The sequence below is a fragment of the Hydractinia symbiolongicarpus genome, chromosome 10 (genome assembly GCF_029227915.1).
Source record: "Hydractinia symbiolongicarpus strain clone_291-10 chromosome 10, HSymV2.1, whole genome shotgun sequence".
Taxonomy (NCBI): Eukaryota; Metazoa; Cnidaria; class Hydrozoa; order Anthoathecata; family Hydractiniidae; genus Hydractinia; species Hydractinia symbiolongicarpus.
Window position 1 is genome coordinate 15,583,091 of NC_079884.1, and position 106,363 is coordinate 15,689,453.

At 33.3% G+C, this 106,363-nt stretch overlaps 8 protein-coding genes across 10 annotated transcripts; 4 read left to right on the top strand and 4 right to left on the bottom strand.

The window, feature by feature from the left end:
• Positions 1-1,371: 1,371 nt before the first annotated feature.
• Positions 1,372-7,457, bottom strand: LOC130612480 (leucine-rich repeat-containing protein 56-like). 2 transcript variants are annotated; one of them, XM_057433801.1, is made up of 13 exons: positions 7,385-7,457; positions 6,691-6,850; positions 6,376-6,463; positions 6,210-6,270; positions 5,937-6,033; positions 5,742-5,824; positions 5,466-5,583; positions 4,256-4,475; positions 4,027-4,182; positions 3,586-3,784; positions 2,465-2,521; positions 2,082-2,339; positions 1,372-1,859 (listed from the first exon to the last, which is right to left on the bottom strand). In XM_057433801.1, the coding sequence occupies exons 1-13, from the start codon at positions 7,393-7,395 to the stop codon at positions 1,760-1,762; spliced, it is 1,608 nt and encodes a 535-aa protein (XP_057289784.1). In that variant the 5' UTR covers positions 7,396-7,457; the 3' UTR covers positions 1,372-1,759. The 2 variants fall into 2 exon arrangements, with proteins under 2 accessions (XP_057289784.1, XP_057289783.1); XM_057433800.1 differs by having other exon boundaries at positions 6,364-6,463.
• Positions 7,458-13,254: 5,797 nt separating this feature from the next.
• On the top strand, positions 13,255-29,554 carry LOC130613200 (uncharacterized). Its single transcript, XM_057434528.1, has 6 exons — positions 13,255-13,428; positions 18,907-19,185; positions 24,905-25,199; positions 27,248-27,380; positions 27,486-27,621; positions 28,774-29,554. The coding sequence occupies exons 1-6, from the start codon at positions 13,305-13,307 to the stop codon at positions 28,857-28,859; spliced, it is 1,053 nt and encodes a 350-aa protein (XP_057290511.1). The 5' UTR covers positions 13,255-13,304; the 3' UTR covers positions 28,860-29,554.
• On the top strand, positions 14,003-17,189 carry LOC130613199 (uncharacterized). The gene is made up of 3 exons (XM_057434527.1): positions 14,003-14,637; positions 14,725-16,487; positions 16,569-17,189. Exons 1-3 carry the CDS (start codon positions 14,559-14,561, stop codon positions 17,187-17,189), a joined length of 2,463 nt encoding a protein of 820 aa, XP_057290510.1. The 5' UTR covers positions 14,003-14,558.
• A 343-nt stretch (positions 29,555-29,897) lies between the features above and the next one.
• LOC130613197 (talin-2-like) lies at positions 29,898-51,980 on the top strand. Of its 2 annotated transcripts, none has more exons than XM_057434526.1 (42): positions 29,898-30,461; positions 31,073-31,160; positions 32,031-32,106; positions 34,240-34,340; positions 34,476-34,550; positions 34,928-34,982; positions 35,062-35,168; positions 35,526-35,610; positions 35,711-35,780; positions 35,873-35,999; positions 37,086-37,156; positions 37,249-37,312; positions 37,440-37,544; positions 37,619-37,708; positions 37,811-37,876; positions 38,151-38,252; positions 38,910-39,194; positions 39,828-39,961; positions 40,406-40,556; positions 40,638-41,000; positions 41,347-41,571; positions 41,720-41,851; positions 42,258-42,500; positions 42,752-42,868; positions 43,284-43,418; positions 43,673-43,801; positions 44,404-44,505; positions 44,731-44,904; positions 45,264-45,410; positions 45,658-45,768; positions 46,001-46,117; positions 46,840-46,986; positions 47,239-47,589; positions 47,669-47,794; positions 48,177-48,293; positions 48,773-48,955; positions 49,393-49,603; positions 49,743-49,867; positions 50,140-50,265; positions 50,940-51,002; positions 51,091-51,273; positions 51,387-51,980. In XM_057434526.1, the coding sequence occupies exons 2-42, from the start codon at positions 31,101-31,103 to the stop codon at positions 51,633-51,635; spliced, it is 5,700 nt and encodes a 1,899-aa protein (XP_057290509.1). In that variant the 5' UTR covers positions 29,898-30,461; positions 31,073-31,100; the 3' UTR covers positions 51,636-51,980. The 2 variants fall into 2 exon arrangements, with proteins under 2 accessions (XP_057290509.1, XP_057290508.1); XM_057434525.1 differs by having other exon boundaries at positions 29,900-30,461; positions 34,189-34,340.
• LOC130612901 (lamin-B2-like) lies at positions 51,669-61,591 on the bottom strand. The gene is made up of 14 exons (XM_057434234.1): positions 61,433-61,591; positions 60,689-61,004; positions 59,880-60,162; positions 59,601-59,786; positions 59,368-59,493; positions 58,755-59,260; positions 58,271-58,342; positions 58,108-58,112; positions 58,006-58,057; positions 53,924-54,002; positions 53,746-53,853; positions 53,554-53,673; positions 52,464-52,649; positions 51,669-52,181 (listed from the first exon to the last, which is right to left on the bottom strand). Exons 2-14 carry the CDS (start codon positions 60,994-60,996, stop codon positions 52,071-52,073), a joined length of 2,142 nt encoding a protein of 713 aa, XP_057290217.1. The 5' UTR covers positions 60,997-61,004; positions 61,433-61,591; the 3' UTR covers positions 51,669-52,070.
• A 9,487-nt stretch (positions 61,592-71,078) lies between these two features.
• On the bottom strand, positions 71,079-75,218 carry LOC130612735 (sialate O-acetylesterase-like). The gene is made up of 7 exons (XM_057434086.1): positions 74,951-75,218; positions 74,472-74,653; positions 74,241-74,385; positions 73,900-74,074; positions 73,098-73,320; positions 72,026-72,394; positions 71,079-71,393 (listed from the first exon to the last, which is right to left on the bottom strand). The coding sequence occupies exons 1-7, from the start codon at positions 75,201-75,203 to the stop codon at positions 71,175-71,177; spliced, it is 1,566 nt and encodes a 521-aa protein (XP_057290069.1). The 5' UTR covers positions 75,204-75,218; the 3' UTR covers positions 71,079-71,174.
• Positions 75,219-86,372: 11,154 nt separating this feature from the next.
• LOC130612713 (keratin-associated protein 10-6-like) lies at positions 86,373-89,008 on the top strand. Its single transcript, XM_057434063.1, has one exon. The coding sequence runs from the start codon at positions 86,411-86,413 to the stop codon at positions 87,380-87,382; it is 972 nt and encodes a 323-aa protein (XP_057290046.1). The 5' UTR covers positions 86,373-86,410; the 3' UTR covers positions 87,383-89,008.
• Positions 89,009-95,020: 6,012 nt separating this feature from the next.
• Positions 95,021-97,892, bottom strand: LOC130662828 (uncharacterized). Its single transcript, XM_057461770.1, has 2 exons — positions 96,734-97,892; positions 95,021-95,554 (listed from the first exon to the last, which is right to left on the bottom strand). The coding sequence occupies exons 1-2, from the start codon at positions 96,843-96,845 to the stop codon at positions 95,127-95,129; spliced, it is 540 nt and encodes a 179-aa protein (XP_057317753.1). The 5' UTR covers positions 96,846-97,892; the 3' UTR covers positions 95,021-95,126.
• Positions 97,893-106,363: the final 8,471 nt, after the last annotated feature.

Here is a 106,363-nt window from a genome sequence, read left to right on the forward strand (position 1 = left end):
TAAACGTTTAAAGGTTTTATGCTAATAAACCTTTATTACAACTTTACAATTTTTTATAAAAATCTTTTAACGTTGTTTGCTTTTTCGTTTGCGCAAAATGTTGGTCAATTATGCGACCAATGCGATTAGCATACGATTGAACCGTTTCCCCGTCGTCATGTGTGAATAATGCAAATTGCTTCATTATTTCTACCAGATCGAGAAGTTCGTATCGGCTGGGGCACTCCACAGGTTCATCTTCAAATTCTAATGCACCATTATCGCCATCATCATCACCGCCATGTTCCATATGTAATAAATTGGCTATAATTTCGGCGTCAGAGAGAGGTGGCTGTATAGCTACAACTTCTGCATCAACGTCGGTGAAGGAAGACGCATCTATGGAATCTACAACAAAATCGGGTTGGGTTGTACGAAGATTCTCAATTTCTTCTTCCAATTCCTTGAAAGGGTTACCATCTTCAGTAATGGCTGCATTCTGGCTTTCACTTGATATTTTAGACTTCCGGAAGCAGTTAACAACTGTCTTTGCTGTCACTGCATCCCAGGCTGTAACAAGCATTTGTATTCCTTGTAGCAAAGAAATTTTTGAAGGCAATTTATTTCTCTCGACACATCTGATAATGTTACAAACCACGTTCTTACGATAGAGCTTTAAGAGACTTTTCCTTTTCCAACTTTTTGATACACAAAAGTTCGAATTAAAGAGCATAATGTAGCTTTGGGACTAAAAAAATTGTTCGAATTAGCGAAATGTTCGAATTATCAGAATCGAATTAAGCACCTCAAAATATAAGACTTTATTAAACCAAACTAAGGGACTTGGCAATTTGTTCGAAATAACGGAAAGTTCGAATTAAGCGGCATTCGAATTAACGGACGTCTACTGTAGTATATTCCTTGTTTTATCACCAGCCGACCAACAACCAGCAGACACTGGTCCTAATTCGGCAACAACATGCAAAATACCCACGTATGTGATGTGTGCAAAAAATAATTATATGTGCCACTACATTTTCCTCTTTGCTTCAAACACATAAAAAGTCATCAATCAGCAAATTCCTTCACAGAGCCTCGTTTTTGCTTTTCCCAGCTGGCTTTGCATGTTGTAGAAAGCTGTTTTCAGTTTTTAATATCGCGCCGTCGCTCCCATATCAAAATGCCGGCATGGTATACACAGAGACCTACAGAAGGCTTCAACGCAATAATCCTCGATTTTCTGAAACAACTCACATTAGGATCACTAAAAGTTAATTTGTTACGACATGAAAAAACAACATATGAAGTCTGCATAAAATTAAGTCTCGCAAATATCTCTCACAAAACTTTTCCAGTTTAAAAACCTTTTGTCAAGCAAAAAAAGCGAACGACTTCAACTGTAAATATATTATCACTATACTAGTTTTTTCTCTCTCTCTAATTACATTTTTTAGCAGCGAAAATATATCTTTAAAACAAAATAAATACCTTTTTTGAAAGTATATATACATTAAATGTACTTATTTACACAATTATTTTTGAAAAGGATGAATAAAAGAGGTGACTCAATGCAATCAAAGCACCTTTATTCTTAGTCTGAAAAATGATCCATAATGCACAAAAAAAATCTTATGAACGGTCAAAACAGTCTGCAAGCTATAATCAATTTATTACTAAAGCGATTTCGCTTATACACCAGACAAGCTATTGATATACACCAGACAAGCTACTGATATACACCAGACAAGCTACTGATATACACCAGACAAGCTACTGATTTCTATTTTGAAGAAGATGTGTTTTTAGAACGCGAAAGTTGAAGCGCAGCACGGGTTTCAGGTCGTTTAGTCATGACGTCATCTTCTATAACTTGGCAACTTCTAAAAAATAACAACAATAACAAAATTACGCAAAACAATCTCTTTTTAAAAAATACCAAAAAGAAATCAGCATATATTTTTTGTATATTTCTATGATAATTATCCACCGGTGCGGAGCATTAAATACACGAATGTTACTCAAGTGCATGAAACACGCGCGGTAAATTTTCACTTGCTGAGAAATATTATAAGCAGGTAAGGTGAACGATAAATGTACTGTACCTATCTACGGTCTCATCAATGCAGCTGAATGGATTAACTGATGATGCCAAATTTTGTGCAAGGTCTGGACTTGCTCCACGATATCTTCTTGACCGGAAATCAGCGGCAGTATGGGGTCTATTGTCTTCGCCATGTTTTGGCAGTAGCGTTGGTAACGATTGTCGGTTGACTGGAGATAACCGCTTTGTCCTCGCTTTTGATGGAGGAGTTGGAGAAAGAGTGGGCGAGGGAGTCGAATTTAATAGTTTAGGCTGTGAGCTAAAGAAACAAAAAGAAAGCTAAACATATTAATATTACTTTATAGCGACAATCTGAATTTGCTCTGCACGAACAAGTCTACAGAACAGCAACAAAAATATCCCAGACAGATAATCATGTTATACCTGTTTCGCTCATACATTGCACCAACTGATGAGGATTGACTGTTCTGTTCAAACAAACTATATTTAAAAAAAAGAGAAAACGAGTAATTAATTATTATTTGTTATGACGGAAGGACAAATTGTCGCATTTAAACTTGTTAACGCTACGAAAAAGCGAATTTCTGATTACTTTATATGTTTTCGACCTACATAGCAATAACACGGGATAGATATTCAAAATCAGTAGTTACTAGAAATAAAAAAAATGAAATTAAAGTACAGGAGGGCAAACCACAGTTGTAAAGTGGAACGTCTTTTTTTCCGTGCCCTGATACTTCAATCGAAGATCAAAGACATTTGCCAGATTATTTCAGTAACGCGTTTATTTCAAAATCACTTGTTTACATCGAAAATATTTTGGATTGAAAGACTGCAAAACTGTTATTAGGACTAAAGCAAGTAATGCGCATGCTATAGTTATTTCAACTTTCCTTGATAAACGTGAATAAAACGGAAGTTTATTTTCGATTGGCGCACCAACTGAGCAAGAAAATAAGTGAATTTGGTCTTCCCAAGTACATAGTCAACAGCCAACGATAACAGTTGAGACCGTTGAACATTGAACTTTAAGATTTGTGCCTGCGGGATGGTTAAAAAACAGTAAAAAGATTTTTGCGGGAAGAAATTTATTGTAAAAATTATTCTGCGATTTCCCCCCTAGTTGAAAAATTAAGTTAAATTAAATTTTATTTTGGCATTATGTTGTGGAGAGACAGCTTTTCGTTATCACTTATTCTTAAAAATTAAAACCAAAATTAAATACTCGTCTCGCATAAAAATTCCAGTGGGAAACACTAGCTTCTTAGCGAGAGACAGGGTTAACACTCTTTTTGTAGAGTTAAATTTGAGGAGATTTGAAGACTTTTGATGAAGATAACTTTAATTTTAAAAGAAACAATTGAGGAAATTTGAGGACATTTTAAAGGTAAAGCCGCGAGTAAAAAACAAAGTTTGAGGAATGTCGAGGAGACGTGACAATCCTGTAAGAGCTACCAATCTCAAAAATACGTTTCGCATTTTCGGATATCCCAATCCCAACAATGCTTAAAAGAAGCAAGCTATGATTAACATGTTTATAATACCTTCTGTTTTTCATCCTCCATTCTTTTAATTCCTGCAAAATGTCATCTTTTTCACCAGCATTTTCATCTTCTTCCAAGTATGTGTGTTCAGGTTGAAATATCCGCTGTGGTTTATCATGTCGAACAGACACATGGCCACGCGTGTTGTCTTTGTTGCGTCTACGTAACGCGCGAACTGGATTCCCGCACATGATTTGACCTAAAAGTTCAAAAACCACTTTTCTATGAGACATTAAAATTAAACCCAAACTTCTGCTATCTGCTTTAACTCGATTAATGTTTGCAAATTCTCGTACAGGTTAATTAAATTCGTGAAAAAAATCTTCAGCGCATAACAGAAAGAACTTATTCGCTAAAATTATTTTTCACAAAATTTCTTAAAGAACAAAATAAATTTTTGTATTTTTTTTTTTGAAAAATGAACTTGGTATACACACACACCGTGTGTTAATTTGCTGCAGTGATCTTCTTTTAAAAATTGTGGCGTAATCTCTCTTCTGTTGTGGCTGGCGAAAGATGTGTCCTCGACATTTCTCAAAGCAACTTTTGCAGACTGGCATCGCATTCGTGCTGACAATGGTCGTGAAGTACTTGACTCTAAGAAAAGAAATATACCGATACACTTATGAAATTGATATACCATATTAATGTACAACTAATAAAGTTCTACCACTGTCACTTTGATCACTCGACTCGTCATTTTCAACGGCTTTTAAGCTATCTTGGACAATCTTCAAGTCAGCATCGTAGATATTATTTGTTGATCGAGGGTGGACTCGCTTCACTGCCTTTCCGTCGATTATTTCGACTAAGAAAGACTCGTCGTCGAGTTGCTGAAGTTGTGGAAGAGATTCAAGTACAGCGTCTTTGTAGGAGTAAAATTTCAAATCCTAAATTGAAGTATAGGGAATATAAATAAACGTTTACAAAGTTCTATTTTGATAGAGTAGTAGCGTTTGAATCTTCTAGGGTTTGTTTACAAGAATTGATAATCGGTATCAGTAAGGAAGATTTTTTTACTACATACAATACACATTGTTTAAAAAAGCATCACCAAACTTTGTTCAGTTTCGCGGTTTCTAAATTATCCAGGAAGTTAGGGTCGATTTGTCGACATGTTTTGCTTATTGCCCAATAGTTCAGATAATACTTCTTAAGCCAGAGAAGATATCACTTATATCAGTAGGAAAATTCAATTTCTTAAGGTTAGGATCTATCGAACTTATGTCAGTAAGAAAAATCATCTTACGCAATTTCTACTTAGAGAAAAAAAGGTTTTGAAACTAAGACACAAGTTTAAGACATTTGACACATCTAAATAAGACATCTTTTACCGGACACGGAAATGCAACGCGTAGCTGAATTCAGTCTAACTTATATCCCTTAAAATCCATTTTACCGAAAAAACATTTTAAAGCATGAAAGGTTTGGCTGACGACATACGCTACATATCTTAAACAGAATCAGAAAATTAGAAATTTTGGCGTAGATTTAATTTCGCGATTCACAGCCGTAGCAGGGGGGCGGGGATTATTCGTCTTGTGCGTCGGCTCAACCATGACAGGATCAAATAAAGGGATAAACATGGGTAAATTAATAATTCTCATGGTTTACTTGTGGAATATACTGCAAAAAAATTGATTAGTTATAAAACTTTTATTGCTGCCTACATGTAGCTTGGTTTATATTATTATTTATATTATCACTTGGATCTTTTACTAAAAAAAGAAAAACTAACTAACACATAACGTTTACAGCCGTCACTTGTCACTGTTTTATTAACAACAAATTATAAAAGCCACGTTAAATAGGACGTGTTTTCCTTAATTTCAATTATTATTAAATTTGGAAAAACCATTTTTTGAAAAAGCTTTACTTACCCGCATTTTACTAGTTGGTGTTGGAGCTTTCTCGAGCGGGTTTCCTTTCAAGGTTAGAGTACTTAACTTTGAACATAGAGATAAAAATTCAACCTGGGTTATATCATCCACATTATTCCTAAGATATAAAAGTTCTTAGGGTAGATTTAAACACTTTTCCTTGCAGCCTTATTGTTATTGCTTTTAGCTCAATTAAATGTAACATGCAATCAGTGCCAGTGTTAAAATATTTGACCATCAAAAAACAATCTAGAAAATTTATGATTTATCACTCACCCTTCTAAATCCAGTACTTCTAAGTTTTCTAGCATGCTTAAGGGACTCAAATCAAAAATCTCATTGTATGCTACGTAAAGCTCCTAAAACATAAGCCAGTCATTTATTTGGAAAAAAACGACTAACTTCAACTCACCATCTAATATAGTTATGCTCAATAAAAACAACATCAACACCAACAAAAAAAACAATCACCTGAAGAGCTGCAATGCAACTAACACCATCAAGTTCTGCAATACAGCATCTTGATAGCCATAACGTAGTTAGTTTATTCAAACTTGTACCCAGATCTCTGAAATAACAGGAAATTTTAGAAATTCAAATAATAACTGGCTCTGCACATAGTTAAATGCAAGTTTATTATTTATAAATCATAATATAGCAAGTTGCGTTGTGCACATGAAATTAACATTATTTATTACATGGAAGAACAGCTCACAAATGTTAATAGGGAAATGACACACTTACCTTACAGACGTAATATAACTGTTGTTCAAATTTAATTTCTCTAGGTTAGGAGCTATTGAACCTAATAAAAACAATAAGAACTATAATTTACTGCAAAAACAATTGTTTCTGTCCCTTTCGATTGCTACGATATAGATAACAAAGTAATATATACCTATGCTCATACCTAGGTTTCCAATACTTGTTTCTGTTGTGACTATTTTAAGTTTTAATTCCCTTAAGTTGTTGAGGTCAGTGACACCACTGATATCTCGCTAGAAACAAACAAACAGCAACAAAACCGTTAACACATTGTGTTAAAATACCTACATTATTTAAAACAACTATATTGCAATTATACAATTGTTTGTGTTTGAAGCTTGAACAGCTTGAAAGACATACATTTGACTTTTATTGAAGCTTACAGATTTATCTATAAGAGGACCCATTCAAAATGGAAGGAAAACTATTTCTCAGAATCAAAACTAGAGCAAATATTTACCAATCTCTCTACACTTATAAATTCTCCATAAGATTTTTCTGATCCAGTACTTGGTTGCGGATTGGATACACTTGCATCAGCAATTTCAACAATTTTGATAATAGATGGTGGTTGAATAAATGGCTCATTGCGCATATTTATGTAACTGTTAGCTGAAGAACTAAAACATAATTTTGGGCTTAAATAAGATTCATTCGGCGCTGGACTAAATGTTAGAACTACTATCATGTTAAAGGTCAGTGTAATATAGCACATAAGAAGATGTATAAATTAGTTTTAAACTAAACACAGTAAATATAAAAAGTATGTTGGGCATGATAAAAATATATTGAAGTTTTAATAATTTGTTGCCTTACAATTTGGATCATAATTAATATAAAGATTAAAACTGTATATATTGATCAAGCAGAAAACTATTTTTTCATCACAATAATGATGTAAGAATGAGGTTTTTACTCCATTAGTCAGTAGTTAAAAAATATATTTCTTTATAAATTTTATCTGAGCAGACACCTCTAATCTTAGTCCAAAGCTAAAATATATAATGTTTAACCCATTATATTTACAAAAAATATGCCATGTCAGTAGTTAATTTTGTTAAATTAGTAGTTAGTTAATAGTAGTTAATTTCTTAGAACAATTGTCAATATTTAAAATTACACAATATATGTGAGAAAACGATATATAATGTTACCTTTTCAACATTTTTTATTATTAAATAATTGTCCGGAAAAGCCATTCACATAAAGGTTATTATTGATCTAAAAATAAAAAGCAAGACAATTATTACAAACTTTATCAAGTTTTATGTATATACAGCATAACATTACTTCTTCCTTAGACTTCTTCCTTGGTCCAGTTTGATGTAGCACCAACAAGGTTTTAGGTAGAAGCAATTGATTAGTATACTAATCCTCATGCCTAATTGGTACTATCATTAGTGGAGATAGGATTGAAAAGGGCAGACACGGTGCAGATATTTGTGTGAATATAGGAGAGAGTATAGTGAGTAAAGTGCTTTTGGTGTAATATTGACAGGTGTAAAAAACAATTGGAAATGGAATGCTATGAAATTAAACTTATTTAATTAAAGGAGTAGTATTATACCTGGGGGTGGCACAAAGTGCTTGTGGCCTGTTTGATTAAGCATAACTTTTGTTGGATTAAGTGACTTTTCCTAAAAGTTAGGAAAAGTCACAAAGAATAATTTTATTTTTGGGACTAAGGGGAATTTTTTTGAAGTGCTGACATTAAATGCAAGAATGTTTTAGAATGTTGTTTTTGTTATATATAAAATATTTAGTACATGTATGTTGGTCACCAGGTTGATACTAAAGGTTTGTTAAGGATATATATGGTTACTAGGGATAAAATACAGCCAAGATTTGAAGGAAATATCAATCCAGCAGAATGACGTCATTTCTGATCCCAATGACAGCATTATATTGCTTTCCTTACCATGAAAATCTCTATATACAATATTCTACATATTGTATTTATATACCAAATTCAATAACATAAGTGTCAATATTCCTAAAAAAGAGAGCTTTTTACCAAAAAATTGATTTAGACGAGCGATATATCGCACGTGCAAATCATTACTTAGTATGATTTTTCACCTTGTATTGGGGCTAGACCTGTCATAAATTCGATGTATTGATCTCCTAAAACGATGACAAATGGAAATGGAGTACAAGTCCCATTGACCTACCTTCCCGATGGTGTACTTCGTCAAGTTAATAGTTCACTACTAACTGGCTTTCTATGTTTCAAGATGAAGTCATTAGGAAGTACGTTGTGCACGTTCTATTAAATCATTAAAAGTTCATCATTAAAAGTTGTATATCGCAGAAGTCGCCGGTGACATGAAAATGCTTGTCACAGGCACAGTTCAACATGAAGCAGAACTGTTCAGGAGACACAATTGATAGAGTCTTCGCAGAACATCTCTCCTCACAAAACCAAGGACAGGGCTGACTTATTGCCTGCTGTGTTTTGCGGGAGAGAAAACTTCCAGACGTCTTTTTAATACGATATACAATTTCTCACAATGCATTCTCTCTTATTTTATTTTCGTGAGTTGAATTCAGGAAATTAATCGATCCACAGTTTCGAATGAAATAAACCACTCCTAAAAAAATTGCATGTGCAAAACAATTAGCATGTGCGATGAATCGCTCATCAGAGCACGTCTATATTCAACTACAAGTGTGAATGGAAGCACATGCACTAAAATATTCCCGATATAGACTGGCTAGTTATTTTGTTAATTCAAAACAAGAGAACAAATTTATATATCCATATAAATTTATATATCCATTTATATATCCATTTAATCATTTTTTTTAAAGGAGGGGAATTATTAATTTTTGTTTCGCAACAAAAAATTATTAACCAGAGTAAGATGTGGCCAGGCTTGGTAAGGCTACCATCAAAAATATGTTATGTTCGCGTCCTGAAGACTCTGCAATAATGAGTTGGTCAGTTGGTTGGGCGTATTTTTCCCTGGGATTTTTAGATCGGAGCGATTAAATTCCTTCCCAGTGTTAAAAAAAGTATAGCGTCACTTGACATCGTTTGCAGACCCTTTTTCACCGCCCAACTGTCAGTAGCACGAGCAGTACCCTAAAGGAAATAATTTCTACGGGAATTGCTAGGGAAGAGGTCAGACCCGTATCACACTATTGATGTCGGTCATGTAAAATTATCTTAATTACTAAAACATGACAGCATGAAATTGCCGCACCAGTGAATTCTTGTAAGAGGAATTTTCTCTTCTTTCTGTAAACAATAAGTAAATCCTAAAATATATTTGTGAAAAATATAAAATCAAGTACTTACTAAACTGAAGAACCACCTACAACGATCTACAACGACCTAGAACAACCTAAAAACCATCTACAACAACCTACAACGATCCACAACGACCTAAGACCAACATATTATATACATTTGTTGGGGACTTGTTTTATTAGGCCTTAAAGAAGAAAGCTTAGTTAACTATAGCTATATAGGCTAACTATATAACTCCCCAAAAGCTCTGCATATAACTTACTTTGAGAGAAAACATAATGGCAGATATACTGTAATAGTATTGTAAGCAAACCTTGTTGAAAAAGTTTGTTGGAGTAGAGTTTTTAAAAAGGCTTAATTTGATACAATTTGATCAATGAATATCTCTATAATAATACGCTAAGTGTGTCCGTGTGTCTGTGACAAGCAAAGTGGATGTCTTCATTTTCCTTCAATGTTGCCGAAAAATGTCAAATTGAAAAAAATGTCTAATATGTCAAATTTTCTGACGTTACGGCGCGACAAAAATAACACTACTTTAACGTCAATATCCCATATTAAATTAATGAAGCCATTACAGTGCACCTAAAACTTTGAGGCAAAATAACTTGAAAACAAGGTGGTGACGTCAATGATTTTTCACCGCCTGGGTAACTAGGGACCACCTAGGACCAATTTGGGTTATTTTCCCAAACCTGGGTCCCCGAATTCGTTTCGGAATGGACGGGTTGATGACGTCATCAAAAAACCTTTAAACCCTAATATCTCTGCAACCGTTTGTCAAAAGTATATGATCCTATACATTTTCTTGCTCAGTGTTTAAAGATCTATACGATAAAGGCAACAGGTATACAAATTTCTAAAAAAAATTACAAGGTCTTGACGGGCCATTGCTGACGTCAGCAAAATTTCTAAAACTTTATATCTTCTTAACCGTTTGTCAATAGCACATGATCATATACATTTTCTTGATCAGCAGTTTAAGCTCTACACAATAGAGGCCACGTGAAAACAAGGTTCTTTTATTTTGTGAATGGGTTGCTGACGTCATCAAAATTCGAATGACGCTTATTTTTCATATTTATCCTGCCTCAGTGGATTTTTCCACCACGGGCTTTATCGACTAGTTAATATTATTATCATTATTATTATTATTATTATTATTTATTATTATTTACTACTTATTATTTTATTTATTTTTATTTATTACTATAGTGGATTTTTCCACGGGCTTTAGCGACTAGTCTATATAATAATACGCCAGTTTCGTGTGTCTGTAACAGGCAAAGTGGATATGTTCATTTTCCTTTTGATCTTACCGAAATTTTCTTTGAAATAATCGAAAAATGCATGTCTAATATGTTAAATTTTCTGACGTTATGGCGCAACGTCAATAACACTACTTTACCGTCAATATGCTATATTAAATTAATGAGGCCATTACAGTGCACTTAAAACTTTGAGGCCAAATAACTTGAAAACAAGGTGGTGACATCAATGATTTTTCACCGCCTGGGTAACTAGGGACCACTTGGGACTAATTTGGGTAAGTTTCCCAAACCTGTGTCCCTGAATCTGTTTTGGAATGAACGGGTTGATGACGTCATCAAAAAACCTTCAAATCCTCCAATATCTCTGCAACCGTTTGTCAAAGATACATGATCCTATACATTTTCTTGATCAGCGTTTCAAAATCTATACGATGAATGCCAACGGGTATACAAATTTATGAAATTTTTTTTCGGCTTTAAACCCTTCCTTATAACTCATTAACCGCTCATATATCAAAAGCACATGATCATATACACATTTTTTTGATCAGCGCTTTAATCTCTAGCTACATAATAGATGGAACGTGAAAACAAAATTCTAAATTTTTAATGGATAGGTTGCTGACGTCATCAAAATTTTTATCCTGCCTCAGTGGATTTTTCCACGGGCCTTATCGACTAGTTTAGTTAATAATGTCACAATTCTGGACATTCAGAGGTTATCTTTTTTGTGGCCCAGTCAACAATATTGAACAGAAAAGAACCCTTTTTAATGTTACCGATATAATAGAGCTAGCGAGTAGATAGCTATTGATTTGATAGAGACTTTGTGCTAGTTTTCGTTATTTTTAAGCAAAAAAATGAAAATGTTAAAAAAAAGAGAAATCGCAACACCACTTCTTGCCTACCATCTTTGTTTTTATAACCGGGGGAACCTGTGCAAATGTACGACCTCGTCCCCTGGGATTGTTTTGCCTTTTGAGATGAGAGAAGATGACAAGAGAAATATATATTAATTTTCGTCTTCTCTCTCGTAGCAAACATGCAGAGATCCCCGAGAACGAGGGTGGTGTTGTAACGTATTGTAATTAAGGACCTTTCTTAAATAGCGTCTTCCCCAAACTGTTAAAATTGACTGCGCACCCTGGGCAATTTTTTTAACACTCACGGCGCCTGTAGTTGATTTCTGCCGGCGAAGGCGGAATCTTTAAAATCGCCTGGGGAGATAGAGAGACAGCCCAGAGCCTGGACGCTGCTAAGTTTGTGTCCAGGCTAAAATTTTGAGAAAATTTCTATTTTTGCAAAAGCCAATGAAGATGCTTCATTTTAATCTTTGCCAACTTAATGATCAGTCTGAACAGATTTAGTGTCTCAACAGAGTTAGTGTACTCTTCGTTGGCCAGAACATTCTGTGTACAGCCTTGACTAAAATTTTGTTGTTCGTCCCTTGTTGGTACAGGCCTTCAGAGATCGGGGACAAGACCGGGGACGAAGGGGGGCGGGGAGGCTTGCGCGATGTCTCTGGTGATATCACCCCGAGAAAACGAAAGCAATAGCAATCAAAGCATAAAGGGGGATTCTCACGAAGCGAATTAAGGGGCGAATTCGACGGCGAATTGTATCTGAGCATGCGCAGTTCGATGCAAAATCAAAACAAACAAAACTGCGCATGCTCAGATACAATTCGCCGTCGATTTCGCCGCTCAATTCGCTTCGTGAAAATCCCCCTTAACACACGAAAAACGGAAGCTTTTTACAGTTATTTCATGCAGCTAGCCAGCTATATTAGCTAGCTAGCTATTATTCTATTTTATTTTGCACAATTTACGCTTGCAACACATGTGTTTAAGTGATATTTTGCATTTCTTTAAAGTGCTTTTATGTCCATCGCTGCTTTGTGCTTCCTTTTTGCTTTCATTTCATTTTTTTGCTTCAGCAAAATGTATAGCTGACTGCTGCTGTGCTGCCCGTGCTACCTGCAAATGAAGTACACACTTTTTATAAGATTACCAAAATACTAACCAGGCTGGTTAACTAGAATTTTGTATGTTCTGGTGTTTTAAACAATAGACATTTGTTTTTTGACCTGAAATGCCAGCCTGATATTCTTATAAACCATGTTCCAAGACACACAGCATGCACAATAGAAAATCAATTGCTTAATTGTAGGGTGCTTTTCTAAAAAGTCAGTTCCCCAAGTCAGCCATATAAACTGCTTACTAAGCGTGTAATTGCTGATTACGTGATACTTCCGGATTAGGAGTAAGATGGAAGAGTAATCAGGATTTGGGAATTAGGATACTATCTTTAATTTTCTATCATCTTAGGGCAAGTTGAGCTTTGAACTCTCTGTTGTCAATAGAGAAGCATACAAAAAGTGCTTAGAAGAATTGTCTTTTTTGAGAGATTTATCTCCTAGCTATATCTTTTGTTAATCTATGGCATGGTCTGCTTAATTTTTCCTTCTACATTAATGTTATTATATACATTATTTTATTTATTATTGATGTCCATTTGTTTAACCAGTAATTGCTATATATACAACAAAACATGGTCAACAACAAAAAGACAATAAAAGACCTGCAGCAAGGTTTGCAAAAATTTAAAGAAGATGCAGTAAAAAAAGGATGGGAAGAAGATGAGGTGCAGGAAAAAATCAGTGAAGTTTTTGAGAGTAAGTCAAACTTTTTAATTTCCAGATTTTATCTTCTGCTACTACCTGTTACATTTTGCATGCACATGCAGACATGCATTGGAACTTAATCTAACATTATATTTAAACCACTCAAATTAAGGTTCTTATATCTCATCAAATTCATTTTATAAAAATTAACCTCAAACCTCCAGGGGGACACACAGTCCCCACAGACCCCCGTTTTTCTAGTTTGCATTGTCACTATGATTGTTTTTAAGATGGGACTATCTTAGGAAGTAATCTGTCAATGCAGGTCTGGAATTCTTCCCTTACCTCACGTCATTCAGGAACACGATTGCGTACCTCAAAATAAGAGGCCTGGAATGGTCACTGACCAAAAATTATGCCAGAACATAACACCCCTGCTCTAGAAGTGATTTTTATGGTACCCGTTATATTCCTAAAACTTTATTATGCTTTACAGTAAATATTGTTTACTTGGTTTAATTATCTAAAGTTGATGTTCCGTTGATTGCGTTCAGCTATCAGAACAAGTGTGTGCATAAGTAAATTAAAACTGAAGTCAGTTTTTTTGTAAGGGATCGTCTCAAAATGTTCGTACGTTTTTTTCGTATAATTATACGAACGCTACGAAGTACTTCGTTTCGTGAAACGAATGTCATACGAAGTGCTTCGTTTAAAATAAAAAATATAAACGAAGTTTATACGAACTTTTTTAATACATGATACGAACTTAAACGAAGTTTTTTTATCATACAAAATAAAATGATACGAACTTTGAACGAAGTAAATTGCTATACGATCTTGAAACGAACTTCAAAAGTACCGGCGTAATAGCGCGTAATTATTTCAATACAAAATCAGAAACAAAAGAATTAAACGAAGTTTTTTTGACATAGGAAAAGAAATGATACGAACTTTAAACGAAGTAAATTGCTATACGAACTTAAAACGAACTTCAAAAGTACCGGCGTAATTGCGCATAATTATTTCAATACGAAACCAGAAATAAAAGAAGTAAAATATACGATTTATTTTAATAGTTTCAACCAAACTTAAATTTAATATCAAGCATTTGTATTTCCTTTTTAAAATATCGAATTTAATTAAATTAAACAGTTTTTTTTAAAACTAGCTACTTTCATAGCATGTCTAAAAATTACGACAGTGATATCGATTGGATATATGACACAGCCAGTTCCGACGACGAGACTGATTTGTTGCAAAGTATATATTTTTTTATTTTTTTCTCCCCTTTTTTTAAACTCTTAAATTTATTAATGTAGTTAAAATTCAATTTACTTATTTTTTTAGATAAAAATAAAAGACGAGGAAGACCAAGCATACACGAGAAATATCCGGAAATAATTACTTGTGTCAAGACGTTGATAGAACAGGGTTCTGCTGAAGCTCACTTACGTCGGAGAGACAGTGTTATGTACACAAATGGGCTTTCTTTGAATGATATCGTTATGCACGTCAAAAAAACCTTGGGTATAACTGTTAGTCGCCACACCATTCACAGATTAATGCTTCCACCCCGAAAAAAAAACACAGCGAGTAAAAACTACAAATGTCTGATAGACGCACGTGTTCCTCCAAAAAGAAATACAAAAGAAAAAAAAACACACGACGACTTTCATTTCACTTGCGGTCAAGTTCGCATAGTTAACGAAATGGGATATCTTTGCAAAGAAAACACACTTATGCTGTCCGTAGACAATAAAAATAAAGTTGATGTGGGTATTCCAGCGAACAGCAGACGAACGAAAATACGCACTTTTCATTTGGTTAACGAAGCACCAAATTATAATGATCACGATTTTCCAAATCCAAACTCAAAGCTTGTGCCTGCTGGCTACCAAATACTAAAGGACCGAATACAGCGGAGTCGTTCTCTTTCTCCTGCAAAGAAAATTACTTTTCGACGCAAGCGATCTTTATCCGAAGGATCAAACATTGACAACCAACTCAAACGATTTGTAAGAATATCGAAAGACAAGTTGAATCGTTCAATAATAAACTGGCCGCGTTCTGGAAAACTTCTGGTGCAGTTGTATCCATCGCGTCTTATTGAAAGCACCAACGTGATGCACGTCAATCATATGATAAATTTGATTGAAAAAGAAAGAAAAATAAAAGAAATCGTTAATGTTGTTGCGATTGCTGACGGAGGCCCTGACTGGTCAGTTAAGGGCATTATTAATTTCATGTCTATGGGTTTGCTGTGGAGAAATCTTGAGCTCGACACATTTGTTGTACAATCATACGCACCTGGTCACTCAAGATTTAATCCCATTGAGAGATGCTGGTCTTACCTGACTAACAGGATCTCAACAGTAACTTTGCCAGACGATATTGAAGGAGTAACACCACATCAAAATGACGTTGAGGGGTGGATGAAAGTTCTGGACAGAGCTGTCGATTTGTGTGCTCGATTTTGGCATAATAAGACCTATTGTGGATTCCCCATAGCTGTGGAAACATTTAAAAGTGACAATCCACTGGTACCACATTTAAAAAATGCTCATACCATGCTGAGAGATTTTTCGAATGCGTCTAAGAAAAAACTGAATGAAACCCCTGGTTATTCAGAACTGGCGGAAATTTATTCCTTTTTGGTCAGACACGCTAATCGTAAAGCATACCAGTTAGAGTTCGTGAGATGCGCCGACAAATCGTGCGGTCATTGCTCCAATTTGCCAAAGCGCGATAACCAATTTTTGGACCTAATACAAGAGTTTGGGGGTAGCTGTCCGATTCCCGAAAATAGCGAATTCCATAAAGGACATTACAAAACTTTTATGGAATTAATGCAGAGTCGTTTTTGTGACAAAAGTTACAAAAAGAAATTATCAAACCCGACAAGCTTTGGTTCGTGCGAACACGGATGGCTAAATAAAAAAGACATTCGTATGCCGGTTAAAATAAGACCAATGATTTCCAGAAATTTAATAACGAAGAAAAACTTTCCAAATCGAAAACATCCAAAAGATCTCCAATATGAAGATGTCATTTACGACATGAAAAGAAATCAGAAATTTATTGTTGACACAAACGATCAATACGAGGCTAAAGTATGTCGACAAATACTTATGCTGATAATTACTACTATTTTTTTAATGCTAAATTCTAACATTTTTTTATATTATTATTAGATTACTACAACCACTGGAGAAGCAGTTCTTTACGAAAACCTCAAAGAATACGATGGTGAAATCGTTGCAGTAGCGGAAGAACCTGATGCAAACATGCTACAACTAGATTTTTCAGATGACACAACCGTTGAAGTATCAACAGAAGAAAAGTCGTGTTTACCGGCTTTAAAGTCTTTAGACATTTTGTTTGAACCTGCCTTAAAAAGGTCATCTTCACTTTCACCAAAGGACCTTCCAACCCTTCAAGAAGAAACATTTCAGCCTGAAATCCATGAAACAACAGAATGTTTAGAAGAAGGAGAGAGTATATCTTCACTGCTGAAGAAATTATTTCGAGAAATAAAAGAAATTAAGGTCGACATACGGGAAATTCGAGAAAGAATTGACATAAACGAGGCTACCACTAATCAAATAAATGATAAAGTAGAACTTGTGGAAACAACTACAAAACACATTGAGACGCATTTAAAAAGAAGAAAGGAGAAAAGTAAACTTTCATCTGAAACATTTTTTGTTCGTCCAGACAGTACCAGAGCATTTCAAGTCACCCCCACTGTTAACGCCACTAACATTACTTCCGAAGAATTTAACATGACATGCATTTACTGGAAAATCCCATGACTACTGACCCAACCACATTTCAGCTTTTTACTGAAATGAATGATCCAGTTAACTCGACGCCACTTCCAAAAAAAAGAAAAATAAATTCTTGTGCTTGTTATATAAAACAGCAACTGCAAGCGTTGTATACCGAGGAAGAGCTAGCGGTAGGAAGAATACAAGGTGGTGTTCGAAATTACCAAACAGGAGCGTTAAACACTTCTTCCCTCTCTCCGAATCGTATGAGTGTTATAGTGCGTCAAGCAAAAAAACGGTACAGCGATGAATTTATGGAAATGAAAAATTTAAATGAAATTGTGAACTCAAAATGCAGACAAGTAAAACGAAAATTAATCGCCAAACAAAAAGCCAGAGACAATGTTTAATGTTTTTAAAAGTATTTTATCGTTGCGTTTTTAGAAAAATTTGTATATATTTTAACCACTGTTTGTATATATTTTAGCATATTTTAGCACAGTTTGTATATATATTTTTATTGCAAAAAAAGCAAAAAAACAATAAAAAAAATAGCAACTGAAATTATTTTTACCTATTCACCAATAAAATTGTGCCGTGACAAGATAAACAAACATAAAAAAACATGCATGCAACCTGAAAGCATATAATCAGCCTTATTATTTGCAACGCGTAACGAAGCCAAAGTTGTTATTATTAAAAGGATAAAAAGTTTACACTTCATACAAAATTTAAAATCTATATTTAAAGTTGGAGCCTGGTTTATTCTTATGATATTCTTAACTTTTGACCCGTTTTGCATCCTCGATATTCCTACAGAAAATTCTTGTAGAAAAACGTGAAATAATACGCAATGATAGGGCGAGCAATATTATTTAAACTTATTTTATCTAATTCAAGTGGAAGCAATATTTTAAAACATATTATTTAATTCTAACTAAATAAAGTTTTTTTTTTTTTCGAAATAAGATGCAGTAAAGATAGCGCAATAAACTTAGTAAACAAAACAAAGTTTTTTTTGAAAGTTTTTTTTATGATATAAGACGCGTAATAACGTGAATAATATTTGTTAAACGAATTTCGTTAATGAAACGAATTTTGTCATTGTTAAAAAATATTTAAATAATAAAGACCTTAGATAATAAGTCCAATTAAAATAAACGAAGTTCGTATAACGAAACGAACTTTATAATTGTTGAAAAAAATTAAATATAAAGACTATAGATAATAGTCCAATTACAATAAACGAACTTCCTATAAGCAAATTTTTATACGAACTTCTTTAAAAATGATACGAACTACATACGAACTTTATTTTAAATGATACGAACTTTATACGAACTTTTAATTTTGATGATACGAAAAAGTTCGTATTAAAAATAAAATGATACGAAAGATTTAATAAATCGATACGAAGTTTTTTATACGAATTATACGAACTACGTACGAACATTTTGAGACGGTCCCTAACACAGATGAAAAGAACGTATACAAATTTAAGATAGAAGCATCCATTAAAAAAATATAAACAGGCAAAATTAAGGTAAAAATTGAATTAAAAAATATTTCATTCCATTGCCTTTTGTTTTAATTAATGCACTCTGCGAGCTTGTTTCTTGTCATATTATATGATAAGAATATTTAATAGTGCCAGTTCACACAATAGAAGAGATCTGATATCAAATATCCAAAATTATTTCTTTGCTATAATGTTTCATTTCAAAGATTAGCAGTTATCATCCTCAAACTTATCCTTTTTTAGATTTTCCTTGGTACAAATTCAATCCACCTAAAAGATCCTTAATGTCAAAATTGGGAACAATTTTCTTATATTCATTTATAATCTACCTGGCGTATAGTGCTGTACTGGAAAGAAATCGCAGGTTAAAGAAACGAGTTGATGATTTTTTTTTTGATAACCAATACTCTTACCAACAGCAGAGATTTCTACGATTTCTTACATTGCCACTCTTTAAACTGTATGATGTGTCTTTGTTTCATAATGAAGAATGTTTGGTCAAAAATCCCTTTGCAGCAAAAGGTATGTTACTCCTGGTTGTACATTTTGAAGAAGATTCTTTATAATTCAGATAGTTTATAGTGTCCACGTGATAAGAGGAGAATCTTTTTGAGAACAAGTAAAATGGTTTTGGGAAATAAGTCATACTGGTTTCAGTTTGCTATAATAGTACCTCTCCATGCTTCTGCATTTTAATTTACTAATTAACTTATTAATTGTTTTTGTTTATTGCACAATAAATGTTTTGGTAATTACTACACAAACTAATGCTGTAAAGTCACTAGAAAAACACAGTATTAGGGAGCCATATTGTATGTTATTAAAAGACAGTGTAATAGTGGTGAAGGAAAATTTAATTGAATAGGTAAGGACACTTGGCCGACCAAAAATTCACCAAATTAAACAAGCACAGTGCAGTTTAATTAGAATTATTTTCCCCTATAGGTTCCCCACCCTCGCAAGAGTTCATGTCAGATCGGTTGTAACAGGCTTATTGTAAAACTTTGCAAAAGTGCTACCATTGGACCAACCAGCCGCTTTTCCAATATCTAAAAGAGACAAACCAGTTTGTTTTGATTTTGATGTACAGTACCCCTTGAATGTAACTTTACATGTACACAAGTTTTACGACCTCATGTAACGATCTCATGTCTACATAAAGAACCTTCACATATCTTTTGTTTACACACAGACTTAATTGCTTTCTATTGTTATCATTGTGCGCGAGTCATAACAATAAGATTTGATGAATCCTTTTGTTGTCACATGTAACATGCATGTTATTGTTTAAAAGTGTTAAAGATCACAAAGAGTATTGAAATATATTATGTAAGAAAAACGAATATACATAACACGTTAAAAGCATTTCTATCGGCGCTTTTCGTTCTTAAACTTTTAAAACATGATCTAACGAAGCATTTCTATTGCCGCTCTTCGCTCTCAAATTTTTAAAACATGATTTAGCGAATCATTTCTATCGCAGTTTGTCGTTCTTAAACTTTTAGAACAGGATAACGTAGCTTTTCTGTTGCCGTTTTTCGTTCTTAAACTTTTAAAATGTGATCTAAAAGCATTTTTTTCGCCCGTTTTTAGTTCTTAAATTTTTAAAACATAATATAAAAAAGCATTTCTATCACTGTTTTTAGTTCTTAAATTTTTAAGTAAAGTGAGTAGAAACAATAGATACTTGAACCTTTGTTAAATTTTATTTTCTTCCGTTGATCTCTTGACGACTATAGCAATTAAATACAACAATGGGACACACACAGTTCATATGAGCTAATTAAATTTTGCGAACAAGACATGAACTGTATTGTTTTAACATGCAAAAATAGCTCATGTATTTAACAATAGGTTAACAATAACAACTTAAGTTCTGACGCTACTGAAAGCTCATGCGAAGGTGATAACTACGCGTACATGTAAAGTTACATTCAAGCGGTACTGTAAGAGCAGCACGAGTAGAGTGTGCCTTAAAAGCATTTGTGTCCAGCCCCGCAGCTTCCATATTTTACAGGTCCACCTTGCAATAGTTGCAGATGTTATAGCTTTGTGGGGTGAAACATAACTTATGAAAAGCCTTTTCTCATCATTGTATAGACCATTAGTTCTAGCGAGGTATTCTGTAAGGTTTTGCACAACACAGACTTTCTTGTTAGTGGGATATGCAAGAAATTCCAATGGTTTCTGGTGATTTGTAGGTCTACTTTGTTTAAGTAAACTGTGAATAAAGAAAACACATTTTTCATTTTCCTGATGGAAACTATCTAAAGATAAAACAGTGTCTGTGATCGTTGACCACTAAGAACACACATCAAGACAGCTAAATGTTGCGTTAATAATTGTAAAGATAACTCTTCTGGTGGTGGCAAAGACTCAAGGTACCTCAACACGACATCCACATCAAAAGTAATTGTATATCGAGGAGGAGTTGGTCGTTCCTTGAAAATGCCACGCAATAAACGTTTGATTATAGGTTGATTGCCAAACGTTATCCCATGGTCAGGTTTGAGTATAGATGATAGGACAGATCTGGCTGTATTCAAAGCAGAGTATTCTAACTTGGTGGAGTAAAATAACTCAGCTAAAAATTCTGCACCTGCAACCGTAGGAGCTGAGGTTGGATCAAGGTTTTTGGTGCTGCAATATTCAAGCCATTTCTTGATATAAGGTGCTTATGGCTTCCTTGTTCCAGAAGTCCATGATTTAATAAGCAAACAATCGAAGAAGTAATGGATACCATAATTGGTTTGGCCAATTTGGTACAACAACCAAGCCTTCAATTTTGTCCTGAATTGCTTTTTGAACAACTGCACCTACACAGGCAAAAGGGGGAAAGCAATAACTTTTTGACCATGCCAATTAATAGTGAAAGCATTTATATGTGTAGCACAAATATGCTTCTGAGAATAAGCCACCACTTTGTGATTTAGAAAATACTGCACCCCACCCAAGCGTAGAAGCATCAGTGGAAATAGTCATGGTGGGGTTACCAAATGAGATAGGACTGTATGATGAGGTAATATTGTCACACCACCACTGTATATCTGCTATTGCCTTAGCAGACAAAGTAGTGTATGAATCAAAATTGCCATAGTTTTTTCTTAATGAGTCTATCTTCAGACAATCAAAATCTCTATAATGAAGTTTTCCAAATAACACAGCATGAAAACTAGAGCTGAAGATACCAAGAAGCTTGGCAATTTCCCTTAGACTAACTTTGTGAGTAGCAGACAGAAGTTTTTGACAATGTTCAGTTAATGGAACTCGAAGTATATTTAAGTTTTAAAAACTGAATGGACAAAGAGAAATGTTACTAATATTGGCTGCAATTTTTAATGTTACACAAATCTTTTTTATAAAAATTTCACTCTTATTTTGAGGATTTTAAAATAAAAAAACATGTTTTGTCTTTTTCCATGGTCTTGGTAACTCAGTAAAAACACACTTAATAATAGAGAATAGTGTATTATGACACAATTTTTTGCATACAACATCATTCGCATGGAATGCAATTTGTAAATTTGGGGAATGGATTGGGATGCCTGGTAATAAAATAATCGAAGTAGGCAGGACAGATAACGTATGCTGCCCATAATCTTAACAAGGTAATCACACCAAAATGCTTGCCCAGGGCAAAGAGGGTAATTACCCCAGGGTATGCACATTATGGTTGCCCTTCACAATATTATGTCCTCATGGATCATATAATATGAATGGTTTTCAAGGCACGACCCAAATATCTTCATGCATGAATTACATTCTCATTTCCTCAATTCACGAGGTACATTTCACTACTAGTACATTCATTTATCTATTACTAATTATTTGATTTTATTAATTATTTAATTTATTAATTATTTACTTATTAATAATTTATGCTAAAGGATATTACACTTTCACTACACTATAAACAGATAATTGCACATGTTGCCTTTCTGCACCCAATAAACTTGTGCTATCAAATAATCATGAGCTAAAGATAGCATGCACAAGCTGGTCCAGTTTTGGCCCAGCGTGTGTTACCACATAAATATCAGGATTCCTAACATGGTGTGCCTCACCGTAATGATAATAAGTGATAATAATATTAAACAAGAAGCCCTGCGGCTAAAAGATTTTCGCCATTAGCAATAATCTGAAAAAGTATGGAACTTTGAAGAGGACTGAGTAATATGGGGGAACAAATTCATTGAATATTCTAAAATTTTAAAATTCAATTTTTGATTCTTATTGTAACTGTAAGTCATAGCTAACTTAACTTACATAAACTTCATTTCTCTATACACACATTTTTAATAGAAAAATAATAAACCTGAAAATTGATGAACAATAAAAACAAAATAAGAACAATGGCAAGGCTGAAAATTTATCTAATTTCCTTTTTTTTCCAAAAAACAACTTGGAAAGTATCTTTAAAGGTGGCAGCAATTTTTTTTTTACATAATCAGTTACGAAAGGTTATTTTTAGTCTATATTCTTATTTTTTCTTTTATAACACACTTGTCACAATTTTATAGCTATAATACATTATCTTTTACCAAAAATATTTAGCCTCAACAATTCAATGACCAACGGTGTGCTGCATGGTTTTTTGAACAATGGGGACACTTGTGTGGAAAGGGGCATCTATTGGAGCAGGACATGCCTTTATTGAACCACCAGCAAACTCTGGGAGTGGATGGAAATCTGACTTGCTGGAAGCTGCTGTCTAAAGGATACTGAAAAAAGCATTCCGAGACTCTGGGCAAAAACCACCTGTGCTGGGAAGCCTTGTGCAATTGGTGGCAAAATGTCCTCGCTGACCACAATTGAGACATGCATAAAAAGTATGTGTTTATGCAGGGGTGGAAGAGACATACAACTTAGGTAACAAGGGAGCCCCTGAGTGTTGGGTAACGAGCAAATCGTCAAGTTGGTCCCATTGGCGCAAAGAATCATTAGCTAACTGCAGCCTATGTAGTTTGTCAAAGGCACACACAGCAGGGAAGACGTATTGGTTAGCGAATTGGGTAGCTAAAATTTAATACCAGCTGTATGGCAAGATGCAGATAAAAATAAAGGAGGCAACGTAAGTTGCTCAATGCCAGGAACCAAGAGGCATTAATCTTACCCGAGACGTTCCTACTTAGCGAGAGCTGTGGGAAGCGGTCTGTAGTTGTACATTGAGATCAAACTCACCTCATCGTCTGGGACAAACGACGAATTCAAGGATGGTGAAAGGAGTTGTTCTAAATTAACATACTCCAAACGCTTGATTTTATCCAAAACAGCCTTAGGTCTGCAGGGAGCGAAGTTACAGAACATTGAGCCTGTGGGATGTGGGGCCTCAATGCGCACAGCTATATCTGTGGGCTGAACGCCCACAGCAGTATCCACGCCATCTTGATTAAGGACTGGGTCCAAAGAGCTGGCGGGACGAACACAAGAGTAGAGTAATGATTCCCCAATGACGTGGTTGTCAAATTTAAATTATTTACTTGGTTAGCCTCTACTTGGCTACTAATTTCTGTGCAGACAAAATCAAATAATTCCTTTTTTAAATTATCAAAAATTTTAATTGTTGCGTTTGAATACGACTCGTTTATTCGGGGCTTTGTGAACTTTAAAAGGTTTGGTTTTGTGCAGCAAAGGACTTTCCTCACCAGAAGCATTGCTGATGTTGGCATCGTCCAAGGATGATTTTTATTCTTTTTTTAACATGCAGTAAATAATTAGTTGATGAGTCAGTAAGGAAAAACTTTAAATTGAGAGACATGGTGTGTAGAAGGTAAATCAGACACATTGTAGTGTGTTTATTGTTCATCTAGCGATTATTACATGTACAATGTGCAGTATGTGATATATGTCAGCAGATCAGCAGAACTAGTTTGTTATTGATAGACTAGTTGTAGGACCCGTAAAAAAATTCACTAAAAGATTTAGTTGAGGAAGCGTATGTTTTTTACTAGCAGTTGTCAAGTACTTTGGCCTAAAAGTTATATATGCAATAATTATAAACTTATAACATTAGAAAGGTTACACATAAGATATATAATTTATCCTGTGCCTGATATATCCAACAAATAACAAGATTTTATTAAAGCAAAAAAAAATTGTATTTGAAACATCTTACAACAACCTTGCTCATCATATTATTTTCTTGTTGATTTAGCATGAACAAGTATCATGGAAGTATCCACCAGTAATTCTATTTTTTCTTCTTTTGAGTACATTATTTGCTTACCTGTTTTTTATGTAGTGGAGATGAGCTGTGATTTTTGTGAAGGCCTCGATTCCATTCCCACATTACATGTTGACAGTGTCGATGTTAAAAGTATGATTCAGGGTGGTGAGCCATTCATAGTCCGAGATGTTCCTGGTTATTACGATACATCAATAGGATTTGCAGACTTTCAAAATATGTTTAAGAAAAATGCGCAAGAGTTGGACGATGCAATTTGTAAAGTTCGGTTAACAAAGGCATTTTACAAAGTTAGTGATTACTTTCAAATGACAAAAGAAGAAGTTTTGCAGAAAAAAATATCGATTGGATGGTATGATATCTTTATTATTTCAATTAATTTCTGCACAAATTTCATTGTGTTTAATGTAATCTTAGGTTTAGGTGAAAGCTTTACGCTAATAATTAATGATAAAATTTATTTTTACATGGGCATCATTCTATAATTTTTTTTCCTGTGCAGCTTTTTTGAAATACAGTGCATATGGAGAAATCACATTAAAAAATGTACATTTTTCTTTGATATAATCACTATGACCAGGCTTCCTCTAATATCCTAAGGCCTCTTTTTTGAAAAACCTTCTATAAAGTCCTCTATTATCCTCAAAAAAAGGTAAAAATGTGACCAAATTTCCTCTTTAACTCCTCTTTTTTTCAGGTACACTGATAATAGTTTAATAGTTTTACTTTTATGTTCAGAGATTTTACATTTGTTATAGTGACTTTCAGTTCTATCCTTCATGTTAGCAATGCGTCCATCATCAAAAACTTTATATTAATTGTTTTTTAATCGTTCATCCTGAAAGCAGTCTTGGTCATAAATATTTGCACCCGCATGCGGTGGTATGTACGCCTACACTAATACAGGCGTGCGATCAGTATCGCATGCCTAGCTTATGATTTTGGCGTGTAATTATTACATTCAGGACAGCGGCAGCGCTAAGTTTTTGAAGCATAGTAGTTGCCTAAAAAATTCCCGACGTAATTTTGTTGTGAAATTTAAATGAATGGTGTTATTATGAAGAACGTAAGGTATAGAGAACATTAAAGTCGGCCCCTTTCCTTCATGCTGACACTCTTATGCTTGGCTGGTGCATTACACTGAGACTCGAACGAAAGACGGAAGACCATTTGGAACCATGCCACAAGTCAGTCCGACCTTCATCGTCACAGAGAATACTGTGAGAAGAGTGCGCACCCATGCAAGTTAAATATAACCAGAACATGGGAGAGGTTAGGTGTCCTGTATCTTAATACAGCTTTCGGACGAATGTTCTCGTAATGTAATAATACCAAAGAAAAAACATGTTGAATAAATTTTAAAACATCTTTTTAAAAGGGGAAAGAGAAATCAAATATGTTTAGTAATAATAATCGAAAAAATTGTATATAGCTTTAAACAAAAGTCCAGTAGTTCTGCCTCCCACACCACACAGCAGGCAATAAGTCAGCCCTGCCCTTGGTTTTGTGAGAAGAGATGTTCTGCAAAGGCTGTAACAATTGAGTCTCCTGAACAGTTTTGCTTTGCATTGAACTGTGCCTGTGACAAGCATTTCCGAAGCATGTCACCAGCGATATTCAACTTAATGATGCCCTGAACTTTAGTAATGTAGGTCAATTGGACTTGTACTTCATTTCCATTTGTCATTGTCTTAAGGAGAGCAATACAAGGTTAATGACGAAATTTTTTGCCAGCTGAAAAACAAAAAAAAATATTGTCGATGCAATGCAGACGCAAAACATTTGAAATGTATTTCACGTAAGCAATTTTAATGAAGGTGGGTATTTAATAGAAATACATTTTAGAGATACATTTTTACACGAAAGAACAATTATGTATTGGATAAAGTTGGGATTACTCTAAAATAGCTCAGCTTTGCTTGGCGTGTGTACCAAGTAAAACAAGGCATGTCATAAAGAGCACGCTCGAATTTCACATGGCATGTGCGGAGGAGTGCGCGTGCGATCGCACGCCATTTATGACCAAGACTGTGAAAGTAATACTTTCCTAAACATATTTCTTTCTCAACATCAGAAATTGATAGATGTAAAAAAACCATAGAAATAAAAAAAGGTTGATCCTATTTTTCTTTAAATTTTTTCATTTTTGCAAATATAATCCCCTAAATTCAGTGCAAAATCTCCTTTAAAATCCTTTAAAATCCTCCTTTCCTTGGAAAACGTTTTTGTCGCCACCCTGATAATAGTGTATCATTACAACTGATGATAGAAAATTACCAACCACTAGTGTTACATCAAAGGTTAACATAGTCATGTGGTAGCATTCTTGATTAATGGCACTGCTAAGAGCTCAGCATTCCTAATTGATTTTATATCTTATACTGTAATATATATTTTCAGGCGAAACTGTGGCACATATGGTACTCGTTTTTACAGAAAACTTGTTTCACGGCCCCCTTTCATCTCCAAAGACTCTGAAGTATTCTTAGAAAAAGAAGTCTATATCGTGCAAAAAAATCAGAATGTTTCTGTGGTAAGTGATTATTTTTTCTCTGCCATTTTTACAACATTCAATAATTGTGAATTTTAATTAAGATGTGTATTAAACAAAATTTGTGTAATTTGGATTTAATTTTAGCCAATGATGGAAGGTGAGGTATATTACATCGCTCAACTACAAGGTGAAAGCAAATTTGTGATGAGTATACCTTCCGATTGTCATTATAACTGCACAAGTAAGCCATTAGAAGCCACAATAAAAAAAGGTGAACTAGGTAAGACACATTTTTTGTCATTGTTTGTCAGATCTCTTAGCATGTAAAAATGCAGCAATCTTTTAAATCTGGATAAAAGCGTAAAACTTTATCGTTTTGTGACAGACTTGCATAACATGTCATGTTGGTGCTAATTTTAGAATTTATTCTTAATATTCTTAACTAAATTCTTAAGTTTTCTTAAGTTTTCCTATTCTTTATATATTCTTAACTAAATTGTGTAAACTAAAGGGAAATAAGAAACAAATATTTGAGTCATGTAGTCTTAGACTTATCAGCATTAATATATCACTAGTTTTAGGGTCTGTGGAAAGATCCACTTAGGCAGTAGAACAATAAATAAAATGATTTTAAAATTTTGGATGACATCATCAATGTTTACCTTTATAAATAAAAAGGTTTTCAGAAATTTGTTAACCTGGCTACTTCTATTGTGTAGAGTTTAACACTGATCAAAATAATGTAAAAGAGATTAGGATTGGAAATATAAAGCATGCTGCAATGACTCCCAAGTTTATATGCTGTATTGACAGGAGGTCAATAATGCATTAATGTCTTGACAAAATTGACGTTGTCAAAAAATTAACAAACTGCACTTACTATATCAACTGTATCTGAAAAGAAAATAAACATGTCCACCTTGGGTATTACAGACATACACTGTAATTTATTATTATATAAGAGGGTGAACAAACTTAAATTTTTTAACGTTTTTTACCTATTCTTTGGAATGGAGGTCAACATGTCTATAATGTTATTTAGTTCCTAGGGGCTGAAAAAAAATTGATATCTATTTATCGAAACTACTTAAATGTTTTACTTTTGCCATATTAACCGTGTGGGTTTGATTTAGTTAAATTTATTGTTCCGTCCCATTTGGAGATAAGCAGCAAGATAAAATAAAGTTTTTGTGGAATAAAAGTTTTTTTGTCATGATTTTTTCTTATTTAATTTCTTATCTCAGTTTCCAAGTGTGTGAAAGTGTGGAAAATTGTACATTTAATAAACATTTTCCTTAACCCTAGAAAATGCAATATTTTTGGTGTGTATCATTGTTTATGACGCATCATTATTATCAACTACTTAAAAATATTTGAAGGATATTTAAAACGCAATGGTTTTGAACTAATTTTTTCTTTTTTTCTTTTTTAGCTGTGTTTACAAACGGAGCATGGGTAACGTCATTTAAAAGTACGTCTGAAGGGTTGTCGATTGTTTACATTTCTTCATTCACATAAAGATATATGGTGTTCAAATTTATGATGCTTAGTCTGAATTTTACTTTGTTTCATTATAATAGGGTGTGTATTTGATGGGGTGGTATGTGTTTTATTAGATTATTTTGAGCATAATACCCTATAGCTTTATATAGTAGCATTAAAACTGGATTTTTCAATGGTAATATGGATACGTTTAGAAGGTTTAACCTTTTGTATCAAAATTTAAATCTAACCGGATTTTACAGTTATTCAAAATTTAATTTTGGAACCTAAAGAAGCAGTTTATATTCTGGGGTGTTTATTCAAGTGAAAAATGATAATTGTTAAAAAATATTATTTTGTCTGAATTTATAAACCAGGTTTGATTTTCTTTGTCAGCAGGAACATTTTTGTATAAAATCGTCAATAATCTACCTAGTTAAGTCGAGTGGCATATACAGTATATAATACTACTATAGTCCTAATTCAGCATATTCAGTCAAAGTTTTGCTTCTTTTTATATGTAAATCTATTTTATTGTCAAATATAATTTTATAAAAAAATGAATTACCAAATCTTGACACTTTGTTGGTATTTTTAGTTTACTTTATTATTATATGTGTAGTCCCATTAGAAATTTTGTTGTTGTTTTTTTATTTATTTTATGTAATTTTCGATTAATATTTTGATAGCGTTTTTTAAATCTGAAAAAATAAAGTTGATTTGTGAAACAAGGTTGTTGTTTTTTCAACATTTTACTTCTATATCCTTGATGAAAGTAACACACACAGTGTAATTGTAAGAAAAGATTAAAAGATGTTGTGATACATTGATAACGTTGCTGAGAACGTAAATATGAAAGCAAGAGCGCTGCGAGACTATATTTGTTGCAGTAAATACTTCAACATGTTGACCACACACAATAGTTGGTTGCAAGTCATAAGTTTTTGCATTTTCACATAATTCTTCAGAAGGTAATAATGATGAATGCGAAGTATTGGTGTAATGGTTAAAGTTTCATTCTCTTCTGCACATTTGTGCTTCCAAGAAGCTATTCGAATAAGGTGTTTAAAACACCGTAGTGTCATTTAAATTGATCACAATGAAGGTACAGAGAAATGCAAACTGCATGAAAGGTGTTTGTGGATTTAAGTGGTGGAGAAAAGATTTTAAATATGCTGCAAAATATAGCAGAGCAATTGTATGGACAAAGTTAAGCAGGTACGGAGAATTACTTTAGAAATAAGTGAATCAAGTTGATTGTGATGGGTATTTTCACTTCAGCATGTTTCTGTAATATTCATTGAAGCTTTTATGTAGGTTTCAGGCAATATCCTTTAGAATATCTTTTACATAACAAAGATTTAGCTGGATAAAAAGGTAACATATTTTCTTTATTATTTTAGTTATAATTTTAATTAAGCTTTATAACAGTTCGAAAAAGAAGATATTTTTCACATTAATATGCAATGGCATTTGTGTTAATTATGCAATGGTATTTGTGTTAATTATGCAATGGTATTTATGTTAATTGAACTTCTATGATTTTTTAATGTTTTGCTTATTAGGAAAGTCATCAGTATTGGAAGCTCATTAAGATTATAATTAAACTTATGAAACAATACAAACTCATCAGTGCAGGTAATTAAGTTTTGTAAATTTTTTTTCTCATTTTTTTTTATTCTAAGTGATGCAGTGTTGCAATGTTGTTGTTGTTTAATGGAATGTTCATTTGGATGTTTTTCAGAGTTTTTTGTTTGTTTGTTTTTGTAATGAAAATTTTCGTTGTATAATATTTGTAAATAAAGTAACATTATTCCATTGTTGTTTTACCACAGCCGGATTAATGTAAAATAGAAAGAAAATTATCTTGAAGTATATATTGAAATTTTTAGTTTTAGAAAGTGATGTTTTTGTTTTTCACTGGTTGTTATTATTTTTTTCATAATTTATTAGTTATTATTATTATCGAAAAAAACTTTTGGTCTCATTTTTTTTGCCTTTTTTTAAATAATTTTTTACCTTTTTGTTGTTATTGAAAGAGAAAAACATCTTCCTATTCAAACTTAAAACAGCCTTACCCTATTAACACAGACATTTTACTCCCAATATATGAAAAAGAAAACAACCAAAAAAATAAGTGATTTAATTTTTTTCTGTCGACTGAATTCCACCTTTCTAGTAACATCATTGACAGGAAGTTATAATTCTATTATTAATCTCTTTAAATTACATTGTCCTCTTATATTTAGATTAAACAAATGGTAATTTGTTACAGAAATGGCTACACTTATACTTAAAGTAAATGTTCTTCATCTTGGAGTTACCAAAACATTCCAGGTATGTAGCTTATATATTTGAACCACTGGTCATAAAACATTTATTTCTAGTTTGCTAAAATGCTGATTTATGCTGACACTGGGTGGCCTAGATACTTAAAAAATAATAATATTATTTATTAAACATGGAGAAGGACAAGGGGTATTAAAGCTCTCATGAAGTAATAAGATTTTCTGGTTGTGCAGCTTTTTAAAGATTAAGAACACCTAAAAAATTTTCTTATTAAAATAAAAATCTTTCATATGGTTATCTTCGGTACAAGACAAATTAAAGAACAAAAAAGCGTCCTATTTACATATAAATTATTTCTTTTTTGAATTTAATTTTTAGTTAGGAAAGACAATTCCTCGTATTGGATTTGCTAACATGCTAACCAGTCTCCATATTGGATTTGCTAACACTCCAACATATAAAAACATGTATAATGATGAATTAAAAAACTCTAAGGATATATATATCGGAAATTGTTCTAAAAGTACTTATCTATGAATGCTTCAGAATACAGGATTTCAGAAGTAAAAATATACTTACATAACAATATGATTTTTTCTTGAAATTACTATAAGTTGTTACTATAAGTGTCCTCTGTATTTAATATTTGAATTATTATGCTGGGCGCTTATTTGTATGCTGGGCGCTTATTTAAAACTTTTGATCAAAAAGTAGGTGCATATTTGGATAGGTTTGCAAGACATGACTTTAAAGTTAGCATTTAGACAAAATGTGTGTTTTGTCACAAGATAACTCTCGTACTGCATTGTTTTTTCATTTTATAAAGTTTTATAAATTATTGAGGTATAACTAAGGCAATTTACTACTTCGATGTCTTTGGTTTATTTACTACTTGTTACTACTTTTCATTTGTTTTAGTTGGATACGACAGCACGCGTTGAGTATGTCATCAGTCAAGTGCAAGAAAAGGTTGCTGGAACACAACCTCATTCAAGTATGTGTGATACATTGTGATATTTACTGTTTGACAATTTATTTTTTAAGTAAATTAAGTTTACATTAGCTTATTGACTTAATTTTAAATAATTACAAGGTTGTTGCAGTATTGAATCTTTTTTTTAAAAAAATTATAGTTTGGAGGATTCAGCTGTCTTGCACCATTTAGCACAAGTAGATTATGATAACATTATACAAAGGAAAAATTGCACTGCATTGATTTATTTTATTGTTGTAGGAAAAGCATTGAAGGGATTTTACTAAAATATCATATCATAATTGAAGAAATACAAACCTGTGTAACATGTGTTTATCTCTATGATAATAACTGTCTTCTGTCTGTTTGTTTGTGTATTATGGAAACACGAAATGCAATATATATAAGGGATTGGCGACCCTGTGGATTTTATTTATTATAAAAGTTTTAGTTTTTCTTAAGAAATCACCTTTCGCATCGTCATTTTTTAAGGTGAATTGAATGCTAATTTACTATTTCTTCCATTGTGTAGAGATTAGCCTTGCAAAATGTAAACAAACAATCGTCCAATTATTTATAGAAATAGTTCTTTGGCCAAAAATAAATTATTAATCTCAAGAGGCATATCCTCACTATAATACATCTCACAATTTCGAAAGTGTTTATTTACAATCCATTTTGTTCAAAATAAACTCCTTTGTAGTCCTTATTTATCATCATTTATAAATGTGCAGCTCTATTTGTGCCCATAAAATTATGAATAAATATGAAAATTAACAATAATAATAAAGTATGTGCAGATGCTAAACTTTAGAAAATGGTAATCCTCCCCTTTTAATTAGGATGGGTTTCCTAATTGCTAATTAGTTATTTAATTATGTAAAACGAAATTACTTCCTTTTAATATTATGGTGGAAATTTTCCATTCAATTTAGCATTTGTTAAAGGAAACTATAATTCAAAACATCCTTTTTGTTAGAAGTTTTGTCTTGCGACAAAATTCATCAATTTTACATTCACGGTTTAATAAAAGACTTTTAAATGTTACACCTTAATGGTACTATATTTTTGCAGGCATTTCATATTTACCTACAAAACATTTATCATACTTGAAAATAAAAATTAAGTAACTTTTTTACTGTAAAGTGAAAAAGAGGACTACTTTATTCCCACAAAGAAAAAAATGGAACTCTATTGCCAGAATTCAACAAAAGATTGTTAAAAGTGTATTGATCTGAATGTTTTACTAAGAAAATGCTATGTTTTTGAAAAAAAATTGATAAAATTTATGTCGTTCATAAAGATTACTGCCTTTGAAATTATTTGCAAAATTTCTGCAAAATTATGTAAATATTTGCAGTGTCTCCACTCTGACTACAAGTATAATAGTTATGCTAACCTAAGGGTTAAAAAAACCAGCAAAAGTTGATATCATCATCATCATCATTCTCGGCTTTACGTCCGTTTTCCATGCTAGCATGGGTTGGACGGGGTATATTATGACCCTCTTCCAATCTGATCTAGACTGTGTTAGATCTAAACTCAACTTCCTCTGTATCAAGTCTGTCCTTATAACCTCCTGCCAAGTCTTTCTCGGTCTGCCTCTGGGCTTTGCCCCAGGAACTATCAAGTCTCTACACTTTCTTACCCAATTATCCTCCTCCATTCTCTCCAAGTGCCCCAGCCAGTTCAATCTTCTTATCTGGATAACATCTTTAATTCTACGGAGACTTAGCCTGCTTCTTAGCTCATTTGAACTCTTTCTGTCTCTCAGACTGGCGTTACACATCCACCTAACCATTCTCATATCATTCCTTTCTAAACGGTCAAGATCTTCCTGCTTCACTGCCCATGTCTCACTACCGTACAACATTTTGAGATTATATGAACAAAAATATTACTTTGATATATTATTTTTGCTCATATTTTTCACCATAAATAACTATTTTGGTTTTAAATATCTAGGAGAATTTATGTGTCAGACATATTAATTGAATTTTTACAAGAAACTAATAATCAATCATCTACTGAATTTTTGTTGAATAACGTGCTAAACAATTTATCTACTTGTCCTTAAATAGTATGAATTTTTTATTTTCTTAGTTTCCTGTATATTTCGCTGGCACAAATATACTCATTTAACCTTTTGTTTAGATCAAAATTTTGGATTATTTTTTAAAGACCCATCTAATGAGAAAAAAAGTTACTGGTTACTTAACAGTAGGCCATTAAGAATGTACGATCTAGCTAATGGGGTGAGTTTTTTTATTTTATAAAATAGTAAAAAGTGATTTGACTTTAATCTATTGTGTCATTTTTTATTTTAATACACACAAAGTAAAAAAAATTGCAACGTTTTGATAGATGTGTTTTTCTGTTCTTTTTTACAGACAGAACTTTTATACAAAGATAAAAACAGATATTTAAAAGTGAAGATGTTGGATGGAACCATTAAAACTGTGTTGGTATGTATATATTTTTTTCTAATCTCACTATAGGAAAGGCCCAGGTGGCCTCCTATAATAGAGTGTATTATAAACATGTCTATGGCATTACACTATACATATATTTGTAATATGTTGATATGCAAAAGCAGGTCAATTCTTGACACACTCAACCTCAAAATATGCTTTATGCAAAAATCTTATTTTACTCTCCTGACAAAATTTCTCACTCTCATAAAACAAAGCTTGTAACATTATGACATTTGACTTTTGCAGAAATAGAAAGTCTGGCAGGAACATGGACATCGGTCAGGAAGTAGTCAGGAGAGTGAGGAGCCAGTCACCCTTGCTAGTCATAGCTTTTATATTACCCCTGTTTACAATGTAAAAATTTTTAGGTGAACGACAGCAAATCAGTTGGGCATGCTCTTGATCTTATTTGCGAAAAAATTGGTATGTATTAATCATTTCAATGAGCAATTGTTTTAGCCCTGGGTTTGGTTACTTATTGCATTATGTTTTTAAATGTTAGGTATTACTAATGCAGATGAGTATTCATTGTTTATTGAACAAGAGAAAGATGATGTCATGGATGAAGAGGAAGCGGAAGAAGCAAGAAGAGGAACATTGCGAAAAATGGTATATCATATTTATGAGTCATAAGATAATTGTTTTAAACTGGGTGCCTATAAGGTGGTCCGGACGGAACAAACGTATGTTTATTTAATGAGAGAGAACGGCTTAGTCAATGTTTTATGGTTTAATTTTTAAGTAATGGTTACAATTCAGTAAAAGCAGTAATCCAAAGAGATGTTTGTAAAATAATTTGGGAAATAGTCGATGAAGGGGGAAGGGGGCACATGAACAGGCCTTTTCCTAAGACAGAGTGTTTTCAAAGCAGTTGGCATATAAGAAAACATTATTGTTGTTTTTGCGTTTGTTTATGAGCTTGTGTAGTGTGTGTATTAATTTTTCCCCATTTTTTTTTCTTTAAAGAGCCATGCTATTATGCATAAAGTGGATGACTATGAAATGAAGAAAGTGCAAACATTAAAGCGAAAAGCTCACACAGATGATGATAGTTAGTTCCCAATCTATTAAAAAATAAAAATAATGTTTCATCTATTTTCTTAAAAGAGGTAAGGTTAATAGACCCATATTGACATTATTTTTGTTCTTAGCATACTGGTTAGCAAATCAGAAAACTTTAAGAGAGGCTGGTGTTCATGATGATACATTGGTTGTTATCAGGTTTGTATAAAATTTCATCCTTTCGTATTATATGAAACTGTGAAGGTATTATTTAATTCTGGCAAGACATCACATTTTTCATATTGTTGTAGACGACGATTCACAGTGGAACAAAGTGTTAATATTACCAACCCAATTGAAATCAATTTATTGTATGTGCAGTCACGTGATGCAATTCTCGATGGTAGTCACCCCTGCACCATGGAGCAAGCAGCAAAAGTACATACTTTTTCCTCTTCTTTGCGTCCAAGTATTTTATTCTTAGTAACAAAAATGTTACTTTAAAGAAATGTGTATTGTTGTAATGAAATAAAAGCTAATAATTGTTAGCCCATGAAAAAATAAATGTGTTTCCATGTTGTACGTCGGGTAACGTTCTTGTGCATCTTTACTGCCTAATGTATTGGTGACAGAATGCAGCTATTCATATATAATGTATTGGTGACAGAATGCAGCTATTCATATATAATGTATTGGTGACAGAATGCAGCTATTCATATATAACTAGGTTATAGTTACAAAATAACTGTCGCTCCATTCTTGAACATTGTTCTATATGTTTTAATTGGTTATTGTATTTATTTGATTGAGCATCCTTGGTTTTTTTGAAACATAATGCAAATTTTAAGTTTCACTCAAATTTAACGAAAATGTCGAGTTTGGAATTTTGTATGATGCAGTGCATAAAGTTTAAGCAACGAGTACAAGAACATATGCGCGCAGTGAGAAACGGAGATGTGAAGAAAAACGATATTGCGGACCACAGCTGGAGCAGAAGTCATCAGTTTAATTGGGATGAGAAGAAAATCATTGACAAAGAATCCAGAACAACAGCCAGGAAGATTAAAGAAACCATTCACAGTGTAGAACTTAACAAACACATAAACAGCATCTCGCATCAACTTCCTGAGATTTGGTTACCAGCCCTACAGAAGAAGTAGTTACCCACATCTAGGTCCGAAAATTTTAATTACCGTAATTAACTGTAATTATCAGCTCGTTTCTGATTGGTTAATTTTTATGAATTTCGATCCTCCGAAATATATAAACACATGCGCAACATCATTTTACTTTGCCCGATGATGGGAGAAGGATCCCCCGAAACGTCGCCTACTAAACTATCATGTTCAAGAAATGATAAACTTTCCACAGTAGTATGAATACTGAACAGACAAACTGAAATAATATCTTCGATAAAATGGATCGTGTATCGTCCACTTTACCTTAACATGTTTACAAATTTGACCTTCTCAGTACCAATTTTTTTAGATTAGGTTTGTTATTCTTAATTTTATTTATTTCTAGTTTGCAGCATTTCAAATACAAGTTACTCATGGTGATTTTGATGACTCAAGATATAAATCTGGATTTGTTGAGTGCGTTTGTTTATGTTTATGTTATATCACTTGATAATTACAGATAGATCTAGCGAGCTGTTTACCTTGTAAAAATATCTAAATTGTTTTAGTGTAAAGGAATGCCTACCTAAAGAATACCATAAAAGCAAAGAGATTGTGAAAAAAATTAAGGAGGTAAAATTTCCCCATCGCTAATACTTTAAGTGTTTTGAATTAAATAAGAAGGAAGATTATTTTAAATTTAGTTTCAGTAGTTTATTATGTTGGAGTGATTCACAATTCATACACATATTTTTAATAGGAACACCGTATATTGGAAAGAATGCCAGAGCTGGAAGCAAAATATAAATATATTCAATTATGTCAGAATTTACCTACATATGGAGTGACATTTTTTGTTGTGAAGGTATGAAATTCTTTACATTGTAATAAATATTGTCATGTATAGATGGTAACTAAGTCCTTATATACTCATTTCAGGAAAAAATGGTAGGAAAGAACAAACTCATCCCTCGATTGTTAGGAGTGAACAAAGAGAGTGTGATGAGAGTGGACGAAAGAAGCAAATGTGTTTGTATTATTTTTTATACTTTTTGTACACAAACAAATTTGAAGTCAAATTGAAATTACTGTACCTACCCAGTATTTAATTTTCTTTTGTATTGTGCATAGGTGTTGAAGGTGTGGCCGCTAACAACAATTAAGAATTGGGCGTCATCACCAAATAGTTTTACCCTGGTAGGTTTGGTTTAGTTCATTTTGTTCGATTACGCTATTTTGGTTGCTTTTCATCTTTTTTTGGTATTTTCATTACTACATATTGAATCTTTGACTCTTTATTTTACAAGACAGAAAACTGCTACACATTTATAGCTGGCATTTGAACTTAATATCAAATACGTTCAAATTTTGGTTTTACATGCAGTCAATATGTATTTTAAAACAAAATTACATAGGATAAAAGGTATTAAGATTATTATGTGTTAACTTCGTTTAGTATTTGTTATAACAGGACTTTGGAGATTATACTGAAGGGATGGTATCTGTCCAAACTCTTGAAGGTCCTCAGATTGGTCAACTTATTGGTGGTTATATCGACATTCTGATGAGCAGGGTCAGTGTTTTCTTAGTTTCTACTATATCGATAATGATGCATTCATATAAACTTGTGATAGCTAATATTATTCTAAATAAAATTCTAAGTGCTAATATGATAAAAATCAGGGTGCTCTTTTAAACAACTAGATGGCAATGTGGTATTTTGCACACCAGAGTATATAAAAACCTTTCTCCCTGCTTTACAAGTAAAATTTTAGAGTTTCTTTGCTTGAACCATTGGGTTAAGAATATTATATATAAAATTTACGTTTTACATTACAGAGATTCACTCTGTTAAAGTGCTGAAATAGCTTAAATTTGATATATTATGCTGTTGTCAGAATTTATGTGCTGAATTTTTGAATACAAAATTGAATGCAATTATATAAAGGGAGATAAAATGTAGTTTTATAAATCTATATTATTCAATATCACAACTTGCAACCAATTTTTTAAGTTTTCATTCCTAATTCTCCTGAAATTTTGTTTGACGATGTTCAATATTTGACTATAAAAGTATAGATCTTATGTTTTGAAAAGATTTTGGTATATATTTTGTATTCTTTTACATTTTTTTTACCAAATTTTAATGGCAATTCATCACAAAATATAAGTCAAACTAGGGATTTTTGCGAATTTGGATGGAGTTACTGTTGTTATCTGCTTTGTATAGATCAACAAAATAAAATACACCCATGCTAGAGATGACGAACTTGGCATGGTTGAAGAAAGTTCAACTGTTCCCAATAAGTCAAGATTTATACAGAATCGAAAATTTAAACATGGTGATGAAATGATGCCACAATATGGAAAGTTGGGTCATGTTTCAGGAAGTCTGTCAAAAGGTCAAAGAGCATTGTTGGGTAATCTTGATGCATCAGGAAAAGCTGTGTTAGTTATCTACGATGAACTAAACGATGAAGAAAATCCCTATGCTATACTGGAACCATTTCAAAAGGTGAGTGTACATAGATATGGAATATAAACTTATACTTCATGGGTCTCCGTGCTACATGTTTTGAAAAACAAATTTTAACTTTCTCACAGACTCAACTGTTGCTTACTTGTTGCTTGTTGACTATCTACTTACGAAGACCACATTCACGATTTTACTTTCTCTGTTAGGATTATACGCCAACGGCTGAATTAGAACATAATTTTAATCATCTTTTTCGCATTATTTCTATTTATAACGGTTTATTCGTAAATTTAATTTTACAAAAAGCTAAAGATTTATTTTATAATTCTTTCCCAATCTTTTCTGTCTTTTGCCAATTTGATTGCTTCTTCCCAAGTTAGATTAATTTTATTCAGATCGTTTTTAATAAAAGTTAAAAGTGTGTTTTTGCAGGAAACTTTTTAATTTGTTTGTCTAGTTTCAGAACAAAATTTGTCTGGGAAAGCGTTGTTATTTTTACAGTTCACGTTTTTAAAGAATTTCATCTCGCTTTTAAAACGTTTCTTGTAGAAAAAACGTGTGTTGCGTGTGTTATGTGAAGATTTGAAAACAATTCAGCTTGCGACGTAATTTGTCATTTGTTTGTGTCACGGTCATTGCAGTTAGTGAGTGAATGATTTTGCAATAATTTAGGAGCAAGACAGTGATAATTTTAGTGTTGACAAATCAATGGGTGACATATACGCAAGTGTTGCATCAATCATTTCAAACTCAAACAAACCGAGTGAAGATGATTATACAACAGTTGGAGCTGGTGTCAGCACAATGTAAGTTTGACATGTGGTCGTAGGTAACGATACAATGCTATTGTACGTCAACCCAACAAAACACTTGTCCTCCTCTCTTTGTCAAATGTTATGCACTGTTAGCTAGTTTTGAAAGTCCACAATGCAGATAATATTTGCAACGTGTGTTATTATCAGAAAAAGTTTATAGGTTGATCTTTCATGTATGCATAAAGCTTTCAATTTCTACCTATGTGTTGTAGAAGAACACTTTATTTTGTAATGTAAAATGCAATGTAAATTTTCATTCTAGACGGCGATTTCCTGTAGCTATTTTTGTGAACGTTAATGTAAACTAGCGTTAAAATGGCAAGACTATATTAAGCATCAAATAGGTTGATGCATTTGTTATAAATCGCATTTTTGAGACACCTATAAAAGGCTGTTCTTTTAAAAACAATTTAATCAACGCGATGTGTTTTTTAGAGCATCGAATTTGAAGGATTTATCGCGTCATTTGAAAATGCGAGCTGCAGGTATGAAAGGAGACGATGGCAATGATTTACTAGATGCTGCAAAAAAGTTGGCCGATGCTTTTAATGGATTAATGGTGGCAATTAGTCCTACGGAAGATAAGGTAGCCTTGCTCTTTCCAATCTATACCAATGGAAATGAACTTTGCATGGTAATTGATATTTTCACTCTCCCTGTAATTTAGTCACGCGATGATATCCTTATTGCAGCTAATGACATGAGTGAGGCTGGTGTATGTATCGAACACATTTTAAATGAGCGTCAACCGAATGGACATCAAGGAAACGTGCTTAGCCTGGCTAAGGTCATTGAGAAAGCTGCTAATGTTTTAAGCCAGAAAGCTGCTCAACTAGCTGGTACTTTAGACGAGCCAAGTGCTCGCAAAATCAATGCTAGCGCCGAAAAAGCACGTGTGAGAGCATCTGAATTAGTAACATGCGCAAAGATACTTGGATTATATATGGACAATCCAGCAGCGAAGCAGCAAATGTTGAATGCTATAAAGAGTGTCGGACAAGATATAAACGCTCTTACTGGATTGTGTTTGGTATGATGTTTCTGTGATTCATTTTGTTTGTTCAGATCACTACACATCTTTCTCTTTCACAACTGTACTTGTATGATACAATCATTTGTCAGGCCTTTTTTTCTTATGCCATAAAGAGTATATTTTATGGTTTTAGATAGGTAGATCTTAAAGCGTTTTTAATGCGCTAAAATAATTAACATGAACTATAGTTGAAAATGAAAATAAATACATTCAAACATAGCTTTTCCATATTGTCACATACTGGGTTTTAAAACATTATTTTGCGTGCTTACCAAAGTAATTACTGGGAATGTTTTAACAACACCATACTTTACTTTGTAACATATATTTCAACGGTTTTCAGGTTGCAACTAATGATGAAGATCTTATTGGAAAAATCCAAGCTGTTGCACAAGCTGTGACAGATGCTTTAAATAATTTAATAGAAAAAGTACAATTTGGTTCAGACGAATCGGAAAAGGCTGCAGAGAAGAATGTATATGAAATGATCCTAGATGCAAATGACGCTTTATTCAGGAGTTTAGGCAACGGTGACGAAATGGTCCGACAAGCTACCATATTGGGACAGGTCTGTAGTTTTTTAAATTCTGGACACTTTTATATTTAGCAAACATGTTCTATCTAGCTGCCAGCAAGAAAGTTTCAAAGCATCTAATATATTCAATAATCATGTGGACACACCGGTTTTACCGTCTCGTTGTTTTTAATTATATTAGGCGACATCACAGCTCATCAAAGGATTGAAAACACACGCGAATGATATTGACGATGTAAATGAAAAAGACAGATTATTAGCAGCTGCTAAGCTTCTCACAGATGCTACGTCAGCATTATTATTAGCTGCTAAAGTAAGTATTAATTTCTAACCTCGCTCTAGTAAAGTGTATCTACTAGGTATCAGATTTGGTACCAAGCTTAACATCGCTTTTTAAAAAAACCTTTGATAACAACGTTTCGCTGTTTTATAGTGTCTGTGATACAACTAGCTGTATTGTTTACAATGGAAAGCGTAAAGCATAAGCATTACGTGTATAAGCATAAGAAGGCCCGAGTGCAGAAAAATAATAATCTTATGTCATAAATGAATATTTAAACGTTTTTAACACAAACACATGAACACAACTAAAAATACAAATACAGGATAAGCGTACTATTAACAGCTGTAAATTCCAACCTTGGGCGCATTATCGCTTACCTGAAGAAGTATACTTACAATAAAACCTATCCCAGAATATGTTTGCACATTTTTTGTAGAAAGTTAAAGACAATCCGACGAGCAAAGATGAACAAGAAGGCTTAAAAACATCAGCTGTGTTGCTGAGGTTGAATACAAACTCTGCTACTAAGAATGCACTCAAAAAAACGTTGATTATAAAATTGAATAGTGATGCGAAGAATGCAGTTGCTGCTTCCACGCACGTCGTGTCATCTGCAAGAAGTGCTGCACCGTACAATACTAATCCAGTAGCACAGCAACAGTTTAGCGAGTCCAGTGCAGTGAGTAGTTGTAGAATTATGATATTTAATAGACTTCTTTTAAGTGGCTGTTCCTAATTTCCTGTGGAGGATTGAGTGTCGTGTATTAAGAAGAGACGTTGTTTGAATAAAAGGATGACCAAAGAAACAAGTGCTTCATCAGACTCCCATATCTTCTTTCTTGTGCCACATTCCAACTAATTAGTTAGAGCATATAGATCGCCTTTGATTCTATAAAAAATAAATATAATGTAAATCTTTTTTGTTTTTAGGAATTGTTATCACAACATGCTAAAGATTTAATGCATGCTGTGAAAGATTGTGAAGGAAAAGTTGGAAATCCAACATCGCAACTAAATTTGATCACATCAGCAAAATTCTTCTTGCCAGTATACTTCTTTATTTTTTATTTTCTTATTTTTATTTTTCTATTACCATACATTTGTTTACCATACCATAGCTCTACCTTATTAACTAGAACAAGTGTCGAAATGGTTTAGCGGTTAAGTAAAACTTATTTTTAAAAAAGAAATTCTAGCGTCAAATTTGTGGATCAAACATTTTCTTTTTTAGTTTTTACTTATTTAAGAAAATTTAATGCAGGGTTAAATTTGGCAAATGATAAAAAAGCCGTATTTTTTTTAAACCGATTCATGTTTGCTTAAGAAAAGACCTCAAGATAAGACCTGTTCATTCTTCATTGGTTACCTAAAATTTTACAAGAATTGATCTTTTTTTTGTATTTTCATTTTAATTAGATACAATTTATCAACCAGTTGTAAATATGCAATCTCTCTCTTCTAGCTTGCATCAAGAATGGTTGCTTTGTCCAAAGCGATAATTCCAACTGTCACACAGAATGCTGTTTCATTGCAACTTGCAGAGGCTAGTATGAATGCTGAGAAAGCTTTGAATGATTTGAAACAATCAGCAGAGAAGGTAAAATATTTAAGTAGCTTGGCTGGCGTGCTTCCAACACAGTTCGGGAATAATTGCATTATTAGAAATTTTGTAGAAGTTCACTAGAATCAAGGACGTTTTATATCATGCTGAACTGTTAAGGGATCAGTACATTTGCGTAATATGCCTCCCAACGTATTCGTGACATGACGTCAGAAGCACCGTCACTATAGTAAACAACATCATGAATAGATAGAACACACAATTATAATACAGACATGTTGTTATTTTAGGCAGCAGAAGGGCAAGAAGAATGTGATCGAGCTATTAATGCAATAAATAAAGCAATCAACGATCTTGATCAAGCAGCTTTAGCAGCTCTTAGCGATAATTTGAAACCACTAAAAACTGACTCGATCAAGGTAAGTTGTATTATTTGCTATTGCGCTCTTTTTTACTGCCATATCGGGAAAAACAGGTAAAAGGACTTATTTCAGTGACTAAAGTTAACTTAAACCGCATGTTTCTTTAAAACTGAATTGCGTTGCTTACAAGCTTATTAAAAAAGCTTGTACTTGTGTATTTTGATTCACTTTTTGGATTGGTTCAGAAATAATTTGTGTTTAGTGGAGGATAAAAAAATTTTTCAACTGAACGGACAAATTTCGTAAACAAGCAATCATTTTCTAGATTTCGTGATGACTGGTAGTCGGAGTCGAACCTTGAAAAGGTTGAACATGCATTTTTCTCCAGAAGACTTTGATAGTATTTCTAAAAACATTTCTGTCTGATTATGAATAATTTTCTCGTATTGTAACTCGTTGTTTTCGCAGCCTGTTAAGTACTTGTCTATTTTTTTCTATTCATCGTCAATGGCAATATAAGGCAATTGGTAACTTCAAGATTTATCTTTAGTTGCGATAAATTAGACGATGTCTCATTTAGTTTTATCATACCCACTTAGAGTTAAAATATATAAAATCGCAATTCCACAAAAGCTGTTTACATCAACTTTTTCGTCTAGAGCTTGGAAGGGAAGATTTTAGACACCTGTATCAGATTAAAAGAAGAAATTCCAGATACAGTAGAATATGCTCAAAGCGTTCCTGAGATGATTGGACAGTCAGTAAGTCACTCATAACTGATAATATAATTGTCTGATTGAAGAAATGTCTGTCCTTATTATCGACCTGACCTAATCAATGCTGAATTAGTAAATTTCATACCTACCGAATGCTATGACGTCTCATCAGAATGGACGGGTCAGGGAAACTGCTACTTAGACACTGATACCAGTGCTGTGATTATTAGTCTTTCTTAACAACCGGTATCTGAACTTCTCCATTTTTAGGTTATAAAATTAGCTGAGCTGATAGAACCGCTAGCAGAGCACTCGATCGGTTTTGCAGCCAATCTTTCGACAGCATCACAAAAACAAACAGAAATTCTCGATCTTGCTAAGACGGTTTTTGAATCTGCATCACAGTTAGTCAGTGCCACAAAAGATGCTGGAGGCAATCCCACGGTTAGTTTTTTTCACGTATTCGTCATTGTTAATACCATTTATGATGGAATCCGAGTGTTCATTTTGTAAAAAATGTTTTTTACTTACTACGCAAGTAATCCTGTGTTTATGATTTGCGTTGATTGTTAGCTCGCCTTTCTTTTACCTTTCCAGGCTTGAGAAGGTTTGATACTGTAGTGTACACTTGTTTATAAGCACATAAATACCCAAAAGTTAAGAATATGATGTTAGGTTGGATAAAATAAAATTTTCCTATGCAAAACTTTGTGCAAAACATACATAAAAAATAAAAATATAGACGTGTCAAAAATGTTTACTTTACGATGGTAATTTCTTTCTCTTTTAACTTTTTATCTTAGGCTTTAAAACATCACCAAGCTGTAGACGAATCTTCAGACAATTTGTTAGAAGCTCTGAAAGATATAATGGCGTTTGTAAAGGGTACGACCGGCGACATCGATACGATCACATATCTCATCTCATCTATTGATACTGCAAAAGATACGGTAAATTATTTCCACTGTTACAGATTAAACTAGATTGGTAAAAGTATTTGTGTTTGGTTTTCTTAATGTTTGTGCAGCATGTGGAATACTTAAAATATGCACATTTTTTGATAGTAAAGGCGGAAAATCATTTGCATAAACCCATAAGTAGAGTACATTCATAATTGAGCCATGCTTCAAGACATCGAGTTTAAGGTAGATGTGTTAAGGCGTTTATGTATTAAATGTTATTTTTGATTTTGTACAGTTTACTGCTGGAAAAGAAAGTAAAATGCCACCAAGTCGAAAATCATACATAGAATATCAAGATAATATGATTAAAAAATTAAAAGCCATTGCCCGAGACTCACATGAAGTTGTAAGTATTTTTATGATCGATTTTTGAAAGATAAAACAGGTGAAATAAGCGAATCTAACTTATTAGTTCTTACGTTACTTCTGAATGTCATCCTTTTGTTGAAAGAATGTAAACTAATCCTTAGTAGAGACTTCAGTCAGCATCATAAAATGAGCATGACAAAACACGAAACATTAGCGTATGTTTTTAAAAGCAGGAATTATTATTTTAAGAAGTATCTTTCTGTCTACAGGTTGGCAAGGTGCAAAGCAATCCAAAAGAGATTAGCAGCGTTTGTGAGGACATCTTTTTGAACTACAGTGAACTTGTAGAAGACACACAATATGCTGTCACCTTACTCAATCCACAGGTATCAGTCTTCTATTAACGTAACGTTATCACCCTCATGATATTTGTGCGATGTTTAATGTTTTTAATTCGTTTCTCATTCAATTGTTTTTCTTATCTATGGAATCGCAGCGAAGTTTCTGCAAACAGCTTTATTTAAATACCCCCCCCCCCCCTTCTTCCAATAAAACATTTGAAGGCATTTCATTGTTGGGAATAACAAACTGGAAAAAATACCAGTCATGTTGGAAAAAACCGTAGAAAATCTTCATACGAAAAAGTTTAAGCCACGCGCCAAAGTTTCATTCCCTGTTTCCCGACTTTTTTTCCTGATTATGTACGCAATTGTTTATAACGAACTCGTTTATAAGCAACTGGAATTTGAAAAATAATTAAGCAACTTCAATTCTTGTACAAATATAAGGACTAGCGGCACAAAAAATGTTTTTGTTGTGAAATTATAAAGAAAGACGCTTTTAAAACAAAAAAAACCCAAATCTCCAAGAAAAGAAAACTACAATAATTTTCTTGGTGCACACTTCAGTTTATTTTCAAGAACTTTCTTTTACAAAAAATATGACTTCTTTGCTTCTTTTTTTTCTTTACATAAATTAAGAAAGTTAGTTAATAAAATGATGCAACCATTGAGCATTTTCTGATATAGATATTGACTAAAGGATGAGCAACTGGAGATATAACCAAAATCCTAAGTTAGCCTATAAATAGTGTCCACTTCGTTTTTAGGTTGGAGATGAGCTAAAAGCTAACATTCAAACACTTGGAGATGGTTGTAAGCATTTGGTGTTATGTGCAGGTCACTGCCAAAGCAGTCCGGACGACCAATATATAAAGAAAGACTTGACTGAAAAAGCTAAAGATGTCTCTTTGCAGGTGTGTGCTTTTTGAAATAGGATTATGTTTTCAAAGAATTGAGTAGTGTCGTCGATTTCCTCCAGACGATATAATACACGTAAGGATTTCTTATTTTAAGCTCCTAAATTCAAACAAATAACGTTGCAAGGTTTCCGATTTCCGATTTTTAAAATATTGTCAAGATGCCAGGAAAAAGTCAGGAATGTCAGCAATTGTGTAAGCCCTGCGATATAGATTTACTGAGTCATTACATTTCTTGTAATTTTTTAGGTTGCTCGTATAATGACAGACTTGCAAAAGGGTTCAGTTGGAACAAAAGCATGTGTAGACGCACTGACTATGTTATCAGGTTTGATAGGTGATATAGACACCAACATGATGTTTGCTGAGACAGGAACTCTCAATCCTGATGATGGATCGAAATTTAACGCACACAGGGACGTCATATTATTAAATTCGCAACAGTTTGTGAAAGAAACAAAATCACTAGTTAACGCTGTACATGGATCTCAAGATCAAATGGCTGCTTCAGTACGAGAAGTGTTAAATAGCACTACAAAACTGATCGACAGTGTAAAACTGGGTGCGGCTTCCATTGGTTCGGAAGATATGGACGGTCAGGTAAGGGTTGTAAATACTATATCTCCAAAAAGTCTTTACGTTTTATCTCGTGTTTTACGTTCCATATCATTCTTTGTAGATGTTATTATTGAATGCTGCGAAGAATGTAGCCTCGGCTCTTTCGGATCTGATGCACGCGACTAAAAACACGTGTGGTAAATCTAAGGATGACCCCTCCTCAGACGAACTAAAGATATTTGCAAAGGTAAGAGTGATTTTAAGTATCACACCTAATGGTTTAGTAGAAGTAAGCTAAAACCTGCACACTGGCATGGCACAATATAATTTTATTTTAGACTTTTCTTCAATGCTGCAGATTTTAGGCGGAAATAAGATCTGTCGCTTAATTATCCTTGAACCTTACTTTTCACATTGATCACTTATATTTGATGACGAAATAGTAAAAAAAATATCAGGTAGTCACCATTAAGAAAGAGTCAGATATCACTGGGGCCAACCACTCTAAAACGCACGACAATTTCTTAAAATAAACTAAAAGCAAAATCTACGCAAAATCAACACGAAATTGTTCTGTTTTGACTGCAATACAACTCTTTGCACCACGTGTACGTATGTTGTTTTTGCAGCATTTGGTTGGAAACTTAACATCGCTTTTAAAGACTGTTCGAAGTGTAGAAGACAAAGCATCACGTGGAAGTAGAGCGATCGAATCATCAATCGAAGCTATCAAGCACGCTACTTTGGTACGTATATTAATGCTACTTGTAACTATGCACTAACTCGTTGAATTTGTACGAAAGCGAACGCTGGGTATTCCGTGTTTTGATAGATGTATAAAACTATGTGAAGTATCTAGTTCTAAAGATCTATTGCAGAACTAAAACTAGTCTAAATATGTATGTATTGATCTAGTTTATGAATACTATCAACTATTCTATAAATATATTAATTTTAAATACACAGATAAGTAAATTACCAGAACGGTTTTTGAAAGAGCTCAAAGTGCGAATCATAAATCCATGCAGTCGTAAGATAAGAGAAGAATTCTCTCTGTTGAATTCTACAGTTGTGAATAGGTGCGTGAATTTGTGAGCAGCCAAGAAAAGGTGTTGGCTACTGTTTATAATTTTGAATTTACAAGATTAATCCATTATGAGTCTGTTTGTAATTTTTTCATCCTTCGCACATTTCTTACCCTGTGATGTCATATTTTATTCTTTAGAATTCACAACCTGAAAGTGGCGTAAAGACAGCTACACCTGAAGAGCTCATACTGTCAACAAAAGGTGTCACCTTGGCAACAGGCAAAGCTGTCGCTGCTGGAAACTCTTTACGCCAAGCCGACATTATCGAAGCAGCGAATATTGGACGAAAACATTGCACTGAAATGTTTGAAATTGCAAAGGTGATAGAATTTATAATTCAAGTCATTGATTTTTGATAATAGGTTCATTACGCATTCTTACTCAAAGTATTAAAGCATCGTGAAGTGTGGAAAAATTATTTTTCATAAATATTCAAATTCTGCTAACAAGATTCAAGTAAAACCATAACAAAACTAAATCTAAATTGGTTCCCAAATAAAAAATTCTCAATGCACACAGTATTCTAATGGCATATCTTATTTTGATATTTTTTAAATCAAAATACTGTTTTCGCTTCTGATTAAATTAGTTTTTACTTTTTCGACTTTTTCGGATAAAAAGAGGTTGTAGAATACTTCATTTTATTTTAAACTGTGCATTCGTTTAGAATGAATAAAAAAAAGTTATTTAATTAAAATGCAATGGTTCTGAATATAACATTTTATTTACTTATTTTTCTTGCAATAACACGATTTAGGCTGCCATCAATACGACAGAATCTGATTCGATACGAAACGCTGTGATAGCCAAGGTGCGTGGTGCATCACAAGCTTACTGTGATGTGCTAAACCACGTGTCAGTTGTCATTTCCGCACCGTCGGTTGAGGAAAAACAGAAGTTCCATGCCTTATCTAAAAGAGTGGCATATTCGGTTGGTGAAGTTGTTAAAACAGCAGAACTTCTGAAGGGTAAGATTTTAATATCTTACACCCTACTTAAAACAAATTAAATCTTCTTGTATATTCAGTTGGCTAGCCAGCACCAATGTATTTCCCTAGTTAGTGACATATACTTTGCAAAACATAATGAAAATATGTATTTGTTTAGGTAACGAAATGGTAAACCCCGACGATCCAAATGTGATAGCAGAAAACGAATTACTCGGTGCGGCAGCGTCGATAGAAGCGGCTGCTAAAAAGTTAGCTGAACTGAGGCCGAAAGCTAGGCCAAAGGTATTGTCAACAATTTAAACACAAAGTGATAACAAGCGAGCACTTTTCGACCTTAAATAAAGACACAATGTAAATCTTGAAACTATAATCAGCTTTTTTTTTTTCATACGCATATCAGACATTGCTTTTGATATTTAAGTAAAATTTAAACTTTTCGCAGCTGTTACAAACGTGTCAGTCTATCGCATATTTAATAGTCAAATTTAAAATTTTAGAAGGTGAGAGCATGACAGTGATGTGGTAGTTTTTTATTATTCTTTGTACATTTATAGCAAGCCGACGAGACACTTGATTTTGAAGAACAGATCTTAGAAGCTGCAAAGTCTATCACGGCAGCTGCAGGTGCTTTGGTTAAAGCAGCAACGTTTGCGCAAAGAGAATTAGTGGCGCAGGGATTGGTAAGAAAGTTAATAAGCTGCTGTGTTTTTCAAATAATAAGACACAAATCATGTTTGCGATTTTTTAGCTACAGTAGACGTCCGTTAATTTGAACACGCAAGGGAATAAATTATTTGTTCGAATTAACAAATGTTCGGATTATCGGAAGTTCAGAAAAAACAAGAATTTTAATAAACGTTTAAAGGTTTTATGCTAACTTTTTTACAACTTTACTACAACTTTTTTTAAAAATCTTTTAACGTTGTTTGCTTGGCGATGGGCAAGGCCTCCAAATTCCATGTAAACTTCATTTTATTGGAAATGCCAATTTAATCGATAAATTGAAAGAAATTTTGCCACCATTGATGCAATAAAAATGAATAAAAATGAAAACGTTTTTTTTATTTTCCCATTTTATTTATCGATACACAAATTTTCGAATTAACGAGCATAATGCAGCCTTAGGACTAAAAAATTGTTTGAATTAAGCAGCTCAAAACATAAGACTTTATTAAACCAAACTGAAGCGACTTGGCAATTTGTTCGAAATAACGGAAAGTTCGAATTAAGCGGCATTCGAATTAATGGACGTCTACTGTAATTTGAGAAACAACAAACCAACAGCCGATCTTTGTGTTTTTATGTGAGTTACTTGACAGATCTTCTGTTGTATTCTTTTTTCCGTTTTGTGTAGGTATGCTCCCCAACTACTGATCATTATGCAGACACGCAATGGTCGCAAGGTTTAATATCTGCTGTGAGTATTACATACTTTTTGATATGTGAGTATGGTAGTAATGTATTTAAAATTTTCTTATAAATTATTGCAATTCGTCAATTTTTAGGCTCGTCTTGTAGCTGACGCGACAGGTTCTCTTTGTGAAGCAGCAAACGCAGCTGTACTTGGTGATGCCAGTCAAGAAAAGTTGATCGCTTCGGCACAAGCTGTTTCTGCCTCCACAACACAACTATTAGTCGCATGTCGTGTCAAAGCTGACAAATTTAGTAAAACACAAAAGGGCTTACAGGTAACGCACCCTTTTTTATTTTGTAAGCGTTGCTGTTGAGTCAGATAGCAATTTCCACTTAACTTTATATATTTTAACCAAATTGATATATTTTGACCAAATTTATTATTTAGGCTGCGGGCGCGGCAGTAAAGAGAGCAACAGACACACTTGTGAAGGCAGCGGAAGATGCGGCAGTTTTCGATGTTGATGATACCGATGGTTATGTCCCCAGCGGAGGTGTGAAAACAGGTCGACTTATTGACCAAATGAATGCGCAAGTTGAGATTCTACGCAGAGAAAAAGAACTCGAAAAAGCACGGAAGAAGCTAGAACAAATTCGGTTGGCTGGTTACAAAAATGGTAGAAACGATAGTGAGTAGTGATGAAATAGTTAGCAATAAGAAAAAAGGGAATTATTGACAGTAAATCAGAGTAAATTAATTTGTTGTTTTAAGTGGTAAAATGCTAACAAAATCACAAAATTCCTAGGAAAATCCATTTTAAATAGTTTTTTACAAGTAATGAAATTATCTTTGTTTAATGAATATTGTGTATAAATTCATTTCCTTCCTTTTTGGAGCTTCTTCTATTTTCCAAAAGCAACATTATTTGTCTGGTAGCTTTAGTTCCATCTTGACTTATGACACGCGGATATCACTGCTGTATTTTTAATGTATTTATAGACCAATGTACAGTTTCTGTCTTGCATATTTACGCTTTATAAATGCAGTTGTTTTGTTTTTTAATACCAGTTTCTCGAACACGCAGGTTAAACTGCATGTAACCAGAAAGGAAAGTTCTTTTAATCTGCATGTTCAATGTATCCAACCATATGATCGCATTAATGGTCTTTGTCTTAAATTTGGTGCGGACCTGGCGTGTCTTAGCGTGCTACTTGAATATATATTCACTGGAGATATTCGAATCTAAAAATCGATTTCTAGATGACTGCTGACGAAAATTCCGTCGAGCAACAGGGGTCATATATTTAGACGTTTTTTTTAAACAATATATAAATTTCAGCTGAGGTTGGATGTGCATATTCCTTATAAACTTTCTCAGCTGTACTTATTTTGGGGGAAAAAATTATATTTACACAAGGTAACAATTATTTTGGGATTAGAAGATATCGATGATGTAGAAGTAAAATAAACCATTCTTATGAAAAAGTTTATAACGAGCAGGGGTCACACATAAGTACAACTTACCGTGTGTGGTCGAGTTACACGAGAAGTGTGATCAACAATTGGATATGAAGTGTTTTTCAGTATCTGCGTTGTACATGCTGAACGATATGCTGGAGTTGTTTTCGGTCTCTCTGAAGTCCTGGTTTTAACGGAAGTTTTAGTGATCGGGTTCACATAAGCTGGTGTACCTGGTATCCATGACAAAGCCTAAAAAGTTGAATAAGATTATTGTATTTCAAAATTAAGGAAAATCATATGATAAGTTTTATTGTTATACACTTATAGGCAAATTCACCTCTCTCTTAGCCGTATTCTGTCTGTGTGTTCAATATGGTAGCGCACTGCTTAAACTTTTTGATCTTTCCGCTACGCCATTTTAAAATTTTACAAAAGTTTTTGATTAATTTAAACATTTCCTTATATATAATAGTCATGAGTAGTTAGCTGTTATTGTTCCCTCAATACAGTTTTTTTGTTATACATGCACGAACAAGTTACGGACAAAAAGGAGAGCAATAAATTTGAAGAAGATCTTGTAAGTGGTTTTTTTGTTTGATGAATATTTTATTCCCGCCTTTAATTGAAATTAACAAATCGAATTATAATAATTACAATAAAGATATTTTGTGAATTTGTTTTCTCTTTAACCATTTATATTTTTATAACCACTAAATTTTTGGCTGAAGGTGGATTATTGTTATATGCTGAAATTGTTCTTATTTTGTTTCATGTTTATTTCAATCATTTAAATCGTTCAAGCGAGAATTTCTAGAATAATTGAGGCGGCGATTTTATAAACATATACAAACACATGTATTTCTGAAAACGCGCAAAAAATCGTGGTTTTCTTGTTTTCCCAATGAATTTGTATTTAGTCCACATAAATTCTTGTCAAACAGTTTGGGTATGTAACAAAAGAGATTATTTCATATCCATGATTGTTAAATATAAAGATTTATCCATTCTTGGTAAAACAATATTCCATTCGGCTGTGTCTCGTGAAATATTGCGTAGCGAATGGGTATGCAATTCTTTGTAGACTACCAGTTTTATATTCGCTCGCTCTATAATAAAATTGGAATAGCTGATATAACTGAAATAAATACCCTACCTGCCCATCTGGCTTACAAATTATTGTCGTACAGTTTGATCCATATTCCCACTTTGGTTGAGTTTTCCATAGATAATCAGCCGGCGGGTTATGTCTTGTCGTGGAGTTGGCCGTCCATACCTACAAAATTTGAAAACATAGAGTAAAAAAATGTTTGTTTAAATTTCAAGATGCAGAAAAAAAATATCTGACCGTTGAATGTGTGCCAGCTTTTAATATTGATCTTGGCGGGAAACGAAATACATTCACAGGACGTCCATTAATATTTTGTTGTATAATGTAACCACTGATATCTTCATCCTAAAATAACTTACAGAGTTCATCAATGTTTAATTTTACGCTTCTTTGTTTCTCTAAAGATATCGCTTACTTGGTACGTGGACGTATTGTATATGCGAACATATTTCCCTAGAGCGTTCACTTCAAGCAGTCGTATGTTTTTCTCGGTACTAAATTAAAAATAAATCAAATTTACAACCCTTTGAGATTATGGGTATTTACAACAGAGGGATCATAGAGACGAGGTTAGAATACTTAGAGTCCTCGAAAGTATTTAAAGGGTAGCAAACGCCTGACGAACCAGAGTTCATTCAGGTTCGCGTCCTATTTGATTATAAATTCTCTACCCTGGGGTTTTCCGTCGTATCTTCTAATTGCCTCGCAGAATTTGCCGCACGTGAGTTTTAATTTATATGACGTTGACTAATAAAAAAAAAATTAAAATTGCGCCACCAGCAGGTGGCCAAGTGCGCCCTTTATCGTAAGGCGGTAGAAGAGAAAAACCTAAAATTCCCATTCACTTGATTACAAAACAAAATGAAGATTTCTTTTAAAAATATTACCACTTATCTGTTCAGTCATTGTCATTGAATAATATAAATATTATCATGTCATAAACAAGCGGGTTTATTCTAGGCTACGTTTCGACAGCCACAGCTGTCATCGACGGACAATCATCGTAATCATCTTTGGCTATTTAGTATTTGAAGAGATAATTAGAGGATAGAAATTAACCAATCCGATCACAGCAGGTAAAGTAATTAATTTTTTCACGGACCCAAATGGAAGCAATAGATTGATTAAAATCCATTAATCTATTAAAAAGGTTGAGAGGAAAATCAGGAACAGGACTGATAAGAGTAGTGACGGGGAAGATGCGGAAAATGAACCTGTAGCTACAGTGTGTATGCCATATATACCAGGGACAAGTAACATACTTCGTCGGGTATTAAAAGATCATAAAATAAAGCCAGTGTTTCAATCTAATAACACGCTACGTAATTTACTGTGGCATCCGACAGACAAAATATGTCTAGAGAGTCAATGTAATATTGTCTACGAAATCCCGTGTAAGGATTGTGATGCTGTTTATGTCGGTAAAACAAAACGATTTTTAAACAACGTGTGCAAGAACACAAAAGAGGCGTACGCAACGCAGATACAGACAAAAATGAGATTGCGGACCATAGCTGGAAGAATGATCATGTTATAGACTGGGACAATAAAAAAAGATTATAGACCGAGAGTCTGGTTGAACAGCAAGAAAAGTAAAAGAAACCATAAATAGTATAGACAGAAGTACTCATAACAATAGTATTTCCTATCAACTTCCAGAAATATGGTTACCCGCACTTCGGAAAGCGAATATTTAGGAAAAAGTGCAAAAAATGGTTCGGGACAAACGTTACATAAAGCGAACTTTTAGAAAAAAGAAACGTAACATAAAGCGAACTTTTAGAAAAAAGAAACGTAACATAAAGCGAACTTTTAGAAAAAAAGCTGTAGCTGTCGAAACGTAGCCTAAAATAAACTCGCTTGTTCAGACATGATAATATTTATATTATTCAATGAAGATTTCTTGTTCGGAATGTTGGAGATGCTCTGATTTAATAATATGCTTAAACGAATGGATCTTAAAAATCCAAGAAGAAGTTAGTGATGAAGAAGAAAATGAAGTTTATGATTGAAAAGCTTTTATTGTTATGAATAAAATTTCTTCCACATCTTATATCAATTTAATGTGTAAGACTAGATCCTCACCTTTCCCAACTTTTCTGTTTTTCAATTATTTTCCGATCTCACAAGGTTTCATAACGTTTTGTTTTGTATCATTTTTTTTTTGTAGATAACATTCTTTTTCTTCGATGTATTTTTCTGTTAATTTCAATAATATATTTATCACTTCTTTTTCAATTTAATAATGTAATTTTCCTATGCTTGAAATTTACAGCGCCGTGTCTGCGTGTGAATTCAAACATGGGAATTTTACACCTTCTGCTGTATAAAAATTTTTAACTATTGAATTTGCGTGAACACCCTTTTTTAAGGTTTATATAGTGTAACTTTATTAATTCCCTATTCATTACATATAAATGTACCAATGTCAAAATGAATTTAAATATCAAGATGATAGAGAAGACATTAGCAGCATCTCCCTCATGTAACACAAGAATATTAAAAATATTCATAGATAAAATATTTAAAAATCAGTGGTGCTTAGATAAAAAGTAGCTAAGATTCTTGAAAAAAGAAACGTGTTATGCGGAAAACCAAAGGGTGTGTATTAAAAAATTAACAAGAAGCCCTGGGGGCTCTAAGAATTTCCGCGCGCTACCAAATCATTTGATGAAAACTGCTAATTCGTTGTGTTATTGTGCCAAACATTCGAAGGGGTTTGGTGCATGAACCTCTGAAGAAAAAGCCCATCAGTGACATTATATCTTACAACAAACGCAAATAAAACGAAACGTGTCATAATAAACTCACATTTTAAAATAAATTGCTAACAAAAAATACAGCCTATCATTCATGGTTGAAAGTCTTGTGATTGAAACGTTTATGGTCTTAAACGGCATTAGTTGACAAAAAATCAAAATTTTGATGTGACCATCATTTTCAGCATACTTTTTTTATTAACTGTGTCAATTTTTGTCGAAAATGAAGTGGTTTTAATTTTTGGACCAATTTTGGCCTAAAATGGCATTTAGGTGACAAAAATCAAAATTTTGATGTCACCATTATGTTCAGCATACTTTTTTTGTTAATTTTGCCAATTTTCGTTGAAAATGAAGTAGTTTTAATTTTTGGACCAATTTTGGCCTAAAATGACATTTAAGGTGGCAAAACACCAAAATTTTGATGTCACCATCATGTTCACCATACTTTTTTTGTTAATTGTGCCAACATTTGTCAAAAATAAAGTAGTTTTAATTTTTGGACCAATTTTGGCCTGAAATGACATTTAGGTAAGAAGAAATCAAAAGTTTGATGTCACCATCATGTTCAGCATACTTTATTTGTTAACTGTTCCAAATTTGGTTGAAAATAAAGTAGTTCTAATTTTTGGACCAATTTTGACCTAAAATGACATTTAGGTGACAAAAACCAAAATTATTATGTCACCATTATGTTCAGTATACTTTTTTTGTTAACTGTGCCAAATTTTGTTGAAAATAAAGTAGTGCTAATTTTTGGACCAATTTTGGCCTAAAATGACATTTAGGTGACAAAAATCAAAATTATTATGTCACCATTATGTTCAGCATACTTTTTTGTTAACTGTGCCAAATTTTGTCGAAAACAAATACCAATTTTGGCCTGAAGCGTCAATACTAGACTTCCCAGTAGTTAAGGAGCTTGGGTACGAAGTTTACATCTGTGACGGACCAACGTGAAATCCCAGGGTCGATTTTTTCTCAAAAAATGCTCCGAAAGAAAAAAACGACGGTTTTAAAGAATTTCCTACGCCTTCGGGCGCGGAAATTCAATAAATAATTAAAGATAGCTACTGAATAAAAGATATCAAGCTTCCCACCTCCTTTATTTTATACACCATTGTTTTTCTATCAATACACGAGTTGTGTTCGCGCCCTTCTGTTCACAGTTTGCCTGTTTTTGCGTTTCATTAATATTTTAGTATCGCTGATGACCGCTCCCAAAATATTAAAATTTACAAGATTTGGTCAGTATTTGCTCTAAAATTTGTGTCCTGAATATCATGACATTACGCTGTGTCGTAGCAATTGTTTTCAATACAAGGAACATTTCCTTTTTTTATTAAAAGATGTCTGTATTTTGTTAAAAATGGTAACCGAATCGCTAATTTACGTGTTACAGACGAAAAGCGATTCCCGGGAAGGTGTTGCGAAAATATGAGGACGGGAATATGTACGACGGAAAACCGCTGGATTTTTACGGGCTGACGACGAGATAATTAAGCATATTTTGACTTATTTCTCGCCTTGGAGTTAAAATTAGATTTTAAAGAAGAATGAACACAATTTATTATGTTAAATAATTCGTGAGTAGCTATATTTCGTCTATATTTGCACACAACTGAAATCTATGAAATCTATGATAAAAAATGCAACACTCTGTTCTAAAAGGCTTATATAAAAAAATTATTTATTTAAAAAAAAATTTAAACTTTAACGTAAGCACCATAAAACTCACTTTTCTGTGCATAATATTTTCATACTCTCGCATACGAAAATCTGTGTCATGACTAGATTAGGGTCAGAGGTTAGTCAAATCATATTTTTATGGAAGATTAACATATTCTGTTACATTAATGTTTTATTTAAGACGTTAAGTTTTTTCTTCGTTGTATCGTTAAATATTTATTTAAATATAAAATAAATATTAAATTTATATTAGTATTAAATAAGGTTAAATAAGGTTGAGGTTAAATCGTTCCATTATTTAATTTAGTAAGGACGATTTGCGATAGTAGATACGAGTGCTCGGACCACCTGCAACACCATAACTTCTTTGAGGATTTTTGAATATCCTTTAAAGGTAATACAAGAAATTCAGTTAAGTAATGTAGCGGGTACTTTGCAATTTTAACATTTTATCTTTAATCTTAAAGTTTCACGGAAATATGTAGACCAAAACAGGGTAAAAACTGTCTCGCCTTAACTCCTGAGTACTAGGTTGTCATGTTATCCAAATGTTTTAGAAAAATGTGCTATACAGCGGTACCAAACATGAACCATCTAGATCTCTTCCTCAGCCCCCAATTCTGGCTCAAGTTTTGAAAACTAGTTATTTTTTGACGAGATCAAAAACACCCGAGGGCTTTAAAAGTTAATTATTTATTCCGTTTTTATTTTTAAAATGCTTAATAATTAAAATATCGGAAGCACGGAGGTTGTTAAGCTAAGCCTGTGAAATAAAATTTTAACCTGCTAATGTCTTACCTGGAAGAAGAATCCAATGTGGGAAGCGTGTACTTGGTTGGCGTGGTAGGCTTGGAAATGTTCCCACTTGTTGCAGCTGGTGGCAATTCTTTAGAATCGTCATATTGAGCAGATTGAGATTTTGGTCGTCCGAGAGGAGGAGAAGGCCCACCGATACCACTGATAGCTCTTCGTGGACTGTTTGGCATAGATCGAACGCCTGTATAATGGCTTCGGCTTGACAGTAATTCTCCACGAGCACTTTGTACTAACTCGCTTGGCGGGTTTGATAGAGCAAGAGCTAGACGTTTCTCTTCTGCATCCAACATGCTTGCAAAAGCTTCGATTTCTAGATCCAATGGGATATTAGCATTATATGCTACGTTTAATTCTCTGATTTTAGTATTCAGGTTTTCTTGCATTTCACGAAGTTTTGACTCCAATTGTTGTATATTGTTTGAAGCTTGTTGCCGTTCGACTTCCAATGTGTGAATGAGGGAACGATTTTGCTCTTCAAGGGATCCACACTAAGAAAAGAGATATGTATTATAACTAGTTAATCTTTTTAACTCTATTACTGAAAACTAACATCATGGCCCTTAAATTTTAGAACTTAAAACCTTTTTAAACTTACTCGTCCATCTAATTTTCCAATCTTGGCATTCATTTCCTCAATGACGGCTTTCAAGTGAATGTTCTCTTCTAAAGCCTGAGACAAGTTCTTGCTTTCATTTTCCAGCTGATTTTTGATTGCAGACAGCTAAAATAATTATTAAGAGTAAATTTAATTGGCGTATGCCAAGCTGTTTCACTGTTGCAAGTCAAGTGTTAAGAAATCAAGCTATCAACAGTTAGATATGAACTTACACTAGCTTGATAAGCTGATTCCGACTCATCTTGGAAACGTTTGAATTCAGCTTGAGTTTGTATTCTCATTTTGGCAATCATGTTGTGTAAATTATCGTCTACAATATCATGTTCCTTTAATTTCTCATCAGCAATTGCAATTGCTCGTTCAGCTGCGTTCAATTTGTTCGCCAGTTCCATACGCTCCTAAATGGTTTATAAGTAAGGCACTAATACGTCCGTAAAAAATATATATATATATATATATAAATATAAATAAAAATAAAATTATATCTTTACCTTATCATGAATTTGTCTTTCAAAATTCAATTGATCTGTGAGTTTTTGCACGGTTGCTTCCAGATCTGCACGTGCTTTCGATTCACTGTCACACAACATTTGCACATTTGTTAACGTGCTCTGCAATGCATCACGTTCTTTTGTTGTATCCAAATGCGCATTTTGGTGTTGTGCAATAGTGATGCGCAGCTCTTGGATAAGCGAGTCTTTCTCGCTTAATAATCTGTGCGCATCGGCAAGCGCATTCTCAAGTTTTTTTCTATTGTTTAATTCATCGTTATATCTGGAAAGAAAGTCAAAAGTTTTTTTAGTTTATGACTTGAGCATAAAACCAAAGGCGGATACATTTGGTTGCTATCAGGCCTGATTGACAAAACACATGTCAAGCGGTAAGATTAAAATATGTCATTGGTTTAGTATATAGAAATATACTTATTGAAACACGCTTTTTCGTTAATTTTAATAATTAACAAACCTATTGAACAGGTGAATGAAATAAGCCACTACGATGGTGGTTAAAACTTTTCGTTGATTCAAACACACAGTCAACTACGCATGTATCAATACATAGCGCGGTTATAATTTTGATTCTTAATTTTCTCACCACAATAAATAGAATTAATTATGCGAATCTTAGTATGAGAAATAATTTATTTAAAGCAGTTCTATTTATAAAGAAAACTCGTTAATAATTATGCGATTATCATAGAAATGATAAAAACAAAAAATTTGGCTGGCTTATTTATTAATTTTTCTTGGTTATTTGTCGCATTTTCTTTATTTATTTCACTGCAAAAAAAAGTTCTTACTTTTCCTGTAACTCCGTAGCTAGTGCACCATTTTTGCCTGCTTGTAAATGGTATTCGTTTCTTTCCGCTGTAATCGCATCCAGTTGTTGTCGAGTGTTGTCTAATTCCCTTTCGTAGATGTTCTTTAAATCGAAAATTTCATTTTCCAACGCTTGCGTATGAGCAATAAAAGTGTTGTTCTCAATATTTTTGCTCTGCTCTCTCATTGATCGCACACGGTTGACATATTGTCCAAAACGTTCGTTTAACGTGTTCAGATAAGCTCTTTCACCTTGTCTTGAAGATAGTACTATCGGAGACGCTGCCATTTTGATTTCTAAGTAAAACATTAAAACAAATAAAAACAGATGAAAACATTTAATTTTTATTGCGTTTCTATATAAAAAACAAACACAAAACATACAAAATCTTAATACTTTTCTTTCAAAAAATCTCTACTAAACCCTGTTTTTAAAAGATGTATGTTATGGAAACTATACGCTACCATTATGAAATATTTAGTTACTATAACAACAGTCTAACATTAAAATGGGAATAGAAGTAACACATAATGAATTAAATTTTAAATTTGATATATTATAAAATAATTCCCAAAACACAGAATTAAACCCATATAATTATGTGTATTTTCTTTTATTTTTCTGTTAAAAATATTCTTTTGTTGCATGCAAATAAGTCTGTCAATATTTAACGTAGAGATCTTTATAAAAGTAACAAGGTTACAAAAATAACAAAGTTCCATACCTTGTTTATTTCTCAAAAGCTCAACGTTTAAAATTTTCTTCAAAATGTTGAAATGTTAATCCAAAAGTGTCGTCACTTTGCTGGCTTCTTAGTTGCTTTGTAAAATGATATTAAATATTTTTTCTCCTTCATTATATAGCCAGTATGTTGAATGCTGAATCGAATTTGTTTAATGTTTGAGTAACTAAGTCGCCATTGTTCAACTTCAAATCCTATTGGTCTATTAGTATAATTTATGAGACATTGACAACGGTGAACACAAATTATTCGGTTACCCCAGGCGAATGTCTCTAATTATATGAAAACATTTTCGTGTCCCTGTATATAAAATCAAACACCGTGAAACGTCTTGGATACTTCGAAATAAATTATAGCAAATAATTTCATATCATTTTTACACCAGTTCAAATAAATCTTAATCGCTAAGCAATATATAATCAATGAAAAAATAGAAATTGTAAATGACAGAGGAATATTCTCATCTTCCATAAATAAAATTGTCGAGCATTTAAAAAAACACAACAGATTTATAATATTCCAGCAGAAAGTATTTAAAATTCACGCAAGAAAAAAGTTTTTCCATCATTTTTAACACGCTTAAAAAGTATAAGAAGCGCAACTGGTATATTTTGAAGTCATTAAGCTGAGAAATGAGGTAGAGGGCTGGGGACGAAAATGATGTGAATGTTCTCTTAGCATGAATACTCCCTACTTACTTCCCGATACAAAAATGTCGGAATGTGGCTGCCACATTGCTTGCATAGTTAAGATGCCTGGAAAAAAATTTCTTTTTAAGAAAAAACGTCTTTCAATGCTGAAAATGAAAATACATGTATTCCTTTTCAAATATGTTAGAATGCTTTTTTGGTTTAAAAGGAGTTATAACCACATGAGCTATAACATGAGATCTGACAGAAGATATACAAATGTCTTATTTCTTCGTTTTGATGACACCTTGTTGCAGTGTTCGAATACATCACTTTTTCAACCTATGTCTTGTTATCATTGTCATAAATATTTAATCTATAGTTGAATTGTTCCATCGTGATGTGTTTTAATATCTAGTGTTATAACTGTTATGGTGTATAAAGAAAGTCGAGATGTGAGGGGAATAACGAAATTCATCTGCGCATCATATTTTTAGCTCTCATTATTATTATTATTATTATTAGTATTAGTATTAGTATTAGTATTAGTATTAGTATTAGTATTAGTATTAGTATTAGTATTAGTATTAGTATTAGTATTATTATTATTATTAGTATTAGTATTAGTATTAGTATTAGTATTAGTATTAGTATTAGTATTAGTATTAGTATTAGTATTAGTATTAGTATTAGTATTAGTATTAGTATTAGTATTAGTATTAGTATTAGTATTAGTATTAGTATTAGTATTAGTATTAGTATTAGTATTAGTATTAGTATTAGTATTAGTATTAGTATTAGTATTATTATTATTATTAGTATTAGTATTAGTATTAGTATTAGTATTAGTATTAGTATTAGTATTAGTATTAGTATTAGTATTAGTATTAGTATTAGTATTAGTATTAGTATTAGTATTAGTATTAGTATTAGTATTAGTATTAGTATTAGTATTATTATTATTATTAGTATTAGTATTAGTATTAGTATTAGTATTAGTATTAGTATTAGTATTAGTATTAGTATTAGTATTAGTATTAGTATTAGTATTAGTATTAGTATTAGTATTAGTATTAGTATTAGTATTAGTATTAGTATTAGTATTAGTATTAGTATTAGTATTAGTATTAGTATTAGTATTAGTATTAGTATTAGTATTAGTATTAGTATTAGTATTAGTATTAGTATTAGTATTAGTATTAGTATTAGTATTAGTATTAGTATTAGTATTAGTATTATTATTATTATTAGTATTAGTATTAGTATTAGTATTAGTATTAGTATTAGTATTAGTATTAGTATTAGTATTAGTATTAGTATTAGTATTAGTATTAGTATTAGTATTAGTATTAGTATTAGTATTAGTATTAGTATTAGTATTATTATTATTATTAGTATTAGTATTAGTATTAGTATTAGTATTAGTATTAGTATTAGTATTAGTATTAGTATTAGTATTAGTATTAGTATTAGTATTAGTATTAGTATTAGTATTAGTATTAGTATTAGTATTAGTATTAGTATTAGTATTAGTATTAGTATTAGTATTAGTATTAGTATTAGTATTAGTATTAGTATTAGTATTATTATTATTATTATTATTATTATTATTATTATTATTATTATTATTATTATTATTATTATTATTATTATTATTATTATTATTATCATTATTATCATTATTATCATTATTATCATTATTATCATTATTATTATTATTATTCAATATTTTACTTAAATACAAACTTCAGAAAAAATATTCTGCTATAAATGTTGGACCAAAAATATATATATTAAAGTTACAATAAATGTATAACAATTTTCAATAAAATGTTATAAGGTTAAAAGGTTAAAAATAAACAAAGAAGTTAATATACAGAGTGTCTAGAAAAGTTTAGCTGAAGTAGAAAGAAACTGAAGAAGCAAGACGTGAAACACAAGTACAGACTATACCAAACACTCCACATACTCTTAATCAAAAGTTTATTATTATTAAAAAAAAATTAAAATTCTAGCATCTTGATATGGTTTTTAAAAGAATTAAAAGTTTCAACTTCTCTAATATTACTGGGTATGGAATTGTAAAGTTTAGTCCCAAGAAAGAGGAAAGACTTTCTTCCAAACTTTAGGGAGTTTCAATAACAGCCCTTTATTTCGAGTGTTTATTCCGTGTTCATTAATCATAAAATAACTTCTCAAAGGAGTACAATCATCATTCAACATACATCTTTTTACTGTTAAACAACATTTGATTTTCATTTTATTGTAAATTGAAGCTACAGTCTCACCAATGAGTGCTGATACCCGATTCTCAATACTTGTAAGCATCTTTTGCTGGGTTGAAGTAAGATCTAAGTTTAATGAACAACAATACAACATCAGTGGTTCAATCATGCTATCATATACTTTATATGTAGCTTCAGGTGTTAGATATTCACAAATTTTTGTTAACAATCTGATCCTGTTGGACATTTTTCTATAACGCTCTTGAAAGTTTCTCTCGAAGTTTAAAGTTGAAGTATTGATGTTGCCCAAATAGCTGTACTCGTCGGTAACATTGATAGTATAGTTGTTGTGGTTTACTTCAAACTCTTTTGGCACTTTTGAAAACTTTTTTGAAGTGCCAAACAACATTGATTCAGTTTTTCCAATTTTCAAATTCATTATTAGCTCAGAATCGTCCATGTAACATAAAACTCTTTCAAACTCGGAGTTGAGCACATTCTCAATAGCATAAATATCGTTGTCGGAATAGTAGATTACGGTGTCATCTGCACACCTTAGAATACGACCATGATGAAGATGGTCTGCCAGGTCGTTGAAGTAAATTAAAAACAGCAGTGGGCCTTATATGGACCCTTGAGGTACTCCTTAGCTGGAAAGGTGTAGAGAGTGTAGTGTCTATTTCAACCACCTGAGTTCTACAAAATAGATAATCACCAAACCATGCTACCACTCCACGATTAAGGCCATATGATTTAAGCTTCTCGATAAGTACACTGTGGCTAACAGTATCAAAGGCGCGACTTAAATCCGTGAATACTGCTCCGACAAGTTTTTTTATCATCGACTTCGGATATGGTCCACGAGAATAGTAGCTGCAGATTCAGTTGAACAGTTCTTTCTATATCCAAACTGACAGTTGTTTAACAGGCAATTTTCTTCCAAGTAATCTATTAGTTGAGTTTGTACCGCCTTCTCCAGAATCTTCGAGAGTGTTGGTAAGACAGAGATTGGTCTGTAGTTCAAAGGATCCGCAGAATTTTCACTCTTGAAGACCGGTATGATCTTTGCTTGTTTCCATAGTGACGGCACAGTTGGTGATTTTAATGATAGGTTGATTATGTGTGTAAGAGGTACTGATATTACGTCAGCCACATCTATCAGAAGGGAAGGTGGAAGTTGGTCCAGACATGTTGCTTTCGTCCGTTTAAGTGTTCTTAATTCTTTCCGAACAACCGTTACAGATACATACATGAAATGAAATCTTGAATTAGTTCTTGAGCGAAAAACCTTTGGCATTCTCCATACTAATTCAACCAACTTGAAACTGTTTTTCTTTAGTTTATTTACTACGGAAGCAAAAAAATCTCTAAATACTTTCTCGTTTGATTCCGATTCACTTGATGATGGTGATGTTGTCTTTTTCGACGGAAAGATTTTCTTGATAGCTTTCCAAAAGTTTTTAGGATTTAAACGGTTTTCATTAAGGAGATTCTGATGATATTTGCGCCTGGCTGATCGGAGAAGACTTGTACACGTGTTTCGAAGCCTTTTGTAAGCACTCCAGTTTTCTGGCGAGTTTGATTTCATTGCTCTTCTCAAAAGTTTGTCTCGCTGATCCAAGTGCGGTTTAACAGATTCGTCTAACCATGGAGTTGTCCTTTCACTTTTCTCGTTACAAATGGCGCATGACGGTCGAAAACATTGTTGAGAATATTTGTAAACAAAGTAACTGCATTATTCACATCAGTTTCATGTAAGACCGAATGTCAATCAGTTGATTTAAGTTCTTTGACGAGTTCTTGATGGTCATAACGTGCAAAGTTTCTCATTCGTTTGTAAATCGGTTTGTATTTTGTGTAATTAATTTTACGAACGCAGATGACCATGTCGTGATCACTGATAGACAATGGAATAACTTAGGTTTTAACAAGGTTGTTTTTATTACTTGAAATGATGTCGATCAATGTAGAAGAATTAATTGTGACACGGGTAGGAGATTTGATATACTGTACAAAGCCATTTAATGTCAACGTTTGTTTTATATTCTCATTATCTTGTCTCTTGAGGTAATCGGTGTTTAAATCCCCAAGGAGTATGACTTCTTTTGATTCCTTTGTTGCTTGTAACAACTGCTCATTCAATATATCACTGAAATCTTTCATGAAATAAATTGAACTTTTTGGTGGACTGTAATATGACGTCAAGAGAGCGTTTTTTTGCGTTTGAGAAAATAATTTAGATCCACAAACTTTCAACATTTTCCAGTTCTAATTCGCTTCTCCTTTTCCATTTTACTTTCTCTTTAATGTACATAGCCACTCCCCCACCACGACCTTTAGTTCTATCACGTCTTACGAAAGTGTAGCCCGAAACTTTGTATACCTCGTCATTATCAATGTGCGTGAGGTGCGTTTTAGATAGAGTCAATATATCAATATCAGAATTCTCCCCCAGAACGTGACAAATACCATTATAAGATGTTGACAACCTTGTATGTTTAGATGAGCTAATTTTAAACCTTTGGTGTTGCATATATTTCTCAATAGTTCAATATATGTAGCAACAGGTCCTGGACATTGTTCATATCTCCGCAACATATGAGCAAAGGGACATTTATTTACAGTATCCCTTATCAATCCGCCAGTAAACAGCCCAGATGTTTCTGGCTCTTTAAACAATATACAATTTCTCAAGCAAATCAAGATATAAAACATCAAACCTAACTGGAGCACGCCTGCACGTCTCAGCGCCATCATATAACATAACATAACATAACATCTAAAATTTAAAGATTCAGGCTGTATTTGTACCTGCATGTCAAAATGAATTTTGTTATCAGTTCGTCATAACAATGTCGGCTTTCAACAAGAATTGCTTTATGCTATGTTCATCATCGTTTTCAAATCGTAACGAATTGCGAAGTGTCAACATAACGAATCTTTATAAGTACTCTTGACAAAAAGGTGGTTTTATTGTCTTTACTACCAAATAGATTATGTTGCGCATGTCAATAACAATACCTTGCGTCAACAATTTTAGCAAACAATAATTGCGATATGACTATGCGATATCTTGCGTTGCATTTAATACAAAAGGCCGTTTAACCGAGTGTAACACAAGACTTTAAACTTAAAATAAAAGCAAACATGGTTTTAGTTAACAAAGAAAAAATATTGAGCATGGTTAGTGAAGTCAAACATTTTATTTTTTAGACACCTTTTAACATTTTTAGTTCACAGTGGGTCAGAAATTTAAATTTTGGGTTTTCCTTAACAAAGGAATTTTATTATCTATGTAATTGTTCTGTGTTGAAAAACTTGAGTTTAAATATAAAAATTAAAAATTAAAACAAACCCTGAAAATTCCCACTGTGTTTTAAAAGCAAAAACATGTAGCGTTTCTCTCTTGGTAGCCTTTGTGTGATTTATCAAAAATCACTGGATATTGGCGAATAAGTACGCTAAGGTTTCCTTCCCGTACCAAACTTAGTTTTTTTTCTGCCATTTTTTATTCTCTTTTCTGTCTAACGTTAAATGCGCAATATGTGCCCTAAAACCGTTGAAAACTCCTTCGGCATTTGTCGGCGCCTTTGAACTTTAAAGGCTGCTGGCACGGCTGCTGAATAAAAGTTCTTGATAAGTGTTGATTTTAAAGACCAGATTGATTGGCTTGGTCGCCTGCTTAATAAACTATTACTATAAACTATAAATCATTTTTGTTTACATTTTTGTGAGTGCTGAATTATTTATAATTGAGTATTTTTACACTGGATTTTTCCACGGGCTAGTCGTTAGCCCGTGGAAAAATCCACGGGTTTGTCCATCGGACGGACGGACGGACGGACGGACGGACGGACGGACGGACGGACGGACGGACGGACGAAAGCACATATTTTTATTATTTTTATTATTTTATACTACTTAACTTGCCAAAAAAAAGCTAAGGAAGAAAGATGAAGCCACCATATTGCGCGTTCCATTTGTTATTGAATATTTCCGGTTTATTCAAATTTGGTGCCATCTTATCATAACAACTTCGTTCGAAGTTGGTAGTATGTTGTGGAAAAGGGACTCAAAACAAGAAAAAAATATTGTTGTTGGTTATGACAGATATTTCTTTAGTTCAAAGAAGTTTAAACGAAGGGTATAAAAGCTGCTACTACCATAGTACGTAAAATATTCCTGGTTATCTCAAGTAAAATATGTTTTTTTTTATGTTTACTAAAAAGTACATTTAAAACCTACAGTAGACTCCCGGTTATTCGAACCTGCACTTATTCGAATAATTCGGTTATTCGAAGTGAGATGGCGTTCCCCTTGGATCTGCTTACCCAACTCAGGCAAAAACACTCTCGGTTATTCGAACTTCAGTTATTCGAATAATTCGGTTATTCGAAGTGATTTTTATTCCCCTTGGGGCCAATTATAGGCTAAGTCACCCTCAGTTGTTCGAATTTTTCTTATTGGGAGACCGTCGAGTGAGAACATTGATTTTCTGCGATTAAAACACTTTTTTTCTTCAAAAAATCAGGTTTCAATATTCATGGCTATTTACACTCTTCAAGCAATTTCTTCAAAAGTTCAATATTCTCCTTCGGTCCAAAAGACACCGTTAAAAACTGCTTTAAGAAGGCAGGCATCTCAAAAGAAGCACAGATCACGAGTCTCAATGATGCTGATGACCCATTTAAAAGAGAAGTTGACGGCGACATCTTTAACGCAGATGATTTTGTGGATATTGATTTTGAGGTATGCACGAGTAAATCAATTGAATTGACTGATGAGGAAATCGTGGAAATCGTACTTAATGAGGACAAAGATCAAAACGCGCCGAATCTCGAAGATGACGATGATGATGAAATTGAGGCACATGACATCCCCCCGAAGAAGCCAAAGCAGTCAGAGTTGGAAGAGGCCTTAGAGTTGTTGGAAAGATGGTCTTTGTTTGACGAGAATGGTCTTGAAATCAGAAAGCAGTTAAACATGATAACACGTACATGTCAAAAACACTACATCGATAGTAAAAAACAATGTAGCATTAAAGATTTTTTTAAGAGTTGAACTCCTTGTATTTACTAGATACATTTTCTTTATAACTTTCATATTTTAAAACCTGTTAACAATTTGTTCAAATTTATTCTTTCTTCAAAAAGTAAAAATTCTTTGTGTTTACACGCTCAACTGAACCACAATGCCTCAATTACTTAAGAAAAGTCCATCCCATTAAGGTTAAGTTGAAAATCTGGCGGGAAAACGAATTTTTCAGTTATTCGAACTCCCGGTTATTCGAAGTAAATTCTTATCCCCCTTGAGGCTTCGAATAACCGGGAGTCTACTGTACTTATTTTCGCCCCATACAGCCAAGAAATTTCTGTAAAAATGTTGTTAGAAAGATATATAGATAGTTAGTCGTGAAATATAGTTATTTATTTGTTATTACAGTAGATTTTAGGATTTAGAAATCTATATAATTTTTTCTCTCGCTTAAAATTTATTTTCTTGCTGCCACCAAATAATTTTTTGTTCGCCTCTCCTTTTACCCTATTCGGTCCGGGGTTTTTCGAACATACTATGACCGGGGGGGTGGAGGTGGGGCGGAATCCGCCCCCCCCGTAATAACTTTTCATAGGGTTGTTCAAATTGAATCAAACTTGGCACACTTATAGTACGTCATAAAAGGAATAAAAGTGGCAGCAATAAATTTTTGCTTTCGTCAGCACATTTTCTGTGACGTCATCAGAAGCTGAAAATATGTTAAAAATGCCACTATATGCATAAAATGTAATTACATTTGTTCTAGAGCGAATTTTTGCATTCTGTTTAAAGTTTCTAAAAGCTAAATAAAAGTTATTTAACATATTTTCCGGTTTTTACATGAATCGCATAATAAATTGCCAAACATTGCCCGAAAATCCGTTTTTTCCAATTTTCAGGGAAAATCCGACAAAATCGGGAAATCGGATTAATCACGTGTCCAAATTATACAAAATAATTCTTCTTAATGAAACAAAGTTGTGTTGTAAGTTTCAAGTTCTAAGGATAATCCTGACAGGAGTTATTAAATTTTCCCCATTATAAGGATTCCATAGAGATTTTTAGGGGTAGTTTCGAGTAATGGCCAATAGATAAATATTGAAACTCAATAAGTTTCATAGCCCTTGGAAGTTATTAAAAAAAACCGTTAGGGGGGGGGGCGGAATCCGCCCCCCCCCCCCCCCCCGGACCGAAAAATTTTTGATCTAAGGTTTTATTTTATCTGTGGTTTAAATAGGTTTTATGCCGAAAATTTTAAAACGCGAACACGTTCCCATTATGCTTTAACTTTAAAATCTTATTTAAAACATACTTAAAACACACTTAAAACACACTTAAACCACAGTGGGAATCGAGCTTTAGTTTCCAAGTATCAATCAAGATCAATGCTTTATCTGGAGATAGATTATCAGACTATTAGGACAGAGAGTTACAATTATAGATTCGCCATTTTGATTGGTTTAGCCAAATATTTTGTCCCTGGTTGCCTAAATATTTAAGAAAAAAATGAACAATTGTTTGTTTTGCCTTGCTTTCTTGTAAAAAAATGACTGAAAAACATATCAACAGTGAGTAATTCTATCACGTGGTCAGTATGATTATTTTTGGTAAAAGTTAGTAATGAAATGGATACAATCTGATGCAAGAATATTACTGTAGAACTCTGTGAGAAATGGCCTGTTAGAGTTTAGGTCGTGAGAAAGTCGTGTGCGGGGAATGTTAAAAGTGTAATAACAACTCTTGTTGATAAACAGACTCTTTCAAACATCAAAGTTAGACAAAAATTTGACAAAGAAAACAAATTCATGTACAGCTGCAATAGGTAGATAATTGTTTTTATTCAAATGGTGCATATTTCACGAAGGGAGGGCTGGGCAAATCTGTCCCATAGGCATATACGGCACATTTCTTGAGCAAGCATGGATCTAAACTCCATAAGTATCTGATACCAGTAATTTCAGATGTTGAAATTGAGTTGACAGATAGTATCAGTCTGTCGATTTCATAGCTTATGATAACTGCGTCTTGCCATGTTTCTGAATGATCCAATGCAACCTGTGTAGAAATTCAACAATTAACAATAAATTTGTTCTTACTAGGCAATTTTTTGGCGTCTCGGCACTACGGATGGGGCAGATGGTAAATAGGCACCAGAACAGATATTATAATATGAAAGTTTGCGTGCCGTGTAGCCCTTTTGTTTATTTACAAACTTGATCGTCAACATTTTTCTACCGACCTCACCAATTTTATCACTGAGATTAACAATTAAACTTCATAAGAATCGTCACATTTGCAATTTCCAACTGATATATCAAAAAACTACAACCACCTCTCGAGGATTTAGTCTTAGGACCACAGATTTATCCAACGTTGAAAGTAAAATTAAGAGGCAAAAAACTACCGCCCACCCCCATCCTCGCCCTATAAGAAGTACGCGTAAAAACTTAATAGGGGTGTAAAATAATTGAGCTTTTAAATTAAAAAATATGGCTAAAGATGGCCCTACCATTAGAAATTTTAGAAATAAGTTGATAAGATGTTAGCACTTATTTTAGGCTATTTATTCAGCGACTGAGTGCTTTTTAGTGCGCACGTGCGCGCTTATGTAGATGCGGCAAATATGCATTATAAAACTTCAAAAGAATAAACTCTGGCTCTCCAAACGAACCGTTTGAGCAACATACCTGGAAACCTGTTTTATTTCTAACCTCAATGCCCATGGGCTGCAGAGAAGACATTTTGTACGTGACACTGACATTGACACTTTCTGAATAAATTTTCGGTACTATAATCTTATCAGCGATTGGTCCAGTCCAATACGTTTTTTCGTTGTATGCAATTTCTCGTGCACCGAGAATTAATCTATCAGCAACGTCAGTTTTGTCGCGTGGATGTATGCTTCCAAATGGTGAGCTATTGTCAGGCAGATCCAAGGCAACAGCCATAAATACTTTAGGCTGTTTTGGGTTTGGAACATATCCATATTCTGCCGTTTGTTTCCATCTTATGATAGGAAAACCTGGCCGATCAGCGTCGCTTCCCAATGATGCCAACTGAAACAATAGAAGCAGGATATAAATAGTACAAAGTAGAATGCAAAAAAAATGTTTGCTGTGAAAAAAATACGTAATATGGCCACAAAGCAGCTTGCTTAGCATGATGTAACTTTGTTGCGCATGTATTATTTTGCTGAAGTGTTGTGAATTTTATAATGAATACGGGTAAAGCCTTCTCGGAAGGTGGTATGAGTTTTTTAAAAAGTAGCTGGCATACATGTAGGGATATTGTAAGATGTTGCATCGGTTGTTATTTCTTATATACATGTTAGTTTAATCTTTGATACGAGGATGTTACTAAGGTTATATGTGCATTAGAGAAAACACAGATAAAATTGGAGAGACTACTGGTCTACGTGAATGACATCATTTGTGATCCAAATGACGTCGTCAAATATATTTTTTAGAAAATATTAGCACTTTACGCATAGATATTAGCTCGACAGTGGTTATTGGTGGTAGTTTAATATTATTATGTTAGAAAAATTTTTGACTTTTCTTTTATCCAGGTTGAAGCCTCCGTTGCTTACTTTCAAAGTATTTAATCTGACCAGTTGCTTAGATTTAGACTAAATTCTTTGCCTTAGTCCTTATCTACTCAAAAAAAAATTAAAATGATAAATCAAAAATTTTTGTTACAAGCATCGTAATAAAAGTACGTTCAAAATTGATCTGTTCTGGGAAGATAATAATTTTTTACCTGAACAAAACCAAAAGGAAATAGTTGGTTTGTGTTTCCATGTGTAGCAGAATACCATTCTTTCCTCCAACCACTGATCATAGCAGGAAAGGTACAGTTATAGTTGTGAATATTTGGTTTGATGCAGTTATGTTCTCCTTGATACCATATCGCTCCATATATAGTTGTGTTCATCAATGGATATATCATGGCGTTGTACAATTCAGATAGGGCGTTCTGATCACTACAAATGTTAATAATTGTTTAGTGGAAAGAAGAAAAGGCAAACAAGAAACAAACTGATAATTATTCGAAGGTAGCCTATTTGTCCTAACTGAACCGACAATAATGACCGACAACAACGCCAGGTTGAGTAGCTTTGATTATATTTGATGGATCAATATCACTATCTGAGCAGAAAGCAGTATAAAAAAGAAGGCCTTTACGTTTGAGGAAGACATTTTTTGTCTTAGGTCATCCCATCCTTTCTCACATACGATACTCTAAATCGGAAGAGTAGGGACACCCAATTGAAAAACATATAATTAATCCTGAAAGACGAGGAGCATTGCATATAAAGGTATCAGTTAAACAACATGTCTAAGTTTAATTTTTAAAAGCATAAGCATTTCCTCTTCTTTAAATTTACTCATGCTTATTCAAAAAGTATGGAAATTCGCTTTTTATAATTGCAGAGAAGTGTGCTCAACCTCGCACCCAGGGCTTTTTGTCTCTTATCGGCGCTGCGCTTATCGTTCGTCTCCCTATCTGATATGCAAAGAGAGACAACATGTCCTTGGATCGAGGCTGGATAGATACTAACTTTTTGGAAATTCCACAAACAGCTAATGTCTGAGGAGATGACCATGCTTCAACTCGAGTTCCACCATAATTTGATGAGATGAGTCCAATAGGAATTTTATAAAGATCATACAGTCTTCTACCATACATCCAGCAAATTGCTGAAAAGTATTGCCAAGCAGCTCCTCCAACAGAAGCTAAATATATTTGAGTTTATGGTAAGTAAATGGCATTAAAATGTTTCGCAGCAACAAATCATATAAAGAAATAACGCTTAAAAACGGGTAAAGTGTACTTCTTGTATATCCAGTGGATTATTATCAGTAAACTATGAAACAAGTATAAGTAAAATAAAACACAAACCATTGGATGCGACACTCCACTGTTGTAAGATATTTTCTCTTGAAAGTTCTGGAACTGTGACATTTGAAAAATACCTTTTTACTGTGAATAAGCGGATATTCGGATACTGTTCGGCCATATCAATTTCCTCTTTTCCTGAATTAGCCTGGATAACAAATTTCGTTAAGGATAGTCACAAAGACTTCATCATTATGCGATAAAACTGCAAAGTTATAACTTCGTCCTACTTACCATTCCAACGGTGAATACCATATTACTCTGTCCACCACATAACCAGACATCACCAAACAACACATCACGAAGAGTAATCGAGACAGCCTGGTTTTCAACTACAGATAAAGCTTCGATATCGTATGGTCCTCCAGCATCATAGGGTGGCAAGATTACTTTCCATGTATAAAGTCCACGCGAGTCTATAATGTGAAAAAACACGTCTGGTACATGTGTTTTTATATAAAAACCAGTAAAAATATAACTTACCTACATGTGTTTGAGACACAATTGGTCTTAATTGTTACATTCTTTCAAAAAGAAAACAATATCAGGTATATATATTTTGATTTACGACAACAAAACGGACATATTTTTACACATATATAATTTATTTAAACAATTTATATGTTAAAATTTTGGGTTTCAATGAATAGGTATGTTTTGGCCGTTAATTGTAGTTAATACAAAAATAATGACTCTGTATAATTTTCCCTTACCTAGCTTTACTTCAGTGTGCAGCACTTCAATTTGTTTTTGATATGTTATAGAAATTGAAACGAAAGTATTATTTTCACCAAATCCCCACAACACAGCTCGATATGGAGCTCTTTGTAATACCATGTGATCAGCATAATGATTTGCAAAACGAAATTTTCCACATTCTATGGAAGACAGTAAAACTGCGGTTGAAAAAATTAGACTGAAAAACATGTTGTTTCGCTTTTTGTACGGCGTGGAATACGTTTGCATATAGCTGTTTTCATTATTATCATAGTTATATTTTTATTTTTGAAATTTGATCCAGTTAAGTAAACAAAAGATGTCGTAAGCCATTGACAGTCTATTTATTTATAAAATTTGTTTTCGTTTGACTGACTTAAAGCTTTTTGTTAGCGCGTGCGCACTTGGTCAAAATCTGTTAAATGGGATCTGATTGAATTTTTATCTACGCACGTGTAAAAGAGATGATTTTTGATCCAAAACGATCTAGTTCAATCTACTAATTGGAAATTAGCCTTTACACAATCCGGTTTGTTGTTAATTTGAGGGCGTGAAATTTACACTTTTTAAATGCAATAGACGTGACCATGCCAGTGTCAATGTTTGGTACGCACTTAAAAAGTAAAAATATTGAAATCACTGAGGTATAAGGCTTATGATAATTATTAAAATGGTATGGGTATTTTAAAATTGGGGAACAAAGTATTCCTAGCCACTCACGGCCGGCGACAAGACAAACACCCCTCCTTGCATAATTACCCCTAAGATAATTGCCCCCGGACATTTTCCACCTAGGAAAACTCCCCCTGGATAATCGCCTTATAAAAAACTCTCACCTAGGCCAACTTCCGCCCAATGGATAATTGCCCCCGGATAATTCCGAATTAATTAATTTAGTTTAATATTGATATAATAGCCATATATAAGCTTAATGACGAAGGTGTTCATTCAAATGCAAGGTACTTTGTTCATTCAATGGCAATAACACACCTAAGAAAACCAATATAACATGACAAAATATGCTATTGAACACTGTCATGGATAAAAAGCGAAAGAAAAATGTCCTACATGTTGTCAATACCATATTTAAGGTATGTTTTTATGTGTTCTTTATAAAGGATTCTGATGTCAGCTTTTAAGTTAAAACTACGTCCATGTGAATGCAGCTTTAACAAGCACAAATATAACATCTCGCTTTTTTCTGGCTATTTTGATTTGCTTTTTGGATTAATACGGGCTACGGGTTACGGGCTATGGATTACGGACAACGGTTGATTCCTGATTTTTAATGTTCGCTTTGTTCATTAGAAATTTGTGTCATCGAAAAAATCTTTTGTAAAATGGTTAATTCGTAGCTTATTTGCCAGAAGCCAAGTTAAGAATCGAATTGACATTTGACATTTATACCTACATTAGCCAAGGTGTAGAAGTCCATTACCGCGGTTACATCAGGAACAGAGCTAAGAGTGTTCCTGTGTTAGTCACGAAAACTTAATGCATTGTTGTTCTTTAATGACATATTTCGGATTTTTTATCTATACGAGTCATGCTGCATTATGATTAAAAATTATGACTTTACAACATGAAAATCATAATGACGTCCCCAAAGAAGTCGTTGAACTGATTAACCTTCATAATTATCACTTGATTGGGCAACATGATTTTGTTATTACGCCAATAAGTTTACGTGTTAGAACTGAGGTGGCTTGAATCTACTTAAAAGTGTGAGTCAATTAAACCACCTACTTTATGTGGTAACAACCTAAATTTGAATAGACCTTAAGGTCATTGCTTTCTGCTTAATCGATGATTTAAAATATGACCAAAACATCGTCAGACAGAAGGAAAGACAATGTTTGGCTCTTCTATGATTACCAAGGTTTTTTTTTAAAGTCCTTGTCTTGTTTTAAAAGCACGATCTGAAAGAATGGATGCCTTTATAATTTTTACATAATTAGTTTCTAAAAGTAATTTTCAGACTATATATTCATACTTAACATAATTATAATACTCTTGTATGATTTTAAAGCTATAGTACTATCATCCTTTAGCAAAAATATTCAGTTTTGACAATTCCTTTCCTCACTTAAAACATTATACATTAGGAGACAAAAAGTGATTTTTTTATCCTGCGAAAGTTTTTTAAAGGAAATTCGTCCCAAAATTATAATTTGCGAAAGTTTTTGTTGCAAAATTTCGCGATTTTCTGCCGGCGAAATATTAGCAGCAAAGCCAAACGTGCAAATGATGCGATTGTAATTGATGAGGATTAAAGAGAATAGTCTTTTTAAATTCGAGCGAGTTTTCTACGATATCTTGCCATCCCTACCCTGTTTATTCAATTTATGCGAATTAAGAAATTTTAGTTGTGTTTCTTGCAAAAAAATAATTTTCGCTAACTATGCATGTTTTGCGATAAGAAAAAGTTCTAAAAGTTGTGACGCAAAATCGCAAAAAATTCTGCTCTTAAAGTAAATAATTAATTATTTCTGCCGAATATAGCTTCAGTGTTACATGCTTGTAAAATTATGCAAAAAAAAATTGACGTAATTATTAAAGAGTAACGTTAGTAAGAATAAAGATGGCGCATAACAGAATTTCACGTCAATCTTTATATCACCGGACTGCGTAAGCTCCAACTTTTAACAGAAGGCAGGCAAATCATGCAGCTATGAAAATGTGTGTAGAAATATTTTTCTTTTAAAAGGGTAAGAATCTTGCAAAAAAAAAAAAAAAAGCCTGTTGTTAGAAATATATGAATGAACTCCGCACAACCTTTCAACAGAAGTTAGATAAAAGATCGTGAGGTTGTAAAAAGTAAAGCCGATATTTTTCTGTTTTTTACGTGGAAATTCCTGACTCAACAATTTAGATAATCAGTCAAAAAATCATTTTTTTTCGTGTTAAAGCCCATATTTTCGAGAAATAGTAAAAAAAAATTGTATATATAAAGCGAGCTAAAATTTGTTGATGCCACCTCAAGAAAGCATACATGCAATTTTTTTTTAGAAAGATAGCTTTCTCCTTACCTTTTCTACGTAAAGCCAGCTACCTAATTTTATTAGCTAGCTGGTAGCAAGCTAACTAGTTGTACCGTTTTTCCAAAGAATATTTTAGGAATTTTATGTTATAAACTGATCCGTAAAAAAGAAAGTATTTTTCTAAGAACCCTAGGTTCTCAATAGTGTTCCTGATATTATTAAATCTTACACATTTATTACTGTTTCAAAACAAAGTATACTTGTTCATTCTGCGCTTTGGCAACGCCATCAGGTTGTAATTGTAGAATTAGTGTTTGTTACATTCATGAACGTACTACATGAATTCAGTTTCGTCTTGCCATGCGAGAGAAGGGAAGTAACGTACATGAAACGAAACTAAACGAGCCTTTTTGAGCTCGGTTCCTAGTAGACGTCTACCTGGATTTAATTGGTAACTACCTTAGTTAGACGCTGACTTGTAAAATATCTGGTATTGTTTAAACTAGAGGAATTTAAGCACCATAATTTACTTATTCAGTGTAGGGGAAATATAAGGAGTAGCTATCAAAAACAAATACCAATTTTTCACGTTTGCAAAAAACTTGTTTACAATCGACGGGTTTACTACAACGACGCAAATAAAAAATGTTCAACATTTAAAAAAGGGAATGTTCATCATCCTATTTTTGGTCCATGTGCCAACTTTTTCGTAATGGTGGCATTAATTTTTATTCTTTAGAAATTGAATCAACTTCCAAACGCAAGAGTTACTGGATTGTTAGCTGGACCCTTTCTTCTCAGCATTATGCTTAGGATAATAATAAAAATATCTTCCTAGATATGTAAGTATACTTTTGTACAGATAACAACGCAAACGAATCATACGGATATATGACGACATTCATTATTGATCCTGAAATAAGCAACTATTAGGTATTGATTAGGCACCTTATAATATAATTAATTAATTTTCACCTAACTAGCACGTAATAAACGCCTGATTTGCTCTACAGTAACTTTGTTAGCTGGCTCGGGTAGGCGGGCTGGCTCTTAGGCGGGCTAATTAGTTCGTGCCATCACATAAGGAAAACTCAACCCGGCTAAGCGGGCTGAAATTGAGTCATGTGACTTTGTTTATGTTTTGCGCTTTTAACCTTGCACTGAATTTATTTATTTCATCCTCATTTAATAAATCTGTTGGCATAACAGGAAGTTCTACCGGGCCATTATTATCATTGCTATACAGTTTAGCAATTGATAAATGAATTTCTGAATATAATCTTGGCTTATTAGCATCGATATCTTGACACATAAAAATCATATTTGTCTTGAATTCCAGGAGGCAAGACAACAAATCGTCAATGAATTCAGGTTCCCAGCGAAAGTTTTTTCTCATTTTTTTTGGTCCAGAAAGCCCAGCCATAGTATTGCCCGCCATATTGATCTTTTAAAAGTTTAGACATGCATAAAAAATCAGCCCGGTTAGCCGGCCGGAGCAATCACATGAGAAATTTCCAGTCCTTTTCAACAAAGCAGGGTCTCGGCAAACCGGGCTGACTTGTTTCTCATGTGATCGAATTCACTTTTCATGAGAAATCTTTTAATAGAAGCGAGATTTCGCTTAACCGGGCCGGCTCGCCTCATGTGATCAGCCCCTAACAGCAAATCTAGCCAGTAAGACGTCCAGTGGAAAAAAATTTCACTTACCGCCAATAAATAAGGTAATGTTTTTAACAAAATTACAAAAATAAATTAATACGAATTGTTGGAGATTAAATGCAATTTATTTCTGCTAGCAACGCTATATTTTATTGTTTCTTTATATAAGAAAAAACTTAAATCTATTAAAATTCGGATTACAAGCAAATTAATTTCCGCTATATTAATTACAGCGCAACAAGAAAGATGAAGACAAAAGCAAATTATGTCGCGCTATTGTTGAAAGTGTTTTAAAATGAAAACAGTAGAGAGACAAAAAATCAGACGGTTTGACAGATTTTGTCATTGGAGAAAGGTATGTAGATAAACAGAAATATTATTGTACCAGATTCAGAGTATAGAGATTGAGAGGGACTGGGAAGGACTGACTTCAATATAAGCAGGGATCAACCAGTATCATTCGCCTTGTCAATATACTACAACTTTAGCAGACATTTCAACTATTTCAGCTTTTAAACTGTAGATATTAGCAAGTGAGTTTTTTATAATACATACCGTGAATCAATTACCAAGATAACGATGAGAAATATTTTTCGAGAGAAGTTTCTTCCAAGAACGTGGAGGAACACAAGTCCCTATTCTTAGAAAATTTTCAGCCTTGTAATTTATGTTCCTTATTGATTTTATTTAATTTTCCAGCGCACCTCTTTTAAAGATCAGTTAGCAATCAGTTTGACATTTTTGATTTAGCATTCTTCCTAAAAATCTGTGAAACTTCAAACGTCTGATAATAGTAGGAAGTGTAGACAGAAAGTGGAAGGTATTATATTGTTAAGTTTATTATTATCAAAATCAATTTACTCCGCTTTTGAATGAAATAGAAAAGGGAAATGATTTAAAAATAAAATGGCAATTATTTTCGGCTGGCTCGTAAAATAGTGTTTTTCTACAGATTGCATTTATCTCACTTGCATTTATCTCACTTGCATTTGTCTCACTTTTATACTATTGTGTTTCGAAATCAAACGATTCGAATGGATTACATACACCTTGCTTGTTTTTATATCTATTTACTTTGTGTTATAAAATGAAAAAGGAATTAACAAAAAATTCATCTAGCTTGCGATACACGCCGCCTGAATGATTTCAGGAAATAGCTTTCTGATTAGTGGCAATTTCCTCTTTTTTGATAACGATCTTCGGAATCTTTATTTTGTCTGTCATTATGAAGCATAACGAGTTAATGAAGTGCTTAATGTGTCCAGTGGATCGCTCAATTTCAACAAATAGACATGAATAATAATCATTTAAAGTTCGTCTGTGCAAGATATGCTGACAAAAGACGTTAAATGAAAGGTTTTTATCCTTTGGACTTTAAAATGTGAAATTATTCCGAATATCGATGTCTGTTTTAGTGGTTTTTTATCACAAAGTGATCGTTTTGTTTTTATTTCCATGACCGCATGCGAAGTACTGGTTATTTGCACAGCATGCTAATCATTGAACTTTTCTTAACTATTTAGTTGTTACAAATTTCGTTTAGTTCCGAATACTTTGCCACCTGTTCCCCTTACAATCAATCGTTCAATCAGCTTTCCATACTAAAACTTCAATCGCAAATTTGTTGTACCGTAGTAGTTGTATATTGTTTTCTAACCCTTTTAATTATTACAAGCTCGTGAGCTTGTATTAAAACGCAAATGTGTCCTACAAGAATGGAAATTTTTGCCTCTCTGAACACCGACACGGGGAAATTTTTGCCTCTCTGAACACCGACACGGGAGTAGTCGTGTGTTCGAATCTCATCTTGGTAACTATTTTTACTTTTTTTTATCTATCTCGCCTGTAAGAATGTGTTTCCAACTCGTAACTAACTAACTAACGAAATGGTCAATTGCAACGTCACAGATTTAAACTTCGTACCTAAACTCTCTAAGTACTTAGAAGCCATCTAAATGATGTTTCAAGCCAAAATTGGTATTTGTTTTCGACACAGTACGACACTGTATAAATATTTTTTTTTGGGGGGGGGGGAGGGAGGAGGGGGGTTTACTGAATTACAGAATTTCGAAAATTTGAAGTGGAGCTTGTGGTCTTTCTTCTTCCTGTCAGTCAGTTTACTCCAGACTGATCTAACGAAAATTGAAATTTCGAGGAATTTTCCGTTCAAGAAGATCTCACAAATCAATTTTGAAAAATAACTGCGTACTGCATAACAAATATTATTGCCTATTCGAATAGCAAAATATGTCGTGTCTAACTTCGTAACAGAAATCACAGCTTTTTGTAAACTTTATTCGCGAGGTTGTTTACGTATATCATACGTCTTGTTCTGTTTTAAGCCAGTTAAATGTTTTTTTAGTAATTTTTATATAGAATACACATCTTGTATTGGATGGATGTTTTTTTATCACATTTTTATTTTGAATTTCTATCTTGTTACGTCAAAAGGATTGTTAATAGTTTTTGTCTTCTTTTAAAACTAGACTTTACAGCAACATAGAGAATATATTAGAAGCAGATCAGATTTTAATACTTAATATGGTAACAGATTTTGTTCTGGGATAATAACCCGTGACAGTGTCAGAAAGATACCATAGATACTTGCTGTATGATAATTTGAAAATATGTCAAATGGTAGGTCGAATTAAAAGGTGTTGGAAAAGAAGTGAATGTAATGTTATGTTGGATGAAATTCTTCACTAAATTTTGGTGGTTTCTAATTCTTGTGTTGTAATTTAGCATTATAGACAGGAGCTGTCTCGCCATATGAAGTAAGTCAGCAGTTTGGCCAATTGCTCATATGTTTCGTATGTATTAGTGCTTTATATTATAGACGTTTGAAGCCTCATCAGTTTTGCATTAAAGCAGAAGTGGTGAATTTCTTCACAAACGCTTAAGATAAGATTTAATCTAAAATGAAAAACTCAACTCACGTTTTTTTATCGCGCCTGTGACATGATAAACTTTAGAATGAAAAATATTATCATATAGAAAACATATTAAAATTTACATATGCGTCGCCTTTTCTACAAATTAAAAGTTTCTCAGTTGCGTGTTATTTTAATTGACTTTCAATCTGCACAAAGGTTGGGTATATCCATAATGTTGGCACCTTGCAAATTTTTTTAATATTTCTTAATATGACGTAATAAACCATAATTAATAGATTGGTTCTCATAATTAAATGGCAATAATTTTCTCAATAGAGCGTAAAAAGGGTAAACTTGCAATCTCAGTTTAAGATCAAATAAAATCTTTATTATCTCTCAATTTCTTCAAACAATTTCATTTATTAGCTTATCGTGTTTTGAAAATATAAATAATTAATATCCCATTTACTAGGGTTATATAATATTTTCCTTTTTCAATTCAAAGTATTTGAGCTTGTAAAATGACCTACTTCATATTTTGTTTATCGTCAAGCTGTCGACAGGTAAAATTAATTTTTTTTTCTTTCTAAGTGTTAAAACATATAGGCAAAAAAACACGGCCAGCGTCATTTAACACACATTTTCTTTTATAGAAATACCAAAATCCTAACAAGGCTTGTCATTATCCTTTTTTTCCTATTGTTCTAAATAATCTGTTTTTATTTTTAGTATTTTTACATGAAATCTCAGCCTGATATTCTCATAAAATACATTCTTATAAAAGAAGTAGAAAAAAAGTATGAAGTGACCGTTGCCTAAGAGATATTCAAGATATTAGTTAAGCCAATCATGATAATAAAAAATATGGATAGATTAACGAACAATTGTTGTTCTTACTTAGATTAACTAGTTACTACATGAAATACACATACTTTGCATTTTTTAAGATGAGAGAAACACCATTTATTGTGAGGAATAAAATTAATAAATTAAAATATGAACTTTGCAACTATCTGCACCCCTGTGCTTACATGTAGGGTGGGGTTTGGAGCGGTGTCATGATGCTCCTTTTGTACCAATACCATTTTTATATCATTTAATCTGAATGTTTTTATACTCGTTTGCATTGAAAGATCACGCTCAATTAAATTGCAGTGCTGTGTAACCCTAGCATCACTTGGTACTCTTTGTCAACCATGATATTTTACTTCATTTAGGTGGAGCATAGCAGCAATTGGAAATGCATTTTTATTGTTTCTCTTTAATGACAATGTAGTATTAAAGTTTTTTAATCTTAAAATGAGGGAATGACGTAGGAAAATGAACTATGACAATTGATAATCAATAAAAATTAAAATTAATATACTTTTAAATGGCTTTTTTTAATCATTAGTGCCATCTTTTGCTAATTCAGATAATTAGAATTCGTTCCAATAACATGAACGTCGAAATTTGGACACTATATACCCACAAAAAATGCGTCATTGCACGTATCACACACACGGATGTGTCTCGTAAAGTTGTATTTTTTACAAATGCTGCGTGGTTGTTTGTGACTAGTATTATAATAACAATATAGTAGTAACATAACTATTGTAAAATGGAAATATTAGTATTCCCATTTTACACCTCTTGAATAATTTTTAGTCATTTCATCAAATTACCCCTTCTTTAATATGAATGTTGGTTGGTACCGATAATTTTAAGATCGCTTAATTATTTGGTTTTCCCTGATTGCTGTTTTTAAAATAATCAGGTTTTTTTTGGAAATTTTACCGACATTTCAATGTAGCTGGTAAAAAAACGAAAGATAGCTACATTTAATAGCTATTTTTAGTATCTTATCTTAGCAGTATATTATCGCACAAATGCTGACAGTAAAAAGTTATATAGGGTAATTTATTGCTTTTCGTGACTTATTATTTTAATTGCTGTAAGTTTACCCATTCAAGATACCTCTTGACCTATAAGGATTAAGAAAAACCCCTTAGATTTCACGGAATTACAGACGCAGTATTTAGAATTTGTTACCTTGATAAATTAATCTGTAATAATGATTTGCCCACAGAACAATATTGAATAAAAAATATGGATAAAGGATGAAGAAATATATTTGTTGCGCCAGAAAAATAAAGATGTTAGATTGAATTAAACAATGTTGAACGATTTACGTTTTTTTCCACATATATACTGTTATATATATTTGTATTTCCAGACGCTAAAGAAGCCATGGATAAGAACACGTGACCTCAGTAGAACGTAAAGTTATTTGCGACAGCATGGTGCCATACGACCTTCTGTGATTTGCGCTAGGTGTGTCGTATCTAAGTTAATTTAAAGTTTTACATTGTTTGTTCGATAGCCAAGATTCATGCTGTGTGCAAATCAATTTATAAAATTGATTTTAATTTCGACATTACCACAAGATAAGGTAGAATAAAATTACTTTTCATTTTTAAGTACACAAGAAAGAAACCCGTGAAGCTTCATATCTTTTTTATCAAGCTTTTTAAATCCTTTAGAATGTCATTTCAAAAGACATGTTTTGAATATAACGTTTAATCCTATATGATCCGTTTAGCGGAAATTTTAGTGACAATATAAATGGACATCTTGAGTGTAAGATGTATCCGTAGAGTATGTTATCAATACAATATGTCAAAGTCCATTCATAAGTAGAATTCTTTATGAAACAGAAAATTGAATAAACACAACAGTTAGACACAGTCCCTTATCGTTTGTAATAAAACGATTTGATTCGTTGATACCGCTGAAGTGAAAGTGCATATCGAAAATTAATGACTGCGTATTTGAATTGAGCGATTAGTAAGAAGTAATAATTAAAATCTGCATTCCACGGCGATGAGATAATTTTGGTGTTTTTAGCAACACACGCAGAAGTCATCGATCCTAAAAATGTTTCTTTCCCAATCTAAACCAAGGACGCTTTTACAAAACGTTGTGTTTTCGTCGCAGCTCTTAGTATGTGTAGAAGGATGACGCGCTAAATTTAATTAACTGTTGTAAAATTTGCAGTAATTAATCATGGATTTTTTTTTAATGACGTTGTTTTGAAAAAACAAAAGAACCTTTCAATCGTAATAACAAACACGTTAGAGTAAGAATTGTTATGCTGCATTTGATGGTTAATCGTTTCTTATAAAAAAACAAATTTGTTTGAAACAACAAAACGATTGGTTGCCTTGATAAGCTTTATTTTTCTCATGTTGGTTTAATGAGAAAAGGTCGTATGGTACGATGGGAAATTAATAGCTGACGAAATCACATGAATGGAAATATGTCTTTACTTTATTGTGTAAAATATTTTTGATGTTTGTGGTTGGTGGTTTTTTCTTATTTGTTTCCTACTTTTTAATAAAAAATCTACTTTGCCCTCTTGGGTACACCTTTATTTTCTTATTTTTTTATTTTTAAATTATATAGCTATTTTAATAAGAACGTCTGAATCTCAGACTGGACTTGGTACGCCTGTTTATCTTTAATGTTAGTTAAATATTTTTTTATAAAAGTACTTTTCATAAGAATCACCAAGGTTTAGTTTCCGAAAAATGGAAATTGGAATAATCCTATAATATTCACTTTCTTGTTGCGTTACAGCAGCGTTTTTTTTAATCGTGTTAACATTTTTACTGTTTTAACTTTTTAAATTAGAATATTAGTCGATATTTTCAAAAATGAAAAAAACCTCAAGAATTACGAATGTATGTAAAAAAAAAATTATTCGGAAACAAAGGTCCTTGGTAATACTAGATTCATACGGTTGACTGAGCATGTTCTTAATATGTTCTTAAATTTTTATGAAAATCTAAGCCTCAATGTTCTTGTAAACTAGGTTCTTTTAAAAAGACGTGCGTGTTAAGCAGCTTTTTGCAGTTTATTATATGATGAACATTTGCGTTTCCTTTAGTAAAATATTTAAATTATGGCGATTAGAAATTTTCAGAAGATCCTATCTATATTGTTATTACTGGTTGGAATGTTTGAAGCAGGTTTGCACAGTTTCCCCTCATGTCATCCTGGTATTATGAAACTATTTCATTGGTGTGAACAGTCCGAGTGTAGAGACAATTGCACGTGTATATCAACAAATCGTGTGTGCAAACAGATCTGTGGGCAACCTGTTTGTGGAGTAATGACTTGTAGTTCACCAAACACTTGCTTTCAAAGTGTACTTTTAAACCAAGATAATCATTTACCCCAAATTAATAAAATATTGTCTCATTCACCGATCGCACAACAAGATTGTTCTCAAGGAAATTGTAAACTGTTAAAAGCTATTCGTTATTATAGCACACACACTAAGACGTTTCAAAGTTGCTCAGAAGGTAACTGTGACCATGTGTATTCCTCAGGTGACCATGCCAAACAGTTTTGTGGTAATTGCAAAAAAATGACATGTACAGGAAGTCATGCTGAGAATTGCACTCAACTTTGCGTCTTGGGACATTGTAAACAAATGACATGCAACGCAAAACACTGTAAACAGTTATGCGCACATCAAAGCACGTGTAATATGACTTGTGGCGCGAACACAGATATTTGTGAACAAACATGCAGTCATGGAAGTACGTGTATACTTAATTGTAATAGTGACGTTTGTAACCAGACATGTAGTGACAAAAAACGATGTACTGTGCAGAATTTACGAACAACTACACTTTCACCAACAACTAAGGCAAAAGAAACAACTTCTACATCCACGCCACCAGTAAGTACATACGCCCAAAATGTTACTACAACGAGAATAGACAATGAAATTGTGTCGGTAGAAATTGAACATCCTAATGATGTTAGCCTGAGATATGTTTCTACTTCGCCTTCTTTATTCAAACTAACTTATAATGCAGCCTGCATGTATTTGGTTGTATTTGGCGTTCTTCATCTATATGTTTGATAATCATGTCAAAATAATTATTATCCGCAATGCTACAAATCTCGTTTATATTTTAGCTGACTTTCTGCAAGGACATTTTCTTTTCTTTTAGCAAAAAAACAAAAAGTTTGTTTTTGATACGTTCGTTATACCTACTTCTCTTTCGTTCGTTTTTTAGTTTTCTTTTTTTTCCTGTATATAAATTATGTATGTTATTGTATATAAGATATCGAAATTTTAGAATAGCAGTATTTATGCTTTGTGCAATTTTTTTTACGATTGTCAATATTAGTTCAAATTAAAAAAATGATTATTATATTCTTTACAACGATTTTGCGCATGAAATATTTGGTTGGAGTCTGTCGGAGCTATTAATCGATTGAGAGTGGATTCAGCAAATTTTAAAATTAAGATTCGTGGCAATCGCGCCTTGAAGTTGAAAAGTGGCCTTGTAGGATTTATAAGAAAGTAGAAGGTAGCAACTTGTTTTTTGTCAGATTTGTGAGCATTGGGTAGATAAGAAGTGCACTGGTATTTCAGGAAGGTAAAGAGCTGACATTCAGTTTGTATGTAAGTGTTGCAAGGGTGATATTATAAACAACAAAATATTGTTTAGCCTCAGTGATGTACAGCAGTGACTTAACAGGGATAGTTGAGAAGTTCTATTATTTAAGTGTATTTGGGTTGCAAAGGGGTACTGAAAGGAGTGTCATTAGTATGATAGGTTTTGCACAGAAAAAGTTTGGATTTACTTCCTCTGTTGACTTACAAAGTCTGGTCTGGTAAAAAGTAGGTCGAATGAGGCCTGAATAAGAATTGCTATGTTATACAGAAGAAAGATATCAGCAGTGAAGCAGGAAGATCTCAAATTACAGGCTAGACATTCACATTAATACCGTGAAAAAAAATTCATGCGAAATTTTAAGGTGTAGCCGATCTACAAAAATTAATTCCTGTTTTTATAGGTTTTCAAGACAATCTTTCCAATTTATACAAAATACAAGAACTAGAAAATACAAAAACTGAACTTATAGTCCACGCGCTCTTAACGGTTGATCACCACATTTGCCTTAGAGGGTTTAAATATCTTGCTTTATGGTTTGCATAGAGTGGAGGGGAGAAATATTCAGCAGGCTAGATAGTGAGAAAATGAATCCAAGGATAAAAAAACAATTTCCTCAAAATTGACATTAAAGAATCCAATATATTACATAGCTGAGAATATTTTCCCGTGATACCTTACCAAAATTTCCGTGATGCAGAGCCAGACCCAAACAAAGTTTCCCAAACTTCCCTGGAATTTGTTTCACCATCTACATGAACAAATTTTTGTCATATTCTTACGTTCCAGGGACAAATGCTGGCCAGACCAGTATTTTTTAGTCCTTAAAAAAGCTCGTATAATGGTGCTGTTCTTACCTATTAATTTTGCTGGTCAATTATTTGTTAAATCTTCACACTGGTGTTCTATTCGAAGCGTCAGGTAAATCCGCGAATGTTTGAAACAACATATACTGACAATCCACGAATAAAAATATAGCAAAGACGATTATTTCTTTAACAACAAAGGCTTAAACTAACTTAACCCTAAAACACAGTCTTTGTGAGGCGCTGCATCTCGCGAAATGACGCATGTTTGTTTACATCAGATTTTAAGGCAACTACCTATTATTTGTGTGCGCAACATAAAAAAAACAATACAAATTTCTGACCTATAATGAAGATATCTTATTGGTAAAAAAAAGCGGCTAAAAAATGGCTGTAAAATTTTGTAGTGGGCAAAAATATTAGTCCTTTTTGCAACTAAATTTTAAAAGAATTTTTGGAAAGCAATTTTTTACATTTTTGAAATAAAATTGGACAATCATGCAAAAATTTGAAATCTTTTTTTCATGTAACAATTTCAACTCAAAACGTAAATTTTTGAGACAAACATATTATCTTTATTCATGGGACATTTTAGTCCTTAGCGCTTTTCAAGTTCCCGAATTCAGCTTAATTCTGTTTCCGTTTTGAATAGCATTCATTATTGACTAAGATACAGGTTCAGAAAATATTGAAATTAATTGTAACCTTAGAAATAGGTCAGATTAGATGGAACCTAAAATTATGCCAATTAGTTATGCCAGTAAACGAAAAATTTATTCGCATGAAATATCTTTTTGCTGATAAATTTTTGTGATCATGCTCTTATGATGAGAATGCTGAAGTAGGTAATCTTTACGGTTGGTTTGGCATTTTGAGTATTTCCTAAGCGAAATGATAACAACAAACATGTCAAATAAAAAATGTTTTTTGGACAGTAGCAGAATTGTGATGACCTCTCAAAAGTGCGATTTTGTGACTATTAAGGCAGAGTGATACATGATTCGATTAACTGAATTGACAAATTAGATCACATGTGGACTTGTCAATTTTAATTTTCAAACCTGTTTAATGCTTTCGATTAAATTTTTGGATTATTAACGTTAAACAGAAAAATCATTGTTTTTTGATTTCCGCCGACCGCTACACGAGGCGGAATCTTTAAAATTGCCTTTAGGGATACAGAGAGAGACAGCGCAGCTAGGCTGGATGCACGGGGTTGTGATATTTAGGCTTTAGGCTGAAATATTTGCGCGGATCCTGTCATTGCTATTACCTGAGAAGCCAATAGGAAAGCTTCGTTTTGTTTACAACTAATAAGAGTAAAAATTGTAAAAAATCTGATCTTCACGATCTTCTAGTATTCTACATTTCTTGGCCAAAGCTTTAGACTATGACCAAAAGCATTTTGGATTCTGGTTGTACGAAATTTGTCAAATGGCTGTGCCTGTGGGGAATTTCTTTTAGGGTTAGTTGGCTTGCTGGTGGGAACTCCAGAGTAATTTATATTATAGTATACTTGATATAAGGTAAGAATTATTGTATTTTGATTAGCTAGCTGGTGTTTTTTAGCAGATATGCACATGTCTTTGTCTAGTCACCAAGAAGCTAGCTAAGCTATAGCTAGAATAGGTAAAACTAGCTACCAGAAAAGCAAAGTTTTTTGTTTTGTTAATAGTTAGCCAACTGGACGTAGGTAGCGACCCCTTTTTTCTTTAGTTTTACAAGGGTTTTAATTATCCATTTCAATAACTTTCATACTTTTATCTGAAAGCTTAGGCACTTTGTCGAACTTGCTTGGTAAATTCCATAACCAACCAGACGCATTTTAGGTACACAGTATTTTTTTCGATTGGATAAAATTATACTTGAATTTTGTAAAATCACTTGTCTCTAGCCACAGTTAACCCCATCATATAGTAGCTAGCTAGTTAGACATGTTTCATTATGACACAATGGTGTTTATATTTCAAGGCCCCAAACGCAAATTGACACGCTAAAATATGCAGGCGATAAGCCATAGACTATTTTATTTCAAAAGATTTGTGTATTGCTCACTTATATACTATGTTTTATCGTTTTTTACATCTATATTATGACCGGGACATGTATGTTTTCCTGTAAGCTGAAAATCCAGACCAGATATATATATATATAGGTTAGCCTTTCTAATTTACGACATCGTCGACACTGCAATTGGCCGAGGCGAATGCCCAAGTGTTAACAAAAATTATCGATTTACGTTGGCATGTATTCGCCGAAATGTGTTTTATTGCAGTTGGGTGTGACTTAATTTACATATAAAAGTTTTATTCTCATTTTCTTATAAATTTCTCTCTAAATGTAACTACAATTTGTGTATGGGAGCATACAGTCACAAACAAAATATAAATGCCCACATGAAACGGAGTTTGCTAACTTAGATCAGGCAAATGGTAGTTCATGTTGGAAATTTTTTGCCAACAATAAGTAAATTGAATTAGAAAGGCTGATGTTTAAATACCTTCATAGACCATAAGAACAAAATTTTGAGTCTACAATTGCTATATAATACAATTAAAGAACACTTGAGGGTGAAAAAGCGTAAAATCTGCTGAAAACTAGAAGTTACTATAAAAAACCTGACCCTATTAAAATTAAAGCATATATACTTTGTCTTCGCTGGGCTTACTTTGTTTTTTTCTTTGTTTTTAAACTTGTTAAACTTTAGTTGCAGATAACATGCATCGCGTTTTTGAATAATCTCACACTATATGACATATTTTAATACCATACTTATTATCTCTGCTGATGGCGGAAATCTTCAAGCCATCGGGCTTCTTGTTCTTTATCAAATGTGTGTGCAATAAAATGTGAGCTAGTGGAGTAAAAAATAAAAAAAAACTGCATAGCGTTTTAAAATTTTTTGGAAGTATCAAGGCCACAAAATGTAAAAGCAAAGATGAGAAAACTGCAAAAAAATACTTTTGGAACCCATTTTTTTATCCACATGTAAAGGTTTCCGCTAGCTTTTTGGACTTTATATATAGCAGTGAGTTCACAATATACGAATTCACAGTTTCAGTTAACCATTTTAAATAAATTATTCTTTAGAAAATGAGCAAACTAATTAACCCCTCTTCAATTTCTGAAGCATTTTGTGACTTACAGAAAATGAGCATCCTAAAGTTCAGCCAAAATGAATAAAAAGTATAAAAAATGTTAACATGAAGCTAAATTTTTGCCTAGGTACCTGCAGTCAGATACACCTAGAATTACCTGACCATTTGAAGATTATGTAGCCATTTTTGCATCTTAGAGAACCAACGAAGTCAGGTGGGCAAATCATTCCCCAATTTCCAAGTTTACCCTAGCTACAAGTTTTGCAACCCAGTGCTTGCTAACCAACCAAAATTACACATAACTGAACTGCTTGAATTTAAAGTAAACAACTGCCTAAAAAACATGATATTTTTGCATTTCAAGAGCAGAGGAATGAAAACAAACTTGCCGCACCTATCTGTGACGTAAAAAGCCGAACTCGCTTAGCTCTGCATATATGTAAGACTTTGGTGTATTGAGAAAAATCTCATTAATTATTATAAAATCAGCCAAAAATCCATATTCTTTTCAAAGAACACTTTATTTAAAAAATATAAAAATGCACAAAGCTTTTCGTAACAGTGTTACATTATCAAGTGAAAAAATATTTCTTAGCTAAAAACTTATACACGTATCTACAGTAAAATAATTAGTTTTAAATTAAAAAAAAGTCTCAAAGGACGATCAAAATTAGGTCTCAAGGGACAATTTGCAAACAAAAAGAAAAAAAAGGCCGGGAGAAAATTGCAACAAGGGACTCGAAAAACCGAAAAAATAAATCGTAAACAATTGGGAATGCATCGTAGATTCTGCTGCAAATATACTCGATAGTATCTTTGACAGGTTCAGCGTCCTTGATGACGTATTTGTTTTCAGAAAGTGGTGCTAAATAAGATATTGCTTCTTATCTTACTTATCTTACTTATCTTACTTACAGAATAGTAACAAGTTCCCGTTTGGTCGAAGATTGGACGTAGCTTCAAGTCTGAAAGGTCTATGTCCCTGAGGTGATTGAATTTATGTGTTTTTGCTGTAGCGAAAAAAGAGATAGTAAAATGTATCTTCTAGCCCAGTCGACGGACGACGATGGCAAATTCCCGAAATCCGAAATCCCAATCCCCCAAATCCGACAATTCTAGGAATACCAACATTCTCGAGCATGTGCAATAGCGACTAGCGGGAATATTGCTGACATCAACAAAATACAGAGCATGCGATCGAATGCGAATCGAATAGGGTCGAGTTGTGACCGTGCTAGTTGAGATCTATATATAATAAACATGAGCCGACATCATTGTAACGCAACTCGCGATCAATTCAATACATGAGAAATATGTAATCGGGCGGTTCGGGAGGAACCCCGGATGCTCGAGTTTATTTCGGATCATTTCAAGACTGGGGAAATGTGTACCATGGCGGTTCGGGAGGACCCATGGATGCTCGGGTTTGTTCCGGAGCATCTCAGAACCCAGAAAATGTGCACTATGGCAGTTGAAGAGGATCCCAGGGTATTCGTGGACGTTCCGGACTGGTTTGTTACCCAGGAAATATACACTATGGCGGTTGGCAAGTACTCGCAACTGCTCGAGCATGTTCAACACCATTTCAAGACTCAGGAAATGTGCACTAGAGCGGTTGGGCAGTACTCGCATCTGCTCGAGCATGCTCCACACCATTTCAGATCCTAGGACGTGTTCCCCTGAGGGTCCTCGTGGGAGTTAGTATAAGGTATGGAGATCACTGACTATCTTACAACCCGGGGTTGTAAGATAAATGGAACAATGCGACGACTGTGAAAAGATACTTGACACCTACGACAGATGCTCCTGTGGACGGAGGTTCTTCATAAGGGGTAAGCTGCTCTGCTGGTACTGCTGGCAGGAGTACATCACGTATAATGGTGGAAGCTGATATCAAAAAGCCATTGTTGTCTAAAGAGAAATATAGCAGGAAGTGTGTACAGAAGGATATTTAAAATTTACTACGAATTAAAGTCAACCAATAAGCACTAAGTCAACGTGTTCACAAGTTACCTTCTTAAATTGTACAAGAGTTAATTATTTTTGTTCGGGTGCTTGAGGTTATTCGCCCCGAAAACAAATGATTTCCCGATAATGCACACGTGGGTAAAGAACAATGGAAGTAAAAAAAACGCGGTATTCTGCCCGCAGGAAATTCGTTTGTGACCCAACGTAATATTTCCCACTATTTCAATTTCCCGGTGGTAAGAAAAATTATGCTGCGTCTCCTACCAAGACAAGAGTAATTTAACAAACAAGAGAAACAGAATGATTTTCTTACCATCAGGAAATAGTGAGATAAGGTGAACTCAATTTCAATAACGCCAAAAGAAGCTCAACAAGGTTTACGAGAAAGAATAATGCGCTAAAAGAAGTCTGAGAATATAGCCAGAAGGACTTGAATTGATACAAGTTAGTTATATCAATACAGACTTTTTTTATGTCAAAAACTAACTACTAAAGCAACTCTTGTCTTGCGCTACCATATTGTTTGTTTTCAGAAAAATCTTCATTTTAGCTACCTTTCTTAATTTACTTTTATGTAAAAACTTCTTGGTACTATCGAATCTATAACAATAATTTTTAGGAATAATCCAAAGTATGCAAAACAAAGGCTTGTGAAAGTCCCTCACTTGTATTCCCTCTTGGCCATGTTTACGTTTGCATCATTTCGGGTCTTAGTAATATTATAAATACAAAAATTTTGTCCTGGGTCCCGGGTCCCACACTATAGTTTTCTAGATCCTGGGTTCGATTTTTCCGTTATGGGGGATTTTCCGGCTTGTGCCTAAAGCTTTATATTTGATCATTACACAAATATGTGTTCACTGTTTTAGTAATTTTTCAGGTAAGATCACTTAATACCATTGTATGTTTTGTTCAGCCTTCTTTCATGAAAAAATTGCTGACGCGATAAATGAACTTGGTAAAAGTTCTTAGTAACCTTTGACAATTGAAATGTTACAAAGCCTGTATTAACAAAATCAGGACGACTAGAAGAACTTTAAAAATGAAGACTGTTTTGACTTTTACTTTGTTGATTTTCAACATTTTTCTTACGAGTAAACCGTTCTTTGTAAAAAGAAAGAAGTACACCCCCACTTGTATTTCATACGTCCTGCCATTGACAATTTTGGTTGCCAACACTCTATCCTAAATCTCTATAAATCAAATAAGCAGAGAATAACAAATGTTTTATTCACTTAATAGTCTAAAAATAATGATATACATTAGAAAATATATAATAGGGAAATAAAATCATTACTAGTCTCCACATCACAGTATAAACGATGTAAACTTTACACGTGCATTCGAAAGAAATTTCTAATATCAACAGGTCTGTCTTTATGTTTTGAAATGTAGTGTTTCATTATATCTCCAAGTGTATTTTTACGCTTGATGGACCTAAAAGTCAGATCTTGTTTCCCCTTTGTTTTTGATTTCTTTCTCCACTTTTCGTTTTCGTGTTTTTGTGTCATTTCAACGCCATTAATCTTGAGTACTTTTCTTAACTTATTTTTTGAATTTTGTAAATCGAAAACTGTCTTCGTTTTTCTTCTGTTGAATTTCTTCTTTCTTTTTTGAAGTTTTTTATCATCAGCCAGCTCGAATGGATAGTCGACAACGACAGAATTTCGCACGTATTGTGTGTGTGGTGTCAAATTTCGTTCGTAAAAGTTTTTAATTTTATCGACAAATACAGGAACGTAGGCTGAGAAACCATGTCCTGAAATAAAAGAAAATACTTACAATATTCCACGTTTCCAATGAAAAAAGCTCCGTTCAATGGTTTTCTTTAAGTTCATCATTGCAATTAAAATAAATAGATGCATCTTTCAAAATGGAGCACTGGTTTATTGGAAAATTCAGTTCATAGATTTTCTTCCCAGTCGGTCATAAGAATAATAACCAAGCTAAGTAAACAGCCTGTACTTGCATTTGTTTAAAAAATTTAGATAGATGGCTTTTAGTGTGTAAAAATTAAAAAAACAAAAAATAATAGACACAGAACACCCCCAAATGTCCAATTTCGGCCCCTAAAACTTTATTGGTGTCTCATGCTGATAAAACAAATCCGTCTTGTCAATATTTTATAGCTTAGAGAAAATTGCGTTTAAAAATAACTTGCCTCTCCAAACCGCAGTCAAAAAACAAAGCGCGTAACAATGTGTTATTAAGACAAACTTTTTTTTTTATTACCACAACATAAATACACAAATTTCTCTTTTTGGATCTGAGGAAAATAGTTCGACTTAACGAATGTTCAAGTTAAACGATGCACTTGTTAAGTCGAATTTAGTCTGAAATGAGATTATAGTTCGAGTTAAAGCGATTTTTTCAGATTTTGGGCAACAGCTACCGGGAAAAGTTGCAATCTTGGCGATAAAAAAAACATGCCCTGCAAATTGAATTTTCCTTGACAGACAACAATATCTATCTGCATTACATCAGGAGTTAATAAAAACCAAAATAATAATAATAATAAAATCTCACATTTATCTAGTCTTTGATTTCTTTTTCTCGAGTAAAAAGTTCGACTTATCCGAGAAAAATGGGTTGAGTTAACGAATGTTCGTGTTATCCGAGGTCTGATATTTTTGTCTGGTTATTTTTCGATTCTTTGAGGAAAATAAAAACAAAAATACCAGAACAAGAAAAAATATATTGTATGTGGCTTTAGTGCGATAACTAGTTATCATTAGTTTTCACAACAATAAAAATCATTTTTAAAATTCGAAAATTTTTTGCCACACATTTTTCTTTTTTTCTCTCACTACCTAGACTCCCGAAAATTTTGCGCGGTCACAACGATAAACTTGAATTAAATGTAGCAGCAGATGTGAAAACTTTCGCACAACCACAATATTTTAAAATTAAAAATTTCACAGATAAAGTTACACCTGACCTGTTTTTTTGCTGTTGAATCTAACGTTAACGAATTCTACTTCGCCTGATTTTGGTCCACAGCCATATACACTGCATACTAAAGCACTGAAGATTAACAAATGGATATACATTTCTCTCCAAGTTGATTTTTGAAGATCAAAAGATTTACGAAAGATTAGAAAAAACTGATAGTGTTAATCAGTGATTATTCTTAATCAATCTTCCTTTTTTGTTGGCTTTATTCATTTATTTAGAACATTCATTGAGTCAAAGTAAATACGAGTGAAAAAAATATCAACATTTTGCAAACATTTCAAATAGATTAGCGCATACTGTGTTGAACCTTTATAAAGTGGTTCATCAAAAAGCCTACCTTTTCGTTAACTTAAAAAACGTGGCGTTCAAAATAATCAAAATGTTTATTTCTAATTTTAAAACATCTATTGTTCCTTTTGATTCAATTAGCGCCGTCTGTGCTTGAGAGAAAAGTCAACAACCCCCTACTGTAATTATATTCATCTTCTTTTTGTTTACTTAATACACGTGTCAGGCGGCTTGACGGGTAGCTTTCTCGCGTTTGATGTCCTGACAAGCAAAACAGAACGATTATCTTTTTAGAGGTTCACGTTACGTTGTCTAAAGATAACAAGTTAGAATTTCTAGAGTATTTGTCTCGAAAAGAGAGAGTTACGTGTTTTCGAAAATGTTTCTTTAAAACCGATGAAATATGTTTATCTGTTTGCGTAGGTGTTCAAATAAAAATTAAAAACAATTAATAAAAAACATTGATTTCATAATAAAGTTTTTTACATCAATACGAGAAACAGAAGAAGATTTTCCCTCGTTGTTTCCCCAAGGTTGAAATCGTTTTGGTTAGAAATTTGGCACGTTTGTCAAGTATTTTTAAACAGCAGCAAAATGAGTTTGTGTGAGAATTTATTGCTTTGAAACACAAAACTAAAAATGTACTAAATTATAGCTGATTATTACTGCAGTGAGCAAAACATATACTAAAAGTTAAAAAAATACTATAATCGTAGCAAATGTCCAATATCACATACGCTGAACCATTGTAAGATTACCAACATCTGGTTATCCCCCAACTCACCACAAAACACTAGACCCGTGAATATGTCGCGTTTCACTTGTAGCACTTTCTCCTTATACATCTTCTTCCTCTCTTTTTCGTTAGTTTGGTGTTGTAGTCAACGTATTTAGGGGCTGTCATGCGGAGACTTAACCACGGGTTTTCATTTCAAGGAGCAAGGTTGTAAATTTATGAACATTTTTTTGTGTTAAAGGAGCGTTTCAGTTTGACTACATTTTCCGCTATAGTGCAAAGATCTCACGAGATCTCTGCTCTTGAAAAGAAATCGTTTTCATTGTGTTTAGATTTCTTCATGCGCAAAATGAAATCGACAAGTAATATGGTAGTTGCTGTCTTAAGAAATTACTTTAACTGAACTTTAGGCATCTCTATAGTAATAGCCCAAACCCCATTTTAACGGCTTATTTCCGGATTAACATTTATTCCGGTGTATTTCTTTTAACCGGTTTTCGCAGTAAATTAACCAACCAGTCAGCAAGCACAACGTGAATACTAACCAATAGGATTTCCGCGGTAATTTTTAGCAACATAACCGTCCGGTGTGACAGAGTAACAAGGAGACGAAGCGAAAAGCTAGAAGCAACCAAATAAATGATCACTGCCCGAGAAAAGTTTCTCATTCATTTCGTTGCTTTACTGATTTTTTGCTTATTTCTATTTCTGCGAAGACAAAACTTTTTGTTTTGAAAGTGGGAATACATCTCCTTGTTTTACCTAGCCAGCCACCTACACAGTTTTATTTTATTTTTTAAAATACCTATGGTAGCTGTAGCACAGCTTTTAGGCTGTTTGCTTTGCTCTTTTATCTTTAGCTAACTAGCTACATTAGTTTCATTTAATTAACTACTTAGCATATATACTTTTAGGATATTTTCTGTTCTATTAGAAAATTTCTTAAAATTGCTTAAGACCTATAGCTAGCTAGCTAACACGGAGTTTCCGCAAGCAAATGATCTTTTTTTATTTGAGCATAACTATGCATATTCACTTCCTGAAATTGTGAATGATAATGTTGTCGATATGGAGCATAATATGCAAACCGTAATCCTTGCTTACATAATAATGTAGATATTGCTATAGCGAGGATGGAGCATGCTGAAAGACAAGTACAGCAGCATGCTGACCATGTACGTGAAAGGAGAGCCAATAAGATATTTAACAGGCAAATGCACGACGTATAGGGCAGACCTATTGCGTCATCGAGCTAGGCATCCACGATTTTTAAATTTAGCGAGAATTACTGATAATGTGTTACCTCCTATGCATTCTGCAGGTGAGTTTAATAATTTGTGTCAGCATTGTGGAGCAATTAAATTCAATAATGAAAATTATTTTAAAACTTATTAAAATTTCCTGTCGAAATTTGTGCATTGTTAAACTGCAATTCTGCCCAAGCAAAACACTTTCGTAAGCATATTAGGGTATACAATAATGCATTTAGTTTTGCTTCTTTTTCAGTAAACATCGGACCACCACCAGGTCATGGACCACTCTGTTTTCGGTTATATGGTCAGTTATTCCACAGGTATGGTACTTTACTACCTGGTCAAAATCAAGTGCCTTATTTTAGTCAATTATACATTGTAGAGGCTGCCAATGCTTTAAATGTGCGAATAGAGAATCCAACACACGCTGATTGTAATCGTGAAACAATGCAAATAATTCAAAATGTTCTCCACAGGGATTCTCCGTATGCTGGAGCTTATTGAAATATGGCTGAAGTGGAACGTGAAGAAACAGCTAAAGCAGCAGAAAACAGACAGCCTTCTGTTGTAAGTATGGCAATTAGCGAGGGTAATGATCGCAGAGGGTATAATGCACCCTTGCATCAGGAAGTTGCTGCCATCTTTGTTGGTAATGATGGGGCACCTTCAGAGATATCGTTGTTTATCCATGTAATCAACCTTTGCGGCAAATTTCTTATACATCATGCAATATTGATCCTATGATGTATCATAATTTTATTTCCACGTAGTTAGCCTGGTTGGGACGAAAACATGGCCCATGTCAGGGAGCATGCAACTGCGGTTAGAAATAGGCTTACCTAGTTAGAATATTACATTTACTGCATTGCTATAAGGAGAGAATTTTCTGCACTTCATTTAGCAGGAAAATTATTTTAGCAATTTTTAGTAGGTGCATATGTAAAATTTGAAAGCCAACGGCTTGCATTTATTCGCCGAAATCAAAACCAGCTTGAGCAGAGTCCTACCAAATCAAGTAGTTAGACAATGGCGTTTTAATCAACGCTGTGATTTTATTAAATCTAACGTAGTAGTTGATTCCCCTTGTTAGTGTCGTTAATTCGAAATTGCCCTTAAGTGGAAACATCTTTCTTTTAATAAATTATTAATTTAATAACTTAAAACCGTTTTCTCTATTCGCACTTATTTGTTAAAAAATGCAATGTTGAAAATAGCGAGAGAAGAAAATTTTATGATCACGGCAAAAGTTTTGATTTGTTGAAAATAGCGAGAGAAGAAAATTTTATGATCACGGCAAAAGTTTTGATTTTTTTGATATTTCCATTCCGTGTTTGAGTCTCAAACGTTTTTTCTGCGGTCGGAATTGTGACCGCGATTTTTTATTTGATTAATTCTATTGTTCTTTGTTCACGTGGTTAATATCGGAAAATATTATGTTTTAAGCATGAATGACTTCACTCACCTGAACAAATTGTATTATTTAAGAGGGTAACATGTGATGACGCCGGCTTGTGCTCATTGGTTGATTCTAATATTGGGTTTGCTGTGAGGTGGATTTGAATTTTAGGGATTTGCTGTGACACTTGTTTACGTCTAAGGTTTTTTTTGAGAGAAACTGAATTAGATATCCTCCAAAAAAACTTTGTTAACTAGGCTATACTGCAGTCTGCAGGGGGGAGGGGGGGGAGGGGAGAAAAGGCGTTTAGGCAGATTAGCCTCTAACTTTTTTGGATGTTCCATAACTATTTCCGTGTAGTCAATTATGTCGGTCAATCTTGGGAAATTTTTGCGAAATGTATTTGGTAATATTCCTATATTTGCGTCATGGTCAGGCCATTTAAATAAACCAGACATCTTGATGTAAATAAGATCAATCCATTTCCAGAAGATATAATTTAAGGATGTTTTGTTGCTGCAAAATTGATCTGCCAAACTTATCCATGATGTATTGAGCCTTAGTTTTACTAATGTCATTAAAAGTTGGTCCTTGTAAGATCTATTTGTGGTTAGTAGAAAACTTTCAAGATGTTTAAATATAAAATTAAAACGTTCGATTGTTATACCAGTATAAATTTAAATTTATCTGGCTGATTTTTCACGGAACTATTGCCTAGCATTTTTAAATTCATGGTGTTTTAACTTATAGTTGATGTGCAGAGATTATAACATATGATGACAAGTCCAATTATTTCCGCACGCCACGATCACGTATCTATGAACTTCTAGAAAATATAATTTATATGTGATCATGGTGTACTACCAAAAATTTGTACATTTTTTTTTAAATAATTGGATTTATCATCATGTGTTGTAACTTGTTTTCTGTAATTTGTTTTTGTGATAAAATAAAATCATTTCGAGCCTTTAGAAAGTTTATCTCAAGCTGTAATTGTTCAGTTACCAATTTCGGCTTACTTATGTCAAAACTAGGTTGTGTCCCTTTGGATTCCTTAGTACTAGTGCTTTGAATATCTGTATCAGCAATGTCAAAATCCACATCTGTTGAAAATGAATTTTGAGAAAAAAGCATAGTAGAATTAAGCACAGGAGGTGAAAGTAGTGTAACAATATTAGTGTTTATATTTTGCTCATGAAGTGGTGAAGCAAATCTTGTTCTTTTTCGTGAGGATTCAAATCTCCTAATCTTACTTCCTATGACTGTTGTGCATACTGATGGGACATAGTCATGATGATCAGGGTTTGTAGAAATAAAATGCTCACCACAAAGATAAACATTTTCCTTCCACATGCTACCATCCTTATTAACTCTTTTGCAAGCGATAACCCATCTTTTTACGGCGGTCAGGATTATTATTTGGTAAACGAAAAAAGCCAGGTTTATTTTTCTTCATATTATGATCGAAAAAACCATATGCAGAACAACTAAGAGGTATCTTGTTTGTTTTGCAAGAAGTAAGTGTTTTTATCGTCTTCTCAAATCTAACCGATATCAACTGCAAACCATGAAGGTCCAATTTCAGGACAATAAGAAACCAAAATTGTGAGTGCAATTCCCTTTTTTTTCAAAAACATCTTTACTTGGAAATTCCATGTCGTTAAATGGAAATGAGTTTTTACCTTCCTAGGTATTTTCCACTGTCGGAACCGTTATCGTACCTGAACAATCGGAGATTCCTGTGTTCATTGAATATTTCCACAACAAGTTCAAAAGGGAAAACAGAGTGTAAGTTTTCGCGATCTCTATATACTGGAATATCATGTCATCGCATTCAAACATGGATCAATAATAACGAGAAACACTTTAAACTTCTCTTCCCTGTCGATGCCAAAGCACCATTGGTTGAGACTGCAAGTTACCTAGTCGACATTTCTGAATAGAAATCCTGTTTCAATGGTAGAACCTTCTCATATGTTCTAGCAGCTATGGATGTCTTTTTCCGATATCTTTTCCCTTCACCTCTTGTGAAAAAAATATCGACAAAACCAGTTGGTCACGTTCAACATATCTTTCGATTGTTTGGCCGTCTAAATTATATACAGACAGATCAAAAAAGCGAGTTCAAAGGTACCCTTGTTTCCGTTTGTTTTTGATTTATTTCAAAGATTTGTGTTCTAACTATTCAAGGACCTGACCGTCGTTTTAATTTTTAATCAGGTGAATTTGACGAAACAGTGAGAGCAGACTATGCCACCCCCAGAGTTCAGGAAAATTGAAAAGATATACGGAACGTGGAAAGTGAAGTTAAGATTTGAAATCAACAATATGGGAGACCGTTAGATTGTCATATCATTATGTTTGCTCGAATTTTTAATTGACTTTTCATAAAGGATAACAAATTAATTTTCAGGCGTTGAATGAAGTGAACGACTTCCTAAAAACATGGAACAATGTAATACTGGAGCACACTGTAGTCTAGGCAACATAAGTCCTTTTGAAGTTTTTTTTGATCGGAAACCAAATCATAACATTGCGTGTATTAACAACGATGCCTTCTCCAATACGGAAAAGTCAAAAACAAAATAAACGATTATTTTGAAAGGTGTGAATCAATCTGAAGAAAAGGAAGAATTTCTTTAAGAAAGCGCAAGAAAAGATGGTTTTTCGCAACAAACGCGAGTTTCCACCTTCTGACTATGAGATCAACGCAAATGTATTGTTAAAAAATATATACACTGGCAAGAAAATAAGGTCAAGCAGAGTTCATGCAGATGTTGTGAAACAAAGAACAAAGTTGATCGCTATGAAGGTGGTTTTCTGTTAGTCAAGTAAAATCTAAAACTAAAAATATGGAGAATGAAAAACAATTAGTAAAAACATCAAAAACATGCAAATTTTTTAAAAATAATTTCTATTTGTGGCCAAAAATGGAAGTAGAAAACGCAGAGAAAGAGCAAGTCTTTTTACATGCAGCAACAACGAACGACAACACCAGCAAATCTTATAGACTTAGGAAAACTTGAATTTCCACGTACAATGATCGAGATGTACAATACAATCAAACACTTGCAGAAGCGATTCATCTGAGCAAAAAAGAGTTCGACAGGCAGAAGAATAGCTCTGAAACACTGAACCAAGTCCTCGGTGATAGAGGATTACGCTTAGTAGAAGTAGAAGGTGATGGTAACTGTATTTTCCCCTCCTAAACCTTATTCTAAGAATAATAGACCCCCTCTTATGCTAGCCTCCTTCTAATTATAGTCCCCCCTCAGAGGTGCTTTCACGTAATAGAAGACGGGTCTTATATTAGAGGAAAAACGATACAAATACTAAGTGGACAATAAACCAATAAACCACTACTAAAATTCTAAGATACCAGAGAACAATGTGAAGAAATGTAAGCCTCATTATTTGGCTTGTCAAAACAAGAAGAATTACCAAAAGATTTGAATTAATGAGGTAATGCTTGTATATAACGAGCCCTCTCTAATCTAAAAGACCAACTATTTAATAAGTTCTTAAAGGTATAGTGATTATAAAGGTAGAACATGATCACTTAGCTCTCCCTACATAGTTCTATTTGCAAAGTATCCGAAAAGATTTCGAAAGCAGCACATAAAAAGCTTTTTAAAGATGGCTTCGTTAATGCTTTTAAAACTGACGGTTAAAACAAATTTACACCAACCTAAAAACAACACATTTCCGCTTTTTGCTTGGACTGGAATAAGATTCTAGCAACATCATCGCGAAAACAGTTTACGCCAATTTTTTAACACAAATCATAGCTAATTTTACTTACAAGTCAACTGGCGTAAAAGCTTTAACTGTAACCAGAGAAAACTGTTTTGGAATGCACTACTGATGTGTATTTTCTGCTATAATACCCATTGAAATCCAAAAACCAATTTCAAATGTTGCCTATATCATTTCCGGTTTAATTGTCATTCAACATCCGCATTTTATAACCAGAAGAAGGACAGATCTTTACACTTACCTTTTTACTGTCGTTAAGAAAGGACGAGACCACCAAACGCAGTGACAACAACGGTTGATATAATATTTGATACTTTAACCAGGATAAGAAAAACCTTTTTCAACACCTTAAAAGTTACTGTCTCAACAATAATTATCATCCACAGTGTGATTCCTCCTGACCAGATTTTTTTCGACTTTTTTTATCGACCAGCCATTTTTATCGACTTTTTTTCTTGCTAAGTACTTTGTTGCCAGGTTTTTCTTTTCACTTTTTAGTGAATTAAACTAAAATGCCTAAAAATGAACATTTTTAGTTTACATTTTGGGCTGAAAAAAGGAAAATGTTAAATTTCAAGTTATTCCAAATATTTTTTTTAATTTATAATCTCGAAAAGCATTCTCAAACGGTGACTAAATTTTTTGCAAGTGACTAATATTTTAACCGACTAAAAATTTTACCGACTTTTAGTCTGTCAAAAATTATGTTCCATGCTACTTTCGGTAAAAAAAAACTTAAAAAAGTATGTCGTGCTTGTGAAATGGTTTGTGAAAAGGTCAATTAATTTTTCAGTAAATTTAAAATTTTATCCTAGTTTTTTGATTTGTTTTAGTTAAAAAAAACTGTTTTTTTTTTCTCAAAATGACAAAACATCATCGCCTGACGAATACCCCGCAGCCGAAATCCTGCAGAAGTTCTATTTAGGCACATGTGAGAGTGGGTAAGGAGCGTTGAAAATGCGCTAGTCGCAGTTTTTGTGATTTCCGCATTATAAAACATTTAACACGACGGCCCATGCTGACGTTAGAAAGAATTATCACAGTTTGAGGCGTCGGATCTAAACGCCTGGTTGCATGCACAAATTCACTCCGGGTAAAACCAACCCCATGCTTGGCCCAGTTGTACTTAGTAGTTACATGCGTTTGCCGAGGTAAATTTTCTCCCCGGGGTGATTTCACCCCTGTCTTTAACATAGGGGCGAGATTTCACTCCCACGCAAAAATTCATGATTTTTGCATGTCATGCTTGGAGCAAAAAGCGTACATATTAGGAGTAAATACGCAAAACTATGCTGAAGGTGAAGAAATGTTTTTCTATCGCTCATGTGCTTATATATTTTGCTATTTCTTGAAGAAGTTGCTGTGCTGCTCGCGTGTTTCACGTAAGTGATTTTATAAAATAAATTATTTCCATCCCGGCGTGAACTTATTCGTTTTTCGTCCCAGGGTGAGTTGACCGTGTATTTCAAATTTTTTTTCCGCCCCTCTTGCATGTAACTAGAGAATTTTATACACAGCACATTTATGTATATGTTTATTATTTTTTCTAGATCATTCTTTAACAAGGAATAGTCGCAAGTACTTATTTATGATCTTAAACTTCGTGTGACTTGACTGTAGTATCACTGGCAAGCTTACTTTGACGTATCCAACTTGCATCAACTCCAAAACTTGGAGAAGGCACAGACTCCTTACAAAGACTGTTCTTTACAGGCACTCTCCTTTCGGGGACACTTGAAGTAAAAGAGTCTTCCATATTTTCTACCACAGTGCTGTACGGTATTGCTCGCAATACCCATACAGCACTGTCCATTTCCTGCTTGTGAATACGTCACTACAGATGTAAACAATAACCTGGCTGCTACATTGCTACAAATACATTGCTCCGGCGTTTATACAGACCCCACTTCTGCCCTGGCCATTGCAAAAATTGAAAAGGTACGTCGACCCACCATATCATCAGCCGGTTCCAGCGAAGAATGGTCATACTTCCTCACGCGATAGGGTGACTATAAATACGCGACTAATGCTACTGGAAGAGACCTTGTTATTCAGCTGCTTGAGTGCTGTGAGGAAGACCTTCGAAAAGATCTGACCAGGGCAGCTGGGGTAAGCTTAACTAGCAAACCAGAGGATTAGGTTCTTGCTGCCATCAAAAAACTAGCCGTCAGAGAGGAGAACGTT

What these genes read in the sequence shown, in the direction of transcription:
- LOC130612480 (XM_057433800.1), bottom strand. An exon ending in TTATAAGTGTAGAGAGATTG is followed by an intron (nt 6,464 to 6,690) that starts GTAAATATTTGC and finishes GTTTGTTTCTAG; the next exon opens with CGAGATATCAGTGGTGTCAC. An exon ending in GTTGCATTGCAGCTCTTCAG is followed by an intron (nt 5,825 to 5,936) that starts GTGATTGTTTTT and finishes CTTATGTTTTAG; the next exon opens with GAGCTTTACGTAGCATACAA.
- LOC130613200 (XM_057434528.1), top strand. Translation starts at nt 13,305, where the DNA reads ATGGTCAACAACAAAAAGACAATAAAAGACCTGCAGCAAGGTTTGCAA. An exon ending in AAAAAAATATCGATTGGATG is followed by an intron (nt 25,200 to 27,247) that starts GTATGATATCTT and finishes ATATATTTTCAG; the next exon opens with GCGAAACTGTGGCACATATG. An exon ending in AATAAAAAAAGGTGAACTAG is followed by an intron (nt 27,622 to 28,773) that starts GTAAGACACATT and finishes TTTCTTTTTTAG; the next exon opens with CTGTGTTTACAAACGGAGCA.
- LOC130613199 (XM_057434527.1), top strand. Translation starts at nt 14,559, where the DNA reads ATGTCTAAAAATTACGACAGTGATATCGATTGGATATATGACACAGCC. An exon ending in CGAGACTGATTTGTTGCAAA is followed by an intron (nt 14,638 to 14,724) that starts GTATATATTTTT and finishes TTATTTTTTTAG; the next exon opens with ATAAAAATAAAAGACGAGGA. An exon ending in ACGATCAATACGAGGCTAAA is followed by an intron (nt 16,488 to 16,568) that starts GTATGTCGACAA and finishes TATTATTATTAG; the next exon opens with ATTACTACAACCACTGGAGA.
- LOC130613197 (XM_057434525.1), top strand. Translation starts at nt 31,101, where the DNA reads ATGGCTACACTTATACTTAAAGTAAATGTTCTTCATCTTGGAGTTACC. An exon ending in ATGCTGGAGGCAATCCCACG is followed by an intron (nt 44,905 to 45,263) that starts GTTAGTTTTTTT and finishes TTTTTATCTTAG; the next exon opens with GCTTTAAAACATCACCAAGC. An exon ending in CCCGAGACTCACATGAAGTT is followed by an intron (nt 45,769 to 46,000) that starts GTAAGTATTTTT and finishes TTCTGTCTACAG; the next exon opens with GTTGGCAAGGTGCAAAGCAA.
- LOC130612901 (XM_057434234.1), bottom strand. Translation starts at nt 60,996, where the DNA reads ATGGCAGCGTCTCCGATAGTACTATCTTCAAGACAAGGTGAAAGAGCT. An exon ending in AAAGACAAATTCATGATAAG is followed by an intron (nt 59,787 to 59,879) that starts GTAAAGATATAA and finishes TAAACCATTTAG; the next exon opens with GAGCGTATGGAACTGGCGAA. An exon ending in ACAATACGTCCACGTACCAA is followed by an intron (nt 53,854 to 53,923) that starts GTAAGCGATATC and finishes AAGTTATTTTAG; the next exon opens with GATGAAGATATCAGTGGTTA.
- LOC130612735 (XM_057434086.1), bottom strand. Translation starts at nt 75,203, where the DNA reads ATGCAAACGTATTCCACGCCGTACAAAAAGCGAAACAACATGTTTTTC. An exon ending in GCACACTGAAGTAAAGCTAG is followed by an intron (nt 74,654 to 74,950) that starts GTAAGGGAAAAT and finishes TTCACATTATAG; the next exon opens with ACTCGCGTGGACTTTATACA. An exon ending in GAAATAAAACAGGTTTCCAG is followed by an intron (nt 71,394 to 72,025) that starts GTATGTTGCTCA and finishes ATTTCTACACAG; the next exon opens with GTTGCATTGGATCATTCAGA.
- LOC130612713 (XM_057434063.1), top strand. Translation starts at nt 86,411, where the DNA reads ATGGCGATTAGAAATTTTCAGAAGATCCTATCTATATTGTTATTACTG.
- LOC130662828 (XM_057461770.1), bottom strand. Translation starts at nt 96,845, where the DNA reads ATGTATATCCATTTGTTAATCTTCAGTGCTTTAGTATGCAGTGTATAT. An exon ending in ATTCAACAGCAAAAAAACAG is followed by an intron (nt 95,555 to 96,733) that starts GTCAGGTGTAAC and finishes CTTTTATTTCAG; the next exon opens with GACATGGTTTCTCAGCCTAC.